This window comes from Dendrobates tinctorius, unplaced genomic scaffold, assembly GCF_039654945.1.
Source record: "Dendrobates tinctorius isolate UK_male_01 unplaced genomic scaffold, ASM3965494v1 ptg000083l, whole genome shotgun sequence".
Taxonomy (NCBI): Eukaryota; Metazoa; Chordata; class Amphibia; order Anura; family Dendrobatidae; genus Dendrobates; species Dendrobates tinctorius.
The window spans coordinates 9,432,747-9,576,925 of NW_027361751.1; the positions used below are offsets into that span (position 1 = coordinate 9,432,747).

Below are 144,179 nucleotides of genomic sequence, written 5' to 3' on the forward strand. Positions count from 1 at the left end.
AAATGGACTGTTGTCAGCGACAGTAGGTGTTTTTGGCCCAACAGAATTTTTGAGTGGAAATACTTTTTAGGTTGTTGAACCTTGTACTGCCTTGATGCTTGATATGAGCAACTGCAGTCATGTTAACCAAATATATTTGGATGTGCTGTCCAGTGATCTGGCGACCTGCTGCCAGAAGGGCTTCCTCTACAGCCTTCAACTCTCTGAAATTGGACGACTTTCCACTCGTTGTCTGGTCCCAAAGTCCTTGGAACGGGATATTGTTTATCATGGCTCCCCAGCCCCTCCTGCTGGCATCTGATGTAATTGTAGTCAGCGGGACCAGAGTCCAGCTCACATCTCTGTGGACGTTTTTGGAATTTATCCACCATGCCAGGGAGGCTCTCACTCGACCCGGCGTGTGTATTCTTCTGTTTAGAGTACTGGGGTGACCGTTCCAGTTCCCTAAAATATGAGCTTGAAGGACTCTGGAGTGGGATTGAGCCCAGGATACCGATTGGATACAGGCTGTCATGGAGCCCAAAACCGACATGCCTTCCCGGAGTGTAGGGGACCTCATGTCCCTGAACCTCCTGACTTTTTGCTATTAAGGTCAGACGGTGGTCCTCTGGAAGGAAAGACATCTGTTTTGCAGAGTCCAGGAGTACTCCCAGGAATTTTCTGGTTTTGGAGGGCCGCAGCTGAGACTTTTTCAGGTTCGGGATCCACCCCAGAGACCTTAGTATATCTAGAGTCTTTGATAAATGAGATTCCAGGGTCGTCTCGGTGGAGGCTACTATCAGTAAGTCGTCCAGGTAAGGCACTATACAGACACCTTGACTCCGGATAAAGGACACCGCTTCGGTCATTACCTTGGAGAAGACTCTTGGCGCTGAGGAGATGCCAAACGGAAGGACATTGAACTGATAGTGCTCCACCTGTCGACTTCCCTGTACTGCAAACCTGAGGTATTTTCTGTGTCTTGGGTGGATTGGTGTATGGAAGTAGGCGTTCTTCAAGTCGATGGTCGACATAAAGTAGTGAGGCCCGATCAAAGGAATGGCTGATCTTACGGATTCCATCTTGAATCTGCAGTATCTTACATGTTGGTTCAGTCCCTTCAGATTAATGATACCAGCCTCGCCTGAGGGATTGGTTAACAGAAACAACCGAGAGTAGTGGCCCAGACCCCATTCCGATTCTGGAACCTGGGAGATCGCGTTTGATCTTACAAGGTCTCTGAGACCTACTAGCAGCATTGTTTGATCCCTTGGAGCTGGAAGGGAGGTGACTTTCAGACCCTGTGGAGGGGAGGAGATGAACTCTATCAATAGGCCCTCCTTGACATTGAGGACCCAGGGACAACTGGTGATGTTCTGATACTGATGTACATATCTTGAGAGTCTCTCTCCCCACCGGGTCGGAGTCACTGCTTCTCCTGTTGAGACTGCTGTTGCTGGGGGACGAGAATATTTTTCCCCCTACTTATGCATAGCTCCACCTCCCGGTCTTGCCCTTCCCCTTCTGGGAGGTTTGAGGCTGTGAGGCACGAAAAAAACGCTTTTTAGGGGGTTTTTGTTCCGGAAGGGCTTTTTTCTTGTCGGTGGCCTTTTCTAGGATCTCGTCTAGGGCAGGCCCAAAAACATACTCTCCTTTAAAGGGTATGGCACATAATTTGGCTTTGGAGGTGATGTCACCACTCCAAATCTTGAGCCAGAGAGCTCTCCTAGCGGAGTTGGATTGCACAAGTGACCTGACAGCAACTCTGATGGATTCCATGGAGGCGTCCGCTAAAAACCCAGTAGCTCTGTGAAGAATAGGCAGTGAGTCTAGCAGCTCACCCCTGGAGGTACCCTGGGATATATGGGTTTCTAATTCCTCTAAGCAGAGGGAGAGGGCTCTAGCTACACAGATGAAGGCAATGTTAGCCTTTAAGTTGACTCCACTTCAGGAGTCTCTCTATTTTTCTGTCCATTGGATCCTTCAATTGCGAAGAATCTTCAAATGGGAGTGTGGTTCTTTTTGCAACCTTTGTCACCTGTACGTCGACTTTGGGAATGTCCCATCTAACAGAATCACCTTCCAGGGGAAATCTATGTTTCATCTCTGAGGGGGTGCTAAGGAGTTTCCCTGGCAGTTCCCACTCCTGAGAAGTCAAGTATGTTAGCATGCACCGGGAACCCTATACGTTTCCCCGTTTTTAGCACACCAAGCATCTGGTCCTGAATGGACTGAGGTTCTGAATCCTCTTCCAGCCCCATAGTGCGGCATACTGCAGACACCAGCTCCTCAATATAGTCAGAGGAAAAAAGGCATTTTCAGGGGTGGAGGAGTAAAAGCCACCAGGGAAGACTGAATCTCTTGCTTGACTAGCGAGCGCATCTCTTCCAAAAGGGAGGGTTGCTCTGCTTAAACTACTTTGTCGATACATGACTGGCAGAGCCTTTTATCCCATAGTGAGGGTAGCTTTATATTACAAATGGCGCACTTTTTCCTGACAGTGGCTTTGGGGGTAGGCTTGTCTCCCTAGAACAAGAGGGAGAGAGGTATCAGAAGAAAGGACCCCCTAAAACTATCCACCCGAGGAACCTTTCCCTGCATACACTTACTTAAGCAGGGGCAGCGCTGGGCTCTGCAGACGCAGGGCATGAAGTGCCTTCCATACTGTAGGATAGCCTTACCTCTGTGGCGACTTTGGGCAGGTTTATATTGCGGTTGGTAGCCAGCCCCTGTCCCCCAGCATGGATGGATTCCCTCTCACCCTTCTGGGTCCATGTGCAGGCGGTGCAGCGTCCGCAAGCTGCTCTCAGTCGATATCCGTAAGTCCAGATGCGTTTCAGGCTAGAACACAAATCCCGGAAGTGACGCGCGCGTACTCCACTGACTCCGGGACGCCAAGCCGCACGCATGGAGGGGAGAAAATCGGGGAGCTCCAAGAGGTCCCCGGTCGGGATTCCTGGCCTGCTTTGCCCTCTTGGGGGCGCGGGAAGGCCAGGAGGGAGTCCCGAGGTCACCGCTAACGGGGGACGACGGGAGCAGCCTGGAGGAGGCGTGGAGCGACCACCTGCTGCCCGGCAATACAGACATAACCTGTGAAAATATAAGGTACTGCAGTCGCCGGACTCCGCAGCACACGGAGACCTCTCCCTGCCCCATGGGTGTGGGGAGGAGGACTCCCAGGCAGTGACCGGGCAGGTACCCAGGGGACCGCCATCAGGGTTCCTGAGGGAACGATACTGGGAGGACAGTAAAGGGAGAGACTTGACTGAAGTTGTCAGGGAAACAGGGGGCGGGGCAAGGATAAAAGGAGCAGGGGGCGCGCTGAAGTGGCAGTTTGGAGAGAGTGTGACAGGAGGCAGGAAGCCGGGTGACTTGGAGGGACACCGACAGGATCCTGTGAGGAGAATACTGCGCACTAGGGTGACCGCAAAAAATCGATGTCGGAATTTTGTCCGTCTGGACCCCACAAAACGATTCCCCTTTCCAGATATTGAGATAGCCAAAATTTGAGCTCGATCAAACGACGTTAACCCATGCCGCTCGTCGCTCAAAGTTTGAAAAAATCCAAATTGAGGTATTTTAAGATTTAGGTATTTTGCATAGTCTGTTAGACTATAAAGAATGTGACAACAACATTGCAGAAATAGCCCTGACCAAATTTTCGAACCATTTGTGGTATTTGAATGCAGAGTTGGTGGGATTATCGTTTTTTGATCCCACCTAGTGTTGAGCATTCCGATACCGCAAGTATCGGGTATCGGCCGATACTTGCTGTATCGGAATTCCGATACAGACTTCCGATATTTTTTCAATATCGGAAGTCGGCATCGGAATCGGAAGTTCAAAGTTGATTGACTGCCTGACGTCATCATGATGCGCGGTGTGTGCGCATCATGATGCGCCGTCATTTCGGGCCTTCCGGGGGTCTCTGCCGGCCTGCCGGGGGGCTGTGTGGACTGCCCGGGGTCTGTACCGGCCTGCCGGGGGGCTGTGCCGGCCTGCCGGGGGGCTGTGTGGACTGCCCGGGGTCTGTACCGGCCTGCCGGGGGGCTGTGCCGGCCTGCCGGTGGTCTGTGCACCCTGTGGGGGTCTGTACCGGCCTGCCGGGGGGCTGTGCCGGCCTGCCGGGGGGCTGTGCTGATGTCCGGGGGTCTGTGCAAGCATCGTCCGATGGGACTATAAGTCCCATCTGGCGATGCCTGCTACCATGACAGTGATTGACACATTAGCCAATGATGGGACAGTAGTAGTCCCATCATCCGGCTAATGTGTTAAATGTTAAAAAAAAAAAAAAAAAAATACTACATACATACTACATACATACTACATGCATGCTACATACATACTACATATATACTACATGCATGCTACATACATACTGCATGCTACATACATGCTACATACATACCACATATATACTACATACATACTACATGCATGCTACATACATAACATATATACTACATGCATGCTACATACATACTACATGCTACATACATACTACATATATACTACATGCATGCTACATACATACATGCTACATATATACTACATGCTACATACATACTACATGCATGCTACATACATACTACATACATACTACATGCATGCTACATACATACCACATATATACTACATGCATGCTACATACATACTACATGCTACATACATACTACATATATACTACATGCATGCTACATACATACTACATGCTACATACATACTACATACATACTACATGCATGCTACATACATACTACATGCATGCTACATACATACTACATGCTACATACATACTACATACATACTACATGCATGCTACATACATACTACATGCATGCTACATACATAACACATATATACTACATGCATGCTACATACATACTACATGCTACATACATACTACATATATACTACATGCATGCTACATACATACTACATGCTACATATATACTACATGCTACATACATACTACATGCATGCTACATACATACTACATACATACTACATGCATGCTACATACATACCACATACATGCTACATATATACTACATGCATGCTACATACATACTGCATGCTACATACATACTGCATGCTACATACATACTACATGCTACATACATACTACATGCTACATACATACTACATGCTACATACATACTACATATATACTACATGCATGCTACATACATACTACATATATACTACATACATACTACATGCATGCTACATGCTACATACATACCACATACATACTACATACATACTACATGCTACATACATACTTCATATATACTACATGCATGCTACATACTACATATATACTACATGCTACATACATACTACATGCATGCTACATACATACTACATACATACTACATGCATGCTACATACATACTACATGCTACATACATACTACATGCTACATACATACTACATATATACTACATGCATGCTACATACCACATACATACTACATATATACTACATGCATGCTACATACATACTGCATGCTACATGCATGCTACATACATACTACATACATACATACTACATGCTACATACATACCACATATATACTACATACATACTACATACAATACATTCATACAATACATACATAGACATACAGTACATATAACATAGAGTAACATACTTACCAATACTTGTCACATTGTTCCCCGAAGCCATTGTCTTTTAAAGGAATAAATATTAACATAACAAACCACAAAAATACTCACCCACGATCCGAAGCAGTCCACGAGTGTGTCCCACGACGATCTTGGGTAGAGAACTGCAGCATCAGCTGATGCCGCCGTTCTCTACGGGCTGCAGGAATCCAATGACGGAAGGTAGGTATCCTTCCGCACTGTATTCCTCCGCCACTTAAAAAAAAAAAAGTCCCTAGTCTCACTTTATGGCATTGCTGCGTGGGAAGTTCCCACACAGCAATGGCATAAAGTGAGACTAGGGACTTTTTTTTTTTTTTTTAAGTGGCGGAGGAATACAGTGCGGAAGGATACCTACCTTCCGTCATTGGATTCCTGCAGCCCGTAGAGAACGGCGGCATCAGCTGATGCTGCAGTTCTCTACCCAAGATCGTCGTGGGACACACTCGTGGACTGCTTCGGATCGTGGGTGAGTATTTTTGTGGTTTGTTATGTTAATATTTATTCCTTTAAAAGACAATGGCTTCGGGGAACAATGTGACAAGTATTGGTAAGTATGTTACTCTATGTTATATGTACTGTATGTCTATGTATGTATCGTATGAATGTATTGTATGTAGTATGTATGTAGTATATATGTGGTATGTATGTAGCATGTAGTATGTATGTAGTATGTATGTAGCATGCATGTAGCATGCAGTATGTATGTAGCATGCATGTAGTATATATGTAGTATGTATGTGGTATGTATGTAGCATGTAGTATGTATGTAGCATGTAGTATGTATGTAGCATGCATGTAGTATATATGTAGTATGTATGTAGCATGTAGTATGTATGTAGCATGCATGTAGTATATATGTAGTATGTATGTAGCATGTAGTATGTATGTAGCATGCATGTAGCATGCATGTAGTATGTATGTAGCATGTAGTATATATGTAGCATGTAGTATGTATGTAGCATGCATGTAGTATATATGTAGTATGTATGTAGCATGTAGTATGTATGTAGTATGTATGTAGTATGTATGTGGTATGTATGTAGCATGTAGCATGCATGTAGTATGTATGTAGTATATATGTAGTATGTATGTAGCATGCAGTATGTATGTAGCATGCAGTATGTATGTAGCATGCAGTATGTATGTAGCATGCATGTAGTATATATGTAGCATATATGTAGTATGTATGTAGCATGTAGTATATATGTAGTATGCATGTTGCATGCATGTAGTATATATGTAGTATGCATGTTGCATGCATGTAGTATATATGTAGTATGTATGTTGCATGTAGTATATATGTAGTATGAATGTAGCATGTATGTAGTATGAATGTAGCATGTATGTAGCATGTAATTTTTTTTTTTTTTTTTACATTCAACACATTAGCCGGATGATGGGACTACTACTGTCCCATCATTGGCTAATGTGTCAATCACTGTCATGGTAGCAGGCATCGCCCGATGGGACTTGAGGTCCCATCGGACGATGCCTGCACAGACCCCCGGCAGGCCGGCACAGCCCCCCGGCAGGCCGGCACAGCCCACCGGAGCCTGCACAGACCACCGGCAGGCCGGCACAGCCCACCGGAGCCTGCACAGCCCCCCGGCAGGCCGGCACAGCCCACCGGAGCCTGCACAGCCCCCCCGGGAGCCTGCACAGCCCCCCGGCAGGCCGGCACAGCCCACCGGAGCCTGCACAGACCACCGGCAGGCCGGCACAGCCCACCGGAGCCTGCACAGCCCCCCGGCAGGCCGGCACAGCCCACCGGAGCCTGCACAGCCCCCCCGGGAGCCTGCACAGCCCCCCCGGCAGGCCGGCACAGACCACCGGAGCCTGCACAGACCCCCTGGCAGGCCGGCACAGCCCCCCGAAAGGCCCGTACAGACCCCAGAGAGGCTGTAGAAGGCAAAAACAGGGTTTTTCTTATTCCGATACCGGAAGTCCCATAGACTTGAATGGGACTTCCGGTATCGGAATCGGCGATACCGATACTTTTTTTTAAGATCGGCCGATCCATTCCGATCCGATACTTTGAAGTATCGGACGGTATCGCTCAACTCTAATCCCACCATTACAGACAATGAAAAGTTGTTAATGGCTAATAAATTGCTCAGTAGCACAGATGAACCATCAGAGCACGCTAGGGTTGTAAATCCAAAAGTTAGGAAAGAAAAATTAAAAGAGGTAGGAAGTAACCGACTCTAACGACCTTCTGACAAAAGATGAAGAACAAAAGCAATATGTCCTGCAAGTTGTAAGCAAATGCCGAGCATTATATTCTGACGTTTCAAAAACTACTTTAACAAAAGCTCTAGAATAGATTAGATAACTATGTAAAATTATCAACTCATGTAGGTTAGCATGCTCTGATGGTTCATCTGTGCTACTGAGCAATTTATTAGCCATTAACAACTTTTAATTGTCTGTAATGGTGGGATCAAAAAACGATAATCCCACCAACTCTGCATTCAAATACCACAAATGGTTCGAAAATTTGGTCAGGGCTATTTCTGCAATGTTGTTGTCACATTCTTTATAGTCTAACAGACTATGCAAAATACCTAAATCTTAAAATACCTCAATTTGGATTTTTTCAAACTTTGAGCGACGAGCGACACGGGTTAACGTCGTTTGATCGAGCTCAAATTTTGGCTCTCTCAATATCTGGAAAGGGGAATCGTTTTGTGGGGTCCAGACGAACAAGATTCTGACATTTTTTCCCCCCCATATGAGATCCAGTCACCCTACTGCGCACTCACCGACAAGGGAGATGTGAGAGACTTTTACCGGAGGCCACTTCCCACCCCCGTTCGCAAAGACACGCCCGCTGCCTCCGCCTTTGTGAGACGGATCCCTTACCTCAAGTTGCGGCTGTGACTAGACGTAAAATGGCCACAGAGGCCTGGACACTGCCCCCCGGTCTTCTCCCACTGCAGCGACCCTGTCATCACCGGCCTCATGGGACACCGCCTCATCCTAGGCGACATTAGAGGCCCATTTCCCGGCTGTGGAGGGACCCTTATCAGAGGACAGCTACTGGTCATTTGGGGAACTGCGTCATTACCGCGCCCCACCGACATCGCTTCTTCAGGGCCTGCTGCACCCCACCGGCATCGCTCCTTCAGGGCCTGTTGCGCCCCACCGTCATCGTTCCTTCAGGGCCTGTTGCGCCCCACCATCATCGTTTCTTCAGGGCCTGTTGCGCCCCACCATCATCGTTTCTTCAGAGCCTGTTGCGCCCCACCACCATTGTTATTTCAGGGCCTGTCGAGCCCAAATCTTCCTGGGATATCGAGGCGTCAAGACAGCCGCATCAACGATCTCTAAGCGGCTGCATCTGCGATCCCGAGTGACACAAGGAAGGATAAGTGCACTATAGCCATAAGTACTATAGTTTGGCCACATTCCGGCTTTCTACACCCGGACTAGCCGGGGTACTCCCAGTTTCCTTAGCAAAGTATTGTTTATTTTATTGAGTCCCTGCGATGTCAGATTTGTGTTTACCCCTTTCTGCCTGCTCAGCATAGCCCTAGGGGGCTCCAATTTATAAACATTGATTATACAAGTTATACCGTGTCTCGTCACTGCATCCTGAGAATCTGCTGGTCACTACATGGGGAACAGGAAAGACACTGGCAAGTGGGAGGGCCTTTTAACCTCTCTGTTTCCTGTCCCCCATCAGGGCAAAGAGGCAACCTCCATATGCCGTCGTGGAAGGTGACTAGAGAAAACACGACAGGCACAGTTCTGCTCCAACAGGGAAAACTTTAATGTACATGAAATAATGCTTCTTGCTCTGTACCTGCAGCTACTTGAGGCACAGTCAGTATCAGTGGCTCTCTCCCGAACTGGAGAGCCACAACAGTCTTTATGATGATAGTCCTGGGGTCCGTCCACACTGCCCGGCAGACTAAGGCAGAGATCTTCGGCAGCTTTATCCCATTGTCCGGGGCACCTTCTGCTCCTGCCCGGGCACTCACCCGAGACAGGAAATTCCTATTTCTTTGAGGCTGCTGACCAAGCCCACCGAATTAACTCTTGCTATCCCTAATATTAACATTATATACAGTATATTATTAACAGTATATACAATCCTGGGGCATAGGAAAAAGATCATCTCACAATAAACAAAGCATTAATAACAGTTATATGTTAATACACAGCCAAACTATCAGGACACTGCATGGGGAACACATGCCTGACAAAGGCGAGAGGGAGCACTGAGGGTCCTCGCCATCTCCTTACACCTCTCCAATCCTAAAATATGGTCATCCCTGACCATAACGGCTCCTGAAACAAAGAGGTAAGATAGTCGATAAAACATAAGAATATAACACAGTCCATAAAAACATTTTTAGTGTCTTAAAGGGGTCCAGCTGACCCTAGTTCCTTTGCTCTTGGGACTATAAAACAGATACCCTGGCCCGATAGCCACTTAACACAGTTCTCACAGTCCAGACCCAGCTCACACCTCAGGTCCTTCTGATCAGCTTCCCCCCTCCCTCCTTTGACCAGATCACGTGTTCATGAACATATTTGTGTGCTGTGCTTAACGGGGTTAGTCCATGGTTAAAATTGGGCAAAGTTCCAGGTTAAAACAGTTCAGTCTTTGCAGCAGCTGCACACACAGTTTATGACAACCAACCATCGTAAGGTTTTAGCCCCGTGATCCAGCAGGGGGTGGGCAACCGTGCGCAAGCAAACTTGGAGGAGAGGGAAAGTAACACACAGTCTTATCTGTGACAGTGATGGCCACTCCCGACACCTCAGTCCTGGTGCCATACTGGGCTCCTTGCCCTTAAAAGACGCAGAACAGTCTCTTCATATTTTTTCAGGTGCAACCGACACACACATTTTTCTATTAAAGGGGCCGCGTCAGTCAACGCACAGCCGCTGGTTGGTGTAATGGGCTGGACGCGGACCCTGCACTACAATATAGGTATGGGACGAGGGTCCGCTGGAGGAGGAGTCTCCACTGTTCATTCAGCTCCGTGACCCCTCCAGAGGCAGCCCCATGGCCCCCAGAGCTTCTGGCTCAGATGCTGTATCTTCGGCCGCCTCACTCAGTCCAGGTGCCACTTCCTCCTGCCTGGCTGCAGAAGCTGCGACCATTGCAGCAGGTCGCATATCACAGCAGGCTGAACGTGCCAGCCGTTCTTCCGGAGTGGAGACCATCTCTACGGCGACCGCATATGGCCCCCGACTCCTTTAGAAATGATACCTAGTCCCATTCCTGTACGGGGCCCTTGCAACGAATAGATTTGGCATTTACAAACACCTTCTCTCTGCAATTTTCACACTACAGAATACAGTCTGAATTGAAAGTATTCAGACCCTTTAAATTTTTCACTCTTTGTTTCATTGATGAATATGTCATTTTCAGATTTTCCTCTCTAGCCATCCTGCAAGCAGCTCTCACTGAGATTTTGCTTGGTCTTCCAGACCTTATCTTGACCTCTAATGTTTGTGTTTAAATGGTTGCTTGTAATGTGAGATACATAGGGACAACCCTCTGGAGGAAGGTTTTAACCTGGTTATGGAGTGAGAAAGTGGGCTGAAAGAGAACAGAAAAGTGCAACAACCTGCCCCTTCAAGCAGGGCACAGTTGAGGCTTAAATCCAGAATGGATTGGCGAAGGAACATTATTCTAAGAGTGGAACAGTCCAAGAGATGCAAGTCCTGATCCTTACATCAATGAAAGTCAGAGTACCAAGTGTAGTGGTAATCTTTGGCAGAGGGTTAAGGACTTTAAGCATAGTTTAGCTAACTGATTCAATAAGACCTCAGTCTCATCATTTAAAAAACAGCTAAGGTAAAGTGGGGTGGAATAGCAAACCTAGAGAAAGAGTGTTGAGTCAAAGAAAACAAGAATACCACATGTCTGCGACTAGATAGATCAGTAGTATGTCTGGCCCCTACCTGTCAGGCACTCCTGAGAATGTCGCTCCTGATGAGACGGCATATGGTGTCTTAGAGGTTCTCCATGCGTTGGCTTTATCAAAAGGGACTCCCTTTTGATAAAGCCAAAGCAAAATGCGCGTCAGGGGTGACACGTGGCTCCCGGGCACAACAGCAGCACTACATATGGGTAAGCACTAGAAGCACCTTTCAGTTAACGCTTGCATAATTTATATATTGAGGGGTGATTCCCATTTTTATGAGACTTATGCCTGCGATTTTTTGAGGGTGCATTTTGCATTTTTTACATGCTGTTAATAGGTGGGATTTAAGGTTTACATTTGATACATTATAATGGTTTATGAGCTTTGATACATTGAATTGACATATGCCCTGGACCCATGTATTAATTTTTTAGGGTCTTTTTATCACTGTTACATATTAACAATATTTGGTGTAATAAAATTATCCATTTTTTATTATCTATTGTATGGAACTCCATTTTCTTGGTTCTTCGCATTGTTAGTTGGAGTATACAATTTTAGCCCTTTTTATACTATTTGGGTTAACAACATTGGTTTATATCCACTTGGATTTGTAATATATTATAAGTAACATTAATTTTATACCCAAAATTTTTTATTGTTGGGAATTGTTTTTAGCTGTGGCACTACACTGCAGCTTCTGATGATACACTGGAAAATGATATCCCCAAAAGTATTTAACTTGATTCCATGGGCTGCCCTGGGCGAGAGTAATTTTCTGCGTTCACCACCTGCAAAACCTTTCATAGTTGCTTAAGCTTCTTACTGGACTGATTGATAACCCTGAAGATTAACTTGGGACTCAAGTCAGACTCAGGAATTCCCTGTCCACTTCAGCAGGTCACCCGGGACCAGCCACCTGCCCCCCTTGTTATGATTCTACGTCCACCAACCTCGAGATGTCAGAAGTCCAGGCACTGTACACATAGCACAATTGTTGTCTTCAGAGGTAGGAACCCAACAGAACATTTCATCATTATTACAGGTACCTGAACACCGAGTCTTCAAGGCCATAAACAGAAAAGTATTAAGTTACGTACCGGTAACGGTATTTTTTGGAAGCCCATGACAGCACCACGAGAGAGGGGATCCGCCCTTCAGGAACAGGAAACCTACAGATACAAAAGGGCGGCACCTCTCCCACGCATCAGTTGGATTACAGAGCTTGAGAGGCTACCATGGTTAGTACACAGCATATAATATATACAACCTATCTATCCTATTTACCAAAACTTTTTTTTTTTTTTACACCATCTCCCACATAAGGTAATTTTGTGAACAATCTTCTAAAGGAGTGCACCCCTGTATGTGAACAAGGGAGGGAACTAAGGGTGCTGTCATGGGCTTCCTAAAAATACCGGTACGTAACTTAATACTTTATTCGGACTCCCATGACAGCACCACGAGAGAATTACAGAGATGTAAAACTAATTTAGGGAGGGACTACAGCCTGCAGCACCCTTAGCCCAAAGGTGAGATCTGAGGAGGCACCCATGTCTAACCGATAGTGGTTAAAAAAGGTGCAAGGAGATGACCAGGTGGCTGCCTTACATATCTGGTCAATTGACACTCCCGATCTCTCCGCCCAAGATAATGCCATGGCACGAGTGCAATGCGCCTTCAAATTCTGTGGAGCCGGACCGCCACCTGCTGTGTAGGCAAGAGAGATAGCCTCCCTAATCCACCTTGCTAACGTGCGTTTTGATACTCTACAACCTTTCCTGGGACCTTGGAAGGATAGGAATAATGCATTCTTTTTCCAAGGATCCGTGGCTGATAAATATTTAAGTAAGCATCTCCTAACATCTAATGCCTGAAGTTTTTGTTCCTTAGGATTGGTCGGATTAGGGAGGAAAGAAGGCAGAACTATCTCGTGTCCTGTGAAAGTGTGATGCTACTTTGGGAAGGTATGCCGGGTCCGGCCTTAGGGTTACTCTATCCTGTAAGAACTCTGTAAGGGGGCAATCTGGAAAGTGCCTGTATGTCGCTTACTCTACGTGTGGATGTTATCGCCACCAGAAAAGCTGCCTTAAGAGATATAATCTTTATTGATGCCGAATCCAGAGGTTCAAAGGGTCTCTGTCATGGCCGTAAGGACTAAATTTAAGTCCCAAGGTACACATTGTCTTTGTGTATGGGTCTCGATCTAGCCGCTGCTTTGATGAGCCTTGCTACCCAATAGTATTGGCAATATCACATGCAAACAGGGCCCCTAAGGCTGAAACCTGTACTTTTAATGTACTTATGGAGAGACCCAATTCGAGACCCCTCTGGAGAAATTCCAGAATTTGTTTCGTGGGAATTCCGTCCCCCACATCAAACTGAAAGGTGGACAGGAATCGCCTCCAGGTTCTAGCATAGATGTTTGTGGTAGTTTGTTTTCTGCTTTTTAGGAGGGTATCAATTAAATTTTTGGAGAACCCTCTATCGTTTAATAGTGTCCTCTCAAACACCATGCCGTCAAATGGAGTCCCGCTACCTGTGGGTGGCTGACTGGCCCCTGTTAGAGGAGATCCAGAAGGTTCGGCAGTACCCAGGGATCGCATACAGACATGGTCCTCAACCATGCATACCAGGTCCTCCTGGGCCAAAAGGGGGCTATTAATATGACCCTTGCCCGATCTTCCTTACTACCAGAGGTAGGAGATTTAATGGCGGAAAGGCATATGCTAGAGAGAAGTCCCATCTTATCAGGAGGGCATCCACTGCCAGTGGATTTTCCCTGGGATTCAGAGAGCAGAACGATTTTTCTTTCCTGTTTTCTCTGGTGGCAAAGAGGTCTACCTCCGGCTGACCCCATTTGCGGACAATCTGGTGGTAAATATCCATGTTTAAAGCCCATTCTCCTTGCTTTAGGGCCCTGCGGCTTAGAAAGTCTGCCTTCACGTTGTCTTTTGCCCTGATGTGGAGCGCAGTTAAAGATCGAAAATTTTTCTCGGCTATCTGAAGGAGACGTTCCGTTATCCGCATCAGGGCGTTGGAGCGAGCTCCACCTTGGTGGTTGACATAGGCTACTGCTACCTGGTTGTCCGAGAGTATCCTCACATGATGGCCCTGTAGGTACATAATGAGTCTTTTGACTGCCAACTCAATCGCCAATAGCTCCCTCTGGTTAGATGAGGTCTCACCATCGGAGTCCCAATGTCCCTGTACCACTATGTCCCCCATATGGGCCCCCCAACCAAAAGGACTAGCATCTGTGGTTATAATGCGGGTTATCTGCATCACCCAGGGCACCCCCAAGGCTAAGTTTCCATCATCGAGCCACCACCTAAGAGATGTAAGAGACGAGGGGGCTTAGCAATACTTGACCCTGTAAGGAGCCTTCTAAGGCCCTGCTATTAACCAGGACGTCTTTCTGAAGGGCCCTAGTGTGGAATTGTGCCCACTTGACTGCTGGGATACATGAGGTTGGAGAGCCTAATAGAGACTTGCCTGCCTGAGGGACATAGAGGGATTATCAATTGCCCGAAGAACCTGCTGCTGTATCTGTTGTAATTTATCTAATGGTAACAGACGGCTGAGTTTCTGAATTTAATAGCAAGCCTAGAAATTTCTGGACCCTTAAGGGCTGAAAACGGGATTTCTCGTAATTTATTATCCAGCCGAGGTTCTCTAATCTGGACTTAGCTCTCTCTATCTGGGATAGACAACGGCCCACCGAGTTTCCCACAAACAAAAAATCATCTAAGTATGGGACAATTAAGATGTCAACTTCCCGCCTGATGCGTGGGAGAGGTGCCGCCCTTTTGTATCTGTAGGTTTCCTGTTCCTGAAGGGCGGATCCCCTCTCTCGTGGTGCTGTCATGGGAGTCCGAATAAACGGTGGTCCAATACCTATAGTGTATTTTATAAATATCTATATTTAAGCCCTTACCAATTTTGTAATTTACTTCATAATAAAATCCCCTACCATTCTCCATGAGGGGAGTCTCAGGGGATGTTACAGGAGGAAGGCCCTGCAGCTTCTATAATTTCCCCTGAAATAGGACATCACCAAGGGGCAGTGCTGCAGTCACTTACCACAGCTTTGTTACTACCATCCCCTGATGATGATGTCCTTTACAAGGTAGGGTGATGAAGTGACCGTAGCTTGTGAGGTGGCACTCGTGTCACTCACCCTGCTTCTATTACCGCTCCTTGACGACATCTCATTTCAGGAAAGAGACGATGGTGTCATAAACAGGACCTGTGGCAGCAGCTAGTCCAGTGAAAATGCGGGTGGCGGGGACAAAAGTTTCAGTCACGTCATCAACCCTGCCCCCCAGAAACCGGACATCATCAGGAGATGGCAGCTACAAAACTGCGGTAAGCAACCGCAGTACGTCCCCCTGATGACCACCTGTTCCAGGGAGAGGAATGATAGTCTGAGGAGAAGGCACTGCACGGCCATCTTCCTGTGACATGTTGGAGACTCCTCTGAAATGAACTGTAACAGACCGTAAAGAGAAATATGAGAGCTATAGTGAATAGCTGTATAGGGAGAATAGTAGGGAATTATATAACAACGCAAATTACAGTGCTTAAATATAGATGTTTACAAGCTGTAAAATTCTTTTTGAAGTGTACTCTGGCGCCCTCTAGTAGTGGAGTGTGGTATATGAATGATACATCTAGTGTAAGTAAAAAGGACTGCTATAAATATAAGATAAGGAACCATACAGCCCTACAGGAATTGACAAAGAGATGAATATTAACTTTATACATGCAGAAGTTGCATATAATCACCATGGCCAGACCTAACACCTAGTGTGATGGGAGCGGTTACCTGTTTGTTTACAAGGGATAATACCGTGTCTGAATAACAAGCAGGCCAACAGGCCTATTCACATGAACAGAGCTGCACAGACCAGCTACAGCCCATGCACAGGGGAGGCACTATGTATAGAAGGAAGTACGCATGTGTTCCTAACGCTCTGCCGGCAGACTAACCGCATTTTAGGGACCAGCCAGACAACATGTCCCTCGGCTGATGCTTCTTCCAGTCCCCACCTGCAAGTGACAAATCAACTGCGGGTCAAATGTCACATGCACAGGCCTGAGACGAGCGGTAGCTGGCCAACCACGGAGAATGGCGCCACTACTCGCGCCCGTGCGCCAGCCAAGCTCCTCTACCGGCCAGGCCTGGGTAAATCTTGTCTTCCTATCCTTCAGTACCGCTGACACATCCAGACGAAGGTTCCCCCCCTTAAGGATAGGAAGGGCAGATCCCCCCCTCTTTTTGTTGTGCTGTCACTGGTGAGAAAAAAAAAAAAAAAGTAAAATTTTCATTTTTGCCTTCCACATTGCTTTTATTAAGGTGAAGCCCCTAAAGGGTTATTCAATTTCTTGAATGTGGTTTTGAGCACTTTGACTGGTGTAGTTTTTAACAAAAGATGCTGATGTAAAGAAGACGTGGGAAATGTTACTAACCATTTTGTTTGGTACAACCATCTGGTTTAAGGGCATAAAAAAAAAAAATTGTCAATTGCAAAATTTTCATTATTTTCATAAACCAAAGTCATATCGACCAAAATTAACCACCATCACAAAATACCTTATGTCACGAAATACAGTCTTAGAATCACTCAAAGTGACACTGGTCAGAATTGAAAAAATTGGCCAGGTCAGGAAGGTGAACACTGGCTGGGGGTGAGTGGTCAGGTGAAGGGGTTAAAGTCCCCCATAATGAGAGTGGGGAAGTCACAGGCTAAAAATGTGTGGAAGAAAGATGGCAACGTGATCGAGGAACTGATGGGAGGGGTTCAGAGAGGGTGATATACAACTGCCACTCGCAGGGAGAAGGGCAAGAAAAGTCTATGTGGACCTCAAAAGAAGGAAATCGGTGTACTGAGGAGATGACCTGAAAAGCACATTTTGTTGAAAGAAGCAGGCAAACCCCTCCACCTGGTCTGTTCTGAGGTCTGGTGTTGTGAAAAATGTAGGCCATCCGAGTGCAGTCCGATTACCGCGGACACAGAGAATGAAGAAGATGGAGAAATTAAGTTCTCCGACTTCTCCGCACTGATGATACTATTCTTTCATGAGAGAGTATCAAATCAAAGCAACGACACTTGAATCCTACTGTATCAGCGTTTGAGCCAAGTAACATTAGCATAATAGGTCCGATTCTCTCACATGACCCCAACCTCAGAGAGATGATACAACTTTCCTGACCTTGGATTGAGACGCCTTATAATTCTCACCAGGGTTGTGAAGTCGGAGTCTTGGAATCGGAGCCCATTTTGGGAGAGTTGGAGTCATGGAAATTGAGGAGTCGGAGGTTTGGTTTACCGACTCCTCAGCCCTGATTCTCACTCACTTGCATCGGTCAATCCTACGAGAAGAAATGCATCTCGCTTTTGTTCATCAGATTAAAATTTCATTGTCTACTCGCGTTGTGCACACCTATGATTCATTTTCCCATACAAACACAACATACAGATTTATGTGCGTTCGCTAAGTATACAAACAGGATGCCTATAACTTCGTGTAATACATTTATTTACAGAATAGCAAAAGTACATCACATTTAGTGCAAATGCAACTAATGATATTAAGATTTATATATTATTTTGTAAACGTCCCATAAGCCTTTTGTAAAATAAAGCTTTCAGATTCAGCTCTTGGTCAGGTTTGCAATGGATTATGGCTGAACGCACTGCAGGCTTTTCCATCACTGAAAGTGCCAAAGTCCACGATATTAACCAGATGCAACCGAGCATGTTCAACATTCGTTAACTAGATTTAGGTGGTTTGTTTTTGTTTTTTTTTTTTTTTACATACCAGGATGAGTGGCCTTTCAAAAAAAAAAAAAATTAATACAAAAATCACAAAACTCATTTAAAATATTTGTCTAGACTTCCGGTTATCTGCTCATTACCACGTAGGCACTTCTACTTCTTGATCATTTCTTGAACAGAGCTTTGTAGTGGTAAGGCAATATAGATATATATATATATGTATATTTCGTTATGTGCGTTGTATACAATTAAAAGCAAGTAACAAACCATCCCGTGAAAAGCTTCAGGGGACCAAGACCCCCCAAACAAAGCACAAAAAGCCTGTGGGCGGTGGTTTATAAAGTTTTTACACAATACTCCAATTATATACATCTGTTTCCATATACTCATTGTTACCTAGCTTATGAAAAGGTTAATCATTCGGTAAGGGACACCCCAATATATACGGTAAATGTATTTCGACAGATGCACAAGACCGATATGAATCAAGGAGGAGCACGCTGGGATTCCCAACCACACTCACAATAACTAGGATGGTAAACATATTACGGACGGTGACCGTGATTAAAACAAAAGGGTTTTACATTGCAGGCTGGAACGATCGATTGGAAGGATTTCCAAATTAACACACATTCGAGTGGAACGTGTTTGAGACGAGGATCTAGACTGTGCACCCGCTAGACGGATTTCGAAGACTGTCGGCTCAGGAAGCAGCTCACTTTGTGACACGTGGACAAAACCTTTTGGACAACCTTTTCAAATAAGTGCTTAATTGCACAGAAGTATGTGTTCCCCTGCCCCCCTCCTCCACATACCTATAGAATTAAGCCCCTTACCAGATCCCACTAAAGCAAGATTGTCACCGAACAGGGGTTTACAAACAAACCTAACAAGCCATCTTGCGCAAAATGCGCAGTTCTCCCCTTTTATCGTACAGCGAACCTAGAAGACGTAGGGTTGTGGATATTGCACTCAAACAGAAGGGTAAGAACTGTGCCAAGTAGTGATGAGCGAGTATACTCGTTGCTTGGGTTTTTCCGAGCATGCTCTGGTGTCCTCGGAGTATTTTGGCGTGCTCGGAGATTTAGTGTTTGTCGACACAGCTGCATGACTTGCGGCTGCTAGACAGCCTGAATACATGTGGGAATTCCTAACAAACAGAGGCAATTCCCCACATGTATTCAGCCTGTCCAGCAGCCGCAAATCATGCAGCTGAGTCGACAAACACAATCTCCGAGCACACAAAATACTCGGAGACCACCCGAGCAACGGGTATACCAACTCATCACTAGTGGATCAATTGACAGAAAATGGTAATAAAAATATAATAAAATTCGCCACAAGATGTGAGAAGCAGAAACAGTATTAAAATAATAATGTAATACGGAAAAAAAAAAAAAAAAAGTTTCTGGGCATTAAAAAGGCTCGCCAGTGATGGGTTGATTGCTGGGATTAGGGACCCCTGGCCTCAAGGTTGCAGCATTTAATATTGTACCTATTGCCTGTACAGGAGGCAAGCACATTGTGATGAGAAATTCACTGGGATCCACTGACTGAAGCACGAGGCACTAACGTGTCCCTCCACCAACATGGCGGCCTCCATTGTGTTTAGATGACGGATACATTCACAGCTGTACTTCCGCTAGAGGCATGAAGTAAGACAGTTCAAGTCGCACCAGAGATTGAAGCTGCAGCAAAAACACTATCTATAAAAAAAAACAAAAAAAAAAAAAAACGTGACAGCCTGCACACCCTGAACGAGATAAGACGTCTGGAGAGGACCCAATTTTTGCTAAATAGATTCCCATCTTGTCAAGGAGTGATTGTGAAATTTCTGGATCAAGTTACAGAACACACTTACATTTTTGCTCCAAGTAATTAATGCAACTAAAATACAAATAGAAATATATAGATTTATGAAAAAAATAAAGCTTTCTTAGAATTTTTTTTTTTTTTTTCGTGAAACTCCATCAGACTTAAGTCTTCATTGGCGTTCCACAAGGAAAGGCAAAGCCATAGCTTAAAACAGCCCTCAGTTATTACCATCACAGCAGCTAGCCACCGGCTAGCACAGAAAGAAAAGAAAAAAAAAAAAAAAAAACAACCCAAAACAAAAACCACCCCAATACCCTTCCACCCAAAACCTGGCTTAAAAAAAAACCCCTTGAAAAAGACCACGTGTTTCTGCGTATATCCCTCGCCATGCCCAGAAACACAAGACAGTTATGGCTTTATTATTTTTACAGGCCTATGGTAGGTAAGCAGTTTCTGGTTGTAGAAAATTAAAGCCTCCATCCTAATTTCATGTGACGCTTCAAAGCAAGCAAAATCAAAAAGGATCGTAAGAAAACGCAATCGTGTTATTTAGTAGGTTTAGAATTTTTACAAGAGTCCAGAAAGGTGCAGAAGTCCAATAGTGTTTGTTGTTCAGTCTCCTCAGGAAGATGCCTCCATGTGTAGATTTAATATATATATATAAAAAAGGGCTTCAGATCACAAACTCCATCTTGAAGGTGAAAATTCAAGGCTTGATCCATCGTGGAATGTTCATACCGCCTCTTCATTTCACTGCAAGATGAGACGGGACTGTTAGAGAGAAGAGGACGTCAATGTATGGAGTAAGCAGCAGATACTTTATATCTAGAGAAGGATTGTATGATGTGATCTAGTAATGGCAGGACAACGCGGCTCTGCATATGGCACTCTCCTGCCTAAGGGGCCCCGTCACACACACCGACGCACCAGCGATCCCGACAACGATATGACCTTGTCAGGATCGCTGGTGTGTCGCTACATGATCGCTGGTGAGCTGCCAAACAGGCAGCTTCACCAGCGATCAGCACCAGCAACACGGGGGTAACAAGTGACACATGTCGCTTAGTTACCCACTGTGTCTGTTACAAGCCAGTGCGCTGGTGCAGGGAGCTGGTAACCAAGGTACACATTGGGTTTCTAAGCAGCGCGCGGCACTTAGAAACCCGATGTGTACCTTGGTTACCATCTCCCTGCACCAGCGTGCTGGTAGCTAAGGTACACATGGGGTTACTAAGCGCTGTGCGCCTCTTAGAAACCCAACATTTACCTTAGTTACCAGCTCCTGCTCGCTGGTCTCCCGCCTGTCACACGCAGCGATGTGTGCTGGCCAGCGGGAGACTAGCGATCAAAAAACCGTCCTGGCCATTCCAGGACGATCAGCGATAAGCGGCAGGGGGCCGGTCGCTGGTCAGTGTCACACACAGCGAGATTGCTGGTGAAATCGCTGTTGCGTCACAAAACTTGCTTGCTAGTCGCTAGCGAGATCGCCATGTGTGACGGGGGCTTAAGAGACTCTATAGTGTCACTGGTCCGATACAAGCAGCCATTTAAGAATACCAATGAGTCTTCGATACAAGTCAGCTGTATCCACGTCATCCCAGCTACGTAATGCAGCTCATGACCGATCCCTACTTTCACGCTACACGTTTTCAATTTGTAGCCCCAAGATAAATACTTAGTACAGTTATATAGGAAAGATATACATCTTTGTACCGTGTTAGCCAGTAGATAGAATATTCAGAATTGAGAGTCCTCAGTGGTTGATACCTTTTAATGGCTAACTGAAAAGATGGTAACACATTGCAAGCTTTCGAGACTATGCCTGATGAAGAGACCTGCGTAGACTAATACAAAATCTGAAGAATCACATATTTATATCTTTAGATTTATATCTTGTGTATAAATATGTGACTCTTCAGATGTTGCATTAGTCAATGCCTGATGAAGAGACCTGAGTAGTCTCGAAAGCTTGCAATGTGTTACCATCTTTTCAGTTAGCCATTAAAAGGTATCAACCACTGAGGACTCTCAATTCTAAATATTCTTCTAGTACAGTTATAATAATTTTGACCATGAATTTCATTAAGATTAGCCTAATGATTTATCATCAACCCACAGGACAGTGAGATAAATGTCAGACCTGTAGGTAGATGGCAAAAATATGCAGTCATATGCCAGACTGATGCCATCATCGCTCAAGCTCAAAAGTGTCACAAAAAGCTGGTCAAGTTACTCATAGCGATCAGAATTAGACTTTTGAACCCATTCATGACATCTGCTGTACATGTACAAGTCTGGAGCGCGTGCATGGAGAGGACTCGCAGCTTTGGGCCTACTGAAAACTCCCGTACTGGTCATTACAGAGCTCCATTGAAACTCTGAATCTGGCCAGCCTTCAAAGGAGACAGGATTTCTGCTATATGCAGCGATGATGTGATCTGACAGATCATTCAAAAGTACAACTCGTACGGCAAAAAACAAGCCCTCATATGGCTATATTGGAAGAATAAAAGCTAGAGCTCTGGGAAGACTGGGAGGTAAAAAACAGAAATTGGCCCAGTCATGAAGAAGTTAGGAAAAATAAACAGATTAATTGGTCACCATTTTTTCATTTCTTTTTTTAACATAACTTCAACAATTTGCACATCTTTATGTATTATCCAGGGCTTCTTACTTCCACATTGAGAGATAAGCGGTGCTGCAGACATGGCGACCCTCTGCTGATCAACTGGTGTGTCCACCTGTTAGCAGGTGTTATCAGGCATGCATGGTACTTACGGATACCCAACAAGTGGCTGTCAGATGTCACGTCACCAGCATCAGTCACCTCCAGTTGTGGACATGAGAACAGCTACCATATTTACCCCATTAAAAATTTCAACAAATCCTTGCTCCCCCACCCTCAAATCTCTGCTACAAGAGACCCTACTACTTTTAAAAGGGAAAGAGTCATCAGGAAATGACTTGGTGTTTAAAGGGGATATCCGGGACTTTGCAAAACAAAAACAAAAAAAAACACACCACCCCTAAGCACTAACAGGCAGGTGGTTGCGTACTGCCTGTTGTGCCCGACACCGTTCTCAGCCAACAGAGAGCAGTCACTGATCGCTCCTGTCAGGGGATTCAGCAACTTCCCCTGATGTCACGTCGACAGAGCAGAAGTTTCATTTCTGTTCCGCTCTGCTGACATCATGCTGATTGACAGTCGTATCCCCGCTGTCTAACTGGGGGAGCAGGTTGTCAATAAGCATGACGCCAGAAGTCCAGCCCTGTCAGCAGAGCTGCCCGGAAGAGGAAGTGCTGCTCTGTTGACATAAAGCAGCTGAATTGCCGGCAGGAGCGGTTAGTGACCACTCTGGGTCGACCAAGAATGGTGCCAGGCACAACAGGCACATAGGTTGCAACCACCTGTCTGTTAGTGCTTAGGAACTTTTTTTCTTTTTACAAAGTTCCAGATATATCCTTTAAATCAGGTTTTGTTTTTCTTTTTTTTCCTCAGTATCAAAATCAGTATAAAAAAAATAAAAATCTTGCAGATTTTACACTGGCTACTGGAGATATTCTAGACAAATTGCTCCTGCTTTTCCATGTACATTAGCATCGATAGGCCAATTTAGACCTTTTTATTGATATAATACATATTAGTCCTTAAAACCCAACACCAACCATGGGTACATTCCGCAAAGACAATCTAACACTAAATGCCACAGATAAAAAACCAGATGGCACAAGGAATGTGGAGTACAAAATGTAAACAATTTTATTCATATTAGAATTCATATATCATACAATCACATATAGATGCCTCAAATTATCAGAAAAATCGCTGGAAACATGGACAAGGAAAAATCACTACATAATCAAATAGCTAGACCAATAATTTGTGCTAAAAATGGCATATAATACCCAAGCAGTCATATGTAGGACCGCTAAAAATCCATATTATAATAAATGCCCAAACTGACAATTAACATCCTAATCATAGTACCTGGATTTTGCTGAAGCGGATCAAGTTCTAACAGCCTAAAGGGTAAGCCATAATGATGCTACCAAATGTAAACTTAGCGATACCTGTGTATATATGTGTCCACGCTGTCACCGCGATCTACCCCGACGTGCGTTTCGCCTCTTCTTCCGGGGGCATGAAAGAAGAGGCGAAACGCGCGTCGGGGTAGATCGCGGTGACAGCGTGGACACATATATACACAGGTATCGCTAAGTTTACATTTGGTAGCATCATTATGGCTTACCCTTTAGGCTGTTAGAACTTGATCCGCTTCAGCAAAATCCAGGTACTATGATTAGGATGTTAATTGTCAGTTTGGGCATTTATTATAATATGGATTTTTAGCGGTCCTACATATGACTGCTTGGGTATTATATGCCATTTTTAGCACAAATTATTGGTCTAGCTATTTGATTATGTAGTGATTTTTCCTTGTCCATGTTTCCAGCGATTTTTCTGATAATTTGAGGCATCTATATGTGATTGTATGATATATGAATTCTAATATGAGTAAAATTGTTTACATTTTGTACTCCACATTCCTTGTGCCATCTGATTTTTTATCTGTGGCAATTAGTGTTACCCTTTTTTATTGATGCATCTAATGAGCATGTGCAGAGGTCATTGTGAATGTAATGGAGGCAGGGTCAGCTGTGACATTGCTTTTTATGAATGGTGGATCCTGTGTTATCAGCTGTGTACAGAAGTGTCACCTGTCATTGTAATCCTGTCTGTGATAAGTCTCCTGGAAAGCACTTCTGTAACAAGAAGGAGGTATGAGTCTAAGGGTATGTTCCCACGGTCAGTAAAGGCTGTGGGTTGGACACTCCGTTCATCCGCAGTGTCCAACCTGCAGTGGCCAGAAGTTACAGCATAGTGGATGGGATTTCAAGAAATCCCATGCCCCCTATAGCGTGTATGGATGCCTCCGGCTCACCTATTAAGACAGACATTACCCATACACTTTCATTAGAAGAGGTAAAACCGCATTATCTTCTTAGTCACATGCCTATTAAATGTGGGAACGCAGCTTACTATGCATGTGTACCAATTTAAATAATGGAGTACCTTGTTTCAGCAGGAAGTTCACCTTGCACAGCAGTTCTCGCGATCGATAACCTGACAGAAATTAAAAAATTGGCCTGTTCAGGAAGGAGAACTGCAGTGCACGTGACCGCCGGGGATGGGGTTATCTCCGGTCACTAACCAAATTCTCACGGTCAGCTAACCGCGATAACTATCGTTCACGTGACCACCGGGGAATGAGCTCTCTCTGGTGATCATCTTCAAGCTCCGCTGTATTCTGGATGTCAGGCTGAACGGTAGCATAATGCCACCGTTCAGCCAAAGGCATCCAGATGTAGTAGAGCTGGACTCGTCATGGGACAGTATGTATATCTTCTTGGTGGACAGGTAAGGATATTGTTGCTTTTCTATTTTAATTCTCTTCCAGGAGACAAGGGCGTTGGTGGAATAAGCGATGCAGCAAGTATGGTTTAATTAAGAGCTATTAAAGGAGTCTGTGGCATTATTTCAATTAAAAGACTGTCTGTGTCTTTATTTACCATGTAACTATAGGATTAGTAATGGATAGGTGTCATATAGACCGCCAGCCTGAGAATACCAGGCCGCAGCTGTATGCTTTTTCCTTGGCTGGTTAACAAAATTAGAGGGACTCCATGGTATTTTTTTTGGAGGAGATCCCACTATTTTTTCGAATCATCCAAGGTAAGCAAACTGCTGCCGCCTGGTATTATCAGGCTGGTAAGGTTCATCGATATTGGATCCTTACCAGCCAGAAATACCAGTCCCAGTAGTCTGCTTTACTCTGGCTGGTTAACGAATATAGGGGGACCCCACGCTATTTTTTGTATTATTAATTTTAAAAAGGAGACGGCCTGTCTCTGTGCTTTCCTCCACTTCCTGTGTCATGTACTTCTGGCTGTGTCATAAGATTCACCATTATGTAAATTAGTACACGAATAGTAAGCTACGTTCCCGCACTTCATACGCATGTGATTAGGAAGATAATGCGGTTATACCGCATCTAATGAAAGTGTATGGGTAATTTACACAGCGGAGACTGAGCGCCTCCGTTTCATAAATTGACTTGATGTGGTCTGGAAAGGACTAGTCTTCAAGTAGAGGGGTAACGCAGTATTGTAGTGATCATTCCTAATGGGTTAACAAGCAGGGTAACTCATGGGAACTATCTGACCAGAAGGTTATATGCAGTACTACATATAAATTCCATAAAGGTAGTCATCAAGCTTTCATATCTAAAAGCTACCATCTATCAACCTATATTTAAGCAAAAGCCCTATAGAATTGAACTGCAATTGGCCCTAAATCACGTCTTAACACCAAAGACCAATATTCCAGAAAACACGTCTTACCTGGCAATTGTTAGAAAAGTATAGATTTGCCTGAGGTCTTCTCCTGCACATATGTAGTAAACCTTTTAAGAAATTTGGGGTATTCCCGTTTGGCCACTGCCCGTAGTACAGAGGCAGGAGCCCACCCTCCAGGGTTCACTAAAGGAAAGAACAAATCAAAACTCAATGCCGGATAGATTACTTAGCAGTTACCATGTCGACAGACCATTATTAAAAAAAAAAAGAACCAAATAAACTTAAGATGGTCAGATGCAGGAATAGGACTAAGGCCACAGCAGAATGGCCGGAGCAGGGGGCTGGCAATATATAGTCATCAAACCAAGCACGGGACAGTGGATCTCACCATTAGCGACGTATGTAATTCTGCACTGAATGTTGTCTCTGCTGATCTCTTTGTTGCCCTCTGGTGGACTAACCAGAGTCTGACAAATCATGGCGATGTTGATTCTGGCACGTACACACCGGTTAAGCTTAAAAACAAACAAAAAACACAAAAATAGGCACAAGGTAAAATTCTGAGCATTCAGTAAAGCATTTTTCAGATGCTCATTACTGTGAGAAAGGCAATTTCACCACCTCCTCAGCTGTGACCATATGGTGCCTTCAGGCCAAAAAGAAATTGCATTTCCCCCTCTGAAGCCCAATACTAGACTCCTATACATGCCTGGTATTAGTGGGCCTGTCTGGTTGGTTATTACAAAACACACTATTACTCTTGTAAAAAAATAAATAAAAATGAGAACTTGCTGAATTCCATCAGGGCCGGCAGCATAGATCGGGATTTATAATCCACCATAGCTTTCTTGCAGATGTAAGCGGTAATCCCAGTCTAACCTGCCGCCATATACTCACAGGAGCGTTGTCATGGTCCACCGAGAAGTTGCACACGATCCAAGTGTCCGTCTCATTCTCACTAGCAGCTGGTATCACACGGATGGCGGATAAATACAAGACGTCTCGCTGAGAAGCCGGCCACACTCTCTGGGAATCACAGAAGAGGCCATTTTCATTAACACTCACATTACAGGTTAACCACCATTAGTCGTCCTTTGGATTGATTCTATCATGTTCGTAAAGGGACCATTTCTTAGATCCTTCAGTTATTCTTTTCCTGCAGCGTTTGTAGTAATAGCACCGTTCTCTACTGGTGCCCAGGAACAGCCATTTTGGCCTTCAAGAAGTGGACAAAATTGTTCCTTAATCGGATTTGCGACAGGATGCCCAAAACCCAATCCTAGAACTACTACTTCATGTGGGATATCTGGTTCTGAAAACTAACATTTATATACTGACATGGAGATATCTATAGCAGCTCTCTGCTTCAACCGTAGATGGTGATCTCATAAAACGCCTACAAGCATCATTACATACGATACCAATACCAAGCATTGTTAAATGCAGACCAGCCTGCAAATGTTACCCCATCAGTTTACTCTACAGTCGCCTTTGGAAATGTTCCCCTGTAGTCTCAATGGTAATGATGGAGTACATGCATTTCTATGGTGCTTTACTGCATAGACTGCCAGTGTACTGCATGCCCATCTGCAGGTCCGGCTGAACATGTGAGGTGAGCGGGGATGTTCACAGCAGGCGTCGTCTGCCCCTACACTGTGGGTTATGGGTTGTGCCTCAAGTGTCTGTGTGACATCTGCAGCAGCGTGTGCGCGGGCACTATGACTGACAGAACTGTATGTGCTTTGGCTATAGCAGATCTGAGTGTGCATGCTATGACTTTAGTGGACGTGTTTGCATACACACTATAGTACTGTGCATGTGTACGATGTTTGTAGCACCGTCTGTACAATATAGCTGTTGCAGAGCTGTATGTGTCAGACAGGAATACTTTTCTTGTATAGACATTAGTGAACAGAAACATCAGCAAATTCAGTGGCCATTAAGCACCTGAATATACGGACATTTCTGACCACACTCTTTGATCCTGCTGACTTCTTTTTTTGGAGGGGTGGGGATAGTGTACTTAAATTAAAATGTCTACAGTGCATTTTTACATGCTGCTATTATGCATGAAACAGACAGTACTATGGAAACACAATACATACCCATATTTTACACTATTACAACAACCGTATTACAAATATGTATTGGCGTCATATTGGTAATATGGCCGAAAATGTTGCACTGTCCCACTTATCGAGTGTGGCATCTCCATGAGCAGAGGAAGGGGCCTGCAGCACTTAGGAGAAGCAGGGGGTGCTGCTGGGAAATGTTTTCTCTTTAATGAAAATCACATAATGGGTTTAACAATAGACTTACTGTCCAAAAATAATGCTATTGTGGGAAATGGGAATAACCTTTTAAAGATAGTCAGTGCTCCCAAACACAAAACAAGATAATATATATACACACTAATATAATACATATATATATATATATATATATATATATATATATATATATATATATATATATATATATATACACACACACACATTTAGTGTATTAATCTCTTTAGTCTCCAAATAAACACGGTTTAATCAATATACATTGTAGGATGTTTGAATCCTTAGGGGTACTTCACTAATATATATATATATATATAGTGAAGTACCCCTAAGGATTCAAACATCCTACAATGTATATTGATTAAACCGTGTTTATTTGGAGACTAAAGAGATTAATACACTAAACGCAATGACTCTTATAGGGGCCAAGTCGCCCATATGACTGTGAACTTAATTTGTGTTTAGATGGGGTGACAACCTCCCTTTAATCCTCCTTTGCCGCTGATTACGGTTATTAGGCAATAATATCTCAGATTCCCCAGATCTGCCTTAATCTGTAGCAGTTTTTTGAAGCGGTGGTGAGGATCTGCAGAAAAATAATGTAACCGGCTCAGAAGTGGAAGAGAATAACATACCTTGTGCGTCTGGTACACTATTATCGAATTTGGAGATAGTTTTTCAACAACATGGAAATTTTCAATGGTTGCTGTCGGGACATAAGAAACATAAAAACCATGTGAGTAAAATGCAAAAAAAGATAGAAAGAAAACAGTAGTATAACTGACTGTAGAAATGGTCTTACTCTCCCAGTCGTTGCGTACATCCACATTCCAGAAGTACTGGCACACTTCGTGCCCTGTGACTCCTTTCACAGAATGAGTGGCCTTCAGGGGGTCAAGAACGATGCCATTTTCTTCCACTTCCCTTCTATAAACCTGCAAAGATAAGATTTGTCAGTCAGCAGCAGGAAAATGTAGTGCTTTTATGGGGCCTTGTATGATAAATTACCTTCATTTCTCCTTCTTCTACAACAAGTTGCCAGTTTGCGTCTCCGCCAACATCTTGCAGCGAATAAGTCATGTGGTTCTGTACCATCTCATCGACCTGCAGCAAACAAACACATTATTCGGATAGTACAACCAGATTGCAGAACAACACAGTCCTTTCCCAAGAAATGATTAACATGGAGCATTTAAGGGAGTTCTCAGAAAACCCCACAAAACAGACAAACTGTGCTTCACTCACCCTCAGGTGCAGCCCTGAGTCTCCCCCACTGCTCCTGGTGTCTGCTACTGCCTGCAGCGCTGACGTCACATCGAAAGCACTGCAGCCAATCAGTAAAATAGGTGACTATCCGTGACAGTATCAGACACTGGGAGCAGCAGCAGTTTGTTATTAAAGCAAACCAACTAAAATGCCTGGGGATCGATGGTTTCTGAAGACTGAAAACCCCTTTTTAACCCCTTCACCCCAAAGCCCGTTTTCACCTTCCTGACCCGGCCAATTTTTAAAATTCTGACCGCTGTCACTTTATGTGGCAATAACTCTGTAATGCCAACAAGACTTAGAAAACTATTTTTTTTTAAGGGACCACATCACAATCGAATTGAGTGAAGGGCCTATTTGACAGAAACTACCCAAAAGAAATGTATTAACCCTTTAGGTACTTCACAGGAACTAAAGCAATGTGGAAGGAAAACAGGGAACATTTATCTTTTTTCACAAAAATGTTACTTTGCGTTTGTGAGTCGCACATTTTATTCAGCTGTGTGTATGTGTCTGTCTGCTGTAAAGAAAGATAACAATATAATAAAAATATAAAAAGTTGGTAAAATAAAAAGCTTACAAAACAGACGTCAGTATGTATATTAAAAAAAAAAAAAAAAAAAAAAAAAAAAAAGATTACTGGGCGCTCAGTAATTTTTTTTTTTAACTGACACTGACTATATTCAGTAAAAAATTACTACTGTAGTAGACAAAGATCACTACAGTACATTTTAGTCCCATCAACTAATCTAAGTTTTTAAAAGAAAAATTTGTGTGTGAAAAAAGAAAACAACCAGATACTGATTAGTGCTGTGTGTCGCTGATCAACATGCAATGGCTGTAGGATGACAGATGTGATTTCTTTTTTCCCCACTTTGCTAGCCGACACCAACCCCGAGTAGATTCAGTACAAAATAATGTAGTAGATGCTGATTATTAAGGTATTTTTTTACTGTCCCTAATCTAGTCCTAGTAAGTAAAAACACACTAATGTGGTGCAAAAAGGGGATTAATCTTTAAGGAAAAAAAAAAAAAAAGTCCTGGCCTAAAGAGAGCACAAACACTGATTAGTGATGTGCGTCTGATCAGAGCTCGGAAGCTGCAGGATGCACGAAGAAAAAAGCCTGCCAAAACATGAGCGCTCAAGCACTGATCGGCGCTCAGCTGCAGACAGGCAAAGTGTGAGGGGGTTAGAGAGAGGAAGGGGGTGTAGAGGAGCGGAGCAGCAACGTCTGTGAGGAATTGTAGCAACACCTGCAGCAATGATGGCACAAACTTAAAGTCTGTGGCACCACAGGGCCCAGAACGACACAATGACCACTCTGCAACGTTCCCAAGCCAGAATTAGGAAATGCAGAGTGGTCATTGTGGGGTCAGATTGGGTCTTTGCATTATGATTGGCGCAATCAAGGTCATTGTCTGATTGCACCAAACAGTGCTGGGCTGTTGACACTGGCAGTGCTAGGCTCTAGCTTACGATCGGTCCTGTTGCCTGAAAAACTGAAATTGCTGTGATTGGCTGTACAATACTGAAAAGCCAATCACAGCGATTATAGTTGGTGGGGGGAGGACAGATGAACCTCCCCCGTTACGACGAGCCCAGGTGCTCTGCTGTAAGATTCAGCAGGGCCTTAAACGCGGTGCCACATAATAGCCATGACGTTATTCCCTTCAATGAAGTACTGGGCATATCCAAACTCGGGAAGGGGTTAAAAGGCTGGGGTCCATTCAGACAGGATTTTACAAATCAGACAGCTTTCATTAGACTTACCGCTCGAACAAATCGGTGACTTTCCAAACCAATGAAAGCATCACTAGCTGGTAACGATGAAGACAAGTGTGATCTGGTCTTTTCTGACTGACACTACAAGAAAATTAGATGAAATACATTTTGTAAATGACCCTGTGTGTAGAAGAGCACTTGTCTTTGGAGTTGACCCATGGCTCACTATTAAAGAAGTAGGTGTGTGCTGCACGTATGTTTTCTGGGATCATACATGAGGGAGCATGCATGACCAGCGGATGCTTAAAGAGGACATGTTACCAGCTCCAGAGTGGCGATTTGTTGCTCTTACTTTAGTTCTGCTGCTCTCTTGAGTAATCCATTTTTTAGATCTGGGCCTTAGTTGTTAATACTTTCTATGGTCTTTACAAGAAGGGGTGGCTCGCAGAATAATAAGCCACACCCCTTTGAAAAGACCCTAAAGATACTATTAAATTAAAATAAAAGGACCCAATCTCTCGAACAGTATGGAGGATTAAAAAAAGCAGCAAGTGAATACTCAGGGGAGCAGACGGTATAACAGAAGAGAAACTGATGCTATTGACCTGGTGAAAGGTCGTCCTTACCCTCCTGTCTCCACTCTAGTGGCATCTACTATTGCAGACTTCTAGTAGAAAGTGAGCAGATTCCTCCTGGTTATGGGGGATAATGTTCCGGGTACAGATACGAAATGTTTCCCAATCAGCTTCCCATAAAATCCATTCACTAGAGGCGACACACAGCATCACAACTACCTGCTCAATCTTGTCCTGTCGGTCCAAAGCAGCTTCCACGGCATCAAAGAATTCTTCCTCATTAATTAAACTGTTCGGTCCCTCCTGCCATAATGTAAAAGACGATTATTCCCTGAGCAGAGCGAATCTGCTGTCTCCATGTCCCACGGATTGGACAGTACCATGGTGTCACAATAATCAGCTTTCCAGACCCTTCTCCAACAGGTCATGACGGGACAAGCTACACAGGCCATAGGGGTGGAATTTAAAAATATATATGTTTTACTCATCTAAAGGAAGAGCAACACTTATTTGCTCACAATTGTGTCCCCTGCTGTCGGACTGGCGATCTAGAAATCAGGGCTATGAGATAGCTGCAGCCAATCAGTGGGCGGCATCTTCTCACTCGGTAAGAGACAATACCCATTCTGGATGGATTAAAGGATTGCAGCCGATCATATTGACGATTGGCTGCAGCCATCAAGGGACACCCCTGCTGGATGTTCATGCCAGCAGTCTGGCGGGAGGCACAGCTGCAAGAGCAGAGGAGTGGTGCTCATCTGGGATAGGAGTACAGCTTTGGCTGTGAATCTTCATTCCTAATATATAAGAAAACCAATATAATGTAGTAATGTGTATACTGTAACACGTGTGATGTGGTCTGTGCCTGCCATCCATCTACCATACCAGCATGTCCCAATGAGTTACACTACAAGAATGGGGTGGGCCACATGACACATACTTCATAGTCTGGTCCACCAAAGTGGGATTTCTTCTTCAGTTCGGTCATGGCATTCTTGTAAGCTTCTTCCACTCTTCTTCTTTTTTCAACCTCCTAAAACAAGTAGAACTGAAGTTATATATTAGAAAAAGAATGGCTGCACAGCTTGGTTTTATGATCAGCCATGGAGCAGTCTCTATGCACAAAATGAAGAAAGGGTGGGGAAAAACCAATAAGGCTGGTCACCAAAGTCAGTAGCCATGAATACACTACAAGCTCCGGCTTGGTAGTCCAATACCCGACTACCTGATCCGCACTGTAGAAAGCTCTACCCGCAGCACAGACCCGCTCGCTGGACAGAGGGTGGGGTCTGGATGACCCCCGGCTCCGTTTGCAGTTTCTTAGTTGCAACCGCTGCCACATTTCACACAGTGTCTTTACATTTACCAATTAGGTTAATGGGATCTCATCCGTGCTCAGACACATTAGTCAGAAGCTTTTTACAGAAGATGTGAAAAACCCTGCGGTAAATCCTCACATATTTGCATGTGTTTTGCAGTTCTAGTGCCTTGAAAGTGACGGACTCGATATCCATATTTTGGAGTCATGGAAATACGAACTACAAGGTGAAATCCATTATAAGGAAATTTAGCTTAAAAGGATATTCCAGTCTTAAAAAATTCACATATAAGGTTAATTTTTAATTAGTTTTGGATTTTAATTCACTTTCGACTAGATGTGTGCGGCCCCACTCAGTACAAGTGAAATGAGTGAATCCGTGCACGTCTCGTCAGTGTGGCCGGAGTGACTGCAGACTTTTGAGTCAAGCCTGGACAAGCCCTTTAAAGCGACCCTGTCAGCAGTTTTGGCTGCTATAAGATGCGGCCACTGCCTTTCAGGGCTTATCTACAACATTCTATAATGCTGAATATAAGCCCCCGCTCCGACCTGCAAGACAAGAAAAATAATTTTTATTATACTCACCCGGAGGGCGGTCTGGTCCGATGGGTGTCGCAGGTCTGGCGCCTCCCATCTTCTTATGATCACCGCCCTCCTGTTGCTTCATGGTTCCTGGCATTGCGCTCCTGCGCAGGAGTACTTAGCTTCCCTGTTGAGGGCAGAGCAAAGTACCACAGTGCGCAGGCGCTGGGATAGGTCAGAGGCCCAGCGCCTGCGCACTGCAGTACTTTGCACTGCCCTCAACAGGGAAGATAAGTACTCCTGCGCAGGAGCGTGATGCTGGGGAGACATGAAATAACAGGAGGGCGGCATCGCAAGAAGATGGGAGGCGCCGGACCCGGACCTGCGACACCGATCGGACCCGGACCGCCCCCCAGGTGAGTAGAAGACTTATTTTTCTTGTCTTGCAGGTCGGAGCGGGGGCTTATCTACAGCATTATAGAATGCTGTAGATAAGACTTGAAAGGCAGTGGTCACATCTTATATCGGCCAAAATAGCTGATAGGTTCCCTTTAAGTACAGAAGTTGTAAAATTAATCTTGCTCCACAAAATGATCACTGGAACCAAGTACAGACGCTTGGTGCCGCCAAACCGTTCAGTGCACCTTCCCACCTACTAGTTTTCCATCTTTGCTCAGAGTGACAGCTCGGCTTTATAGAAACAGATAGATGGAGAACAAAGTGATGGGTCGGAGGGTAGCCTCATCTGTTCGGCTTCGCCAAAGAGGCAGCAATGATTGTGCTGGGTCTCCATAGCCATTTTGTGCCGAGATATCCTTAACCCATTAAAAGAAACTGCAATTATTCAAATTTGCATTTTTGTTTTCTCCTCGGCTTCTTGCAAGAGCCGTAACTTATATTTTTCCAATGACGTAGTTGAACAAGGGCTTGATTTTATGGAGCAAGTAGATTGTAAGAAAAATAAAAAGGAGATTTTTGTGTACTCACCGTAAAATCTCTTTCTCTTAGCCTTTAATTGGGGGACACAGAACCTTGGGTGTTATGCTGCTGTCCACTAGGAGGTGACACTATGCATAATCTGAAAAAGATTAACTTTTGCTCCTCCTCTGCAGTATACACCCCTGGACGGCGTCAGCCTTCTCCAGTTTTGTGCCAAAGCATAAGGAGGAACGTAACCAAATAACATAACCATGCCTGTGAGAAGGCTACTATATACGAGCTCAAAGAACAATATGAGAACTCAACAGGAAACAACGGCCCGTAAGGGCAACAGGGTGGGAGCTGTGTCCCCCAATTGAAGGCTAAGAGAAAGAGATTTTACGGTGAGTACACAAAAATCTCCTTTACTCTGTCGCCTCATTGGGGGACACAGAACCTTGGGACGTCCCAAAGCAGTCCCTGGGTGGGAAGCAGTGGACGAATATTGTGCTGACAGTCCCCTAGACTTGGGGTACTGCCGCCTGCATAACCAGTCTACCCAGGCTCGCATCCGCTGAGGACTGGGTATGAACACTGTAGTGTTACGTAAACGTGTGTAGGCTAGTCCAAGTGGCCGCCTTGCACACTTGTTGTGCGGAAGCCTGATGCCGAATGGCCCAGGAGGCCCCTACTGCCCGTGTAGAGTGTGCCGTGATACCGGCCGGAAGAGGGGAACTGTTAAGTCGGTAGGCCTCATGTATGGTGGACTTGATCCACCTGGCAAGGGTAGCCTTGGAAGCCGGCAACCCCTTGCGACTACCTTCCGGAAGAATGAAGAGGGAATCAGATTTCCGGAAAGGTGCAGTCCTGGACACGTAAATCCGCAATGCTCTGACGAGGTCAAGCGTATGCAGAGCCTTCTCCACTCTATGAACCGGAACCGGGCAAAGGGAAGGCAGTGAAATCTCTTCATTAAGGTGAAAGTTGGACACAACCTTCGGAAGGAAGGACGGCACCGTGCGGAGAACCACCTTGTCCTGGTGAAAGGCTAGGAAAGGTCGTCTGCAGGAAAGTGCTGACAATTCCGACACTCTGCGTAACGAGGTGATCGCCACTAGAAAAACGACTTTCTGAGACAGAATGGAGAGTGGAACTCCTCTAAGAGGTTCGAAGGGTGGAGCTTGCAATGCTGTCAGGACCAGATTGAGGTCCCACGTATCCAGCGGACGTTTGTAGGGAGGAACCAATCGGGAAACTCCCTGGATGAAAGTCCTTACTTGCGGTTTAATAGCAATGCGCTTTTGAAAAAGGACTGAAAGCGCCGACACCTGACTCTTAAGCGAACTTAAGGATAGCTTGGCATCTAGGCCCGATTGAAGAAAACCTAGTACCTTCGGGAGGGAATAAGGGAGTGGGACTTGTCCATGAGATTCGCACCAAGAAAAGAAAGCTCTCCAGGTACAATAATAGAGCTTGGCGGAGGCAGGCTTCCTTGCTCTGATCATAGTTGTAATGACTGCCGGTGAAAACCCTGCCTGGGTTAGAATCCAGGTTTCAAGGGCCATGCCGTCAAATTGAGAGCCCCTGAATTCTGGTGGAAGAACGGACCTTGAGACAGAAGGTCGTGACGGTCGGGTAGACGCCAGGGGGCGTCTGCCGTAAGTTGGACGATGTCGGCGTACCAAGTACGTCTGGGCCAGTCTGGCGCGATGAGGATGGTCGGAACTCCCTCTTGCTTGATCTTCCTCACGACCCTGGCGATTAGGGGGAGGGGTGGAAAAATGTACAGGAGTCAGAACTGGGACCAGTCCTGGACCAGGGCATCCGCTCCGAGCGACCGCGGGTCGTGTGTCCTGGCCATGAAATTGGGAACCTTGGTATTGAGATGGGATGCCATTAGGTCCACATCCGGGGTTCCCCAGCGTTGACAGATCTGGTAAAAAATCTCGGGATGGAGAGACCACTCCCCCGAGTCCATTCCGTGCCTGCTGAGGAAGTCGGCTTCCCAGTTTTCTACACCTGGAATGTGTACCGCGGAAAGTACCGACCTTGTGTCTTCCGCCCAGCGGAGGATATGAGCCACTTCTCTCATCGCCTGGGCGCTGCGGGTCCCGCCTTGGTGGTTCACGTATGCCACAGCCGTGGCATTGTCCGACTGTATCCGTATGTGCGAGGCTGCAAGCAAGTGATGAAATGCTCTCAGTGCCAAGAGAATGGCCCCGATTTCCAGAACATTGATAGGCAATGTCACTTCCCTCGGTGACCACTTGCCCTGTGCCCTGTGATGTAGGTGCACCGCCCCCCAGCCTGTCAGGCTTGCATCGGTAGTCAGGATCTTCCATTGTCCTGAGAGGAATGGCTTCCCTCGTGTAAGCGAGTTTGGTTTGAGCCACCAATGCAGGGACCTCCTGGTTGATGACGTCAACCTGAACTCCCTGTCGAGGGAGAGAGGGTTCCTGTCCCAAGATCTGAGTATGGCTAGTTGAAGGACCCTGAGGTGAAACTGGGAAAATGGCACTGCCTCTATTGCTGCTGCCATCCTGCCGAGGATTCTCATGGCAAACCGGAGAGATCGAGGAGGACTTTGAAGGAGTGTGCGAACTCCCAGACGGATGGCCAGTGTCTTGTCCTTGGGAAGGAGCACCAGGCCCCTGGCGGTGTCGAATACCATTCCCAGGAATGTTAGAGTCCGAGTTGGGATGGTCGACGATTTCTGTAGGTTGACTAGCCATCCCAGGCGACTCAGAGTGTCTAGAGTGATTGAGACACTGACCTCGCAGTCTTTGAATGTGGGAGACTTGACGAGGAGGTCGTCCAGGTACGGGACGACTAGGATGCCTCTTGAGTGCAGGACATCCATGGTGGCCGCCATGACTTTGGTGAACGTTCTTGCAGCCGTGGCGAGTCCGAACGGAAGGGCGACAAACTGGTAGTGGGTTTGGTTGACCGCGAACCTGAGAAACCTTTGGTGGGCGGGAGCAATTGGTATGTGGAGATACGCATCCTGTATGTCTATGGAGGCGAGGTATTCTCCCTGCTCCATGGATGCAATGATGGACCGGAGGGACTCCATGCGGAAATGACGGACCCGTACATAATTGTTGAGCTGTTTTAGGTCCAGTATGGGTCGGACGCCGCCTCCTTTCTTGGGGACTACGAACAAATTTGAGTAGAATCCTCGGAATCTCTCGTTCGTGGGAACCGGCACCACAACTCCTGATTGAAGGAGAGAGGAAACCGCTTGGTGGAAAACACGAGCCTTTTCTGGTGGTGTTGGAGGAACAGAAAGGAAGAACCGGTTCGGTGGAACGGAAGTGAACTCTATCTTGTATCCGGAAGACACTATTTCCCTGACCCACCTGTCTTCTGTAATAGGCAGCCAGACTTGCTGAAAGAGTAAAAGTCGGCCGCCTACTGGTGGGGTGTCTTCCGGAGGTCTCGAGTCATGATGAAGTGAAGTTCTGGGGTTTTCCTCCCTTGGATTTCGCATGGCCTGCTTTCGACTGCCAAGCCCTGTCCGGTCGCTGCTGTGTCCGTGGGTTGTCTCTGCGTGGAGAACGGTTGCGGTTTTGCACTGGGCGCGAAACGGACCAGCCCGAGGAATTCCGAAAGGATCGGAATCGCATCTGGTTTCTTCGTTTAAACGTGCGTTTCGGTTTTAGTTGAGGGAGAGAGGTACTCTTACCAGGGCTGTGGAGTCGGAGTCGGAGTCGTGGAGTCGGTGCTCATTTTGGTGGAGTCGGAGTTGGAGTCGGTATAAAATGGACCGACTCCGACTCCTAAATTATATAATAAATTGGGTACAGTAATTCAATGCAGGATGTGCTGAATATTTTTTCATAGGAGTTTGGGAAAGTTATGAAATGTCCTATAAATGGCTGTTCTATTCCTGATCTAAGGCTACATTCACACACAGCGTTTTTCCTGTGTTTTTTGAGGATACGTTTTTCAGCTGCAAAAGCTGATCATCTTTTTAAAAAACTGCATCACCTGAAAGGTTTTTGAGCTCATAGATAATGTTTTCAATAGCAAAAGCAGATTAGAAATCTGCTCTATCTATCCATTTATCCATATCTGTCTATCCATATCGTATCTGTACCAAAAAGAATGAAAACCGGGTAGTACACCAATATATATTCTGTTCTATCTAAATATCTTGATTATTGGATCATAAAAATGATTAAATGTCTGAGGTTCACATTGTACTACAATAAATTTTTCATTTAAATATAAGCAATATGTGTGGGAGTCGGAGTCGTGGAGTCGGAGTAAGGGAAATTGAGGAGTCGGAGTCGCAGGTTTGGCTTACCGACTCCACAGCCCTGACTCTTACCCCCAGTGGCATTGGCTATCATGGTGTCCAACTTTTCGCCGAAAAGTCTTCCAGTAAAATACGGAAGTCTCGGGAGGGACTTCTTTGAGGCCGCATCCGCTTTCCATTCTCGCAGCCAGAGGATGCGTTGGATCGTGATGGCGTTTGATGCCATTCCCGCTACACCTCTGGCGGAATCCAGGGCTGCATGAATTATGTAGTCTGCTACCACTGCCATCTGGACCGCTTGGTCCGAGAGTTCAGGATTTGAAGCCTGAAGACCCTCCTGTAGTTTTTTGGCCCAAGCCAGGATGGCCTTGGCTGCCCAAACTGAAGCAAACGCAGGGCCCAGAGAGTCGCCTGCCGCTTCGAAAATAGAACGAGCCATGCGTTCTACTTGCCGGTCTGCTGCGTCCCTGAGGGTTGAGCTATCCGGCAGAGAGAGTAAAGTCTGCGCTGCTAGCCTAGAAACCGGAGGGTCCACTTCAGGTGGATCTGTCCATTGTTTGGTGTCTTTCTGTGGTAAGAGGTACTTCGCTTCAAAATATTTGCGATTAGCGAATTTTTTGTCAGGCTGCGCAAACTGTTTGGTAAGTATTTTCTCAAACTCATCGTGATTAGGGAAGACCTTAGGTGGTTTTTGAACACTTTCGAAGCAAATCCTCTGTTCTGGGACTTCCGGGGGCAACTCTGGAATTTTTGGCACCCGATGAATGGCAGAAATTATGTCCTCAACTAGCTCTGTATTGCTAGGGGGAGAAGGTACCACGGACCTGACCGTTTCATTATCTGAGTCGGAGTCACAGATACCCTCCGAATCCTGTGCCTCGCTAAGGTGATCCCTGGAGGGCGACCTGGGGCGGGGGTCTTCTGTGGTGGGGGATCCCTGTGGTAAATTGCACTGTCTGTCTGTGGCAGGGGACTGCCCAGGAGACCTGGAATGACGCTGTCTCTCCCTAGAGGGGGACGACCTTGTGCTATAGTGCGACTCAGGTGATTGAGACCTGTGGGTCCGCTTACGCCTGTGAGAGTCGGAAGCAGCATGTTCCTGAGACAAGCTGTCCGTTTGCTGTGTACCGTCCATAGCCGGAGCCCGACTCTGCAGAGCTTGCAGCAATGTAGCAGTTAGGTTGTCTATGGACTGTGACATAGACTGAGACATCTGAGTTGCCCATTCCGGCGTGGCCTGTGACACTGAAGCATCAGTAGGGACTCCCTGGGGTTCTGACCCAGAGTTCTGGATGCAGTCCCGGCAGTGCGGATACGTGCTGCCACTAGGGAGCGTGGCTTTGCAGGCTGTACAGAATGCATAGAAACATTCCTGCCTGGTTCTCTTCCTTGAGCCCGGCATAGTGCACAGAGGCTGGCTATAAGGGATCGTACAGGGGTGGCTACGCAGAGGGAACCCACAGAAAGCCTTATAGGAAGTATAGATTCACAGCTGAGTAATGAGAACCCAGCTGTGAGCTTACCCCACCGGTGTGTCCCTAGGTCCAGCGCCGACAGATCCCAGTTCTGTGCCCCCCGGAGACCGCTGTGATGCTCCTCTCCTGGATCTCATCCAGAAAAAATGGCCACCGGGGCTCTGAGGAGAGGGAGGAGGGGGCGGAGAGCTGAAAAGGGCGCGCTGGGCTGTGTAAAAATGCCCCCTTTCTGCCTCAATCCGCCCCTTCTATGACACTCCAGTGTGTCATTTTGGTCACCCGGGGGGCGGGGAAAAGGCGGCGGCTTCAGCTAGGCCGAAGTCCGGGGGGGGGGGCGGATTTGTACCAGACCCCCCCAGAATGGTCGACTGGATAGCGGTGGGGGTAGCAGGGGTAGCGGTTTTTGTATGGGGGGCCCCTGAAGCGCTATGGAGCCGCTGCTGTTGCAGAGACAGGGACGCAGAAAAGCCCTGTCTCTGCTGTGCCATCCAGTCCGCACCCTCCCCCGGCCCCAACAGGATCCCTCAGCCAGCTTGGGGTCCCTGGAAGCTGCGAAATGCTGCCTGATCTCCGACCCTACCTGAGGCGTCTCAACCTAATACCCCCTGCGGGGGATTAGGGAGGGTGCGTCTGTCACCGTCAGGGGGTCTTCATCCTCGCCTCAACCTCAACCCAGACCCCTTAAAGGGGTTGGGGAAGGAGGGGGGTCTCGACCTCGAACCAGGACCCGAGGGACTGGGGAGGGAGCGACATGGGGAAAAGCCACCTCGACCTCAACCGGGTACCCCTAATAGGGGACCGAGGAGGGAGCCATGCCGGGAGTCTCGCTGGAGACCCACTTTTCTTCATCTGTATTTCCGGTGAAAAAAAGGAAAAAAAACGGAAGAAAAAAGGTGTGCCTCCTTGCGACACTAAGCAAAAACTGGAGAAGGCTGACGCCGTCCAGGGGTGTATACTGCAGAGGAGGAGCCAAAGTTAATCTTTTTCAGATTATGCATAGTGTCGCCTCCTAGTGGACAGCAGCATAACACCCAAGGTTCTGTGTCCCCCAATTAGGCGACAGAGTAAAATCATTTAACCATACAAAGCAGTGAAACCCGTGAAAAATATTACAACTGTGGAGAAATTGCAGAAAAATAAAAAGCAATCCCTCAACTGTTATATTGGGTTTTGTTCATTGAGCAATAAAACGACCTGACAATAAGACTCCCTAGGTCGGTACAATTACGACAATACCAAAAAAAAAAAATTCAGAAGTTTGTAAAAATAAAATAAAAAAACCCTTGGGTTTTATTTTTCCGTTCATCAAGCCTTATGAGGAATTTTGTTTTTGCGTCTCAAGTCGACTGTTTTATGGATACAGATTTGGGGTACACAAGTTGTTTTGATGTCTTTATTGCATTTTTGTAGGGATGCTAGAGTCACAAAAACTAAAACTGATATTTTGATTTTTATTCTCTTAAAAAGGAATTTGCTGTAAAGGTTATTTATTTTTATGTTATGATAGAATGGACTTTTTCAGACGTGGCGATATTAAATAGGTTTTATTTCATTATTTAAATTTCTTTTGAACGGAGGAAAAGGGGGCGAATGAATTTTTTTTTTTATCTTGTTCGATCTGTTTACTATATAACACGATACCACAGTCTGTAATTCAAGTTGAGGCCTGTAGCTGAGCTCCACAGGAGTACCAAGATGGCAGTGATGGGGGCCTTCAGTAGACTCCAGGCTGCAATGGTACCCCATCATCATGGGAGTAGATGTGTAAGCACTGGAAATGAGGTCATTTAAATGCCGCTGTCAGAGTGATTGCAGCATTTAGATGATTAACAGCAGCAACCAGAGCTCAGCTCCGGCCGCTTCTATTAAGACACAGATGTGAGCTATATAACGTAACCAGCATCTACTGCGTGGTGCAGATGGAACGCAGCTCCAGAGCCGGCTCCACACACGATCAGACCAGTGCTGATGTACACGTATGTGATTATTCACTAAGGAGTTAAAGGCGTTTTTCCATAATCAAAACTATCATATCGCTTTTATCTGTCAGTCCCATAGACTTTGCATGGACAGGTAGCATGCATGCTTGCCTGCCAACCTGGATAATGTTCAGGGCCCTCGCTTCCACGGTAAGGGCCCTAGCAGTGGGTCCTAGCAGTTTAGGAACAAGATAAACAAAATATAATCTTATATGGCCAATTTTGATTATGGATACACTTTTAAAGATCTATTCACCAAGAGCTAAAATTTTGGATTTTGCCACCTTTGTTTTCGACAATTTGACCATCATGTCTGAACAGACCACAATGCAAAAACGTTACCTTGTCAAGCCTTTTTTGCCAGCTGTCCTCCCGCTTTACCATAAGGTCAATGCAATGTGACAGAGTGGCCAATATCCCAGCTGTAGTTGCCTTAAAGGTAATTGCTTCACCTTTAAAATCGATTCCGTTTATGCACTTGGGTGTCACATGTGGGAACACTGAAATACAAGCAAATCATGGGGAGACATCATCGGATAGTACACACGGTCACACAATGATACAGGGCAGCGGATATTGGAAAATACTGCCTAAAGAAATCGCGCCCTATTCTAAGGATTGACAATAGTCAATGGGGCAGAGTATATTATAGTACAAATGGAGAGGAAAGCAGGAATAAAGGCAGTGAAGGTAGGGAGGTGCTCATCATTGGAAGACACGATAGCAAGTTAGCACAATCCAAGTTACAGCGTCCAGATATGAAAGCTGCAAATTATGGCGTACAAATAAATGGCTTACGTTTTTCCCTGTTCCCATTACTGTTGTGAATATACTCTCCAGTGTGGTTTTGCAGGAAATCTTCTTCGTCATCTTCAACTACTAAAGCAAAACAAAGGAAACAAGAAAACACACACATCATGTAAATCTGTACATTCATGTGACAATGTAGAATAGAGGAGTAGTGCAAATACAAATGATGGAAAATGGAAAACTTCAACAACATCTCCATTTAGATCCATAAATAGGTTTACAGGGTTGTTTTTAATAAGAGATTACGGGCTTCGACTATACATCGACTTTGGCGTGACAAGTTGCATGGACAAAGATGACTGTGATGTTGCTAAATCACAGAATAGTGCAAGAGAATGTGTTCCCACTGCAACCTGCAGGGTACCGCGGCAAGAAAGTTGTAAAAAAAAATCCAAGTGATTCCAACTTTTTGAGACTGATTTATCAAGGTACCTTGCTGGGCGTGACACGACACCGTTCACTTGAACTATGCAGCCATGTAGGGAGCAATCTTTGGTTGCTGAACCTTTGTTGCCATATAACCCCCAGCCTTAGAGTTCGGGTGAACAGAACATCCCCCTGGAAGCGTCTGTATAAGCTCGGCTATACTTTGTTTAATGTAGGATGTATAAAAGTACAATGAAACGCTGGGGTTCTGACTTCTGAGACCTCCCCAGGGATCCTGAGAACAGGGTTTTGGAACCTCAAGAATGGGCCTCTTGTGAATGGAGAGAGAGAGAAGGTTGGCATGTACAACCACCATTTCAGTCATAGTCTATGGGACTAGTCAGAACTCAGAATTGCTGGTGATCCAAGCAGTCAGATACCCAGAGATCAACAACCTTGACTTTGCTGATAACTCCTCGGTTATTTTCAAGGTTGTGCATGGTAATATGGGATGCTGCCGGTGTGGATATGTCTGTAGGAGCAGAGAGTGGCACCTTACCTGTGACCAGCCAACATGGAGGCGCTGAGATAGAGATGTCATGTAAATGAACAGGCCGTGACATTACAAAAAAAGTGTCTGCCATGTGTCTGTGAGTGGCCGAAAGCATCACAATACGTGGAGGAAAAAAAAAGTGACCGTACCTTTATCACGCTCGAGCTCGTCTTTACACACCGCGTCTGCACAAGCGTCAAAATACTTTTGCAGCGTGTCAACCTGTCGGCACAGAATGTCACGGAAAGTCTCCATCTCGGCAAGTTTCTCACGTAAACTGTGTCCTTTCTATAAAAAAAAAGTGGAATATGAATGTAAAATTATATAAATGGTAGGAGTCAGAAAGGTGAATAAAAAAAAAAAAAACAGGTCAGAGCACAATATCCATCATTTACCCTAAAAATGATTGAAAAAAAAAAAAAAATAATAATATGATAGCAGCTGGCTAGATTATGACAATATATAGATTACCTTAAATGATGACGTGGAAGTAGCAGAATAACCGCTTGCTCCAGAAACCAAGGAAACCATGGAGCCATGCCTCCGTAAGCTAGACTCCGATCCATAGCCAGATTCAGACTGAAAGAAAAAAAAACAAACAGATGATGGCTTCATTTGTGAACTGGACCAGTCCTGCCACAGTGTGATCAGATGCCACAAATCAGGAACAACTTATCTTCTTCAATCCATTATTGGATGTATTTAGTCTATTTGCAAAGGATAAGTGGTGTTCATTTTCGCCTTCTGACTGAGCATTATCACAGCTATGCCAGAAAGGGTTAACAGACCACATGGACTTATAATGGGCCTGTCACTTTCCAAACACAAACTACAATATGAATAGAAACCCATGTACACAAGTGTGAACAGAGGTTGATTTATACAGTGGACTGGAAAGAGAAAAAAAACTACAACAATGTGACCACATAAAAGACTGATCGTTTATCTTGTATCTCAACAAAGCGGGCAGTTCGTCAAAAATAGCGCCACAGGGGGGCGTGGCCTGGACTGCAATGGAGTAAAGGCCCTTTTACATTTAGCGATGCACCAGCGATCCGACCAGCGATCCCACCCGGTCAGGATCGCTGGTGCATCGCTAAATGATCGCTAGTGAGCTTTCATACAGAAAGACCTCACAGCGATGCAGCAGCGACGCAGCGCACGATACTTACCTGTCACACACAGCGATCCTGCGTCCTCCCGCCCGCCTCCACACATCGCTGGACGTCACAGCAGGAAGTCTCAGCAGGAAGCGCCCGACGAGAAATGGAGCCGGACATTCTCGCGCGATCAGCGATGGACAGCGGGGGAGCCGGTCGGAGGTAAGTATCACACATAGCGATATCGCTAGCAATATCGCTATAATGTCACAAAACCAGTGACGTTTTAGCGATATTGCTAGCGATATCGCTTAGTGTAAAACCCCCTTAAGAGGTGCAGCCCGAGAGCTCCTGATACAGCCTATCTAAATCAACAACCATCAACCAGGAAAAACCCATCCTGATCAATTCTTTATTGAAAGAATACTCAACGGCTATCACAGACCTACTTTGAAACCCCCATAGACTGTATTCCAGGAAAAATCAGAACTGCAAGACCTGACCTCATTTCTGAGGCCTACTGAGGCCTACCGGTCCTATCCCTACCAAGACTGTCCCCACCAAGACTATCCGTGGACTAATCTATCCCCACAGAGTTCCTGACGGATGCCCATCCTCGGAGGGACTCATCTGGCCCAGGAAAAAAACGTTGTGGCCCGTCTCCCTGTGCCTGTCGGCCCACCTCTCCGGCCCGCACCGCGGCTCCTTCAAGACCCATTGCAGCAAAGAACAGCGAAAGAGGGGCCCCCGGTGCTCCCCGAGGAGGTGTCCGGTACTTAATATTTCTCCTGCTGATATCCCCGGCAAGAGCCGCCGCGGCCATTTCTTTAATTACACTACCGCCTCAGCCCCGACAAGTTTTCTCCCTTCTGCGCATGTGCAACAGCCCCTCACCCGGGCCGATAACTCCGAGGCGACAGGGACAATAGCGGCAACCGGAGAACTGTGAATAATTCCTCCGCAACCTCCGCTGACCTCGGAGAGTCCCGGGGCCCCTGCCCACATTCAAAAACATCACATCCCGTTAACCGGGACCCCCCACCGGCCATCGGGACTAAGGAGGAGGTGAGGAGAGTCTGCTGCCGCGGCTAAGCGGCTAGCTATACAAGCCGGCGCACAGGCGCACTAGCCGCGACCCCGCCTGTCATCCCCGTCCGCCGCGGGTAACTGTAACAGACAGGAGTCTAATACATTACCACCCACAGCTCCTTCGGATCCCGGGGGGGTCCTTCCCTCATCGCTGGACATCAGTGGGGAGCCACCCGGGTTGCCTGCAGCCTCCAATGTCCCGTCATCAGAGCGGGGATCACCGCTGACAAAGAGGTGTTTCAGTGCGCAGGCGCGCACACTTCCTACGCCAATTGCGTAGCTTACGTTCCCCGGCTACGCAAAAAACGTAGCCTAAGGAAAAAAAAAACAAAAAAAAAAAAAAAAAAAACCAGCCAGCGCTGCTGAGCCTACCTGTTCTAATAAAAATTAATAATCCAAGGCTACCCAACACAAAAGTGGCAACCATAATATTACTGTCACACCAAGCATTAACACAAGGGGGTTGATTAGCTCCGACCAGAGCATCATATTCAAATATAAACCGCCTTCTCCCTTAAATTACTAGAATTCGCCCTACAAGCGTTCTTCAACTCCCATCCTACAGGAGTGCTCTACACAACCCCCATTAATAGACAACGGGCACCGAATCTTTCTATTATATCGCAGTTTGGCAAAATGAGCCAGATTAAATCAAATATTGCTAAACAAACCAAAACACCGGCCTCCTCTGCCTCCTTATCCCCTAAAGGGGGTGGAGACAAGGGGGGCAAATCTCATCCGTCCTCGGACAAAGTCAACACAACCAGCCCCACTAGGTCCAGGACCCCACATAAAATCGCTCCCACTATGGATACTTCTGTTTCCTCAAAAAGGAGGAACCCAGGAGCCCGGAACGAGAGATTCGCACCTCTAATCGACCATAAAGAAGACTCCGATAATGATTCATGGGCCTCAACTCCGAATACCAGCCCAGCAAAATCCAAACCAAAACTGGACTCCCTTGACAAAGCAAACCTTGACTCTATTGAGCTATATATGACCTCTTTGGCTGAAAAAATAAATAATCTCAAAATCACCCTGGAAGCCACCCTCGAATCTCAAATGAAAATCTTCCAATCAACATTTGAATCTTTTAACAAAAAATTAGAATCCCTCGAATCCAGGATTGTCACAGTAGAAAAGAAATCCGAGGAGTCAACTAACGAGAGTCACCAAATCAGAACAGAGATCACCCAGTTGAAACACAAACTGGCAGACCTAGAAGATCGCAGCAGAAGAAACAATATAAAAATCAGAGGGATTCCAGAATCCGTTGCCTCTACCAAACTAGAAGACTATGTCCAAAAAGTCTTCAAAAAAATCGAACCGACTCTCTCAGTCCATGATACTATCATTGACAGAATACACAGACTACCAAAACCGGCACACCTACCTAAAGACACCCCCAGAGACACAATCCTTCGAATCCATTTTTTCCACACCAAAGAACGGATCCAAAATAACATCAGAGATAATGGAGGCTTCCCAGACCCATATTCCCATCTCAAGATCTTCACAGACCTCTCAAAGCACACCATAGAAGGAAGAAAAGCTTTTCAAGATATCACCATCCCCTTGAGAGACAATAATATTCAATACAAATGAGGCTTTCCCCTAAAACTCCTGGTCCTCCACAATGGCAGAACCACAGTCCTTTCCTCCATAGAAGAAGGCCACAGATTTTTGAAATCAATGAACATTAAGCCCAGGAACAGGCCAGCTTCATCCCAAGACTCCAAGACTCCGACCTGATCACCCGAGCTGTCTTAATCACCACAAGACTCTTTTCTTTTCTTCCTGTTATTTAGCAGGTCACGCAGCATTTCCCTTTTGAGACGTTAATTTTGTCACCATCGTTAAAATTGCAAAGATAGACTGCAGATTCTTTTTTCCTGTCAAGTGCCCTACTTGGCTGGGATGTTGGTTTATTCCTCTCAGAGGTTGTTTTCGGGATATTCTCCCACGGACTTTCCACCGAGTTAGAGTAGAGTTTGCCTAGGCAACCTTCTCTTGGTGGTCCCCCCTGAGTTGAGCAGAGTTCGTCGTAGAAATCTGCTCCTGTTGGTCCATATAAGATTATTCTATCCAAAGTTGCTACTAATTTGTCTTGTTTTTTTTTTTCCATTATAGTGTGTTTCAGATGCAGCCTATACATCCTCAACCTTACCCATCTGTGCCTAAACTCCTCCATCAGCCACAACCCAACCGAGTTCAACAGCATCACAGGTACCTTTACAACCACAAAACACCACACTGACAATGAAAATAAACCTGGCCACGTACAACGTCAGGGGTCTGAACAGCCCTAGGAAGCGTCATGTAATACATCACGAGGCCAACAGGCTGGGCTCCGATGTTGTGTGTCTTCAGGAAACAAAATTTAAAAGAGAGGCCCACCCCAACTTTTCCCACATATATGAATCATCGGGAGTAAATAAAAAGGCAGGAGTCCTTACTATGATAAAAAACTCCATCAACTTTAAATTCATAGAAGAACTAAGAGACGAGAAAGGCCACTACCACATTCTAGTTTGTAATATCAATAACTCAACTGTCACTATTGTGAACGTTTATGTCCCCACCACAGGTCAAATCAGATTCTTAAACAAACTTCTAAAAAAAATCAACCTAATAAAAAAAGGTTCTTTAATATTCGCGGGAGATTTTAACATGGTCCCAAACGGAAAATTGGACTCCTCAGCCCCCAATAGATACAAGGCAGAAACACTAAACAACTGGATATATTACAATGAATTCTTAGACATATTTTGTTCCATAAACACGACTTCAATTGAGTACACTCACTTTTCGGATGTCCACCACACTGCTTCTCGTATCGACCTAATTTTAACTGATGTCTTTTCACTCCCCAAATTTACTTCCATTTCTATCCACCCTAAAACGATCTCTGATCACGCTCCAGTAGTAGCTACATTCACTCTCGGCCCTGCCACCAACCAACAATTTTTATGGAAGTGCAACTCTTCTTTAATTAATATCCCACATTATAATGCAGAGATTACTTCAGCCCTCCTAAATTACTTCAAAGAGAACAATACTGAACTTTCCAGCCCTTTTACCCTTTGGAATGCCCACAAAGCCGTTCTGAGAGGCATCCTAATTAGAATATCCTCGAGACACAAAAGGGCAAACAGGGAGAAAATAACAGATCTCCAGGATCAAATCAAAACTAAAGAAACAATGATAACTGACAATACAAATTCGGGTTCAGTTATACGCTCGGAACTCCTCAAATTACGACAAGAGCTTAGAGCCTTGATATTCTCGTTTCATGACTCAGCAGTTAAAAACAACCGCTTTAGACTATATCAAAATCTAAATCGCCCATCGCGATACATGACTAACATCTGGAAAAACCATAGACGGAAAAACAGGATCGACACCATTCTTTCCCCTAAAGCTATCCCCCTGTCCCACCCACAAGTTATTGCTAACTCCTTTGCCACATTTTACGAAAATCTCTACAATATCAATCAAAACGCACCTCTCCCCCATCCAATTCCTTCAGATATCAATTCTTTTCTGGCCAAAATTAACCTCCCGAAACTAGATGAGGATGACAAATCTATTCTGTCATCCCCTTTTTCCGAAAAAGAAACTCTAGAAGCTATAAAACATTTCAAACCCTTCAGGGCCCCTGGCCCTGACGGGTTTACAAACAACTACTATAAAACTTTTGCCGAAATCCTCGCTCCTCACTTGACGAAAATCTTTAACACAGCCTCTACTTTGGGCTACTTCCCCAAGGAAATGCTTGAAGCCACTCTAATCCTTATTCCCAAACCCAATTCGGATACTACTCTTATGAAAAATTTCAGGCCAATTTCGCTAATAAATACAGATATCAAACTTTATGCAAAACTACTATCAAACAGACTGAATTCCATACTCCCCAAACTAATCAATAAAGATCAAATCGGGTTCATAATCAATAGACAATCTACAGACGGCACCAGAAGATTGATCAATCTTATAAAACTCATCAATACACACAAAACCAAATCCGTCATAGCTTCTCTTGACGCCGAAAAGGCTTTCGACAGATTACATTGGGATTACCTCTTCGCCACCTTACATAAATTCGGCTTTCACCACGAACTAATTACAAGCATTAGAGCATTATACTCCGACCCAACGGCCAAAGTATATATTAATAACCACCTTTCAAAAGTTTTCCAAATATCCAACGGCACCAGACAAGGATGCCCACTTTCCCCTCTTCTCTTTGCCCTAGCAATTGAACCCCTAGCTCAATCTATTAGAGACAACCCGGATATTCAAGGCATCAAAGTAGGGGTTAAAGAATATAAAATATGCCTCTTTGCTGACGACATTATCCTCACTTTGTCAGACCCAATCAAATCAATTGTCAGAGTCCAAGAACTTCTGCAGAAGTTTTCAGACATCTCCCATTTCAAAATCAACATAACAAAATCCAAGATGCTAGCACTTAATCTGGATAACACCCAAACCAACTCTATCAGCCGCTCATGCCCATGGAGTTGGACAACAGATTATATCACATATTTGGGAATCAAATTCACAAATAAAGTCCCTTCCCTCATACCTCTAAATTTAAAATCCCTCACAGAGACCATCTCAAAAGACCTAAAAACATACGGGGAGAAAGACCTCTCTTGGTGGGGTAAAATTATAATTTTTAAAGCCTATATCCTCCCCAAAATAATCTATTTCTTTAGATCTCTCCCTCTACCCATTTCCACCCCTGCCCTTACCAATCTTCAACTCATGACCAACAATTTCGTTTGGAACGGGAAAAAAGCTAGAGTTGCGAAAAATGTTTTATATGGCAACAGGAGATTTGGAGGAGCTGGCCTTCCAAATATCTCGGCTTACTACTCCTCATTCCTTGTCAAAAACAGCCTCTCCTGGTGGTCAACCGTGGACCCTCCGGCATGGGCCGACATTGAAAAGGCGTGAAACAACAACAGGTCTCCTTCCTTTCTCGTCCTGGAATCCATCCTTCTCAAAAAGGTTCTCTCCACTACTCATCCAATCTTCCGAGCAACCCTGGATGCTTGGAGACTCTTAGCTAAACAAAAAAGAAGCGTCACGAATACTGCCCCGTTAGGTCCTCTATCTCTCGACGTGATAGCGTCTCTTTTTGAGTCAGATCTACCCTCGATCTGGTCTGACCACGGTATCAAAAAATTCAGAGACATTTGCGGACACAACCACATCTATTCCTTTAGCGATTTGAAACACAAGTACAGTATTCCATCATCATCATTTTATGACTATATGCTACTAAAAGAATTAGCAACCAAACTTAGAAAGAAAAACGCAAAACCCTCTGAGCCTTTCTCCAATCTCATTAACAACATAAACCACTGCCTTTTCTGGAGGGTTTCCTATATTTATATGTGGCTCAATAAGAGCCACGAATTTACCAAAACAAACAATATAATTAAGTGGGAGACGGAACTTGGGATAAATTCAGGAATAGAGGACTGGGAGCAGGCATGTTCCTCCTCCATATCCGCCACGTTATCCATGTCTCTCTTGGAAACCCATCAGAAAATTATCTCACGTTGGTACCACACACCAGCCAGACTAGCCAAGATATACCCTGAGATCTCCCCATTATGCTGGAGAGGATGTGGACATCACGGGAATCTTTTTCACATATTTTGGCACTGCCCAGTGATCAAACCTCTCTGGAGAAATATTTCTCTCCTAATAAACTCCCTTCTTCAAAAACCCATCACCCTCTCTCCCCAATTGGCCTTGTTCTCTATTACCTCACAAGAATCAAATCATACATTACCACCTCTAATAATTCTCATCCTCCTTATTACCAAAAGCTCCATAGCTTTTATTTGGAAAAGACAGGATATTCCAACAATTGAAGATATAAAGGAAAAAATCTCCTTACACAAATCTTTCGAACTAAAACTAGCCACTATTAATAATAACATTGGCCTCTTCACTCATAAATGGCACAGATGGATTACATTATTTCCTACAAGCTAACTTTATAGCAATTGCTGCACTGATATTTTGTTGTTTGTTCTTTGCTCCAGAGACAATCTGGCTTGTATTAAACATATTATTATAGCATGGTTATGGTTATAAAATAACCCAGTCAATTATATCTCTCAACTATTGTTTTATTAATAAAAACCTGTTCGGACCAACCGGTCCTTCCCCCCCTTTCTTCCCTTCCCTCCCCATTCCTCCCACCCTCCCCCTGAGACCTTCCTCACTATTGTAAAAACTCTCAATAAAATTGGTTTGAAAACAAAAAAAAAAAAATAAAATAAAATATGGCGCCACACCCGTATTTTTGGCATTTTTTGACAAGACGGTGCTATGGAGCCTCCAATGCAGATGTGACTACGACAACCATTATAAAGAGACAAAAGTAATGAAGATGAAGGTCTAGAGAAGCCAATAGTACTAAACCGATGCTGAGGAAAGCTCGAGCCACCGCCGGCCGGACCCGGACTCCGCACAGAATATCATGGGACGGGAGGCTGACGTCACTTCTATTATAGGAAGCTGATGTACTGCAGACAGTCAGCATTACAGTACTGGCAGCATGTCAATCACCGCTCACAGAGGTCGTCCCTGCAGCCACTCACATCCAGCATTACAGTACTGGCAGCATGTCAATCACCGCTCACAGAGGTCGTCCCTGCAGCCACTCACATCCAGCATTACAGTAATGGCAGCATGTCAATCACCGCTCACAGAGGTCGTCCCTGCAGCCACTCACATCCAGCATTACAGTAATGGCAGCATGTCAATCACCGCTCACAGAGGTCGTCCCTGCAGCCACTCACATCCAGCATTACAGTAATGGCAGCATGTCAATCACCGCTCACAGAGGTCGTCCCTGCAGCCACTCACATCCCGCATTACAGTACTGGCAGCATGTCAATCACAACTCACAGAGGTCGTCCCTGCAGCCACTCACATCCCGCATTACAGTACTGGCAGCATGTCAATCACAACTCACAGAGGTCGTCCCTGCAGCCACTCACATCCCGCATTACAGTACTGGCAGCATGTCAATCACCACTCACAGAGGTCGTCCCTGCAGCCACTCACATCCAGCATTAGCTACTGGCAGCATGTCAATCACCACTCACAGAGGTTGTCCCTGCAGCCACTCACATCCAGCATTAGCTACTGGCAGCATGTCAATCACTGCTCACAGAGGTCGTCCCTGCAGCCACTCACATCCAGCATTACAGTACTGGCAGCATGTCAATCACCGCTCACAGAGGTCGTCCCTGCAGCCACTCACATCCAGCATTACAGTAATGGCAGCATGTCAATCACCGCTCACAGAGGTCGTCCCTGCAGCCACTCACATCCAGCATTACAGTAATGGCAGCATGTCAATCACCGCTCACAGAGGTCGTCCCTGCAGCCACTCACATCCCGCATTACAGTACTGGCAGCATGTCAATCACAACTCACAGAGGTCGTCCCTGCAGCCACTCACATCCCGCATTACAGTACTGGCAGCATGTCAATCACCACTCACAGAGGTCGTCCCTGCAGCCACTCACATCCAGCATTAGCTACTGGCAGCATGTCAATCACCACTCACAGAGGTTGTCCCTGCAGCCACTCACATCCAGCATTAGCTACTGGCAGCATGTCAATCACTGCTCACAGAGGTCGTCCCTGCAGCCACTCACATCCAGCATTACAGTACTGGCAGCATGTCAATCACCGCTCACAGAGGTCGTCCCTGCAGCCACTCACATCCAGCATTACAGTACTGGCAGCATGTCAATCACCGCTCACAGAGGTCGTCCCTGCAGCCACTCACATCCCGCATTACAGTACTGGCAGCATGTCAATCACCACTCACAGAGGTCGTCCCTGCAGCCACTCACATCCAGCATTAGCTACTGGCAGCATGTCAATCACCACTCACAGAGGTTGTCCCTGCAGCCACTCACATCCAGCATTAGCTACTGGCAGCATGTCAATCACTGCTCACAGAGGTCGTCCCTGCAGCCACTCACATCCAGCATTACAGTACTGGCAGCATGTCAATCACCGCTCACAGAGGTCGTCCCTGCAGCCACTCACATCCAGCATTACAGTACTGGCAGCATGTCAATCACCGCTCACAGAGGTCGTCCCTGCAGCCACTCACATCCAGCATTACAGTACTGGCAGCATGTCAATCTCCGCTCACACAGGTCGTCCCTGCAGCCACTCACATCCCGCATTACAGTACTGGCAGCATGTTAATCACCGCTCACAGAGGTCGTCCCTGCAGCCACTCACATCCCGCATTACTGTACTGGCAGCATTTCAATCACTGCTCACAGAGGTCGTCCCTGCAGCCACTCACATCCAGCATTACGGTACTGGCAGCATGTCAATCACCGCTCACAGAGGTCGTCCCTGCAGCCACTCACATCCCGCATTACAGTACTGGCAGCATGTTAATCACCGCTCACAGAGGTCGTCCCTGCAGCCACTCACATCCCGCATTACAGTACTGGCAGCATTTCAATCACCGCTCACAGAGGTCGTCCCTGCAGCCACTCACATCCAGCATTACAGTACTGGCAGCATGTCAATCACCGCTCACAGAGGTCGTCCCTGCAGCCACTCACATCCAGCATTACAGTAATGGCAGCATGTCAATCTCCGCTCACACAGGTCGTCCCTGCAGCCACTCACATCCCGCATTACAGTACTGGCAGCATGTTAATCACCGCTCACAGAGGTCGTCCCTGCAGCCACTCACATCCCGCATTACAGTACTGGCAGCATTTCAATCACTGCTCACAGAGGTCGTCCCTGCAGCCACTCACATCCAGCATTACGGTACTGGCAGCATGTCAATCACCGCTCACAGAGGTCGTCCCTGCAGCCACTCACATCCCGCATTACAGTACTGGCAGCATGTTAATCACCGCTCACAGAGGTCGTCCCTGCAGCCACTCACATCCCGCATTACAGTACTGGCAGCATTTCAATCACCGCTCACAGAGGTCATCGCTGCAGCCACTCACATCCAGCATTAGCTAATGGCAGCATGCCAATCACCGCTCACAGAGGTCATCGCTGGAGCCACTCACATCCAGCATTACAGTACTGGCAGCATGTCAATCACCGCTCACAGAGGTCGTCCCTGCAGCCACTCACATCCAGCATTAGCTACTGGCAGCATGTCAATCACCGCTCACAGAGGTCGTCCCTGCAGCCACTCACATCCAGGATTAGCTACTGGCAGCATGCCAATCACCGCTCACAGAGGTCATCACTGCAGCCACTCACATCCAGCATTAGCTACTGACAGCATGTCAATCACCGCTCACAGAGGTCATCGCTGCAGCCACTCACATCCAGCATTACAGTACTGGCAGCATGTCAAACACCGCTCACAGAGGTCGCCCCTGCAGCCACTCACATCCAGCATTACAGTACTGGCAGAATGTTAATCACCGCTCACAGAGGTCATCGCTGCAGCCACTCACATCCAGCATTAGCTACTGACAGCATGTCAATCACCGCTCACAGAGGTCATCGCTGCAGCCACTCACATCCAGCATTAGCTACTGGCAGCATGTCAATCACCGCTCACAGAGATCATCACTGCAGCCACTCACATCCAGCATTAGCTACTGGCAGCATGTCAATCACCGCTCACAGAGGTCATCGCTGCAGCCACTCACATCCAGGATTAGCTACTGGCAGCATGCCATTCACCGCTCACAGAGGTCATCGCTGCAGCCACTCACATCCAGCATTACGGTACTGGCAGCATGTCAACCACCACCCATGTGCAGAGATCTGACATTGCATCCTTTACAATACTGCAACATTAATCCCAGAAACACAATATCTCCTGGGGTGAAGGCGCTAGGAGCCATCAGTATCTAGTGACCAGTAGTGATGGAGTGGAGGTCAGAGTTTCACATTAGACCCAATCTGGCTTGCAGTGAAATGAGATACCTGCCACGATCTTTCTATAACCGATTTTCCTGCATTAGCTATAATATTGCCTTTATAAACACATTGACTACAATTTGCCAGTTTGTGCGATTTGCGTCAGTGTCTAATAAAAGTAACATTGCTAAGAGACAACCAACAAGAAATCACCGCCAGCAAAGAGGACCACCAACCCACAACATGCCATAAGGTGACTTTCTGGCACCGGGAAGACATAACACTCGGATACAAGAAAGTACACTAACTGAATTACATTAACGAGTAAAACGCAAAAATCACATCTACGGCAGCAGAGAGTCTGGTAAGCCGAGCCACGCTATTCTCAGGAGAAAAAAAAAATAACTCAAGAGAAAATGCCAACATGCAGAGCCTACCACCGTAACCCCAACGGTGCCAAGAGGCTAGGCGAGGCAACTAGAGGGAACAACCACTGCTTGAACATCCCCAGCAGTTACCTAGCCCCGTCCTAAATATTTAGAACACCGGCAGCGAGCATGAAAGTCAGTACAGTCCTGCAATTCTGGTTACCGGTCTAAACCCTGCTGCACTGCGTCACCTTCTCCAGCACTTTGGACGTCCGAGCAGGTTTCATGTTATGGCTTCCTTTTCCCAGTAGTGCTTCCAGATAGAAGAGGAGATGGAGCACTTAAGCACCACCCAACCCCTGCTGATGCTCGCCAAGGAAGGCGGTCCGTGATCATGAGCATGCAGCCTGAGGACACCAGGGAAGCATGCAGGCAAGCTGAAAGGGTTAATCACGCTAATGACTGAAGAGGCTCATGGGAAAATCCTCCTGAACTTTAACTGCATTTTCTCCAGCTGCATCCTGGGGACTGCATCCATCGCGGATTCTATTTATGGATGCGACTGATGACAAGCCCCATACATCGCCGCAGAATGGGTCAGCTCTGTGTCAGCAATGGGAAAACCATTTTAAATTGTAATCTCTATGGAAAGCGCAAGGAAAACAAAAATACATACACAGTGAAACTTCTCCAGAAGACCACTTTTTAGAAAAGACCACCCATCAAGACCCACGTGCAAATTAATTTTGGGTGGATGTCTCAAAACTGTTTCAGTATAGTGGGTCCTGCGCCAGTGTCTAGCCCGGGCGGGTCCTGCGCCGGTGTCTATCCCTCGTGGTCTGAGGCCGAATTTGCGCCCTACACTATTGCCAAATAATACCCAATTCTGTGTGAAGTTTGAGGCTATTGGGAATAAATATGCCTTTGATATTATGCTGCTAAATATAGAGTTGCTTAAAAAAAAAAGATGGAAACTCTGAAAACAAAGCAGGCAGAGACGAGGAATTCACACACCTCTGTTACCTCTGAAGAGGAGTTGAGTACTATTGATTCCAAGATTTGCGAAGATTCTCCTCAATTTAGAACTGAACTTGAAAGATACTAAAGCCCCCGTTATACACCTGCGATATCGCTAGCAATATCGCTGTAAAGTCACTGATTTTGTGACGTAGCAGCGATATCGCTACATGTGATACTTACCTCCGACCGGCTCCCCGGCTGATTATCGCTGGTCGCGCAAAAACGTCCTGATCATTTCTCGTTGGGCACTTCCTGTGGCGCAGACAAGCGACGCGTGGACGCGGGCGGGAGGACGTCAGGATCGCCGCATCTGACAGGTAAGTAGCGACCCCAGCGATGTCGCTGGTGAGATCTGCCTGTGTGGCAGCTCACTAGCGATCACCTAGCGATGCACCAGCGATCCATATCATTGTCGGGATCGCTGGTGCATCGCTAAGTGTAACGGTACCCTAAGATCTAAATAGTTCAGGGATTTGGAGGATGGCAGGCAGTTTAAAAACTCCATGACTATGACCAATAAATCTGCGGCAGGCCCCAATCGCCCTAGAGGGAATTCCGGGAGGCCAAGGAGACCTCAGAAACCAGTGGCCAGACAATCTGCATTTGGTTTCACAGGTGGCGAGTTGGATTCTACTGATGATGGTGGGTAGGATGAATTCGGGCGCTTCCAATTTTTTAGCCAAGACTCGAGGGGGCGGTCCCCGAGGAGACGGAAAGGACACAGAGGTGGTAGGAAGCATAGAAGGAGGGAACCAGGGCTTGGTGACGAGATCCAAGTTGAAGTAATTGAGGCGCCATCCCTGGTGGTAAATATCTCTATCTCTGTCAGATGTCCAAGTACGGGTTCTATCTAAGGGGTTGTCGTTTTGTCCTTCTAGTAATGTCAATTGGTTTAATCTGGATAATGATCTGTTTTCACTATTTAGACGTCTACATGTGACATTGTTTTTTTCAGGTAAAAAAAATCAACGGTTGAGGATTCACAGGATAGTCTCGTATGATAAGAGTGATTTTGCTCCTCCGGAACATGATCCAGCCATTGAGACTTTCTAGATTTGTAAAGACTGATATAGCTAAATTAAGGAAAAGTAATATGAGGCTGGGTAAGTCCAATATGAGTGTATTGGAGAGAAGAGAGACTAAACTGTTGAGAATGAATAAATCCATCACCATCAAGCCGGCTGATAAAGGCGGGGCTGTGGGGGGTGATGGATACTCTTCAATACCGTGAGGAAATCATGTCTCAACTTCAGATAACAACGTGTATGAGAAACTATCAGTTAATCCTGTTCAGAGGTTTAGAATTTAACTGGATGGACTAATTGACAATGACCTTCATGATGGTCTGATTGATGTAAAATTTGCCCCGTCACACATAGCGACTCACCAGCGATCCCAACAACAATATGAACTTGTCAAGATTGCTGGTGTGTCGCTACATGATCGCTGGTGAGCTGCCAAACAGGCCGCTTCACCAACGATCAGCACCAGCGACGACGAGCACGTCGCTGTGTACCTTAGTTACCAGCGCGATAATGCAGGGAGCTGGTAACCAAGGTAAACAGCGGGTTTCTAAGCGAAAATAAAGAAAACTCTTTGAATGAGAAGGTGTGTCCAAACTTTTGGTCTGTACTGTATGCGAACATCTACATGGCTGTCCTTGAGAGTGAACATGTGTACGGGTCCCGGTTTTGGTGCCATGTCTGGGGCTGGCGGCGTTATATCGACATCTTCCTTATCTGGGATAGTGATAGAGATGAGTTAGAGTTGTTCCACCAACATCTAAATAACATTTTTCCTGAATTATGGTTCACCATGGAGTGTTCACAGGAGAGAATGCAGTTCTTGGACACTCATATTTACAAGGAGGAGGGGACCTTGCAGACGGATTGTCAAGGCCAGGGATAGAAACAATCTGTTGCTTTTCTCCAGAGAACATCCTAGGAGAATGGTTCAGTTATTGCCATAGTCCCAACTTTTGAGGGTAAAGGGGGTTTTACACTAAGCGATATCGCTAGCAATATCGCTAAAACGTCACTGGTTTTGTGACGTTATAGCGATATTGCTACCGATATCGCTATGTGTGATACTTACCAGCGACCGGCTCCCCCGCTGTCCATCGCTGATCGCGCGAGAATGTCCGGCTCCATTTCTCGTCGGGCGCTTCCTGCTGAGACTTCCTGCTGTGACGACGGCGACGCTGGACGCGGGCGGGAGGACGCAGGATCGCTGTGTGTGAATGGTAAGTATCGTGCGCTGCGTCGCTGCTGCATCGCTGTGAGATCTTTCTGTATGAAAGCTCACTAGCGATCATTTAGCGATGCACCAGCGATCCTGACCGGGTCGGATCGCTGGTTGGATCGCTGGTGCATCGCTAAATGTAAAAGGGCCTTAAGGAGGGTGGTCTCTTGTGATGCCCTGATTGATGATAGAATGGAGGAGATGTGTCGCAAATTCCTTCTAAGAGGGTACCCGAAAGCTGACTGTCAGGTTCAAAAGGTTGGCCCTTGATGAACGTCGAGATGACCTTCTGGTACCTGAAACTATCACTGTACCTGAGAAAAGGATACCTTTTGTGTTGACGTTTAATGGCCTGAGTAAAACGATCTCTGGGATCATATTGAAGCATTGGTCATTGCTTGGGAGGGGACATGCGCATGTTGATGAGTTCCAATTGTCACCACTTTTTTCCTACAGGAGGAATAAGAATCTTAAAGATGAACTGGTGATCTCCAAAATAGGCAACTCTGAAAAAGATTTACAAACAACCTTAAGCCGTCCAAGCCTTGGTAATTTTCCTTGCCTTGTATATGCTTGCTGCAACAATTTGGTGAAAGGGGCCCAGTTTTTTCATCCCCAAACAGGGAAGTAGGAGATTCGGAAACGATATACCTGTACCAGCAATTTTGTTATTTATGTCCCGAGTTGTCCATGTGGTCTCTATGTGGGGAAGACCACTATGGAGGTAAAAGCAAGAATTAGTAAACATAAGAGCACGATCAGGACCGGTATGACGGAACTTCCTGTACCGAGACACTTTCGCGATATGGGTCATTCTGTCAATAAATCACGGTACAGGGTGATTGAGAATGTGCCTATACACAGAGGAGGTGGGGGATCAGATTACCCTTCTGATAAAGAAGGAACTTATGTGGATTTTTTTAACTCAATACCTTCCAACCTAAAGGCATGAATATTGAGTACAAACAACCAAAGCTGTCTCTTATAGGGGAATGTGGGTCTGTTGGCTTCTTATTTGGTGACGTCTCATCGGTATATTGTTTTTAACAATGTTTATATACTGTATATAATTTTTATCTGAGTATTGTGGGGCTATGGTTAACATGGGGTGGTTGGTTTAGGGGCGTTCTATTTGTATGTAACTTTTCTGTGCAATACAGTTCACTTGGACTGATTATGTGTTTATCTGATTATACTAGATGGTGGCCCGATTCTAACGCATGGGGTATTCTAGAATATAAATGCAGTTTATTTTTGAAGATTTAATAATGCAATAATGCACACCCCAATCCTGATATGTATGGTTCTCTCACCCCCAATCCTGATATGCATGCTACCCCTCAACCCCCTATCCTGGTATGAATGGTCCCCTGACCCCCCCAATCCTTGTATGCATGGTCCTCTCACCTCTCTTTCCTGGTATGCATGGTCGTCTTACTCCCCTTTCGGGGTATGCATGGTCCCCTCACCCCCCAATCCTGGTATGCATGGTCCTCTCACCCCTCTTTCCTGGTACGCATGGTCCTCTCACCTCCCTTTCTTGGTATGCATGGTCCTCTCACACCTCAATCCTGGTATGTATGCTCACCGTCACCCCCCTTTCCTGGTATGTATGGTCCCCTCACCTCCCAATCCTGATATGCATGGTATCCTCACGCCCCTTTCCTAGTATGCATGGTCCCCTCACCCCCAATACTGGTATGCATGGTCCTCTCACCCCCCAGTCCTGGTATGCATGGTCTCCTCACGCCCCTTTCCTGATATGCATGGTCTCCTCACCCCCAATCCTGGTATGCATGGTCCCCTTACCCCCCAATCCTGGTATGCATGGTCCCCTCACCCCCCTTTCGTGGTATGTATGGTCCCCTCACCCCCCACCCCAATCCTGGTATGCATGGTCCCCTCACCCCCCACCCCAATCCTGGTATGCATGGTCCCCTCACCCCCCCAATCCTGGTATGCATGGTCCCCTCACCCCCCCAATCCTGGTATGCATGGTCCCCTCACCCCCCCAATCCTGGTATGCATGGTCCCCTCACCCCCCCAATCCTGGTATGCATGGTCCCCTCACCCCCCCAATCCGGGTATGCATGGTCCCCTCACCCCCCCAATCCTGGTATGCATGGTCCCCTCACCCCCCCAATCCTGGTATGCATGGTCCCCTCACCCCCCCAATCCTGGTATGCATGGTCCCCTCACCCCCCCAATCCTGGTATGCATGGTCCCCTCACCCCCCTTTCCTGGTATGCATGGTCCCCTCACCCCCCCTTTCCTGGTATGCATGGTCCCCTCACCCCCCCTTTCCTGGTATGCATGGTCCCCTCACCCCCCCTTTCCTGGTATGCATGGTCCCCTCACCCCCCCTTTCCTGGTATGCATGGTCCCCTCACCCCCCCTTTCCTGGTATGCATGGTCCCCTCACCCCCCCTTTCCTGGTATGCATGGTCCCCTCACCCCCCCTTTCCTGGTATGCATGGTCCCCTCACCCCCCCTTTCCTGGTATGCATGGTCCCCTCACCCCCCCTTTCCTGGTATGCATGGTCCCCTCACCCCCCCTTTCCTGGTATGCATGGTCCCCTCACCCCCCCTTTCCTGGTATGCATGGTCCCCTCACCCCCCCTTTCCTGGTATGCATGGTCCCCTCACCCCCCCTTTCCTGGTATGCATGGTCCCCTCACCCCCCTTTCCTGGTATGCATGGTCCCCTCACCCCCCTTTCCTGGTATGCATGGTCCCCTCACCAGCGACAGGCGCAGGCCTTAATCTGTAAAAAAGAATTAAAATAAAAAAAAGTTATTCTCACCTTCCAACGGCCTCCTGTCTTCTTTCCACGTGCCCGGCCTCGCGTTCCCAGTAATGCTTTGCGGCTTAGACCACTGATGACGTCGGTCTTCTTTTTCGCTCTCGCGAGAGTGACGTCGGTCGTCTTTCTCCCTCTCGCGAGAGTGACGTCATCAGCGGTCTAAGCCGCAAAGCATTACTGGGAACGCAAGGCCGGGCACGTGGAAAGAAGACAGGAGGCCGTCGGAAGGTGAGAATAACTTTTTCTTTTAATTCTCTTTTTTACAGATTAAGGCCTGCGCCTGTGCCCCCTATTATGTCTGTGCTATATCGCTTGCTCTATGATAGATTTATATCTAATTGGATGTGTATCTAACTATATTTACATAGTGTGGAGCCAGCAGCCATTCTAGGCTGAAGTTGTATGCCCTCGTCGGATCGCAGCCGCTAAGCAGCTTGAGGCTGGGCCAGTACCGGCATGGTAGACTAGCTGAGAATCCCTGGTCTAAGTTTTCTGGGTATTTGTGATCGTTTATGTTTATGAGGTTTTATGCTTGCTTGAACCGTACCCTGAGTGAAATGTATTTAATAATGAAATTATTTGCTTCTTTTTAATGTTATACCTGAGCTTTATATTTCTATAGGTATTCCTGCCGATTGATGTGATTTTTCTGATGTACTGGTATTTCTTCCCATATTATGTGGATTTGTTACTTTGTGTCGGTCATATATATAGGGGCGTTTATTACTATGATGGACATCTTCAGTTAACCAATCGCCTGGGAGTATATGGGCGTCGACTAGACAAAAATACTGCGACAAGCGCAGTGGAATTCAATGCAAGAACATGAGAGCTGCGAATTTAGACGGGACATGCGCAGTGATATGGAGCAGCGCGGCATTCATCAGCGTGAGCGGACTGGACTTGTGCGGCGCTAAGGACTGCCGGGATATGTGCAGTACTATGCAGTGTGAAGACGCCGTCACATGCGATGTTGTATTCTTCTGTGATTCGCTATAGTGTTGTTTACTACGATGACGCTGTAACATGTGGTGTTGTGCTTTTCTGTGATTGGCTCTGGGGTTTGGTGACCGCCTTTTGGGGGAGCGGCTATCACTATGACAATGGGAATGCTCTTTAATGATTGGTGGGATGCCTTCTTGCATACATGTGATCTCTGGGAGTTAGTTACAGGTTTTTGCATCTTCCTTTATGTATAACAGCGATCAGAACTAGCGATTTTAATGTCAACTTAACCATTAGTAGAACAGATACTCAGTAGGTTTTCAATTATGTGTTGGGATTCGTACCTTTATGCAACTATGTGTATTTTGTATTGGTGATCTGTTAATTCATGGGTGGTTCTTGTTGTATAGAAGGGTGCTTTGAACACTTCTGTACTGTGCTTGAACAAGGTCGCTTGACCAAAACGTCGCCACAGGAGGCAGAATAAATGTAAGACTTATTTCTTCACCACGGTCTGGGGCGGTCTTCTTTTTGTCATGGAATTTTTCCAGGTTGGACTCCCTGGTATTTGACATGCGCCTCAGGTCCAAAGTGGCAGCCGGCCTTTTTCCTGCGCCAGACATCCTGGACATCTCCGGCACTTACCAGACCCTGAGATGTCACGGCATCATGTGAGGGCTAGTGACTAGGCCTCTTGTTACACCAGTAGGTCTAGGAAGCACAAGAGGTGCTGAGGGTGCCGGGCTTCTACGACAGATCAGACTGTACGCCAAACAAGGACAGTGCAAATAGATTTACTCATCTCCTCATTTAATGTATATCCCTAGAATACACGCAAATGCTGCCACCTCTCCATTTCCACTGCAGCAAGACAAGGAGCCATTACTTGGGCTAAGCCAATAAGCAGGACCAGGCTGCAATATTTGTTTAATACACAAGTTTCCTGCAGTGTTAAAAGAAATCTGACAGCAGGTTTTTGCCATCTCATCTGAAAGCAGCCTGATAAGAGACCCTTAATCCAACGATATCAATACAAAAAGGGTGGGGGAACAAGAGGTGCAATAGTGCCCTATCACTAGTGACACTACGATGTGAGTGGTGTAATGCAGTTCCACTCACCTATTCCGGTTGTGTGACCCACAACTGGCTTGAAGACATAACACAGTATCAGCTGCTGCAGGACCTCCACCGACCACTCCACTGGCAGTTAATCCAACGATGTATCACTTAGTTTACGGGTGCAGCAATGACACAATTGAGAGTTTTCAGATTTCGCATGAAGCAGAGCTGAGAAAGCTAACTTCACCCACACCCATCTCTGTATGTACAATGTCCATAAACAGTGAGCTGCCTATCACAGGAGGGGGTGTGTCAGACTAGTATGATACTGTGTCACAGCAATGATAAGCTCCTAGTGCTGAAACAATCATTGCAAGCAAACAAACAATCAAGGAGCCTGATGAGAGGCATTGCCAAAATCTGTGTTTTAAACCCCCAACCTCATGCTGTCTTCGGATAACTTAGCAAAAAACCTGCTGACAGATTGCCTTAAAGGGAATCTGTCACCCCTTTTTTGAGATATCATAATATCATTCAATTGTGCGTCACATAAGGATTCTCTTAGTACTTTTGCTTCCCCCTGACCCCGCACCTTTCATGCATAAATACATCTGAACCGATATAAAAAAAGGTATTTATGCATGAAAGGTGAGGGGTCAGGGGGAAGCAAAAGTACTAAGAGAATCCTTATGTGACACACAATTGAATGATATCATTATATGATATCTCAAAAAAGGGGGGACAGATTCCCTTTAAATTCTTAGCATAGATCTTCAATATCAAATTGAAGGGTACCATCTCACAGCTCCCCACTGGCGGCTGCATCCCCTTTATTATTTTGTAGCGGATGTAACAAACCAAATTGCCACTCAGCTACTACCTCACCATGTACAATTCAAGAATTAATTTGGTTTCATTGTTTACAGAATTTTCGAAAAAGTAATTAACATCTTAATAACAAAAAAAAAAAATTCAAGCAGGAAATAAAACCCTCAAAAATAATGATTAAAAACAAACACACACCACTAACAGGTAGAAAAGGAACATGGCAATCCAGAATCTCACATAGTTGGTATTTGGGCAAAAGAGCAGACGCAGTGGCAAAATCTGAGGTGCCCATCATGTTACACCACCGTGGTCATCAACCTCTTTCCTTCACATCCACATTCAGCTCTAAAGGTGGTTCCGAGCCCCATTCTAGACAAATAAACCATATAAGTCATATAACCACCAAAAAAAAGAAAAAAACAAATGGGCCATAGGGCCCAGACTAAGTCTTCAGATGCCACTGTTGTACCAGGGTGAAGCTGCTGGGATCGGAGTAATCACTGGTGCGGGGAAGCGGCTCAGTGTGCCGACTGTATAAAACAGCCAGGACCCGCTGTATGGGGAGCACACGGCTGAGCATTCTCCACACAGAGGTCTGTAACCAGCAACGGATGTGTCCCCCGCCGTTAAAGGGTTGGGAGAAGGGCACAGTGAGAGCAGTATTAGGAGACGAGTAATGCCAATGACGGCATGTCTACAGATAGGTGCAAGGACGCGGGTGATTACCAGGAACCGTGCTCCCTTTCTAAGGTCCAAATGGAGCATATCTTATACAATCAGATCAATGCTTAAAGGATTATTCCGGCTCCGCTCAGTTCTGTATCAGCGGATTACCCGCCGTCGTGAGGTCTTCTCTGCAGATATCTGCCTGGGACAGGAACACAACTAGGACAAGTGGACCATATCTGCCAATCACGTGTCCCAACTGATATCTGTAGACATGATGGCTTCAGAGCCGCTCGCCTCCTGATGTGAAAGTGAGCAGAGCTGGAACAACCCTTAAATAAAAAATAATGATGGAAAATGCCCACTCTTATAACTTGCATATTGGAGAGTAAGGAAGAGGGAACAATGGGAGCTGCATGTTTGCATTAGGCCGAGATCAGATGAGAGTACGAAAAATCGTCAGTTTCATCAATGGGATATTTTCATCCGTTTTATCTGTGTCCCATTTTTACGTCTGTGCCACATCCATCATTCTACATCAACATTAAAAAAAGGTACAAGATCAAACACAGGTTGTTAGGTTAATAATGGCAATGTATCCAGAAAAATCAGATGCTACACAGATGAGTATGGGATCCGGTCTTTTTTTTTTGCACACCCATAGACTAGGAAATACTCTGAGCAGATGCAGCTATTTATTCCATACGGATGATTGTCCTGCTCATGGCTGACTGCTGTACCCAGCACTAACGCGCCAGGCTAGCAGATAACAACAAGCCAAGGGCAGGGGACCCCATTATATCAGATAAAGGGTCATTCTGTTGTCAAATGTATTCTGTTACATTTCACTGATCCGACATCTAATCCTGCAGTTATATATTATGGAATGGCTAGTTATGCGCTTGTCCACCATAGTTTTATTAAGGGGCTGCATGTCACGCAGAAGTAGCAGTGGACATTAATTCTCCTAGACATCCGGGACGACAAACGAGCGGCCGTCTGTAATGTGAGGAGTCGGCAGAAGCATGCACTTGTGGCTGGAGATGCCCCGGCACAGTCGGCGACACACGGCAGGCTACTGTAAGCAATATGCTCCGGCATCTGCGATGCTCTTGGCAGTCAGCGACTAGAGCACACCCAGGAATAACAGATGTGGAGGAGCAGCCTGGTCAGTAAGGGGAGCGGGCCCAGACCACACATTCCCATGTCCGTCTACACCCATAGCCGTACCCTGTTTATATAGCTATGGAATTTGTAAGGACACATGGAATATGCACGAAACCAGCACCATAGAATACATATTTATACAGCCTAGGCATACAAGGGTTAAAATCCCAACCATAGGTGGAGGAAAAGTGTCATTTTTTGATAGGTTATACAATGTACTGTGTATGGGGGCTGCAGAAAATCTCATGAGAAGTGCTAAAAATGCAAAAGAGACCACCAAACGCAGCTATCCTAAGGAATAGGACTGCATAAAAATATTCAATAAATGATGAAGCACCCCACAAGAACCATGAGGACGCAGCTCCGGTCTATGTTGTGACAGCTGGGATGCCCAGTAGAGCAGGCAGGATGGTTTATATGGAGCAGCATGGAGAATCAATTACCGACACATTATTAATGTATGACTCCTGGGACAGAAACATAAAACGAACTGCTGTGTACACAGTCCAACACTAGATGGCGCTGGTGATAAAGCCAGCAGAGATACAGTGGAGGTTACTATTGGTCAAAGCCCAAAGGTAACACATCAGACAACACCAACGCCGCATTAATAGAATGAGCAGAGGACAGACATACACTTCACCTAGAACACAACGGCCCCTACTTGTCTCCATCTCTGACCCTAAAAGAAAATGGGAGAGGAGCTTTAAAAGCCTTTACTACAAACAAGTAATAGAAAGGCTTGGGCTTGCTGTGGCCGCCAGGTCATCACAGAGCGGAACATTTCCAGGATCACTGCATGCAAGCTGCACAAAAAGACTCCAACCTAATAATCAGATAGTAATGCCATGCTGCCATGAGAAAGATCACCGACACGTCCAGAGGCTGGACTAAGATCTCAGCAGCCATCAGATCTAATGCTGTCCTCACACAGACGACGCTGCACATTCACATGAGGAACAACACTATCCTGTCCATTATATGACAAATAGAGCCAGCAGAGGGGAAAACTGCTGATAATGCAGGCTGGCCTGGTGTCTAACCCAGAGAGCGATGTCTAGCTGCTACGGTGGCATGTGCTGGCCTGGTACATATATTTTTTCACTGTGTGTGTGTGTGTGTGTGTGTGTGTGTGTGTGTGTGTGTGTGTGTGTGTGTGTGTATAATGTCTGCCATACACTCTTCTTTCTCTGTAGCAGCATCAAGGACATACTTCAGTACTGAGCTGTGTGGCTGTGAATCCCACTCTGGAGCGAGTCAAATCAGTTGCATGAAGCTGCAGCGGGATCTGCCCAGTCTCCCACTGCAAAGATTGATCCTTACTTCTCCCCTCTCCATACAGTTTAGTAGGCTGTGTAACTTGACAGATTTGAGACTGTTTTTCAGAGTGGATAGTGAGCTCAGGAGGCAGACGTGGTGGCTCATAAGTGGAGAAAGTAGCGGATTTCTCTGATGAGATATATTACAAAGTTTCTTATATTATCTGGTATATTGATTTAGGTAAAGTTTGTTGAAACGACAGCGAGCAAGTAAATCTAAGGGGACAACCTCTTAGCAAATCTGTGTTCACCACATCACAGCCCCCCGAGGGGTTACTTATAGCACTTTCTACGGTGGTTTGACAAATTTACAACCAATCATTACCATAAAAGTTAAAAAGAAACAGAATGACGGCCCCCAGTTAGGATCACAGATCTTTATTATTGGGGACTTCAGAGAAATATATGGAAGTGTCAAACCGAAGTGGAGGGGATCTCTAGATATGTATCATGGGAACGACACACTGACAAGGCCAGGCTGTATGTTGTGGTTTTAACTTTATTTTGGGTGTTTAGGAGTAAATATTATTTTGTTTTGTATCCTACTTACTCCAGTCCGAGTATCCATCCTGAAATAGCTACCATGTATATAAAAGAACCACACCAAACTGTAAGATACTGAAATCTGACCTTGACATTACAAAAGGATCTGGATAAGATGACTGATTGGGCAAACACGTGGCAGGTGAGGTTTAATGTAGATAATAGTAGAGTAATGAACCTAGGACGGAATAATCCTATTGCTCCATATACAATAAATGGGAGTATACTCAGGACTATAGAACAGGAGAAGGACTTGGGTATTCTGGTTACAAGTAAGCTGAGCAGCAGCACTCAATGTCAAGCAGCAGCCTCAAAAGCAAACGAGTTTAGGATATGTAAAAAGATAAAATACAGCAATCCCAACGTATTGCTACCTCTGAGTCTCTGCAGCCACGTCATAACTTCATATGTAGAAACCTGCTGACCGCTGCCCTTTAAATACTCACTACAAATGTGTGGCATCCTTAACTTTGGCAGGCTGTGAAGCCGTGAGTCCGCTAAAGACCATTGCACGGCATCGTTACAAGCCGAGGACTAGTATCAGTTCCCGAGTGACTACAAGACACGTGCTGATACCCACCATTTTCTCCTTATAATCACATAAGCTCAGCACATCACTCACAAGGGCCTCTTTCCTTCTGCATGCAGTGTATCATCAATGCTCAGTCCCCATCACGCTCCTCATGATGATCATTAAATTTATCAATCACTGGCACATGATCACATTCACTGGGATCCGATAAGTCCATGATGGAAGCCTGATTCCCCATAGTCAATGAGGTCCATTAGGTGCCACTGGTGACCGTCATGTGCCGGACCCCGCACCTATGAAGCATCCCCCTGCTACTGGTAGAGCAGACAGGAATAGTATTCGGGATACAATGCAGGGATGCTGAGCAGTTTCTCCTTGAACTGAAAAAAATCATCAAAAAGTGACTTACTGTAAATTTGGGTTTTTCATGTTCAAGGTTTTTCTTTTCTTTTCAATTTTTGTATTTTTTTATATAAAAAAATCTTCCAATTCTCAGAGTGGTCACTGCTAATTGTTCAGCAGCAATAGACGGGCACAGACCATTTTTTTTTTTTTTAAATTGAAGCATCTAATGAGCGTGTGCAAAGGTCATTGTAATGGAAGGGGGGGTGGCTGTGACTCATCGCCTACTGTGATTGGTAGACTCAGCTGTTAAAAGAGTACTCCATTGTATTCATACCTGTAAATATAAAGAGGCTGCTGAAATGACTTATGTAAAGAACAGGAAGCATGAGATAGATTAAGTGTGAAAATTGAAAGATTTGTCTTTTTTGCAATACCGATGAGGAAAAAAATACATCTAAACTTATAAACCCAATTCATTCATGATGTATGGTATTCCCTTAAAACAGCTGATTGATACGCGTACAGAGTGGTGGATCCCCACAGATCCAATAGGAATGGCCAATCAGGAGGATAACTCCTTTAATTACGTATTTCCAATATCAGAGTGTGCAGCCATCAACCCAGCCCTGTATTTGGAATTTCTGGATTATCCGTGACATATGTACTACATGCCAAGTCTCCTGGCGCATCTGCTCGCAGGTCTGCTCCTTAGCACTTGAGTATTCTAGTGTCTGTCTAGGAGATGGCAGTCAGTCAGGATAAGACGTTCAGGACGAAAGCCGATTAAGCAGTCAGATGGGAGGATGACGCACGTGCTGAAGACGGCTAATATATGTCGTCCGGATACTAATGCCTGAGGTTCCTCACAGGAACAAGCGGCTCAGAAAATCAGAGGCTCCTAATGTTTGTACCTGACCCAGATAATGTGTGCATCAACTTCTCGCTCCTGGATCTCGCACGCCGTGCTTTAGATATAGACAGCTCTTAAAAGGGGCGACGCTTGGTGTTCAATGTAGTCTAATAATGGGTCACATACGCGGCAGGGTGGAGATGGAACCTGTGCTTTAGGATCCGATCACATTCATGTCTTAAATGTGACATATATACCGTAACCAGCTCCTGATGTATACCCTTATAGGAAGCAGGCAGGCCTCTTGGGCCAGGTATGTACCAGAGTGGGCATCTGTCAGCCATACCTGCCTGAAGGAGGCCAGGACCCTTTATGGTCCCAGTTAGAGCCATGTGAGCGGGGGCGCACTCACTATGACCCAACCCTATGCTAAGCTGCCACATGTGTCATTCCTACAGACGCAGCAGCACGTGTCCCCCCGAGACTCCGAGGCACATGGTCTGTGAGTCATAGCACAGTAAACCCTGGAACCGCAGGAAATCACCAGACTGCGGGGAGCACTCTTCACTTTACACCCATTGCAGATTACACACACTCTGCATTAGTCAGAGCCGGAATATAATCCAAGAACAATGAACGGAGGAAATATCTGACTAGTAACCCATGAATGTGGTCAACTCATCGCAAGGGGAAATCCTACAGCTACAACATGGAGAAGGAAAAAAAATAAAGCCAGGACTCCCCCTAGAACAGCATTGCGGGCTGATTCATGGACATACCAGAGAGGGTGCCAGGCTTACACCCCCCTACAGATGGGGGTTCACCCAATGCCATGCTGCAGCATTAGTGCCAGCTGTAGTGGCGGGGGTTGTGTGCACAGCAGAGTCTTTTCAGACAGATACACTGCATGGTCTACCACGCTTCATCCACTGCCAGAAAGGAGGCCACATGACCACTGAATAAAGCCTCGACGTGGGGTAAAACACAATGTGAACATAGCCTCATTCTGCAGCCACCTTGTCCTTGAGCACTCCAGAGCCGACATCGCCCACTCTTATGCCACAAGACAGACAACGATACAAACTACCTGTTTACATGCAATGGGGAAAATGGCCACACACAGGGTCAGGAGGAAGACGAGAGGAATGATGAAATGCTCTAGAATTGTTATATTAAGGGACACACAACTAAAGAGTATAACAGACGTGTCACAACAAGGCAATCTAGGGTACAATGCACAGATCTCCTTCTGGGGTCCTCCTGGTAATAGGCAGCCTCAGCAGCGGGGATTACGCTCAGTGCCTGTAGCAGATTACACAGATTAGGAAGGCTAGGGCAATGTACAGCAATACTCAGCGTCTGGCTATGGGATCAGCACCATCCGGGAGGAATCGGGCACTGGAACGGCCAGAAGGGAGCTTGCAATCTTCCTGCTGCAGCCTCTGCCCCGCACACATACTAGCCGCTTCAGCCACGCTTGGTCGCCCACTGGGATTTCTGGCTGGAACGTGCACAGTCACTTACAGATGTAGGTTTCAGAAAGTGCTGCCAAAAAATACATGGGTGCATGAAAAGCAACCAACATGTCTCCATGTGATCAGGGGAGCTGCAATACATACCAAGGACCCGATTCGCCAGAGCTGGTGTCAGAGGTGCCCAATTCACTAAAAAGGCGTGCGCCATTTCTTTTTCATTTTTGCAAAGTACTAAAATTTATTCCTAAAAATCATTTTTTTTTCCTATTAAATGCCATCTGACATAAGAACATTGTTTTGATAACAATTCCCCAAAAATTAATGTCTACAAAATACTTCCCTCACATGTCTAGATTTCTACAATGGCACCCGGGAATTATGGGAAAAGCAGGAATGGGACCAGCGACATCGATTAACTACCTTTGATCAAATTTTAAAGGGACAGTCCATCATTATTAATTTTTTATTAAGACAAACTGTAGTAAAGCAACAAACAGAAATAGTCGCCTCTTCTCACGCCCGTGGATCCAGTGCAGGCCACCCCAGTGGTTGGTGCGGGCTCCAGAAGAAGCCTGTGATTGGCTGAAGTGGTCAGGTGACTTATGACACCCTATTGTAGTCACCTATCCGCTGCAGTTGCCGTGTGACATCCGGGCAGCACTGTCATGGCTTCCGGAGCGGAATGTTATTTTATTATAACCCATGCCTTTTTCAAAGAAAAAACATGCAATAATGGGCAACCCCTTCATGACCCAGCCTATTTTGACCTTAATGACCTGGCCATTTTTTGGAATTCTGACCACTGTCCCTTTATGAGGTAATCACTCTGGAACGCTTCAACGGATCCTAGCGATTCTGAGAATGTTTTTTCGTGACATATAGGGCTTCATGTTAGTGGTAAATTTAGTTCGATTTTTTTTTTTTTTTTTCACAAATGCAAAAATTAACAGAAAATTTCGCAATTTTCAAATTTTGAATTTTTATTCTGTTAAACCAGAGTGTTATGTGACACAAAATAGTTACTAAATAACATTTCCCACATGTCTACTTTACATCAGCACAATTTTGGAAACCACATTTTTTTTTTGTTAGGAAGTTATAAGGGTTAAAAAATTTGTTAAAAAATTTACAAAACCTTTTTTTTTTTTAGGGACCACCTCACATTTGAAGTCACTTTGAGGGGTCTATATGGCAGAAAATACCCAAAAGTGACACCATTCTAAAAACTGCACCCCTCAAGCTACTCAAAATTACATTCAAGAAGATTAACCCTTCAGGTGTTTCGCAGGAACTAATGGCACGTGGAAGGAAAAAAAATGGACATTTTAATTTTTCCAACAAAAATTTTCTTTTATCATCAATTTTTTCATTTTCATATGGCTAACAGGATAAAATGGATCCTAAAATTTGTTGGGCAATTTCTCTTGAGTACACCGATACCTCATATGTGGTCATAAACCACAGTTTGGACGCACGGCAGGGCCCGGAAGGGAAGGAGCGCCATTTGACTTTTTGAATGGAATATTAGCTCCAATTGTTATTGGACACCATGTCGCGTTTGGAGAGCCCCTGTGTACCTAAACAGTGAAAACCCCCCACAATTGACATGATTTTGGAAACTAGACCCCTTAAGGAACTTATCTAGATGTGTAGTGAGCACTTTGAAGCTTCAAGTGCTTCACAAAAGTTTATAACGCAGAGCACTGAAAATAAAATAGTCATTTTTTTCCTCAAAAATGATTTTTTTAGCCCGCTATTTTTTATTTTCACATAGCTAACATAAGAAATTGGGCCACAAAAGTTGTTGTCCAGTTTGTCCTGAGTACGCTGGTACCCCATATGTAAGGGGGAAACACTGTTTGGGCGCACGGCAAAGTTTGATCAGCTTAGAGAGGACCTTCGCCGAATTGATTGGGACAAGGTCCTCAAAAATAGGAGCACAGAAAATAAATGGGAAATATTTAAATCAGTTTTACACACCCACTGCGAGCTAGCCATACCGTACAGAAATAAAAGGGCTAGGAACAGGAGAACACCGATGTGGCTAAATAAGGATGTAAAAAGGGCAATAAATAACAAGAACAAGGCATTTAAGAAGCTAAAACAAGAAGGCAATGAAGAAGTATTAAAAAGTTATAGAGAAAAAAATAAAATGTGTAAAAAACAAATACATTTAGCACAAGTGGAAACTGAGAATCATTGCTAAGGAAAGTAAAACAAACCCCAAACTATTCTTTAATTATATAAACAGTAAAATGATTAAAATTGATGGTGTCGGCCCTTTAAAGAACAATGAGGGTGAAATGAGCGATGTGGGAAAAGCAAATGTTTTAAATACTTTTTTCTCAACAGTGTTCACACAGGAAAAGGATTTGCCAGGGGAAATGCAGAGTGATAATGTAAACTTCCCATTAAGTATTACCTGCCTAACCCAGGAAGAAGTGCAGAACCACCTTAGTAAGATTAAAATTGACAAATCACCAGGCCCTGATGCCATTCACCCTCGGGTATTAAGGGAGTTAAGTAATGTGATAGACAGGCCTCTATTCCTTATATTTAAAGACTCTATAGAAACAGGGTCTGTTCCTTTTCATTGGCGGCAAGCAAATGTGGTACCAATATTCAAAAAGGGGTGTAAAAGGGAACCTGGAAACTATAGGCCGGTAAGCTTAACATCTGTTGTGGGTAAAATTTTTGAAGGGTTTCTAAGGGATACCATTATGGAATATCTCAATGTTAATAAATGTTTAACGCCATATCAACATGGATTTATGAAGGATCGCTCCTGTCAAACTAACCTGATCAGCTTCTATGAGGATGTAAGCTCTCAAATGGACCAAGGAGAATCATTGGATGTCATTTATCTCGACTTCTCTAAAGCATTTGACACTGTCCCACATAAAAGATTGGTAAGTAAAATGAGAAAGCTTGGGCTAGGGGAAAATGTGTGTAGATGGGCAGGTAGCTGGCTTAGTGATAGAAAGCAAAGAGTGGTTATTAATGGTGCATACTCAGATTGGGCCAGGGTTACTAGTGGGGTACCACAGGGGTCTGTATTGGGCCCCCTACTATTTAATATATTTATGAATGATCTAGTGGATGGCTTACACAGTAAAATATCAGTATTTGCAGATGATACAAAACTATGTAAGGTAGTTAACACAAAGGAGGACAGTTTGCAACTACAGACAGATTTGAGAAAATTGGAGAATTGGGCTGAAAAATGGCAAATGAGGTTTAACACAGATAAGTGTAAGGTTATGCACATGGGAAGGAGAAACAGATGCTATAATTACTTACTAAATGGGAAACTGCTGGGGAAATCAGACATGGAAAAAGACTTAGGCATCTTAGTCAATAAGAAGCTAAATTGGAGTGCCCAGTGTCAGGCAGCTGCCACCAAAGCAATTAGGGTCATGGGATGCATTAGAAGAGGTCTGGGGACACGAGATGAAAACATAATTCTCCCTCTGTACAAATCACTCGTCAGACCACACTTGGAGTATTGTGTGCAATTTTGGACGCCGGTGCTCAAGAAAGACATTACTGAACTTGAAAGGGTTCAAAGGCGGGCTACTAAAATGAAAAATGGAGTTGGTTCACTACAATACCCAGAAAGGTTATCAAAATTAGGTCTATTTACTCTAGAAAAGAGAAGACTTAGGGGACCTAATATATATATGTACAAGTATATCAGAGGGCAATACAGAGATCTCTCCAATGAACTGTTTGTACCAAGGACTGTGACAAGAACAAGGGGGCATTCTCTTCGTTTGGAGGAAAGAATTTCTGCACCAGCATAGAAGAGGGTTCTTCACGGTAAGAGCAGTGAGGATCTGGAATTCTCTTCCTGAGGAAGTGGTGATGGCCAACTCACTGAATGAATTTAAGAAAGGAATGGATGCTTTTCTTGTAACAGTATAGAAGGTTGCGAATAACAGAATATTATAGGTAGATGGTTGACCCAGCTTGGGGGAAGGAATTTTTTTTCCCTATGGAGAAAATTGGCTTCTACTCTGTGGGTTTTTTGCCTTCCCCAGGATCAACAATGCAGAACAACTGCACTAAAAATAGGCTGAACTAGATGGACATAAGGTCTTCCCTCAGCCTTCAAAACTATGTTACTATGTAGCCACGTGGGGCTGAAGCACAAAGCCCCCTGTATCTGCGGGTCGGGTGACCTTTCATTGACCCCGGTCACCTGAGATGCAGGGGGGCTTTAGGCTAAGTGCACATGTAGCAGAACATTTCTGCTGAAAAACCCGACTCCCTTCCCAGAAACCGTGCGTTTTTTCTGCCCGTTTTCCGCGCAGAAAACGCGCGGTTTTTATGCCTTTTTTTTCCCACGCATTTTCAAAATGCATAGAAATAGCCAGAAACGTGGAAAAATCAGCGAAATTAATGAGCATGCTGCGATTTTTACCGCGATGCGTTTTTTTGCGGTAAAAAACGCATCAATATGCGCAAAAAGTGCAAAATGCATAGAAATGAATGGGAAGCTTATTTTTAGCGGCTTTATTGGAAAAACAGCTAAAAATACCGCTAAAAAAACGCTGTGTGTGAACACAGCCTTAAAGTCATGACACAGCATATGCGTCATTGGTTGGACTGGCACCGACTTTCATGATGCATATGCTGTGTCACTGGTCGGGAAGGGGTTAAGACTTCATTCACACTGTCTAAAAATTAGAGTGTAAATCCGATCCACTGTGTAATAGCAGTATCTGACACACAAAGGTCAATGTGCATCCAAACAAGGACTTTGTCCATCAAGACTCCCATGAAGCGACGTGGTGAGGTCCTGCAAGACTTCAGCCTCCTGTATGCACTTCACCCTGTGACACAGAAGGAGACGCTGGGCTCGGAGCATTGTTCTTCCCGATACAAGGAGGTGCTGTGTACCCACTGTAGTGAACGGTAACACTATAGTGCGTGTTTATAGCTGGCAACTCTGTGCCATCTCTGCGGATCTGCAGGGTATCGATTGCACTTGCTCCATTACAGAAATCTCCTCTGTGTACGGTGCAGGATGACATCGGAGATTACAGATCAATAATTCTCATGTGTTTGTTTAGAAAAAAGACAAAGTGAGGACACGGCGAGACATAATGACTGACTACCACAGACGGAGGAGCCGAGCAGCAGGGAGAGGACACAGTGCTGGGCCTAGTGCACCAGGTTTTTGGTGCCCCTGCAGGGCGCTCCTCTCCCATCTGCAGCTATAGGCTTCATGCACATGGGGGGAGGGGGTTAGTTTTTTGTTAAATAAATTTAACGCCTCTGAAAGAATTAAAAATAAAATTAAAAAATAGTTTTTGAATTGCACTGACCTGACAAAACCACGTTTCCTGATCATTCGTACTGCACTGGGAAAACCGGTAGTGTCAGTTATCACAACGTCTTTTTCAGGCAGATCCCACCTGGAACCGGCCTGCAAAATGTACTAATAACCCATCAAAAATAAACATATGCAGAACAACGGCAAAACGGCCGGCTGGGCGTAGGCTTATATGGGGGGGGGGGGGTCGAAGGAGGAAGGAAGGAGCCGAAGTGTCAAAATATAACCTGGCCTTGGTGGGTAGGGGTTAAAGATGGGGTCTCAGAAGAGACAACTAATTTTGCCATCGTCCAGTAGTGGCCGCTGTGGGGTAAATGCAGTATTATAGGGCGGATATTAAGTTGGCATTTATATGATACCTGCAGAGGGTCAGTGATCGCTAGCAGCTCTCCAGTATAGTGAGTGGGGGTCCGGCACTTATACTCTTATATGGCCTGATCGGAGAGCCCCTCTCACTACGTCTTATTGAAATAGAACAAGTTACATAGTTACAAAGGTTGACAATAAGACCTCACTCCATCAAGTTCAACCTTTCTCCGCCAATTGTATAATTTGTCACTACCAATAGTTCAGACCAAGAAGAGAAAATAAGGAGCGGTGTAGGATCTGGAATTGGGATAAACGGAACAGGCCATTTTGTAAAATAGCCGCCAGTCCTCAGAGTGGGCATATATCCAGAAGGCGACAAGGTTATAAGGTGATGTAGTACAGGCAAGCAAGCCAAGGATATCAAGGCCTAATGGGGTTGTCACTTTTAAGAAAACTTTCTGCTATACATAAGTAACACAATCAAAATAATTCTATTTAATCACAACTGTATCTTTATTATAAATAAAAAATTAAACCCATAAACATTACTTCTTACCCTCCCTGGGACCGATGCGGTGTCTCTGCCACTGCTACAGTCTCTGCGGTTTGTCTGCAGCCTATCGGTGTACTCGGCGGCTCATGTGGTCTACACAGGCCGAGCCACTCTGAGCTCAGTGACTGGCTGCAGCGCTGTTGATGTGATGTCAGTGCTGCTGCAGACAAACAGACTGGCAGTAGCAGAGTCTCAGAGCTGGACCTGGGGACGGTGAGTAGTACGAGGTTTTTTTTTTTTGTTTTTTTTTTTAATACCCACAGCTTATTTTCTGAAAGGCAACCCCATTAAATATAGCGTGACAAATCTGCAACGCCTGGATACTAATAAAACTCAGAAATCCATCTTTTCTCCGCTGTGTCCTTGTCTCTGTGGGTAACAAGGACGCTTTCCGGGACGGGTCGCCCACAAGGCCGCCTGCTGCTTATGGATCTGCGGTGTCCCGGACTCCTGGTAACGCAGGCTTCTCCTCCATCTAATCCCCACCAGACTATCCTGCTCATCCAGTTTGCAGAGCCTTGGGACAGGAGCCAAGCCTGCTCTTTTTAGACACAAGTTTACACGAAGCTCATGAATAGAAATCAGTCTGAAAGCAAAGTCCACAAGGATCTCATGTTGTTTCCAAGAGGGCGGAAGAAAAAAAAAAAAAAAAAAAAAAAAAATCAGGGATTGTTGTTTCCAACATCTTTTATCACTACGTGACCATTCACTGCGGAGACAAACTCGCAGCCGCCTCCTTTCATCCATCATTAACACACACAGAATCCCATTTACCTTCTGGAGTGTTAATACGCCATCGAGTACAATACTTCACAAAAACATGCGTTATCCCCTGTCCTATAGGCTGCAGGTCAAGCCTTTCACCGCCTCATGCATGCCTTCACAGCCACTGTACAGACAAGCCTAGAAAACACAGAACAATGGGCCCCGGGGAGCGGAGCCGTCCCCCAGCTCTGCCCTATGGGATACCAGGCCCTCTGCACCACACTGGGGGTTACGGTTATGTGGTAAATTACCGTATGGGGCAGGTTACAGCCACGTGAGCACATGAAAAATATATAAGTGGCAATTTACAGCAGCTTCCCCCGATTACTGACCAATACAAGGCGTTTCCACACTCAGTCCCATAGAAGTGAATGGACCGATGGCAGTCATGTGTCTCCAGCTCCATTCAGGTATACAGGGCAGACATAGATCACGCTTATGTCCGTCCCGTAGAAGTGAATGGAACAGCGGTCCAGCATACACGCCAGCGCCTCAGTCGCACAGGGGAGTTTGGTTCCTCCATTCTTAGATCACTAGGGTCCTCCCAACTATCAAACATTTAACACTGATGAAAAAGCATGGTTGTTTTCTACCAGACGCCATTCCACTTTGTTTAACGTCCTCCTTCACTACTGAAGCTCAGCACCATTCAATGGAGAGTGACAGAGCTGCAATACCACACAGGTCCATGGGCAAGTGTGGCGCTGTATCTAGAACAAAGCAACGATCTAACCCCATTAATAAAACTTAAATCTGCCGTGCTCATAACATGAATGCTATGGAAGGAATACCTCACCCCCTTCTGTATCAGATATTATTTTGCTTTGTTTTCGTGGCACTGGACAATAGTACGGTGGTCAGCCCCCTCACAGCTCATGCCATAGGCCAGCTTTACTCAGCTTCAGCTGTGCAACTTTTCAATGGAGTCAAAGCTTATTGAAAAAAAAAAGGTCCTAATTTCTAAGTAAAAAACAGGAGTGGAGTGATTGGGATCTGGCTATGAACAATTACACAATTCATGTTTAGAGATCTCAGATAATTCTGCAGCTTAGTTTAGAACAACCGTAAGATTGCATGTCCCCACCGCCTGAGAGAGGCCAATCGTAATCTGTATCAATGGTGGCTATCCTTTCAGTATGGGGACTGGCTGGAGTTAGGGCAAATCGATTTGCAGGCCCTGGTCCATGGGCTTAGTGATCTGTGGCTGCTGGACCGGAGCCTTGAGAACTACCTCCCATCTCCAGGAATCCGTGGCTCCTCTTTTGGTCAGCCAGCCTGATGCAACATCTTGGATACAGCGTGACGTGTCATGTTGCGCCAGGCCAGCTAATCAAAAGAAGAGCTGCAGATGCCGGGCGGTAGGAGGCGGTTCTCAAGTCAAGATCACTAAAGTGACTGATGGACTGGGCCTGGTGAATCAAATTGCATTAATTCTAGAGAAGACCGATTCCAAAAGCAGAAGAAATAAAATCCCTTTATCATCCATTAGTTAGAAATAGTGATGAGTGAATGTGCTCAGAGAAGTTGTTATTCGGTGTGCTCGAAAAATACATTCGAGTCCCCGCGGCTGCATGTCTCACAGCTTAGACAGCCGCAACACATGCAGGGATTGCCTGCCTGTTAGAACAGCCGTGAGACATGCACATGCGGGGACTCGAACATATTTTTCGAGAACGCTAAACACACTCTTAGCACCCAATTATGCTCCGATAACACTTATCCGAGCACATTCGCTCATCACTAGTTAGAAACTAATCAAACTATTGATCTCGTGAGCTGCATCCACCGGCCTACTCCGGCAGACTGGAAGGAGACCTCTAGCTCGTAACTGGTATTGTAGGCTAGCTGTGCAGGCTTACCTTGTGCTGCTCAATGGCATCTATCCAGCTCTGACGGTGCTCCGGGTCCTGGGCGCGCAGGTACCACACGCTGTCATTAACACTGATGTCAAAACGGCATTCATCAAATTCATGGGGCTGAAAAACAAAATATGAAGTAAGGCACCATTCATACTATTAACGAGCTCTACTGCTGAAGAGGGCTTATTTTTCTTATCAGACGTGTCGCCTCCTGAAGACCAACATTATTGAGGATTTCTACTCACAACAAATCTTTCCGGTAGTGTTCATTAGAGAACCATTGGACAGAAATATACGACTGCTGCCACGGAAGTAACACCCAAACTACACGTATAATTATGTATGCTATAATTAACACATAAGTATGTCAATGTGTCCTGAGGTTATCAGCACACAGTGATCATTCGGACATAGTCTGACTGAGATCAAGGTAGCCAACAGTTACACAGCAAGGGGGAAAGGCCTTCAAAAAAAAAAAACTGCACAAAAAACTCCCCACAGAAACCCTTCTCAATCCCCATGTTTTCCCCTTGTAAAATAACACCTATACTCCCCCAATGATGCCATTCCAGTTGTGTCTGCACTGGCTCTCCCAATGATTGCATGACATTGCTATGTCACGCAATCCCTGCGGCCGAAAAGTGCTGGCTTCACTCTCACTGCCTCAGGACAAATCACATACATCCGGAGGAAGTAAGAACAGCAACTTCACTTCCCCCAAATGTATGCGATTCGTCTGAAGCCGGGGAGAGTGAAGGCAGCACTGATGAGTGGGAGAGCCAGTGCGGATGCCATTGGGAATAGTGTCAGCACCAGAAGCGAGTAAAGGTGTTATAGGAAGAGAAACCTATGCATTGAAAAAGGGCCATCAGAGCAGTGGACAACCCCTTCGCAAACTTCACCATTTCCATACAGAAAAGAAAAAAGGTATACCTATCAATACAGGTCCAACATAGGCCGAATAGACACCTGAATAGGGGGGCTATGAATATGTTTAATAGAGACAAGCCATACAGCAATGGAAAGCTGTGTAATAAAATCTCCTCAATCACCACAGGTAGCACTCGACTGCTGGCAAGCAACAAAAATTACACATTACAGCTAGTGATGAGCGAACATGCTCAGATAAGCGGTTATCTGAGCATCTTGGGCGTGGTATATGGTAAGAGTCCCCACGGCTGCATGATTCAAGGCTATTAGACAGCCGCAACACATGCAGGGATTGTCTAACAGCCACTAAACATGAGCTGCAGGGACACGAACATATTCGAGCACGCCCAAGATGCTCGGATAACCTCTTATCTGGGCACGATCGCTCATCACTAATTACATCTGAAAATACACTGACGAGAGCAGTGCCATGTCAGCAAAGACGACGCACCACCACCTGCTGGAGCCGGGATGTGCAGACGGTAGTGCCCGTATCTGATGTCAGACCTCGCTCCTCAGACTGGTGGTCTACAGGAGGGATACACTTATACAGCTCAGGAAGACCGGCCCATAAGTGGGTGAGGTGGCCATGACCACTAGTCCTAGACTGTAGAGGAGATTATACCTGTAGAGACTTATTTTGTGCTAGTCCCCGATTGTATTAAAATTCAAGTCAGTTCAGCGCAGAAGGGTACAGCTGACAAGGCGAGATGAATGCCAGTGCTGTGCTGTTGACAGAGCTGGCAAGGAGCCCTTCTTTGAAGTCCCAACCAGGGAATGTCGTCAAGCTTTTGGTGGCTTGGCATCGGTAGTGGCGGCACTACATACAGAAGAACGCCACAACATCCAAACTGCTAACACAAACATTACCAGTAGCAACACAGGGACGTCTTGCTGTGATTATTACGAAAACTGTTCCATCCTACACTAAATAGCCGAGGTTAAGCAGGGAACAATGTAATGTTTGAGATCTAGCTCCTAGCTCTCCAGCAACGTCCCGGTATTAGACTGGAGGCGATCTGTGACCAATGTTTCTTTCATTATCCATCGTTCCGCTCAACAGAACTACAGATCAATACTAGAAAATCTGCGGCACGACTGAGGATAGGTGGCCGGGACCGGCTCTAATCTCTGCTGACAGCCAAGAGACCACCTCTGTCCATACACCCTGTAAGATGCCCACATTAACACTGTCTGCCAATGACAACCCCTGTTACTGTTGCCTAAAGTTGATGAAAAAGTAAGATTTCAACCATACCGACCATAGATTGGTCAGATGACTGAGCCGGCGTGGGGCAGATGCTGATCAGAGACCTGCTGGTTACTCGGCAGCTAGATGAAACGTACGATACCCCAACTCCAAGTAAAATAGGAGGATAACCCCAATAACTGCAATGTATGGTCCCCAGTAAGACGACAGACTAGAAAATGATCTGGTGACCAATTTTTTTTAGTATTACGCTCTAAGAACTTCCTGAATAGTAGTCTATATTTCCCCAAGTTGCTAGTTGCGCAGCCTGGCATACCGTTATAGGAGGAGAGTACAGAACGGCCCACCTAATGCAAAAAACAAACCAAAGCTACACCATAAAGCGGTGACAAGCACCCAAGCATCAAACACACGTCCCCATTTAATATTTTGCTACGTCTCAGCCTCGGACACGTAGTACATGGAATTTTCCGGGCTGCCTTGTCAGCAACAAGGTATTTTTCCTTTTGGGATGACAGATTTAACATTTATCCATTGCTGACAGATCAGCTTCAAAAACACAGTGCACGAGGAGACCTACCCAAAGGGAATCTGTCAGCAAGTTATTGCTATGCAATCTGAGAGCAGTATAATGTAGAGGTCGAGCCCCCGATTACTGCAATGTCTCAGTTACGCCATGCAGCCCAGTAAGTGACAACTGTTTTCTTCACGGCAGATCTAGCAGTGCTCAGAATGCCGAGCCCTGCATAGCCCCGCCCACACCACTGATTGGTAGCTTTCTGTGTACACTGCATTGACTGACAGCTGCTAATCAGTGGTAGGGGCAGTGTAACACAAAGCAGTTGACTAGGAGGCACAAGAAACCTAGTTGTGTAGGGATTATCTCCTGATTTTGAAAGAGCAATACACAGCCTAATAAGTGACACATTCCTGGAATTAAGGTCTCAGCTCCTACACCGTGCTGCTTTTAACAAACACCTGCTGGCAGATTCCCTTTAATAGTTCGGAGGGCTGGGGTGACCAGAGGTAAGGGGAGAGCATGCAGATTTAGCCACAGATTTCCATCCCCTCCGAACGTGGCCTAAAAGTGCCCTTTAAATATTTGAAAAAAATGCAAAACGGATCTAAAAAAAATCGGCTTGTGCCCTTGTAATAACAACCATCACCCCACCCTGTAATGGATCACTCTGCTAGACTGTCACAGTTGTGACTGTCTACCTCCGGTGATTATACTTATAGCCGCCAGCTCCAAGCCTAAAGAAAAAAGGACAGACGTCACAGATAGCATAAAGGCAGTAAGGCGCAGAGCCGCTGTGACCGGCGCCCGGCAAACTGGACTGGAACGATTATATCAAATGCAAAATGTTCCTACAGAAAATTTTGTCTAATCTATTCCCCTCAGCTTTGGGGCGCGGCATAAAAGAGCCTACAGATGACAATAGCGCATTCTCCACGCTCGTCTACTTCCCTTTATGTCATTTCTTCAGGAAACGTTTACTGTATAAAAGAGAATATTTTAATACCCATTTTCAGATCTGTGTCCTAATACGCACATATAAATCGGCTGTGATATCCGGCATTATGGTATTATGGACTCGACAGCGGCATGATGACTTCATTCTAAGATTACAATGGGAGACATTATGTTCTGGTCACTGGATGAGAAGCACAATCCGGTGGCTGACAACAATGCCCTTCAAGCTTAGAAATAAGAAAAAAAACAAAAAACATCTAAAGACTAGTTATAAGGACGGACAACGGTTCCTGACCTCCAAAGGGTGGCGCTAGAGAGAAATAAGTGACATTCTTTTCCCCTTAAGGCAAATGAGACTCCATAACCATCTGGTCTTCTTAAGGAGAGAAGGGCCATTAGAGCACACGCTGCACCGCCCCCAAAAGTGAAGGGCTAGGGGCTTGCTCAGTCACCAAAACAGGAAATGAAGACCCCCGCTCAGTCTGCAGCCCCCCTCAAAGTCAGGATGCAACTAAAATGTGGCACAACCGAACTGATCAGGAGAAATGAACATCAATGAATTTCCATAAAGAAAAGTGGCTTAGGGATAAATGTGGGAACTCAAAACCTATACACACATCACACACAGGTAAAGTGGTCGTTAATTGAAAATTAAAAAGCTGCCTTTTCCAAATCAGCGCCATATGTCTACCGCTCTGTGCCATTCACTTCAATAGACCTGAGCCGTAATCCCAGACACGACCCTTAAAACAGGGGTGGGGCGGTTTTTTGAAAGAAAGCATGATGTAGGGGCAGAGACCCCAATTCCAGTGATTTATAACTTGCAGACATTTTGATACAATCATTCTCTGATGCAGATCTAGAAGATATCTATATAAATATAATACATTTTCTATTTTGTTAATTCCTTTGGTATTTCACAGTATCACAAACTATACAGCCAAAGGTTCCTGTTCACTACATCCACCCATGAAAGCTCTGACTAATTACTGAAAACTCATTTCACCTCCGCCAAAGAAAGCCCCGTGGTGCCAACGTACCGCACTGAAATGTTAAGCCTCCGAACCTTCACCGGTGTAAGACTAGTGCCTGCCAATCATTAGGGTGTATTCAGAAAGCTCAAAAAGACAGTGAAAAACAGGGAGCGATTTCACTAATCTGTGGTTGTCCCTCTGAACTTTCACGTGGAAAACATGACAAAAAGGATGTGTGCCAATTACAAGTCCCCGGCACATGACGATAATTATGCAACTGAACATTTCCTGAAACGGACGTGCGTCTTTAACGAGCATGGAGATGTCGACAAGGCTTTGAGTACTGGAGCTGCAGGGCGCAATGAATATGGCACAATGGGCCTCATGTATCAGTGTGTCCAAACTAATACACGACTATCCCGAGACACCGGGGCATAAGGGTATGTTCCCACGGTCAGTAAACGCTGCGGGTTTGACACTCCGTACATCCGCAGCATCTAACCCGCAGCGTCTAGATGTTACAGCATAGTGGATGGGATTTCAAGAAATCCCATGCCCACTACGCGTGCACAGACACCTCCAGCTCACCGGTGGAGATGGACATGCAGCGCATTGTTCCAGACCACGTCAATTTATGTAGTGGAGATGCTCCATCTCCGCTGCATAAAATTACCCACACACTTTCCCATACCCATAAAACCGCATTATCTTCTTAGTCACATGCGTATTAAGTGAGGGAACGCAGCTTACTACGCATGTGTACAAATTTAAATAAATGTTGTACGTTGTTTCAGCCGGAAATACACGTACACTGCAGTTCTCGAGATGAGCTGAGCTGATTGCGAGAACTGCCGTGCATGTGCCAATATCTCACGATCAGCTGACCGTGAGAACTGCAGTGCACTTGACTGCCGGACACATCTCTGGTGATCATCTTCAAGCTCTGCCGTGTTCTGGATGTCAGGCTGAATGGTGGCATAATGCCACCGTTCAGCCAAAGGCATCCAGATGTAGCAGAGCTGGACTCGTCGTGGGACAGTATGCATATCTTCTTGGCGGACATGTTAAAAATATTGCTGCTTTTTTATTTTTAATTCTCTTCCAGGAGACAAGGGTATCGGTGGAATAGGCGATGCAGTAAGTATGGTTTAATTAAGATTTATTAAAGGAGCTGTGTCATTTTAATTAAGACTTTATTCTGGCTGTGTCTTCATTTACCATGTAACTATAGGATCAGTAATGGATAGGCGTCTCAGACGCTTCTCCATTACTAAGCCATGGGCTTGATGTAATCAGACAATAGAAAGGTGACATTAACCCCACAAATATTACCCCACTTGCCACCGCTACAGGGCAAGTGGGAAGAGTCGGGTGATGTGCCAATTGTGGGGCTGCTGCGGGTTGCTATTTTTAGGCTGGTGAGGGCCAAAATCCATTGTCCTCGCCAGCATGAGAATACTAGGCCGCAGAGGTCTACTTTTTCCTTGGTTGGTTAACAAAAATAGGGGGACCCCACGCTGTTTTATTTAGAGGGCATCCCACTATTTTTGCTAACCATCCAAGGTAAGCAAACTGCTACGGCCTGGTATTATCAGGCTGGTAAGGATCATGGATAGTGGATCCTTACCAGCCTGAAATACTAGTCCCAGTAGTCTGCTTTACACTGACTGGTATACCATTCAGCATCACAGTCGCCAGCATTATTTAAGCCTGTGAGGCTGCGAGTTCGAGTCTTCTGACTTGTGGTCAGACAGGGAAGTGGCAATACTGACCCCAAAATGTAGTCACATTGCATGTAGTCATCATGTAGTGAAACAAATACAGATGAAAAAGACAGTAACAAACTGATGTAACATATCGGTCAAGTATAAATTCACCCGTAAAAAGGGAAACAGACAGCAGGTTCTTGGTGCCTAAACCACGGGCAGAATGATCAAGTGATCTGTGTCTACAGCATCCACTGTCTAAAATGTTGCAGCATTTCATATTAGAATATACATGGCGGCAATAACGGAGCGGGTCTTAGGTTCACACCCTACTGGGGTTGGCGCAGTAGGAATCAGCTGTCAGGTTCCTATTAAAGCCAAATGGCCTGTGTTTAGTATGGTGCTTATTTTTAGGCACATAGGCGGATAATTGGTGCAGAATTTGCATCAAGCCACACATGATTCACAGGCCGTACAATACTACAAGAGCTCCATTGTGTCATGGCTCAGTTATCGGCCCCAAGACTAACACAGGGCGGAGCACACACATCTCACTATCCTAGAAATGCCAGGAATTTCACCAGCAAATGAAAAATCCTTAGGGTTCTTATCGTCATTTTGCAAGAGGAAATCCAGCTGTGATCAAAGTCAGCTGCTCCTCATGTGACCGGCACGCCACAAGCCAAATTATTATTTCAGCATGCTCTTCAGTGTTCTCCTGCATGAGGACATTCCTCTGTGCACCACCCTACCATAGTCAACAACCCAATGTATTCTTTATAAGCAGATATTAGACAAATGTGGGATAAATCCACAGATTTTGGCACGATCAGGACATCTAATAATGCACATTTGGGTTACCCAACTTTGGAATTTTGGCTGTCGATATGCCAGATTCATAGTTCTTAAAGAGAAATACGATGCTTGTGCACCTTTTTCTACCACACCTTTTCCTTCCGATCAACTTTCCATTAATATGCTTGGATGCAGCACTCTGAACAGCCAGTGTCTTCAGCAATGACCTTTTGTGGATTACCCTCCTTGTGGAGCGTCAATGACTGCCTTCTGGACATCTGTCAAGTCAGCAGTCTTCCCCATGATTGTGGAGCCTACTGAAACAGACTAAGGGACCTTTTTAAACGCTTAGGAAGCCTTTGCAGGTGTTTTTGCTAATTATTCTAATTTAGTGAGATGATGACTTTTGGGTTTTCACTGGCTGTAAGTCATAATCATCAAAATTAACAGAAATAAACACTTGAAATAGATCACTGTTTGTAATGACTATATAGTTTCAGTTTTTTCACTGAAGAACTGAAATAAACTTTTTGATGATATTCTAATTTTGTGAGAAGCACCTGTAGCAAAGCGTTTTCAAGCTGCCCTTTCCTCAGTTCGAAATGTAATTAAGAAATGGCAGTAAACAGGAACAGTGGAGGTCAAGACAAAGTCTGGAAGGCCAAGCTAAATTTCAGTGAGCTGCTCGTAGGATCGCTAGAAAGTCAAATCAGAACCCCTGCTTGACTGCAAAAGACCTTCTGAAAGATTTCGCAGACACTGGAGTTTTGGTGCATTGTTCTACTATACAGAGACACCTTTACAAACATGGCCTTCATGGAAGTCATCAGAAGAAAACATCTCCTGCATCCTCACCATAGCATTCAGAGTCAGAAGTATGCATAAGAACAAACACCACATGCAGGTGCGGGGGACTCAAACATATTAGGCCAGGTTCACATTGCGTATAACCAGCCCGTTCAACGCATAGCATAACGCAATCCTGTTACGCTACACCTGCTAGTGCTGATGATTCACCAGCGCTAGCGGTGACGGAGCCTCAGACGCTGCAGCCCACGTCCGAGGCTCCATCACTGAATGAAGACACATCGCGAACGCGTGCCGCTTTACAGCATGCGTCGCGATGTGCCTGACAATGGAGGGCAATGGCAGCGTTAATGGACTGCCTAAACGTAATGTCAACCAAGCCTTATTCGAGCACGCGGAAGACACTCGGTTAGCACCAGAGCATGCTTGCTCGTCACTACACAATAGAGTACCTCAAAAGATGCAAGCTGAAGATTTTATAATGGCTACCACAGTCCCCTGATCTGATCATTGAAAATCTGAGACTCGACCTAAAAATAGCAGTGCATGCAAAACGACCGAGGACTGCCTCAGAACTAGAAGAATTTTCCATGAGAAAACAAAAAGCAAAAAACACAAATATCCTGAACTAAAAGTAAAAAATATACTGCAAATAATGCATAAAGGTATTTTCCATGGAAGAATGGCCGATAATCCATCAAACAAGAATTGAAAGACTCCTGGTTGGCTACAGAAAGTGTTTACAACTTGTGGTACTTTAAAAAGGGGTGCTACTAGGTACTAACCATGCAGAGTGCCCAAACTTTTGCATCTGCCCATTTTTCTTTTTGGAATTTTTAAAACGTAAAAGATGAAAACATTTATTCTTATGCCTTAAATACAAAGGAAATGTGTTCTCTAACTTTAGCCCTTTTAGAGATCATTTCATCTTCAACTTAACTGTTCACAATTACAGTCATTTTGACCAGGGGTGCACAAACCTTTACATGCCACTATGTTTCACTGCCTGCACAGGAAATATAGGGGTATTGTGGCAGTATGTGCATCACGCACTGTTACTATTTACCAGTCTGTGGTCACAGGGTAGCTGCAGACTATTTCTCAGCTCGGAAAAATCAGCTTTCTAGACTTCTTTCGTAGTGACTTATTAGATCGGACAAATCATCTAAAGAGGACAAAATGAGAAGATGAATAGGCACCATTTCTGTATTTTTGTCTTACTCATTGCAAACCTGTGTCTTCTTTTGCAAAATTAATACAAATCTGCAAAAGCACAGCCTATTTCATTGAGCTTTGCACAACTGCATCATTTCGGACATGGCATCAATGCTCAGATCCTTTAATAGGGGCAAGTTCTGTGTGACACTAGAATGAATGGAGATTTGGGTGCACACAGGGTCGCTACAAACAAGCAGATCACAGGCAGGAATGGTCATGAGAGCACAGGACTTGAGCTGCTGCAGGCCCTGTGTATGTAGTTACTACAGGAGACCCTTTCAGATCCAGTAAGGGGGTCTCCCCTTCTTATAGCTTGGCCTTAAGTGGGCTGCATAAAAAACAGAGAACGCTGCGATAATTCGGGCCATGGAGGCACGGCGAGACGTGATGTATGGAAACAGTCGTTGTGTAATGAAAACAGTGAATACAATAGTGAGACCCTAAGAATGGTGGTGACGACTTATTTAAATGGGGGAAGACTGTATTTGCTTTACAGAAATGATCATAAAAAGGAACAGAGCTTAGAAACCAAGACAAAGCCTGTAATAGCTGCTTTCCAAACAAACCACTTCATTAACTCCTTATAAAAGGCAGCTACCGGGGTGGTGGAGATTTACATTTAATGCGCTGCTGATGAAACATCACCCGGGAAGGCAGCTATTCAAGTGTCAGACTAATCCCAGAGAGCTTACTGCCCCATGACCCCTACATCAACAGGATAATCAGCTGGACCCATGTATATAGTCACACATTATGACACATCAAGTCACGGGTATCGTGGAGAAAATGTGCCCCCAACCGAACAGAAACCACTACTTCAGTCCCAGCTAAGAAATTTAGGAATTGATAGACCAAAGGCCCTTAAGCAGCAATATTTTTTTTTAAGTATGCAATACAGTATACTATACAATTACCATACAGTGAAAAAAAACCGAATGCTATCAGTTTTCTTTTTTTTCCCCCCTTATTTGGACCCTATGGGTGACATATACCACTATCACTACAGAGCAGGCTATGCTGCAGCCTATAGGAGGTATATGTAAGGAGGTCCACCTAAGCCATACTGGGGAAATTCAGATTGGCCAAAGCAACACTTACCGTAATAACGGCCTTGCTGAGACATATGGAGCCCCTGCATCCATATTCAGTCTCATCCTCGGATTTGTAGTAGCTTAAGGTATTGCTTTTTAGGATAACCCATCGATCCTGCCAGCCATGTATGTAGTTGGTCCACTAGAAATGTAAAAAGATATAACATTTATATTTAAGAATCAAGAAACCAAGTTCTGTACATAGAGACATCAAGGTGAATTTATCATAAACAGGATCTGTCACATGATAACCATGTGGAAACAGAGGCATAAATTGGAGAAAATCTGCACATTCAAAGGGTGAGTAACTAGTTTATAACATTCCCTACTATAGGGATAACTCTGTAATATCCCGAGTAAAGTGCATGTGTAATCTACGGGTGCAGACCTCCCCTCTGCTTCATGTTTGCCAAGTGGCGGTGCGCTCCCGATGCTTGCCAGGTGGCAGCTATGTTTCTGTAATGTCCAAGATTAACTGACCGTTTCAGAGCTACGCTTGCAAACTCCATAGCACAGAGATTGTAAGCGCTTTGCCCCTTGTATAGGAGACTGGCCACTTCTGATAGATTGTAGAATTGGCTGGTAACCAGGAGTACAGATGATGGCAGTGATGGTCAGCGCCCATCTCTTCCTATGATTGTTGTATATCACAACAATCTCCTGCAGCAGCTCATCCCCAGAGTTAGGGAGACACAGGCTGACTTTCACTGCCATCATCTATACTCCAAAGGAGTACATTCTGATATCAATGCAGTTGAGGACAGGCCAATATACTGGAGAAAAGCAGAGGTTTGGAAGCCACGTTCCCAGTCAGTCAGTCAACGCTGCGTACATCCGCAGCGTCCAGATGTTACAGCATAGTGGATGGGATTTCAAGAAATTCCATGTCCACTATGCATCCACAGACGCCTGCGGATCACCCGCGGAGGCGGACATGCAGCATGTCAGTTTATCTTGCAGAGACACGAGCCTCCGCAAGATAAGTCTTGCTCGTACAATGTATTGGACGCGGTGATATCGCAGAGTTCAATGAACACATGCATAATCACTTGCATTCAAAAGCCGGCAGCACTGTAGATGCAGCGAACTTGTGCTGCATCCAAAGCTCTGCCAATTATTGACCGTGTGCACCAGGCCTTAAGCTTTTTGGTCCTTACAGAAATGAAGACAAACCCGAAATAAATTATTTGCAGAACTTCAGAACTTTCCATACTGGTTACAGGGAATCTGTCACCTCCTGGGACGAATATAATGTATTAATATGGGCATACAGGTAATCGAAATGGTACACTGGTCCTATCTGTATGTCTGATATTAATGGTCTTGTTGCAGAGAAATGTTATATTCTGTCTTTCTGTTAAGGATTTCTTCCAAGCTCAGGGGTGTGCGGTGCCTGGAACAAATCCCTGCCTCCTGTCTACATTGTAAAACTACCCCCTCCTATCAGCGTCAGTTGTGGTCCCAGAATCCTGCGCCCTGCACTCCCTCAGAAATACATACCTCATCCTCCCTTCTATGGGCACTGCATTCAGGGATCTTCTGCGCAGGTGCCGCCCGTTGACTTCTGCTCCAGTGACATCCGGTGTGTGTGCCAATAAGTTGCTCTCCCCACTTCCTCCCTGCATTGTCATTCTCATGTACACATGGTTCCTAGCGATGACTGTGCAGGGAAGAAGTGGGGAGAGTATATTATCGGGGTGCACACCGGAGGTCACAGCGACTCGCCAATGTCTGCACAGAGGATCCCTGAATGCAGTGCCCATAGAAGGGATGATGAGGTATGTATTTCTGAGGGAGAGTAGAGTGCAGGCACGGGATTCCGGGGCCACAACTGACGCAGATAGGAGGGGGGTAGCATTACAATTAAGACAAGGGGCAGGGGTTTCTTCCAGGCACCACACACCCCTGAGCCTGGAAGAAATCATCAACAAAGAAGGAATATAACATTTCTCCACAACAAGACCATTAATATGAGGCAGACAGGTAGGAGTGGTGCAACATTTCTATTACCTGTATGCCCATATTAATGGGTCATATACATCCGGGGGGGGGGGTGTTACAGATTCCCTTTAACCAGTATGGAAAATTCTGCAAATAATTTATTACGAGATTTGTCTTCATTCCAGTAAGGACAAAAAAAAAAAAAAAAGGGGGGGGGGGGTTACAGATTCCCTTTAAAAACAGTCAAAATAGTAATAAAGAAGATGAGACAGCCCTTTTAAGTCATTCTACTTTTCCTATTGGTGAACACTGCAGCCAGTATCACACTTGCTTATCTTTAAAGGCAGTAATAACGTAAATTTCTGATTATATTTTTCATTCCAGTTGTGACATGTGCACAATTTTGTATGAAACCTGGCAGACAGGTCAGAGAGGGACACACCAGAGGGGGATGAGATCCGGTAATACTTGTATCCCATGCTGTTCAGCAACTTTCCTTTACAACCTACCAATCAGCCACGTAACATTATAAGACAATACACCACATGGAGGCTAATATTTAAATCCGGTACTTCAGGGATAAATATTGCAAAATTACTGCAGGTCTATTAGTAGGTTATAAAAGCACAGCGACGGCAATATGATTGGGGATACAATACAACCATTGGTGCTGCTGGAGCACAGATTTTGGACACCATCGAACTCTTATTTATGGTCAATTGTGGAGACGACTCATCAGCTCTTCTGACGTTGGACACTTATTTGGAACAATTCCCATCATTGACAAATTTTTTTTTTTTTTTTAATACATTTCCAAAAAAATAAAGAAATAACAGAGGAAGGCTAATGCAGATCTCTAATAAAAGCTGTTCGAGAATTTTTAATTTTATGGGTAACCTAAGCAATTACAAATAAAATGCAATGGACACCTGCTGATGACTTTCTGAGCATTCATACCAACATTCACTCACAGTTATTGCCTTTTGTGAACATCATGGGATAAATCATCGCTGCTCGGCAGAACATTGCCCCATATGAACAGCAACATGGAACCTGCAATAATGTAACTGTATGGAGACAGATGTCGCTCATTCGCACGTGCTGGCGATGACCGATGAATGGAAATGGAAGAAAACAACTTATCGGTGCTCCGTACAGCAGGTTATCACACCCGTAAGAGTTTAAACAGACAGGTCAGGAGATCCGGAGCGACAACCGCCACATGACCGCCTCTTCTGACCAACTATATAGGCAGGTCATTTCTATGGAGAGAGAAATAAGCGGCTGCCACATATCTGACGTTGATTACTTCATGGAAATGGGATTATAACCTGACCAGTCTGATGGCCGTCTCTCCAGGCCGGTCCTTGTCGTCTACCATACCACTCATCAGCAAGGTCTGCTGAAGCAGCGACTGGATCCTCCCATCAGATCACTACAGCTAAAACCTCATTTACACACACATTTATATAAACAGATCATTTAGTCTTCATAATTAGTGGCAATTGTCCTGAAAGAATACCTTTCAGCTCAGTGGGGCTCATTTACACAATATGTGAATGAAACAGACAGCCGATGCATGGCCGTTCAATAACCTGCATAGATGATCTCACAGAACAATCAGTAACAGATCGTCCTGTGCACAGAAAAGGTCATTGTTCTTTGTACTTACAGAAGACAATGTGCGGCCAAGAACAATGATTTTTAAAGGGGCTTTTTTTGTCAGGCGGCTTCGTCCTACAAACTATTTATAAGCACATGTAGCTCTTTCAAAGGAAAAGTCCAGTCCATTCCTCTGTTACTGAGAAATCAGTGTTTGAATGGATCTGTAAATGAAGCACAAGAGCAATCTGGGCATGGCAGCTCTTCACAAGCCTCTGTCACTCCAGTTCTCCTGACTGACCGCTTCTCCGCTTGAAGTTGCACAGCAGAGAGGCAGTCAGCAAAGCAAAATGCAGTAGCACTGGACGTGGAATTAGAGCTGGAGTGACAGAGGCTTTAGATATGCAAATAAGGCTGAAGAGCTATTTGTAGATCAATGCAGAAAATGTTTTTTTAATGGAAGAACGGACTGATCGTGTAAACGTTATCTCTGGACTTGTCTTTGAAAAAGCTACATGCACATATAAATAGTTAGGGGCGTGAAATCCTGCTGAAAGATCCCCTTTAAGGGAGTTTAAAAAAGTATTTGACCCTATGAACGAGCGATTTGCTTGTTTGTTAGGGCCCCATCACACATAGCGACTCCGCGATCCCGACAACGATATCAACTTGTCAGGATCGCTGGTGAGTTGCTACATGATCGCTGGTGATCAGCACCAGCGACGCCGAGCGTGCGGCGTCGCTGTGTACTTTAGTTACCAGCGCGCTGATGCAGGGAGCTGGTAACTAAGGTACACATTGGGTTTCTAAGTGACGCACGCCTCTTAGAAGCCCGATGTGTACCTTGGTTACCAGCTCCGGTGCTTAGAAACCCTGCGTTTACCTTAGTTACCAGCTGATCGCTGGTCTCCCGCCTGTCACACGCAGCGATGCGTGCTGGCCAGCGGGAGACCAGCGATCTCCCACCTGTCACACGCAGCGATGCGTGCTGGCCAGCGGGAGACCAGCGATCAAAAAATGTCCTGGCTGTTCCAGGACGATCAGCGATACCCAGCAGGGGGGCCGGTCGCTGGTCAGTGTCACACACAGCGATCTCGCTGGTGAGATCGCTGTTGCGTCACAAAAATTGTGACTCAGCAGCGAGATCGCTGTGTGTGTGACGGGGGCTTTAGTTGACTGGCAGCCCTGTTAACACTGGCATATTAAGAAACAGTGAGTCCTAGGAACACACTTTGATGATAATCAGCCAGTGTACACGCACAGCAAGGCTGTTCTCACAGTCCATCTCCAGTGACCATGCACAGACGAGGACTCTAGGCCCGACTGCCGGGTGTTTCATCTGGAGCCAAATCCCTCATATACACCTTATGAGGAACATAGGTCAGGAGACTTGGTGGTCGTGTTAGGTATTCAGATACGAGAACTGTCAGGAAACACGGCCATGTTATACCAGGCTTATAACAGTTGTCTAGCCCTCCCAGCATCTTGTGCTCCCTCCCTGTTTACAGGCTACAGCAGTGTCATTGATTGGCTGCAGCGGTGATGTACACAGTGGTTGTGATGTCCCCACTGAAGTCTGTAAACAATCACTGGAGCAGCAGTGGAAGAGCCGGCACTGGACCAGGTGGAATGGGAGAGTATTAGCTCTTATTTTAACCAAGCGATGATGCCCAACGAGGTGAAACATTGCTCTTCTTGGAAACCCCTTTTTAAGAATGTTGGATCAAGTTTCTGGTAGCAAAAAAAAAAAAAAAGCAGATTTTATCAGATCAAGTGGCCATTTATACAAACCAAATTTGGTCTGACTGGTAAGATATCTGTATAAGGCCGGGGTCACACTTGCGAAAACTCGCACAAGTCTCGCTACCTGGCACTCGGGACCGGAGTGTGGGGTTAATGTATTTCTGTGCAGCTGAGCACTCCGGTCCCGAGTATTGAGACGCGAGACCCCGGCCTAAAGGAGCCCATAGGCCATGTGCACAAGACGTCCTTTTCAGGCTCATACGCTGTATCCTGAGAGAAAAAGTTCTACAGACTAAGAATGAACATATGCTTCTCAATGTAAAAATGACTTAATGGTCAGACGTTCAGGGGACTTTTGCTTCTTTTAACCACTTCAGGTTTCTAAAGACGTGAAGCGGTTAATAGAACTGTCCCGATCTTTCATCAAGAGTCCTCTGCTTCGAAGATGCTTACTAGTTTATACATCACAAATAACAAAAAAAAGCTGGTGGCCAAAGACTATGCAAAAAGCGCTCAGAAAAAAAGGGGCTTAAGACAAAAGATGTCAGCGTGCCGTGTCCTAAACTCCTGAAATACTGGCTGGGTTTCTGTGTATCTACAAGACACTGTGCGCCCATACAACACAATCCTATGTGTAAGCGGGAATTGGTCGGGTAGATGGCAACAGCCAGGAAGGAAGTGACCACATCCTGGTGGTCCTCACATCACACATGAAAAACACTGCCTGGATATCACCCCCTGACATCAAACCCTTGCGTGATCCGCAGGCGAAAGGAGAAATAACGCACTCAATTATTTATTGCCAACCAACTGTGCAAAGGTCACAGAAAGAGGCTGGCATAATCTGGGCAGTGCCACGGCGCCTCCATTCACAAACATCACCCCAATTCTGTATAGTAAGCAGCTGGGATACAAACACGAAGCGCCTGCTGCTCCAACCACTGCTGACATTTCCTGCGAGGAGACGCTGCTTTTAGTGCAGACACACCCAAGTGGACTTGAGAAATTCCAAACCCTTCTATTAGGACATCTGATGATTTCCAAGTGTAGAGGGGAGGGCGGCACACAACATCCTCTCACTATCACAGGGCAGGCCTGGAGAGCTCACACATCGGCACAACACAGCAGTCTGGCAGAGGCTGCACCCTGACTGTAGAGTAATGCTGGACATGGCGTCCACAGAACCTGCTGGCGGACCAGGACTGACTATCCTCTGAACTGCACCGGAAGGTGTGGGATCCACACGACACAAGACGGCTAAAAGCATTGGCTTTCCTATGAGAATATTTCCACACTTCATCAGAACTGAGCACAAACCGATCATTAGGGCTCACTCACATGTCCTTGCCATTTGGTCTGTGCCCGGATTTGGCTGCGGGTCTCAAAACCAGCATCATATATATTTCTATGGGGCTGCCACGCTCTTTTTGGAGAGCCACGGCCAGTCCGGGCACAGGCCAATTCATACAGACGTTTGAATGGGCCTTTATCTCTGATTCCATTCAATAGTAAACCATCAGCTTAGTACTAATACACCCCTACATAGAGCCGTCTACACCTGCGGAGGGGATCAAGTGGTGATGAGGAAAACCCACACTATTCCCTGAGCCATCATGGCTGACAAAGGCTGTGAGGCCAGAGGATGCCACAGTCAGTGCTTGGTCACACTGCAGTTTTCAAGGGTAAAAAATGTTGCAACAGCAAAGTGAAGATTTCTGACATCTCATGCACACGTTGTTTATTTTTTTTCCTTGCAGATTTGTAGGAGTTTCATATCTGTGCCGTGTCAATTCTTTCAGCATTTTCCACCGATTGCAAAGAAAAAAAACCCCCGAGAGTAAAAGTGCATCAAAACCATGTGTACGGTATTTTACGTAGCGGTTTTCCTGCCAACACACTGGGTTTTGGTGTAGAAAAATCAGCAAATACTCAACGTGCGCACGGCCCCCTACGTAGAGCCTGTACCCTCGTCAGATGTGTGACCGGTGGAGGGGGTCACATAACATGCAGCAATATGTAAAAACACCCAAAAAGGGAAAGACGGTCAGAGGACCACATCATTGCTAACGATTAATATCCACGACCGCAGGACAAAGCCGTCAGGGCAAGATCTAATAAGGGCAGAGATGACGGCAAGAACACAGATCAATGCTAGTGACTCATGAGTGATGGGTGGAGGAGATATTAATAGAGGTGAAGGACAGGTCTCAGGTCCATGTAGAAGAGTCGACAATCAGGAACCAACGTTGGGTGATTCGCCCACTCGACACTTAGACCTCAGTGTAAATGTGGCGACAATCGCATGACGGGCGAGAGAAAAGTGGGTGATTGGGCAGATCAGGCGGCAAAAAAACAGTTATCTCGGCAGCACTTTGTCCAGGGAATATGCTGAAAATAAGGACGCCCCGCGGCACGCACACAGACTGGTGGGGGGGAGGACGCCCCGCGGCACGCACACAGACCGGTGGGGGGAGAGGACGCCCCGCGGCACGCACACAGACCGGTGGGGGGAGAGGACGCCCCGCGGCACGCACACAGAACGGTGGGGGGGGGGGGGGGAGGCCCCGCGGCACGCACACAGACCGGTGGGGGGGGGGACGCCCCGCGGCACGCACACAGACCGGTGGGGGGGGGGGGACGCCCCGCACACAGACCGGTGGGGGGGGGGGGGGACGCCCCGCGGCACGCACACAGACCGGAGGGGGGGGGACGCCCCGCGGCACGCACACAGACCGGTGGGGGGCGACGCCCCACGGCACGCACACAGACTGGTGGGGGGAGAGGACGCCCCGCGGCACGCACACAGACCGGTGGTGGGGGGGGGGGGGGGGAGGGAGGACGCCCCGCGGCACGCACACAGACCGGTGGGGGGGGGGGGGGAGGCCCCGCGGCACGCACACAGACCGGTGGGGGGGGGGGACGCCCCGCACACAGACCGGTGGGGGGGGACGCCCCGCGGCACGCACACAGACCGGTGGGGGGGGGGGGGGGGGGGGGACGCCCCGCGGCACGCACACAGACCGGAGGGGGGGGGGGGGGGGGGGGACGCCCCGCGGCACGCACACAGACCGGAGGGGGGGGACGCCCCGCGGCACGCACACAGACCGGTGGGGGGGGGGGGGGGGGGACGCCCCGCGGCACGCACACAGACCGGAGGGGGGGGACGCCCCGCGGCACGCACACAGACCGGTGGGGGGGGACGCCCCGCGGCACGCACACAGACCGGTGGGGGGGGGACGCCCCGCGGCACGCACACAGACCGGTGGGGGGGGACGCCCCACGGCACGCACACAGACCGGTGGGGGGGGACGCCCCACGGCACGCACACAGACCGGTGGGGGGAGAGGACGCCCCGCGGCATGTACACAGACCGGTGGGGGGAGAGGACGCCCCGCGGCCACTCGGGGGGAGAGGGCGCCTGCACCCCATCACTGCGGCTTTTGGTGTGTGATGTAGGGTTAGCACCTGCGGCTTCCTCTGGGGTCTATACACGAGGGTCCTCAGACTTATTTGCCCGGGGCCAGAAGTATCTAGTGACAAATAAAGGGACTATAATAAAGTTACACTTGTATTTGGGGGTCGGACCCAGCAGCGGATTCACCAGACGTCCTGCACAGCGGCCACAGACCAGATGAAGCCACATTACTGACCCACAGCGAAGCCTGCCCTACACCAGTGTCTCTGGAGCGGTCAGTCTGGTTGCTAGGGAAACACTGCCTAGCAACCATAGTATTCTCAGTAGCAACCAGTCATTGTCAGGTGGTCGGACAGGCGCCGGCCTGAGCCTACAGGACAGATCGTTATCGGCCGATATGATTGCACGGCTTGCCCTCCAGTCAGAGCTGAGCCGGCAGTAACCTGCCATCATGGGCTGCACTCTGCACACGGGGGGTCGGGCTCGGCGGGGGGCGCTCACCTTAGACAGGAGCCCGCACAGCTCCACGGGCGGCCCGGGCTCGGTCTCCAGGTCTTCCTCTGACCCCGAGGAGTTCCAGCTCTGGTTATCCGACATGAGCGGCTGCTCGGCGCGCTGCACGGCCCCGGGAACCAGGTTACAGGAAGCCTCCACGTAATCCTGCCGCCCGCCGCTCCGTGCGCCTCGCACTGCCCTCAGGTGAGTAAACATGCGACAGAATCGGGCAACAAACTAGCGAGAGCTCAACGCCGCCATGTTCTCCCCCAGACGTCACGGCCCTGTGGGAAGGCGGAGCCAGGGGACGCACAGCTTTACAGACAACCACGCCCTTTCTTTCTAACCCTCCCCCTCTACACAACCAACCATGGGCTGAAGTGACAGCCTAACCTGTCCGTCAAAGGCTCCGCCCACACATGCTCACGAAGGACGTTAGCTTCCATCCACGTCAGCCCTGGTGACGTCACCGCCGCTCCTGGTTCTCCCCAATCACATTCACAACAGAGCAATGGCCACTGGCCAGGAGTGTTTATAAGTGTGTGTCAGGATAAAGCCGGGCGCAGTGTACGCGACGGTGAGGCCGTGAGGCGCAGTTTACGCGAGGGTGGGGCGCAGTGTACGCGAGGGTGAGGCCCTGGGGCGCAGTGTACGCGAGGGTGAGGCCCTGAGGCGCAGTGTACGCGAGGGTGAGGCCCTGAAGCGCAGTGTACGCGAGGGTGAGGCCCTGAGGCGCAGTGTACGCGAGGGTGAGGCGCAGTGTACGCGAGGGTGAGGCCGTGAGGCGCAGTTTACACGAGGGTGAGGCGCAGTGTACGCGAGGGTGAGGCCGTGAGGCGCTGTGTACGCGAGGGTAACGCCGTGAGGCACAGTGTACGCGAGGTTACCGTACGTGAGGGTGAGGCGCAGTGTACGCGAGGCTAAGGCCGTGAGGCGCAGTGTACGCGAGGCTAAGGCCGTGAGGCGCAGTGTACATGAGGGTAAGGCCTCTTTCACACATCAGTTTTTTGCCATCAGTCACAATCCGTCGAATTTTGAAAAAAATGGATCCGGCGAATGATGCCACTGGATCCGCTTTTTTCTCATAGACTTGTATTAGCGACGGATAGCCGCAAATTTAATCCGTCGGAAATTCCTTGTCCGTTGGACGGAGACAACGGACATAGTAATGTTTTTTGTCTACGTCAAAAAATCGGACAACGACGAATCTGTCGCAGTCCAATTTTTGCTAGAATGGAAGCCTATGGGCGACAGATTCCATTTATTTTAACTGCGCATGCTCCGACACTGTGTGTGTGTATGGTGTATGCGGGGCTGTGCAGGAGTCTGTGCTTGGGTATGCTGGGGCATGTGTGTGTTTGTGTGTGTATGTGTATGCAGGCATTGTCCGATGGGACTACAAGTCCCATCGGGCAATGCCTGCTACAGTGACAGTGATTGACACATTAGCCAATGATGGGACAGTAGTAGTCCCATCATCCGGCTAATGTGTTGAATGTAAAAAAAAAACACACATATATAGTTCATACTCACCATCTACACCGAAGCCATCGATCACCTGAAAAAAAAAAAAAAATAATAAACCAACAATATACTCTCTGTGTCCGATGTAATCCAATTAATACGATTGTCCCACGACGATCTCCCATGGAGAGCTGTCACATCAGCTGACGCGACCGCTCTCCAGGGGCTCCGGTGATACAATGACATATCATCCTCTGCATTGTATCACTCCGCCGCCGACAGGTCATCTGAGCTCACCTGTCACTTGGCACTACAGCGTGAGAATTTTCTCACGCTGTAGTGCCATAAAGAGAGAGACTTATCTCCAATGACACACTGCTGGAGGGTCAGTGTGTCATCGGAGGCCTATAGAGAGGTCACATCTGCTTATGTAACAGCTCTATATGGGAGATCGTCGTGGGACAATTGTTATTAATGGAATTACGTCGAACAGGGAGTATATTGTTTTGTTTTATTTTTTTGAAAGTGATCGATGGCTTCGCTAGGATCTGGGCGTGTAATAAAATTTATGAAAAAATGTGTCATGTTTTATTTCATTAAAATACTTTATTCTTATGTGTGTGGTTTTTATTAACCCTTTATTACTTGGGAGAGGCTAAGTGCCAGAATTGGTGCATCTTTGAGATGCGCCATTTCTGGGGCGGCTGCGGGCTGGTATCTGTAACCGGGGGGGGGGGGGGGGGCAATATCCATGGCCCCTTCCTAGGCTATGAATAATAGCCCTCAGCTGTCTGCGTAGCCATTCTGGCTATAAAATATAGGGGGACGCCACGTCATTTTTTTTATTTTGGGGGGGGGGTCTCCCTATTTTAATAGACAGTAAAGGCTATGCAGACAGCTGCGGGCTGATATTCATAGCCTGGGAAAGGGGCCATGGATATTACCCCCTTCCCAGGCTACAAATATTGGTCCCCAGCCGTCGGCTTTCCCCCTCTGGCGCAGAAAATTGTGCGGGAGCCCACGCCATTTTTCCGTTTTTGTTAAATATGGCTATATATCTGGATTTATCTATCATTTGATATATCTATGGAGAGATATACATTATCTATGGTCCTTCAAAGCTGAAAGCAGCACACCATGGTAACTTCAGATAAAGTGCAGTTTATTAGCCCATCTGGCTATAAGCCCATCTGGTGACGTTTCGGTGCAAAAGATGCAGAACTTTCTCTGCTTGAGAAAGGTCCGCATCTTTTGGACCGAAACGTCGCTAGAAGGGGCGCTTCTATTAGATGTGGAAGTGGCATGTGGGGTTGATGCCACCTTTGTATTGTCTGGTGGCATCATCCCCATCTACAAGATACCTCTCCATTACTAATCCTATAGTTAAATTGTAAATAAACACACAGCAAGAATAAAGTCTTTTATTTGAAATAAACAAAAAAAAACTTTTCCTTTTATTTAAAAATAACAAACACAGTCATACCTAATGCCCATTTCACTGAATCCCTTGTCTCCTATAATAAAACAAATTAAAAAAAAATAACCATATCCCTCACCTGTTTGTTATTTTTTCCAACACCGTAATATATGTCTGGGGAGAAAGTTTGCGACCATCCAGGCTGAGATCCACTGGGAGAATGAGCTGCTGCGAGTGCAGCCTCAGTGACCAGCGGTGATGTCATCAAGGTTACTGCCGGTCACTGAGCTCCTTAACTGTGGTGACCTCCGGTGAGATCACCGCTAGCACCGTGAGAAAAAGTCTCACGGTGCACAGGCGAGTTCACCGCAGTTCATCAGGAGAAATTTCTCATAACCACGACTGTCTGATCGGTGGTAATTACTTTACCACCAATCAGAGGCAGTGTTTGCCGTGCTGTCATGCAGATAACAGCATGGCAATCACTGGATGTTCGGGCCCCCCATTCAATTGAATGGGATCCGGGTACTGTACTGGTACCCCTTCAGTGAACACTATAAAAAAAATGAGGTAAAAATTATGCTTTTTCATCATACCGCCAAACAAAAAGTGGAATAAAGTTATTTGTAAATAAAAATTATATAGCTGAAAATGTCATCTTGTCCTGCAAGAAAAAGAGCTGTGTGGCGGCTGATCAGCGGAAACAAAAAAAAAGTTACCATCTCAGAATATAGTGATGCAAAATTAATTATTTTTTATAAAATAGTTTTTATTGTGTAAAACAAGCAAAACAGAAAAAATGATATAAATGTGGCATCGCTGTAATCGTACTGGCCTGATGAATAATGGCCTTATCACTTTTACCACACAGAGATGTCTTATGTTACCTTTTTGCGCTTAGTCCCACTGTGGGACATGAATATTTTTCTGTTTGATCGCTGGTCTCATACACTGTAGTACTCGTACACTGCAGTGTCTGAGACCTGTCAGTGACTCTGACAGAGCCCGCAAGATCCTGCTTATAGCTGACCGTACCCTGGGGTCATCAGATGACCGTACCCTGGGGTCATCAGATGACCTCAGGATAGCAAAGCAATGATTAGCGCCGCGATTACGATGGGGGGGGGGGTCGATCCTGCCAAAATCGGTCTTTTAACCTCCTTGCAACCACTTTGATACCACTGTTGCAATTGACAGCAGTGTTTCAGGGTTTAACTGGCCCCGATCAGTAACAAAACTGGCTGGGGACGATACTGTAGGGTGTCAGCTGTCATGCACAACTGTCATCACCCATGGGAATTTCGGCCATGGGGCGGCACTATTCACTCCTTAGTGCTGCTTTTTAATTTATTTTATTTTTTAATAAGGCCTGTTAATGACAGCTGTTAAAAGGCATATCGGCAGTCGTTAAGGCGTTAAAGAGAACTTGTCAGGTCAATAAAATGCTATTAACCTGCAGATATGGGGTTAATGTACAAGATAATAGCGTTCTGAAACTGACCGGTGCCTGGACTTAGAGTCCCACTGCTGGCAGGAAATGGGTCAGGTGCAATCACTGCTCAGTGTATAGAGAACAGCGGCTGTAACCGCATCCTCGACACTGACTGACAGCAGCTCAGCACTGGAGCCGGCTGTCAGTCAGTACGAGGAGCGCGGTTACAGCCGCTGTTCTCTATACACTGAGCAGTGATTGAACCCGCACCTGACAGCGGGAGTCTAAGTGCCAGTGTTTTTTTTCACGTCACAGGCACCATCACAGTCATTCATTAACAATGAAGTGAGCCTGCATAACTGCTTCTGTGTATCCCATCGACTGCCAAGGCAACCTGTCACGCTGTACACACAGGCCGGTCTGTGGGCAGAACAGTGTAGAGGAGGAGAAGCTGAGCAGAATGATATACGTTTGTTGAGAAAGATTTAGTATATGGGAAAAGTCTGACAACTGTGTAACTCGGACGAGGATCGCAACGCAATACGTGGCTCTCCTGACCCGAGCGTGACAGCTTAATGTATTTCTATGCAGGCGTCACGCTCAGGTCGCGAGCACTGACAACCAGTCTCAGCATTGCGCTCCTCGTCCGAGTTATATGGCCATGTGACTTTTACCTTAAAGGGAATCTGTCACCCATATTTTAGTGATATCATGTAAAGATATATCTTGTTGGGGATGTATGCAAATCGCCGCGGTCCGGTCCAATGGGCGTGGCTTAGTCGCCTTTTTTCCCACCCCTCCTCGGCTTACTGCACGTAATCTTCATCTGTGAATAGCACAGACACCGTTGGTTTCCGCGCTTGCGCAATGTAAAGGCCCCCGGCGCCTGCGCAGTATGCTTTATCCAACTGTGGGCGAAGCATATAATCGGTACTGTGCATGCGCCGGTATTTTCCAGCGCGGTCTATGCCCCGGAAGTGTGTCCTGCATGTGAAGACTTCCGGGGCATAGACAGCGCTGGAAAATACCGGCGCATGCGCAGTAGCGATTATATGCTTCGCCCACAGTTGGGCAAGCCATACTGCGCAGGCGCCGGTGGCCTTTACAATGCGCAAGCGCGGAAACCAACGTTATCTGTGCTATTCACAGATGAAGATTACGTTCAGCAAGCTGAGGGGGGGGGGGAAAGGCGACTAAGCCACGCCCATCGGACCGGACTACGGCGATTTTCATACATCCCCAACAAGATAGTAGGTATTTATGCCTCAAAGGTGCGGGGTCAGGGGAGTCAAAAGCCCTAATAGAATCCTTATGGGATGCACAATTGGGTGATATATTTACATGATATCACTAAATATGGGTGACAGATTCCCTTTAAGGCTGGAGTCACACTTACCATATAAAAAAATCTATCCGATTTTGACGGCCGAGAAACGCACAAATGTTCCCCGAACAGTGATCCGTATGTAATCCGTTAGCAATGCGAAGATGTGATTTCCTCGCATCTAGTAACAGTGTGGCATCCGTATGCAATGGCTCCGGTACGTGTAGTGACAGTTTTCTCACGTACCGGACATACTGACACACGTAGACCCATTCAAATGAATGAGTCTATGTAGATGTCAGCGTGTTTTCATGTACCGTGTGTAAAACACACAGACAAGTCCGTTTTAAAACAGCCCGCAACACGTGCAAACAGATAACAGTGCACACTGTCCTCCATGAGCACGGGTGGCCGCAGGGGACGTAGCGCTACTGTAAGCACTGTTCCCCTGCATGTGGTGCTGAACGCGGCTGTTATTCTTCCTGCTCTGCCGGCAACAGCACGAGCAGGAAAGAATTAATGAAAATAAACCAACGTGGGGTCCCCCTTATTTTTTTTAACCAACCCGGCAAAACTATACAGGTGCGGGCTGCTATTCTCAGGCAGGTAAGGGGCCATGAATATGGGCCCCCCCAGTCTAAAAACAGCAGCCTGCAGCTGCCCAGAAAAGGCGCTTCTATTAGATGTGCCTATTCTGGAGCTTTGTGGGGTTCTTATTTTATGGTGTGGTGTATTATTTTATTAAAAGACTTTATTCTTACTCTGTGTGTATCAACAAATTAGTGAGATCCCTCACCCGATAAATATCATAAGGGGATATTCATAATATAACTGGTTACACCTACAAGGATAAACGAATAACCCCAAATACAAAACCAAATGAATGGAATAATTAAAATATTTTATTAAATACTGTTTAAAAAACAAAGGATAAAACCAGCAAAATGGACAGATATAATACCATAAACATAAGGCGTTACATGGTAGACAAAGGGCAAATGTAATATATAATATAATATAATATGCAATCTTAATGAAACAAAACATAAAGTGCAGTAAACAAATACACCTAAATACAATGCATAGTATGTAAATGAGATATATATACCAGTATAAAGTGCCAAATGCCTCTCCAACTCCTTTTTTAACGTACGTTTCGCCTGATGTGGCTTTCTCAAGGAGTGAACTAACAATGAATATGGGGAAGTTTTTATATGGTACACAGTCCAATAGAGAACAATAGTTCCCACATATTTAATTAATTAACTAAGGCATTAATAATTTTGATGATCAGGTCCCAAAAACAAAATAGTGCGCCCCAATAAAATGACACAATCGAAACAAACCAAAGAATGTATATATATTAACAAGACGCACATCACATCTCATATACCGTATTTTCCGCTTTGTAAGACGCACTTTTTTTCCCCAAAATTTGGGGGGAAAACAGGGGTGCGTCTTACAAAGCGGACATGCCTTATCTAGGCTGTGATCGGGGCGTCCGGCGGTTGCTGGCCGCTGCTGCGGGTGTGTCCGGTGCCGCATTGTGTGCCCGTCGATGCCCGGGGCTCTGCCAACATTGTGCGACAGGCCAGAGCCCCGGCATTTCCTCAGTTCCCTGTGTGCCGGTAAAAAGATGGCCGCCGGCGCGTGCGCAGATGGGATCTCGGGACCCAGTTCTCGAGAGATGAGATTTGAAATCTCATCTCTCGAGAGGTGGGTCCCGAGATCCCATCTGCGCACGCGCCGGCGGCCATTTTCCCTGGGTTCCCTGTGTGCGCGCGGTGGTGCCTGCAAAAAAATGGCCGCCGCGCGTGCGCAGATGGGATCTCGGGACCCAGCTCTCGAGAGATGAGATTTCAGATCTCATCTCTCGAGAACTGGTCCCGAGATCCCATCTGCGCATGCGCCGGCAGCCATTTTTTTTTACCGGCACTTCAGCGCACATATACAGGGAACCAAGGAAATGCTGGGGCTCTGGTCTGTCAAACAATGTCGGCAGAGCCCCGGGCATCGATGGGCACACAACGCCGCACCGGAGCACCCGCAGCACCGGCCTCCAACCGCCGGACAAGTGGAGAAACCTGACACCAGCACAAGACTCTGCAGCAGCAACAGCACACATCGGAGCCCCCCCTCATCCCTGAATGCGGCCTGCAGCATCACTCCACGCCTGCCTCCTCCAGCAGCGAGCCTGGGACCCCTCTACACCGCAGCCACCAACCCCGGTAAGCAATAAGATGCAAGGATTATAAGAGGCACCACCATTTTATTAAAAAATATTTTTTTCTTATTTTTCTCCTCAAAAATTGTGGTGCGTCTTATAATCCGGAGCGTCTTATAAAGCGAAAAATACGGTAATGCGTTCCACAGTGGAACGCACGCCGCCGCCGATATCGCGGGATCCGGAAGACACGTCATATGCTGCAGTAACAGGAAGCATGAAGCGCAAACCGGATCAATGTACCCGAAACCGGAAGTGACGTATCGCTATTAAAACATCCTGGGATGTAGTGTGCATCGCCATAATCTAACCGGGCGGCAGATCAATGTACCCGAAACCGGAAGTGACGTATCGCTATCAAAACATCCCAGGATGAAGTGTGCATCGTCATATTCTCACCGGGCGGCAGAAGCTGTAAATGCATAGCAACGCCCACAACTTAATATATATACTAATAGAGCAAATTAAGGCTAATGTATCATATTAATACCAACAGGGGACACTAAATACATAAGAAAAAATATTAATTTATTATAATGCCAATATACCGAAAACCGGATGTAACGTATCGCAACTTTTCAATGACAGGTGTAAAGACATATAACATGACAGCTAAAAAGCATCTCTCCTATATCAAAATATATGGACACAATAAACAAAGATAATCCATCTAAGTCAATAATAGATGTCAATACACAAATGAGATTCAGTCTCATATCAATGTGCGACAAAGGTAAGTTACCATGGCATATGAACTGAGACCAAAGACCAAACAAACAAAACAATGAATAATGTATCAAATATGTGGGACAACAGAGCAACAAAACAGAAAAGGAATGAAATAATGTGAAAAAATGTGAAAAAAAAATAAATGAAATAAATAAATATATATATAAAAAAATATATACATAAAAAAGGAAATACCAATAACAAAAGTGTAAGGTGTAGTGATCACACGTGCGCTCGAGTGAACTAAAGTGAACACAATATTAATACTAAATTTTTAATAATTTATTAATATACTAAATAGTAGATAAATACATAATGAATACATGATAAATAAGTGCGAGGTACAGTATAATCAAGATGCATTCCTTTTCAAGAGAATCACAGGACCGGGTACAAACTAAAGCAAAAAACAAAAACAAAAATAAAAATTAGAACAATTATAAAAACGCATTAAAAGATAGTTGTTCATTAAGACCCCTGGGCGCAATCGTGTCCAACCTGAATATCCATTTGGCTTCAATTTGTGCGAGACGTTTTTTTAATATCTCCCCCCCTAATATTCAATGCAATATGATCGATCCCCCTCACTCTTAGCAGAGAATCATTACACTCATGGAACAATTTAAAATGTCTTGGCAGTGTCTTTAATGAATCAATATCAGAGATATCCCGTGCCGCTCTAATATCCAAGACATGTTCCCTCACTCTGCGTCTGAACTCTCTTGACGTGAGACCAACATACTTCAAATTTCAGGGGCAACTGGCACAATAAATAACAGCCATAGTAGTGCACGTAATATGGTAGAGTATTTTGAATGTTCTGCTCCCATCAGCATTTGAGAACTCACCACATCTCTCTATATTAGGGCATGCAACACATGAACCACATGGTTTACATCCCCATTTTGGACCCCGTGAACCAAACACATTCTCCTTTTTCTTACTATAGTGACTATGTACTAACTTGTCACGGATGTTTCTGGATCTTCTATATGTGATAGCTGGCCGAGATGGCAAATATTGTGACAAAATGGGGTCTATTTGTAGAACCCCCCAGTGTTTATTCAGAATCATGTTTATTTCACGCCATTTGCTATTGAAATCTTGTATATAGCGTACCTTCTCAGAAAACAATACATCAGATCTGCGTTTATGTAATGCCTCCAAACGATCTGTTCTTTTCGCACGCCAATACCCACGTTTTATACATGAAGAGGGGTATCCACGTTCTTGGAATCTAATGCTTAAGTCTTTACTCTGTTTTTCAAATGATTCCTCTTTCGAACAGATGCGTCGCATCCGTAAGAATTGTCCTATGGGTATACCACGGATAAGACTTCGTTGATGAGATGATGAGAAGTGTAACAGGCTATTCGTCGAGGTGGGCTTGCGGAAGACATCGGTATGTATAAATCCAGTATCATCAACCTGAAGCAAAACATCCAAAAATTCAATATTTGATCTTCCTGCTTTATATGTTAACCGTAAATTCAAGTTGTTATCATTCAGATGGTTCATAAAAGTATGAAGCTCATCCATGGAGCCCTGCCAAATACACAAAATATCATCAATGTATCTCCCCCAATATTGCACTCTATCAGCCAATGATGTAGAATCCGTTGTAAAAATATTTCTCTCCCACAGCCCCAGGAACAAATTTGCATATGAGGGCGCAAAAGCCGCCCCCATAGCAGTGCCCTGAAGCTGTAGGAAAAACTGATCCAAAAAAATAAAAAAATTATGAGTGAGTGCAAATTGGAGGAGATCCACAATGAACTCACAAAACTCACCATCATCGTTGGACATCATCAAAAATTGTTTGACTGCGGAGAGACCATCTTCATGTCTAATAGACGTGTAAAGAGATTCAATATCACAAGTCACAAGAATCATGTTTTCCTCCAACTGTAGACCATCCATCTTACGTAAAACATCATTTGTATCCTTGAGGTAAGACGGCAAGGTTTCTACCAAAGGATGGAGAACAGAGTCAATCAACTTACAAATGGGTTCACTGAAGCTGTTATTGCCTGCCACAATCGGGCGGCCTGGTGGACAAGATACATTTTTATGTACCTTCGGAAGTATATAAAACGTGGCAATTGTAGGACATTCCACAATCAAGTAGTCCATCTGTCTTTGACTAATAATCGAGGACTCAACAGCTCCTATCAATATAGTCTTCAACTGTGAACAAAAAGAGGTTAAAGGGTTAAAAGTAAGCCTCCTATAGCATCTGGTATCTTTCAGTAGTTTATACACCTCCTTTTCGTACATAGTACAAGGCCAGATCACTGTGTTACCACCTTTATCAGATGGTTTTATGACTACATCAGTTCTTGCAGAAAGTTCTTTAATAGCTCTAGTTTGAGCCACAGTTAAATTGTAATCACAAATTTTAGTTGAAATATTTCTGAAATCAGAACTAACCAACTTCACAAATAAATCAATATTAGCACTTAACTTCAAAGGTGGAAATTTCTTTGATTTTGGAACCAATGCCCTAGGAAACTTACTGACAACTGCCGGTCCTTGCTCCAAAAGTAGCTCATAAAGAGTTTCTAAAGCCTCCAATTCTGCTTCAGTATCCAAATTCTCCTTCTCCTTATTAGCAGATTTATGGTGTAACTTTTTAAGGAGGAGTTTGCGTGCAAAAAGATGCAAATCTTTCAAGGCTGTAAAGGAGTCAAAATTGGCAGTGGGTGAAAAACTAAGTCCTAACTCAAGGACCTCCCTTTGCTGAGATGTCAATTCAGTTGAAGTTGAGTTGGAGAGGCATTTGGCACTTTATACTGGTATATATATCTCATTTACATACTATGCATTGTATTTAGGTGTATTTGTTTACTGCACTTTATGTTTTGTTTCATTAAGATTGCATATTATATTATATTATATTATATATTACATTTGCCCTTTGTCTACCATGTAACGCCTTATGTTTATGGTATTATATCTGTCCATTTTGCTGGTTTTATCCTTTGTTTTTTAAACAGTATTTAATAAAATATTTTAATTATTCCATTCATTTGGTTTTGTATTTGGGGTTATTCGTTTATCCTTGTAGGTGTAACCACTTACTCTGTGTGTGTTAAATTAACCCTTTTCTTACTATAGGATCAGTAATGGATAGGTGTCTTATTGACACCTCTCCATTACTAAGTCAGGCTTAATGTCACCTTACAATACAAAGGTGACATTAACTCCTTATTACCCCATATGCCACCACTACAGGGCAGTGGGAAGAGAGAGGCTAAGTGCCGGAATTGGCGAATCTCGTAGATGCGCCTTTTCTGGGTTGGCTGGGGGCAGATGTTTTTAGCCGGAGGGGGGGGGGGGAAATAACCATGGTCCCTCTCTAGGCTATTAATATCTGCCCTCATTCACTGGCTTTCCCTCTCTGGCGCCGAAAATTGCGCGTGAGCCCAAGCAAATTTTTTCTGTGAAAACTTTCTTTTATTAAATATCTACAGGTCCCAAATTTTACACACACATACTACTAACAGTATTAGACACCGACATACATAAATCTAAGGCTGAGTTCACACGTGGCGTTTTTTTCGCGTTTCCGCGGCTGTTTTAACCGCGCGATTTTGCCGCGAAAACGCGAAAAATAAGCATCCCATGCATTCCTATGGGATTCCGCAATGCTGTGCTAATGCTGCGGTTTTTACCGCGGCGGAATCGCTTCGCGGTAAAAACCGCAGCATGCTCATTAATTTGCGGAATCGCGGCGATCCCGCACCCATAGGAATGCATTGTTCCGCTTACTTCCCGCATGTGGCTGTGCACACCATGCGGAAAGTAAGCAGAACAATTGCGGATGGTACCCACGGTCCGGAGGAGAGGAGACTGTCGTCCGGGCTTTGGGTACCATACCCCTGTAAAAAATAGAATTTAAAAATAAAAAATATTGTTATTCTCACCCTCCGACGTCCCGCGCAGTCTTTCCACTTCTCTTCACGCTCCCGTTCCCAGTAGTCCTTTGCGAAAATGCCCGCGATGGCGTCCGTTCTCGCGGGATCGCGAAGTCTCGCGGTCATTCGCGAGACGTCGCGATCCCGCGAGAACTGACGTCATCGCGGGCATTTTCGCAAAGGATTACTGGGAACGGATGCGCGGGACGTCGGAGGGTGAGAATAACACTATTTTTTATTTTTTTTTACATTCTATCTTTTACTACTGATGCTGCATAGGCAGCCTCAGTAGTAAAAAGTTGGTCACACTCGTCAAACACTATGTTTGACGAGTGTGACCAATCTGTCAATCAGTTCTCCAAGCGATGCTATAGATCGCTTGGAGAACGCTAGCATTTTTCAAGCTAAATACGCTTGCAAAATGCTAGTTTTTCCGCGGGAATTTAAAATGCGATTTTCCCACGGACTGGAATTTCGGAATTCTCGCGGTAATTTCCGCGAGAGTTCCGGTACGTGTGCACTTAGCCTAACTGTTCTGCATGGGTTTACTGTATGTAAACCACGTCTCCTATCCTGTCAGCTTCTGCAATGATTTTACAGAAGCCGACAAATGAATTATCGGCTATACTGCTATCTATGAAATCTAAATATATATATGTGTGTCACTGACATATACTGTATATGTATACATACATATATACAGTATATACACACCTATACTATGTGTATATAACTATTCGATTGTAAGCTGTCAGTGTGATTTTATTGTACACCGCACATGAATTGCCGGCTTTTCAAAGGACACCGGTGTGTATTTCTTGCAAGTCACATTGATGGTCCGTTTGGTGTCTTTCCCGCATCCATAGACTTGCATTGGTGAGTCTCGGGAGTAATTCGGTGCAAATCGCAGCATGCTCGCACGTATAAAACTGCTGAGTAAAAAACAGATGATGGGAGCTGCCCCATAGATTAACATTGGTCCGAGTGCAATTTTTTCTCGCATAGCACTCGTCCGTATTCCTCTCTAGTGTGACGCCGGCCTAACTTGTATTTTATTCACTGACATCTCTGGTATTTGTGTGGATAAGTCAAGGGGGCGGTCCTACTAGTGATTGACAGCTATCTATCCATGCACAGTCATACAATCACTGAGTAGGACCGCCCCTGGACTCCTATGGATACAAACATTGGGAATTGAAATGAATAAAATACAAGTTTTGCTAAAAATTGTTACAAAAATGTAAATCAGCCCCTCTAGCTCTCGCAGATACCATTATAACATGATAAGTTCCCTTTAATGGAAAATGATAAAACACTGGCGGCAAGGCTGGATCCAGGTTTTCGTGGGCCCCAGGCGAAAGAGTCTCAGTGGGCCCCTTTAACACATTCAATTCGTGATGCACAAATTGGGCAGAGAAATATACGGTAGGTGTAGTACAAAGCCAAAGATTTCACTTCTTACATTTTACACGAGTGATATCAATAGCTCAAAAACTGGACTGTATAGTCGTCCATACAATATTATGGGCACCACAATATTGCTCCATACAGAATAATGAGCCCCATATAATATTCCACACAGTATAATGGACCCCATATATTGCTCCATACAGTATAATGGACCCCATATATTGCTCCATAGAGTATAATGAGCCCCATATATTGCTCCATACAGTATAATGAGCCCCATATATTGCTCCATACAGTATAATGAGCACCACATAATGCTCCAAACATAAAAAAAACAAAAATTACATACTCGCCTCTCCTCGCTGGCCGCTGTTCTGCTCCATAATCCTCAGTGTCGTCGTCTTCTAACTTTCTGCCCTGTGACTGTTTAGGCGGAGTGTGCACACTAGTGGAGACACGGAAGACGCCGCAGCGGTGGAACAGGGAGAGGTAAGTATTGCAAATGCCGGGGCCTAAGCAAGCAGGGGGGCCCACTCACAGGCGCCAGCACTGGTACAGGGCCCCATAGTGCATCGGTGTCCTCGACGGCAAGTGGGCCCCCCCACCTGCTCAGGGCCCGAGCACTTGCCTTGGTGCTGACACCGGCCCTGACTGGCGGCCACACAGCCCTCCTATTCCAGGGAAAAGGGTTCTACTACTACCCACCATCAGGCAGCTATGCCTCTAGCACTGATATCACACTGTAGTGACATCTCAGTAACTGCCATTTAGGCAATTGCCTGATACACTGATCAAGGACTCCTCTAAAGGAGGCTACACCAGAAACATCACACAAAAAAGTCTACAGATAGAGGAACAGAAATGGTCAGAATGCCAACACTATACTGCAGCTCCAGCCTCACAGTGAACCCATAGCCTTCTATCTGCCTGGCCTGCTGTGCTCTCTGTCACCTGACCAGCCAGGACTTTCCTGCAACCAACCAGCTAGATCACAAGTCCTAGCCAGATCAGCTTCCCTTAGCAAAGATGGCGGCCATGGCTTCCTGCGTGGGAGGGGCTGTAATCTTCCAGGAAGAGAAGGGGCAGACACTGTTCTGTATAGGAAGAAGCTGCTGGCTGTGTGTGAATGGAGGGAAAAAATAAACTGAAGCTGTAGCTTATACCACCCACACCCTGGTAAGTGATCTGATGAGTGGGGGCGCCATCTTTACAGCTGGCACGGAGGGACCTTGTATGATTGCTCTGTATATTTAATGCATTGCTTTCTTCCATCTGTAAACATGTCCAGTCTTGTCCCTGCCCCATACCTGCAATGTCACAGTGATCAATGACAGCTTATATCAGATGCTGAGGCCTTTCAGAAACTACAACTCCCAGCATGCTGCAGGTATCGGGGATTGCTGAGACTTGTAGTTTCACAACCACATACGCGATGATATCATTACTGGTTCTATACTTCTGAGTGTGGAAGAGACCGCAGTGCAGCCGCTCAGTATTCCATCCTAGGGTAGTGTTCACATGTGGCAGAAGTTGTATCGCAGAAAAATGGAGTTTTCAGAAATCCCAGCGCAGGCCGCAGAGATCGCCCCAGTCACAAAGGGACTGGTATTTTGTGGCAGGAAATTCTGCAGCAAATTTTTGTGTGTGACTTGTTTCCACTGTGGGCTTTGTGTCACGCAGGGTGTTTGGGCTCATACAAATGTCTGTGAAACGCAGTCCCCGCGGGGACCATCCTCGGGTCTCCCCAGCAGAACGCGACCACCTTACAGGCGTGTACGAGGCTCCGGAGCCCTGCGGACAGACGGCGATGAGACCGAGTTTTACAGACGACTGTATGAACTTTTTTCTTGTCTTGTGGTTTTTAAAGGGTGTACGTCACCCAAATGATCCATCTCTCCATTCATATCGGGGACTTGGCCACTAGAAATATCATTCTCAGTGTAGATTTCACTTAATTCGTTTTTTAAATAAACACACTATTAGGGTGTGTGCACACATTGCGGAATCTGCTGTGGAATTGTCCGCGCAGATCTTTATAAATCCGCAGGATTTCCATGGAGCAGGTGCCAAACCGCTGCGGAATCCGCACAAAGAAGTGACATGCTGCGGATTTAAAACCCCGCGGAAAATCCCGCACCGTGGGCACTGCAGATTTCATTTTGCATTGCCTTATATGGTCCTGTACACCACAGCAGACTCCGCATCCTGTGCACACACCCTTACAAATGTAAATTAGAGGTCCTCAGTGCACCGCTCCTCCTCGGTTACCATCCTCCACCCCTCCGGTTATGGTGATGGACAGCACTCGCTTTTGAGCACTGCGCACACTTAGGGTATGTGCACACGCTGCGGATTCTGCTGCGTTGTACAGTACCTTTATTTCCTATGAAAAAAAAAAACCGCAGTGCACATGCTGCAGATTTTTCCGTGCGGTTTGCAATCCGCATCATGTCAATTCTTTGTGCGGTTTCACACCTTATCACTATGAGGTGTGAAACCGCAGGCTAATCCGAGGATAAACCGCAGGACTTACCAACAAAATCTGCACAACCAAAAAACTACGTGTGCACTTACCCTACAGGAGCAGAGAAGGCACACGGTGTCAGTGCAGACGTGCTCTCATCCCTCTCTCCTGTCTGCGGCCAATGCTGATGGCAAAGAGACGAGCAGAGCGAGCACACAGTGTCAGAGCCAGGGCTGTGGAGTCGGTAAGCCAAACCTTGGACTCCTCAGTTTCCATGACTCCAACGCCACCAAAATGGGCTCTGACTCCATGACTCTGACTCCACAGCCCTGGTCAGAGTGCGCGCTCATCGCTCTCTTCTGTCAGCATTTCTTGCTCTTGTGTGCTCCTTTGTTCAGTGAGCGGCCGCTGCAGACAGGAGAGCGGTGAGAACGCTCCTTACTGACACTGTGTGTGCAGGGCTCAGTATACGAGTCACATCGCACTCTAAGGCTATGTGCACACGCCGCGGTTTTTGCTGCGGTTCCGGAACCGCAGCAGTTCCGCAGACATAGTACTTTACCATGTTAGCCTATGGGTTTTCAAAACCGCAGTGCTCACGCTGTGGTTTTCCTGCGATTTTTTTTTTTTTCCGCAGCATGTCAATTATTTCTGCGGATTCTGCTGCGGTTTCACACCTTTAACATAGTAGAGATGTGAAACCGCAGGTCACTTTACCTTTGGTTCCGCGGCAAAAAACCCGCAGGTGAATCTGCAGTGTGTGCACATAGCCTAAAATGAGCACTGGCAATCACCATAAGGGGAGCAGGACAGCAATAGAGGGGCGAGCCCTTGGTCAGGCCGCAGGTGCACTGAGGACCCCTGATGAATTACATGCTCAGTAAAACTGTTTTTATTTAAAACAAGTAAAATCTACAATTCTCTTTTGTTTAGGGGCGAATATGATTGTATAACAGGCCTATTTGCATTTTGGGGGTGACAGACTCCTTTAATGCTGCATTCAAGAAACACTCTGATGGCAAAACCTGCCATTGACCAAACACTGACAGAAATCGGTCCTTTGTTTTTCAAATGTTATTTTATGTACGAGAAACATCACTGCTGCCTAACACTCCAACAATGTCTGGCTGATCAGACATTACTTTCCCCAAAAAATAGTTCTGTAAAAATATCTGAAATCTCCTTCTGGACAATTGAGGGAGGTGGGAACAAGGGAAGGTAATAGATCCGCCAACATAATGGAGACCAGCTTGCGGTTTGACAAAATAGGATGTAATGACAGAAGCCGGAGGAGCCGTGAGATGTGCTCATTAGGCTGTGTGCACACGCTGCGGATTTTGCTGCGGTTCCGCAGCGGTTTTGGCCGCTGCGGACCCGCAGCAGTTTCTGCTGCGGTGTACAGTACAATGATTCCCTATGGGAATCAAAAACCGCAGTGCAGACGGTGCGGAATTTTCCGCGCGGATTATCTGCGGTTTTCAATCCGCAGAAAGAATTGACATGTCAATTCTTTCTGCGGATTCTCCTGCGGTTTGCCATCTCCTCCATTGAGGAGATGAAAAACCGCAGGGCAAAACCGCAGAACAATCCGCAGGTAAAACCGCAGGTCTTTTGACCTGCGGTTTCACCTGCGGATTGTACAAAATCCGCGCGGATGAATCCGCACCTTTTCCGCAGCGTGTGCACACAGCCTTATACAGCGCTCTATGTGACGATGCAAAACAATCCAAGTGATCGGCACATGTTGCAATACTGAGCGCTGCCGTACAAATAGTCCACGCTGTGCAGTGCCGCCCAGTGTAAAGAATGCAGAGGCCCATTCACACAGCTGATCGTCGGGATTGCCTGGAGTCAGACCCCACCCATCTAATATTGGGTAGGACATCAGTATTCAAAACCTTGGCCACCCCTTTAACTAGTCAAATGTGCAAACGGCCCACAATTATCTGTTTCATTGAGCTATTCAAACAGTTAGATTTATTGCTATCCATAAGATCACAGCTATCATGAGCAGGGAGAACGTAAAGGGTTTTAAACCTTCTTTGAAGGGGTTGTCCATCACTTTAATATCGGTGGCACATTTGAGGGGGCTGACATCTGACAACCCCACCGATCAGCTGTGTACAGCTCCTGCTGCAGTCACATGACATGTACAGCACAGCTCCATTCACTCTGCAGTGGTTGTTCTCCGGTACTGCAGCTCTGCTCCCATTTACTTCATTAGGAGCTGAGCAGCAGTCCCCAATCACTTCTACCAGGTTTGATTACTGAAGGTATGCTTTATCATGGTTTGATTTTTGTTTTTTTTTTTTTGTAACCATTGAAAAATAAAAAGTGCATAAAGACGCCATTTCTTACACTCTTCCCAGTGATGTTCCATTAATGCTAAATCAATGATTATTCTTGCTACACTTTGATCTGTATGGACGGTTTTGGGCTATTCTTATTATCAGATTTACGACAAGCTCAGGAGCCTTTCCAGTAAAGACTTAATATAGACATTTAACTGAAAAATATAGATTTACCATCAAGATTTCAACATAAAATGGAAGTATCGGCAGTGCTCAGTCGTGTTTAAAAGTAGAAACTACAGTATAATGACATACTTTCCCTTTGATAGAATATTTGCTTTGATTTTCCCAGACATTTGAAAGTAGAAACATAGAAACCATCTGAAAAGAAAGTAATACAACCATGTTTTTCACAATTAAATGTTAAGGAGGTTTTGACTGCAGACATGTGAATCCACACATTGTGCACATTGTGCACTGTAAGGATTCTCCGGTGAGAATGAAGCCTGCATTTATGCGTAGGTATGTTTGCTCTCTGACCGAGCACTCCACCCATCAGCCCGTGGTGATTTTAATTGCAGTAGGTTGCTACCTACCCATAAATGCAGGCTTCATCCTAGGAGAGGATTCACATTAGATTCTCGGCAACCATTGGCTACTGGGCTTGCATAACTTGGTAAAATTATGTGCCGAGCATCTCCATTTTTAAAAAAAAAAATTTCTAGAGCAGTAATGCTGTTCATATTCTACATATTTCATGTTTACATGCTTTAGCACTACAGAGTGCAAGTTTTTATATATAGAGATGGCTACTCTTTGTTTGCACCTGTACGCACTAGCTTTCTGTTTGGAAGTGGTTATTTTTTTTATCAGTAATGGGAAAGTCTGTCTTCACTGAATACAGATTTTACCTCCAAAATTGAGAATTTTGAAAGTGATGAATTCTGGCAGCGAAAGAAGCACATTTCTCTGATAAGATATATTATAAAGTAGCTTATTTTTACCTGTACTATTGAGTTATGTAATATAAATTAAAACAACGGTTGCACTTTAACCTCTTTGTGACCATATATCATATTGGATTTGGTGTGAATTGATTCGCACGTCCTATTCCATTGGCCATGACAGTAGTTTGTGGCCACTGCACAGTAGAGGGAGTACCTGCCTCTTACCTGCTAGCACCCAAGGCTCTTCTCTTTTAATTATGACATCGGCTAATTAAAAGAACCACGGATGTCAATAGGTCAGGCTATGTGCACACATTATCTGGGGTGTTGAGATTGCTTCATCACCAATTCAGTTTTGTTTCTCTTGCTCAATGGTTTCTTTTGTAGGCAGTGGGTTCTTCTCTTGGGTCACCGTTTTCTTCAGTTTGGACTTATCAAATGTGCCAATTTCTCCCAGATCTGGTTTGTCTGCCATGGTGTGTGCTGTCACTGTCCGCACGGCTCACACGCTATACCGGCTGCCAGCTTCCACACATTGCGGATTCTGCTGTGGATCCGCAGCTTTTCTGGCTCTGCGGACCTGCAGCAGATTTAGGTGCCTTGTACAGTACCATTGTTTTCAATGGTAAAATGAAAAACGCAGTGCACATGCTGCGGATTTGTCTGCGCGGATTTGCTGCGGGTACAAATCCCCAGCATGTCAATTCTTTGTGCAGAATCCGCAGCGGTTTCACACGTTCCCCATTGTAGAGGTGTGAAACCGCAGTTCTAAACCGCAGGACTTTTGACCTGCAGATTTTTTCAAATCTGCGCGGAAAATTTCGCAGCACCTTTCACTACGTGTGCACATAGCCTCTGAGTCGGTGCTCCTCCTCCTGGGCAGCGTTCACAGACCACTATCGTTGCCGATTGAATAGGACGTGAATCGATTCACACCAAATCTAAAAAATATATGCCACATGAGCACAGGAGCTGTATGGAGAGAGAACTGGACTTGTACCATAACTAGTAGGTGCTGACCGTGTTAGGCCAGTTTCACACACCCTGATATTTCCGGTACCGGAAAAAACGATACCAGAGATATCCGTGTGTGTAATTCTTGCGACACGTGTGGCAACCATGTGCTGCCCGTGTCCCGCATCAGTACCACACGCACCAGAACCACTGAAGCAGCGATAGTTAGCACTGTTTCCCAGCATTGGATGTTGTAGACCGCTCACATCATTCTCCCCCCCCGCTCTGTCAGTGATCAGCACGAGTGGGGAGAATGATGAGTTACATTTAACTAATAACAGTGACAGCAGGCAGAGGCTGACGGGACTATTACTCCCATCAGCCTTCACCTGCTGATGCTAATAGTAGTGATTGCAGGAGCAGCTGATGTGACTCTTACTCCACCGCTTGCGCTATAAATAAGTAAATAAAAAATCTCGTGTGGGATCCCCTGTATTTTCTATAACCAGCCAGGCAAAACTGGGGGCTGCAACCCACAGCTGTGAGCGTTGGCAAGGCTGGTTATCAAAAATAGAAGGGGTTCCCACTCTTTTTTTTTATTTTTTTTTTTTTATTATTATTAAAAAAAAACGACGTGTTGTCCCCCTAATTTTTTTCTTATGCAAAATGTTATTGTTTTATAATAAACAACTAAAACAAACATATCAACAGGTTACAAAAGAACATACCACATGGAATAGTAACTACTGAAATAGAGAATTGTGTAGTAACATGAAAACAAACAACGCTATACGGTATCAACAGTAGTTTGCAAAAGACAGTTGACAACCTGTTAAACTAAATAACAGGAAGGAGAAAAGAGAAGAAATGTTTAGGCCATGTGCACACGATGCAGATTTGCAGCGTTTCCGCAGCGGATTTTACCGCGCAGAAACGTTGCATATCCGCATTGTGATGTACAGTACCTTTAAAATGAATGGAAAAAAAAAAACGCTGTGCAGAATCCGCGGTACAAAATCCGCAGCATGTTACTTCTTTTGTGCGGTTTTCGATCTCCCCTGTCACCAAATCCGCAGGGGGAAAACCGCAATGGAAAACCGCACAAAAACCGCATGAAAACCGCGTGAAAAATAGAAGAAATCCGCAGGAAAAATGCAGGTCATTTGACCTGCAGTTTTCTTCCATTCTACACGGAAAAATCCGCAGGGCTCAAAACTCCGTCTGCACTCAGCCTTATAAGGACCATGAGGTCAAATCAGTAAGGCAGACGGAGCATGAACTAAGATACCGGCATATTAAATATCATAAAAGGATAAGATAGAAATGATCTTGCCATATTTTGGTACATCGATGAGGATAAGAAGGATTCCCAATGAAACTGTTTTGCAGCCACTTTGTTATCTGCCTCTTGTGTATGGGCTATCAGGGATTCCATCCGGTGAACTCTAGCCACCTCCCCAAAACCATTCCTCTAGCAAAGGCGGGTCTAAGGACTTCCAGAGTCTTGGAAGTCTGAAGAAGGTGCCTCAATAACGATTTCTTAAAAGCATTCTTAGGCATGGGAAGCATAAAAAAAATAGTAGAATTGCTTCCCGGCTTTTAGGGATTGACACCCCGTCATTTATCTAATTGCTTTAAGAACACCCTCCCAGAAGGCCGCTAAGGCCGGGCACGACCACCATATATGCGACATTGAACCCACATGGACCCCACATCGCCAGCACAAGTTGGATACTCCCGGGAACCATTTATGTAAGACTGAAGGAACACAATACCATCTAGATACTATTTTATAACTAGTTTCCTGAGCTTTATTAGCTATATTAGATTTATGAGAGATATGGAAACATTTATACCATTGTTCTCTTGTAAAGGTTTGATGGAGCTCCCTTTCCCTCGCCTTACAAAAAGGGGGAAGCATATCCGGATCACTACTTAATAGAAGTTATAGATATCGGAAATTGCATGCAAAGGATTAGTGGGAGCCATAAATGGAGACTAAAAAGAAGAAAGGGGGCACACCCATTCTAAATGATTGGCAAATGTAGAGAAAAAATGCCCTAGTTGAATATATTCAGAAGAATATCTCGCTTTCTGTGGACGATCACCTAAAATAGCTGAGAGGGGAAGCAATACACCCTCAGGGGCCACATGATAAAGACGCAAGGGGTTTTTCTTGAAGGTACCCAGAAAAAGGCTTGAGGAGACACCGGATGGAAATTTTGGGTTATCTGTTATTGGGGATAATGGTCCTAATAGGTTATTTAGAATTCCCTTTATACTGGGAAGGTGGACAGTTTTGAGTGTTTGCCTGAGACTAAATGGAATAGGGATGTTGTTTCGGCCAAAATAGGCCAAGTTCATGGTAGAGTGGAAACTGATGTAAGACTCATAGGCCATACGTACCCACAGTTTAGATTCTCTACAGTGAAGAATTTCTAAGATCCTTGCATGGGCGGACGCCAGATAGTATTTTCGGCAGTCCGGCAAACCTATACCCCCAAAATCCTTTAGAAGCGCCAAAACAGTATTACGAATTCTTGGGCGTCTCGTTGACCAAACAAATTGACTGAATTTATGTTGGACCCTCATCCAGATGGAGGATGGGATATATATCGGGATAGTTTGTAGTAAATACAAAAGTCTAGGCAACACAGTCATTTTAAGGATGTTAACCCGGCCAAACCAGGAGAACTCTTCATGGTTCCAGGAATTAAGATCCCCTTCCAATCTGGAACAAAAATCGACCAAAGTTCAAGTCAAACAATTGTCTCCCTCATTTTTGACAACCAGCCTTGCTAATGCAGACAGCTGGGGGTTGGTATTTTAAGGCTGGTGAGAATATTTATTTAGAAAATTGGTGATATTTTCAATACTTTTTTCATCTGCTCTGTGTGTAATAAATATATATATATACTAGATGTTGGCCCGATTCTAAAGCATCGGGTGCTCTAGAATATGGCCAGCGGGAGATTAAAATAAAAAAAAGTGATATACTCACCTTCCGACGGCCCCCGGACTCTTTTACTCCTCTCACCACGCTCCCTACATCTTCCGGTCCCAGTAATGCTTAGCACGAAGGACCGGAGATGACATCACTCTCACGAGAACATGACGTCATCAGCGGTGTTTCGCGCAAAGCATTACTGGGACCGGAAGATGCGGGGCGCGTGGTGAGAGGAGGGAAAGAGTCCGGGGGCCGTCGGATTGTGAGTATATCACTTTTTATTTTAATTCTATTTTTTACATATGCTCACCTTTCGACGGCCCCCGGACTCTGTCCACGCTCCCGGCATCTTCCGTTCCCAGTAATGCTTTGCGCCAAAGACCGCTGCTGAGATCACTCTTGCGAGAGCGCGACGTCATCAGCGGTGTTTGGCGCAAAGCATTACTGGGAACAGAAGATGCCGGAAGCGTGGAGAGGAGAGAAAGAGTCCGAAGGCCATCGGAAGGTGAGTATATCACTTTTTTATTTTAATTTTATTTTTTACAGGTTGATGGTACCCGGGGTCCAGAGGAGTCTCCTCTCCTCCGGACCCTGGGTACCGGCTAGCGCTGGTCATCTCCCCGCTGCGTCGCCGCTGATGTGCATGTGGCCGGAGATGACCCTCGGTAACTGTCGGGAGATCAGCGGCTAGCGCCGCTGATCTCCCAACGGTAGTGGTGATTGGCGTCCTTCGCATTCCACACTGCGCCTGCGCACTGTGCCTGTTGCTGATTGGTCACGGCCGCCAAGCATAGACCAATCAACGACGCTGGATTTCGGTTACAGACAGACAGAATAAGACGATTATATATATATAGATATTTACATTACCGTTCAAAAGTTTGGGGTCACCCAGACAATTTTGTGTTTTCCATGAAATCTCATAATTTTATTAATCAAAAGAGTTGCCAAATGGGGTTGAGATCTGGTGACTGCACTGGACACTCCATTACAGGTAGAATACCAGCTGCCTGCTTCTTCCCTAAATAGTTCTTGCATAATTTGGAGGTGTGCTTTGGGTCATTGTCCTGTTGTAGGATGAAATTGACTCCAATCAAGCGCTGTCCACAGGGTATGGCATGGTGTTTACCAGCACCAAAGCAACCCCAGACCATCACATTACCTCCACCATGCTTGACAGATGGCGTCAGGCACTCTTTCAGCATCTTTTCAGTTGTTCTGCCTCTCACAAATGTTCTTCTGTGTGATCCAAACACCTCAAACTTGGATTTGTCTGTCCATGACACTTTTGTTCCAATCTTCCTCTGTCTGTGTTCTTTTGCCCATATTAATCTTTTCCTTTTATTAGCCAGTCTCAGATATGGCTTTTTCTTTGCCACTCTGCCCTGAATGCCAGCATCCCGGAGTCGAATCTTCACTGTAGACGTTGACACTGGCGTTTTGTACTATTTAATGAAGCTGCCAGTTGAGGACCTGTGAGGCGTCGATTACTCAAACTAGACTCTAATGTACTTGTCTTGTTGCTCTGTTGTCCATAAAGTATAAAGTCTCCCACAGAGCCCTCCAAATATTAGGATCACACACAGCCCTCCAAATTTTATAATAGCCCCTACATAGCCCTCCAAATATTATAATGGCCCCTACATAGCCTTCCATATAGTATAATGGACCCCCCATATCCCTCCATATAGTATATTGCACTCCTTAGTCCTCCATACAGTAGAATGCACTTCCCATAGTCCTCCATACAGTATAATTCACTCCCCATAGCCCTCCATACAGTAGAATGCACTCCATATAGTATAATGTACCTCCTAGTCACCTCTCCTCCTTGTTCCTCCGCTGTTCCTGTCTCTGAAGTGAGCTTTGAGTGCCGCACATCTCAGCGTAACGTCAGACGTCAACTGTATCGGCATCCGGGATTCCGATACAGTTGAATGTGCAATGACAGGTGGGGGGCCCAATGGTGTTGCTTGCATCGGGCCGTCTCGGCTCAAGGGCCCCATAGCAGCTGTGTTGCCTGCCACAAATGTCGGTATGTCACTAGAATTGGAAGAAGAGGAGGAAGTACAAAAGGTCCAAAGCAGAAAATCACTTAGGCGTGAAGAGGTTAAACCAGAATACCAGTTTCATTTTACAGTGATGCTACTATATTTTTACTCATATAATTTTTTTTCCTCCAGAGATCGTGGCAGGTCAAGCACCTTTTTGTCTTTAATGAGTCTACTGCTTATACTTTTAAAGGGGTTTTCTGTAATGAGTTCTTAGGTCTGGAAATATATTAAGCATCGCTCTCAGACTACATCCCCCACAGTTAATGCCCTGCTGTTCTGGTGGTCGCCGCCAGTCCAACTGTAATAATGACATTTCCATTATTCATGCTATCTCTACAGCCATCAATGAAAATGTCATTCTCACTGTAGGATGAATAGGGCGCAGTGGCGGGGTGGTTTATTAGATATGTAATCATTATACGTTTCCAGTTGTTAGCACTTTCTTTTAAAGAAAATCCTGGCAACCCCTTTAATATTTTTTTGTGGTGGTGCAGGGAAAAAAAATAAGTGTTTTTCAGGATAGCCGGAAACAGGAATAGATGTTTGTGGATGTTTGTAGCGGTTTATCGCTTCTGAGTAAATGGATAGTTTGGAACTCTTTAATCTTAAGTGGACCATTAATGTTCCAGAACTGAGATATGGAAGGATTGCATCAGTAGTAATGTGTAGTTAAAGGCTACCACTAAAAGGGCACTTCCATTTACATCTAATATTGACATTATTGAAATGGTAAATATTCTGAAGGGTTAAGATGTATTAAGAAATGGATTTTGGTTAAAAATATATACCGGTACACAGTTGTGTGAAAAAGTGATAGCCCCCTAAACCTAATAACTGGTTGGGCCACCCTTAAGGTACTGTCACACTTAGCGATGTACCAGCGATATGACGCGGTCAGAATCTCTGGTACATCGCTAAGTGGTCGCTAGTGAGCTGCCACACAGGCAGATCTCACCAGCGACATCGCTGGGGGTCGCTACTTACCTGTCACACTAGGCGATCCTGCGTCCTCCCGCCCTGCTCCACACTCGTCTCTCCACAGGAAGCTGACAACGAGAAACGGTCCAGGACGTTCTCGCGCGATCAGCGATAACCAGCGGGGGAGCGGGTCGTAGGTAAGTATCAGACACAGCGATGTCGCTAGCAATATCGCTATAACGTCACAAGTCATAGCGATATTGCTAGCGATATCGCTTAGTGTGACAGTACCTTTAGAAGCAACAACTGCAGTCAAGCATTTGCGATAACTATCAATGAGTCTTTTATAACTGATCTTGAGAAATTTTGGCCCACACATCCTTGCAAAATTGTTGTAGTCCAGCCACATTGGAGGGTTTCCGAGCCTGACCCGCCTTTTTAAGGTCATGCCACAACGTCTCAACCGGATTAAGCTCAGGACTTTGACTAGGCCACTCCAAAGTCTTAGTTTTTTTTTCTTAAGCCATTCATAGGTGGACTTGGTGTTTTCTGGATCATTGTCCTGCTGCAGTGCCCTGTTTTGCCTATTGTTTCGGTTCATCTGCAGACTTCCATCTTCTCCGGTCTTCTGCAGCAAATTCCCACACGATGCCCTTAACCCCCAAGGGTGGTTTGCACGTTCGTGACTGGGACAATTTTTACAATTCTGACCACTGTCCCTTTATGAGGTAATAACTCTGAAACGTTTCCATGGATCTCGGTGATTCTGACGTTGTTTTCTCGTGACCTATTGTACTTCATGTTAGTGGTAAAATTTCATTCAAATAACTTGCGTTTATTTGTGAAAAAAACGGAAATTTGCAGAAAATTTTTAAAATTTTGCAATTTTCCAGCTTTGAATTTTTATGCCCTTAAATCACAGAGATACGGCACACAAAATACTTAATAAGTAACATTTCCCACATGTTTACTTTACATCAGCACAATTTTGGAACCAAAATTTTTTTTTTGTTAGGAAGTTATAAGGGTTAAAAGTTGACCAGCGATTTCTCATTTTTGCAACACCATTTTATTTTTACGGACCACATCACATTTGATGCCACTTTGAATGGTCTATATGATAGAAAATACCCAAAAGTGACACCATTCTAAAAACTGCACCCCTTAAGGTGCTCAAAACCACACTCAAGAAGTTTATTAACCCTTCAGTGCGTCACAGAAATTTTTTGAATATTTAAAAAAAAATGAACATTTAACTTTTTTTCACAAAAAAAAATACTTCAGGTTCAAGTTTTTTTTATTTTACCAAGGGTATCAGGAGAAATTGGACTGGAAAAGTTATTGTGCAATTTGTCCTGAGTACGCTGACACCCCATATGTGGGGGGGGACCACTGTTTCGGCACAAGGCAGAGCTCAGAAGGGAAAGAGCGCAGTTTGACTTTTTCAATGCAAAATTGGCTGGAATTGAGATCGGACGCCATGTCACGTTTGGAGAGCCCCTGATGTACCTAAACAGTGGAAACCCCCCACAAGTAACCCCATTTTGGAAACTAGACCTCCCAAGGAACTTATCTAGATATGTGGTGAGAACTTTGAACCCACAAGGGCTTTACAGAAGTTTATAACGTACAGCGGTACAATTAAAAAATCATATTTTTTCCACAAAAATGATCTTTTTACCCCCAATTTTTATTTTTACAAGGGTAACAGGACCCTAAAAATTATTGTGCAATTTGTCCTTAGTATGCTGATACCCCACATGTGGGGGTAAACCACTATTTGGGCGCATGGCAGAGCTCAGAAGGGAAGCAGTGCCATTTGACGTTTTTGGCTGGAATTGAGATCGGACACCATGTCGCGTTTGGAAAGCCCCTGATGTACCAAAACAGTGAAAACCCCCAACAAATGACACCATTTTGGAAACTAGACCCCTCAAGTAACTTATCTAGATGTGTGGTGAGCGCTTTGAACCCCCCTGTGCTTCACAGAAGTTTATAACGCCCGGGCGTGAAAATAAAAAAATCGTATTTTTTCCACAAACATGATCTTTTAGTCACCAATTTTTTTTATTTTTCCAAGGGTACCAGGAGAAATTGGACCCCAAAAGTTGTTGTCCAATTTGTCCTGAGTACGCTGATACCCCATATGTGGGAGAAAACTACTGTATGGGCACACGTCAGGGCTCGGAAGGGAAGTAGTGACGTTTTGGAATGCAGACTTTGATGGAATGCTCTGCGGGTGTCATGTGCGTTTGGAGAGCCCCTGATGTACCTAAACTATTGAAAATCCCCACAAGTGACCCCATTTTGGAAACTAGACCCCCACGGAACTTTTCTAGATGTGTTGTGAGCACTTTGAACCCCCAAGTGCTTCACAGAAGTTTATAACGCCCGGGCGTGAAAATAAAAAAATCATTTTTTTCCACAAAAATGATATTTTTGCCCCCAATTTTTTATTTTCCTAAGGGTAACAGGAGAAATTGGACCCCAAAAGTTGTTTTGCAATTTGTCCTGAGTAGGCTGATACCCTATATGTGGGGGTAAAACACTGGGCGCATGGCAGAGCTTGGAAGGGATGGAGCACCATTTGACTTTTTCAACGCAGAATTGGCTGGAATTGAGATCAGACGCCATGTTGCATTTGGAGAGCACCTGATGTGCCCAAACAATGGAAACACTCCAATTATAACTCCAACCCTAACCCCAACACACCCCTAACCCTAATCTCAGCCCTAACCCTAACCCTAGCCCTGATGGGAAAATGGAAATAAATACATTTTCTTTTAATTTTATTATTTTTCCCTAACTAAGGGGGTGATAACGGGGGGTTTAATTTACTATTTATGGCGGTTTTTATATTTGGCAGCTGTCACACGCTAAAAGACGCTTTTTATTGTAAAAATAGTTTTTGCATCACCACATATTGAGAGCTATAATTTTTCCATATTTTGACTCACCGAGTCATGTGAGGTCTTATTTTTTGTGGGACGAGTTGATGTTTTTATTGGTATCATTTTCGGGCACGTGACATCTTTTGATCGCTTTTTATTCCGATTTTTGGGACGCAGAATGAATTTCTTTTGGGGGGTGCGTTTACACCGTTCCGCCTGCGGAATTGATAAAGCGCTTTTATTCTTCGGGTCAGTACGGTTACTGCGATACCTCATTTATGTCGTTTTTTTATGTTTTGGCGCTTTTATGTATTGAAAACAATTTTATATAAAAAATAATTATTTTTGCATCGCTTTATTCTGCGAGCTATAACTTTTTTATTTTTTTCCTGATGATGCTGTATGGGGGCTCGTTTTTTGCGGGACAAGATGACGTTTTCAGCGGTATCATGGATATTTATTTGCGTCTTTTTGATCGCGCGTTCTTGCACTTTTTGTTTGGCGGTATGATAATAAATCATTATTTTTTGCTTAGTTTTTATTTTTATTTTTTAAGGGGTTAGCTAAAGGGGTTAACTAGTGGGACAGTTTTATAGGGCGGGTTGTTACGGACGCGGCTATACCAAATATGTGTACTTTTATTTTATTTTTTTTTTATTTCCAAAAAATGAATTTATTAGGGAATATTTTTTCTTATTTATTTAGCGATTTTTTTTTTTTTTTTTTTAAAAAATTATTTTTACACTTTTTTTTTTTTTTTTTAAATCTTTATTACATTGTCCCAGGGGGGACATACCTGTCATGTGACAGATCGCTGATCTGTCACATCACAGATCACTGTGACAGATCAGCAATCTGTCACAGGCACTGCACAGGCTTTCCTCATGCCTGCACTTTGCAGGCACTGAGGAAGCCAGCTCCCTGCAGGCCCCCGAAGGTCTCCGTCGCCATCTTGGATTCGGGGACCTGCAGGGATGGAGCCCCCCGCAGCAGCGCTGCACATTGCGCTGCTGTGGGGGGCTCAGGGAAGCACGGAGGGAGCCCTCTCCCTGCCGATGCTTCCCTTTAACCCCCGGTACACCGCGATCGTGTTTGATCGCGGTGTGCAAGGGGTTAACGTGTCGGGGGCGGTCCGTGACCGCCCCTGACACATTGTGCGGGTGTCAGCTGTGATCAGCTGACACCCGGCCACGATCAGCGGCGCTTACCACGTGGGCGCCGCTGATCGCCGTGACATACTATCCCGTCCCTGGGAATTAAGTCCCAGGGCACATGGACGGGATAGTACGTCACATGACATAAAAGGGTTAAAGAGAGCAGTGTCATTTTAATGCTCCTAATTAAAAATATCTGCAGTATACTGTCGCCTCACACTATTCCCCTCCCTCATCATACTGTGTCCTCTAACATCCCACCTCTTCACCATACTGTCTCCTCATATATTTACCCCTTCTCTCTCTATATTGTTTGCTCACACATACCCCTGACTCCCCATACTGTGTCTGCACACATCCCATCACCCTCACTCCCCATACTGTGTCCACCTACATTTTTCCCATCGTTACTCATACTGTGTCCACATACATTTACCCGTTCGCTCCCCATACTGTTTCCGCACCCATCCCCCATACTGTTTCCGTACCCATCCCCATACTGTTTCCTCATACATGCCCTCATACATACTCTTCATTTTGTGTCCTCAAATCTCCCCGCATTAAAACCCCCCCCCTCCCCAAGCCAAATCTCCCCACACACATTAAATAACCCCCCATCCCCACTCCAAATCCCCCCACACATAAAGTAATCCCCCCGTCCCCACTCCAAATCCCCCACACATAAAATAATCCCCACTCCAAATCCCCCCACACATAAAATAATCCCCCCTATCTCCACTCCAAATCTCCATCCCCACTCCAAATCCTCCCACACATAAAGTAATCCCCACATCCCAACTCCAAATCCCCCATACACATAAAGTAATCCCCCCATCCCCATGCCAAATCTCCCCACACACATTAAATAACTAACCCCCTATCCCCACTCCAAATCCCCCCACACATAAAATAATCCCCCCATCCCCACTCCAAATCCCCCCACACATAAAGTAATCCCCCCATCCCAATGCCAAATCCTCCCACACATAAAGTAATCCCAACTCCAAATCCCCCCCACACATAAAATAATCTCCCCCACACATAAAGCAATCCCCACTCCAAATCCCCCCCACACATAAAGTAATCCTCCCCATCCCCACTCCAAATCTCTCCACACATAAAGTAATCCTCCCCATCCCCACTCCAAATCCCCCCACACATAAAATAATCCCCACATCCCAACTCCAAATCCCCCCCACACATAAAATAATCCCCCCCACACATAAAGCAATCCCCACTCCAAATCCCCCCCACACATAAAGTAATCCCCACATCCCAACTCCAAATCCCCCCACACATAAAATAATCCCTCCATCCCCACACATTATGTTCCCCCCCTCCTATCTTCGGTAGTTTCTTCAGCTCCACAGTGGAGCACACTTACCACCAGTGTTCCCCCTTCTGGGCGCAGGCCAGTGACGTCAGCAGCGTGATCACATAACATGATCACGCTGCTGGCGTTGCTCTGACCCGGCGGTCAGAGCTTCAATTGTACTGGTGTCTGTATAGACGCCAGTACAATTGATCCCTGGGAGCCAATGCACGGCAGCTTCTCTGCGCCGGCTGTCAGCTTGACAGCTGACACAGAGAACGGCCGACTCCCAGGCCGGGGGGCGGCAGGATGCCGCCGCCAGGGGAGACACTGCGGACCGCCGCATTAGGCGGCCCGACTGCTCCCCCCTGCTGGCTGTGCCCGGGGCACATGCCCCGGCAGCCCCCCCTAGATACGCCTCTGGCAGTGGCATTCTGTGATGCATTGTTTTCATTAAACGACCCCTTTAATGTAAGTAGTGTTCATCAGCAGACGTCACCCATTTCCCAAATCAAGGGACAGAATGTCTCAGGTCATGCTTAAAGGAGTTTCCACTTCTCAATCATTAAGTTTCCCCCCAGTAAAATAACATCTATACCCGCCTGCTGTGTCGGCAGTGACTCTCCCAGGACTTGCGTGAGATTTTTGCCTTGAACATTTTTCGCATTACTAAATCTTCATGACCTACTTTTCACTCCCCTGTTTCTAAGCACAAATTTTGGCCACATTCTTGTTGAGATTGATCCTCGACTTAACAATACGGGACATGAAACGTGCCATCCTCCAAAACCATTTATCACCAATATCTGACCGCACCACCACTGTTTTATGACCTTCCATTCTACAGCCATAGTCATTGATATGTCCCCATTGCAGTTAGAACAGCTTCTGATATTCTGAGATGGTTTTCTACAAGAGTTTTGAGGTGTGTGTGGAAATTTTTGGCCATTCATCCACAAGAGAATTTGTGAGGCCAGGCACAGAATTTATGTTCTAGTTCATCCCACAGGTGTTCAATGGGGTGGAAATCATGGCTTTGGGCAGAAGGACAAGTTCTTCCCCAAACCTTGTCTTTATGGACCTTGCTTGGGGAACAGTCATGCTGGAACAGAAAAGGGCGTTCCCAAAACCGTTCCCACAGAGTTGGAGGCTACAATTTGTCCAAAATGTCTTGTATGCTGAATCACTGAGATTTCGTTTCACTGGAACTCAAGGTCCTAGGGCTAGCTAGGCCGACTCCTGAAAGACATCCCCAGAGCATTATTCCTCTTCCAGCAGAATTTACAGCTGGCACAATGCAATGAGGCAGTAAACTTTATGCTGGAATTCGCCATATCCTAACTCGTCCATCAGATGTCAGATAGAGAATCAGTGTGATCCGTCCACCCAGAGGCCACTGGTAGGGCCTCCATCCTATGCCTGGCGTTGTGCTTGGTGATCTAAGGCTTGCATTCAATTCCAGGTTTTGGTGCTGATGCTAGCACCAGAGGAGGTTTGGACTCAGAGCGTTGGTGATTTTTGTTCTCTTTGCTCTTTAGCACTCTATGTACACACTTTATGTAGTCTCCTCATTGTGTCTGTGTTGTGGTGGTCCCTTCCACTTTTCAGTAATACCACTCACAGGAGATGGTGAAAAATTTGGGAGGGAAGGAATCTCGTGAACTGACTTGTTACACTGGTGGCTCCTATTACAGGGCCGTAATGCTATCCGTGAGATCTTTAAGATGACCCATTCTTTCAAATATGTTATAAAGGCAACTGGCATGGCGAGGGGCCGATTGTTATACACCTATGACAGTGGGGTTGAATGAAAAACCTGAATTCGTTGATTAACAGATGAGCCTTGATTACAGTTGTTCATTTGGTGTGTGCCTAGTGACTACATACTTACCAACATTGCTAACTATGAGACAGCACTGTAATATATATTTACCCTGTTCTCGCTTAAAGAGGCATTCCCATCTCCGAGATTCTATCCCGATATGTAGTAGGTGTAATAATATTAGCAAATGCCTCCAATTAGAAATGTTGTATAGTTCTTCTGATAAGCTATGTCGCTTACCCCATGTGCATGGCATTGCAGTAGCTCAGGTATCCATGGTTATGACCACTCAAAGTGATAGTTGTTATTGATCATAACCATGAATACCTAAGTAACTGCATTGCCCTGCACATGGAGTAAGTGATGTAGCGAATCAGAAGAACTATACTACATTTCTAATTGGAAGTATTTACTAATATTATTATTATTGCACCTACTACATATTGGGATAGGATCTTGGAGATAGAAAAACCCCTCTAATGTTCCTTTATGCTCGATATATGTTGGGTGCTCAGACACACAAGCAGTGTAAGATCATCGTGTTTAGCATAAGCCCAGGAAGCCCTTCATCAGCCATAATACGCTTTGTACGTGATGCTGCGTCCGGACCAGATCCCTTCTTTGGCGTGTCCGTCTCTATAGCCAGAGATGTTAGACAACTACATGTGTTTCTAGCCTGAGAGATCCCATTGGTTGTTTTCATACTTGGTGCCTAAACCTTGTCTTGATTTGTATTTTAGTGTTTCATCTGGTGTTTCTCTACAGCCTCCAAGGTCGGAGTTCGGCACCACTCCTGTAGGAGCACAATTGCTTTCCTGGCAGTGAAACATAGGATATGTCTGTTTACTAAAATGCGTAGGGCAGCACTTACACGGAAGGTTTGTGTAGATGTCCTGCTCTCATTGGCTTTTCTTCAGCCTCATATTTTATGGCTTTGTTTTCGTGTCCTGACATGGGAACCCTATTTTTGTAATGCTCCTCTGGTTCCCATCTGTTTTTTTTCAGGGCATATCCTTCTCTGCGTTTTCCTTTCCATGTCTCTGGACCACTTGTAGACTGTTTCTGTAGATCCCTGCCACATTCCAGTGCTGATCCGCTATTCTGAGCCCGGATCCACTGTCACGGTAAAGGGAAACACTTGTAAAAACAGCAGTTTCCAGTGTAACTATTCATGATGGAGTCTTTCAAGCCTCGGTTTTCTGGCCGTCGCTTAGTAAAACGAGACCTGATCGGCAGTTGTCACATATTTATTTCCACCATCGGCCCTTCCTGTCCTTACAGCGAGCCTGCGTTCACACTCTGCGACCTGATGGGGGCCAAATCTGCTGCGGCTAGAGATGGTGCAATCTTTTCTAATGCTATGTAGTAGAAGTACAAACATACAGAATTGGGTGCACGGATCCTATCGAAAACTCGTGCAGAGAACAGTCCTGTTCCTATGAGGCTGTCTGTTCCGGTCAGGAGACCAGTGGCCAGTCTGTGCCTTGTGGTCCGTACACAGATTGTGGTCCGTGACCTCTTGTATTCGACCAAACAGTCATAATTTTTTTTTTTATACTTGCAGGAACTCACCAGAGAAGTACAGTGTCGGATCAGGTATTTTGAGATCTTCTTCTCAGCGGTCCTCAGAACTCTAGTCTACTGCGGTCTTCTAACTGCTTCATAAACAATCATTGGGTTTTCGCGAGTAAAGAGTGGTTTCCCTTCGTGGCCAATCGTTTCAGCTCAATAATGCTGCGGATTTTGGCTGCCTAGCGGCGCTGTGTGAACGCATCCTAATGGTTCAAGTACTGAATCGGGGATTCCTTGGTCTCTGCAGCTTTCACTGAGCTACGTTGGTGTCCATCGTGGGCAGAAGTGGACATAGCCTTACCGGACGACTTTATTTTTATATTTTTTTTTTTTTTTATATTCTACTTTTAAGCAACGCTCTTGTCATTCTCTGCCTCCCTATTTACGGGCTGTTCTGGGATAACCCCCCACCCCCAAAACAAACCAAAAAACATATTGTGTAGTTTGGCAGCGACAGTCGAATCGCTGCCTGACGAAGGCTTTTGGCCTAAATATCCCTTTAAATTCTAACCCTCTGGTACCCACCATGCAGTACTGTCCCATAGCGCACATGGCCTTATTCATGAAAGCTTTATATTAGTCTGTCATGGCCAAGCGAAGATCCTTCTCATTACAGCGTTATTACCCTCGGTGCTGTCATCATGGAGCTGGGGATCAGATTAAAGGATAATGTATGTAGTATTCCCATACTGGAGATCAGTGGGGCGGCGGTAAGTTGCGCAGTCTTGTTTGGCGTACTTGCCTCGCTCTTATTAATGATCATAAAATAAATAATAAAAGTGGAAACATGATGTACGGTAATATTACAAATCTAGCAGGGAAATGCTATTATCTGAGAATACAAACAAATTGCACAATGAATGCAGATTGTAAGTTGTATTTATGAGCTGTGGACGGATAGTAGAAATTAGAAAAAAAACTTTTTGACCATGAGGGTGATCAATGAGTGGAACAGGCTGAGAGGTGGTGAGTTCTCCTTCAATGGAAGTCTTCAGTCAGGCTGGACAGACATCTGTCTGCGATGGTTTAGTGAATCCTGCATTGAGCAGACACGATGACCCTGGAGGTCCCTTTTAACTCTACCATTCTGTGATTGCGTTAGAAAAAAGCAGAAAGGCACCGGAGTATACCAAAAAAATGTAGACATGATGGAGGAATCCACAAATTTTGGCAGCAATACTTATGAAAGCCCTGCTTCCATTACTATTCATGTTATTAGTATGCTCTCACTCTGTCTCCAGGTGTTAGGTATCTAATCTGAGAGCAGCATCATGTAGGGGAAAGAGATCATGATTGTAGTGATGTGTCACTTACTGGGCTGTTTGCTGTAGTTTTGATAAAATCACTGTTTTATCAGCAGGAGATTATCACTGGAGGACTAATAAACCTGCTGACATGTAGTCCAACCACGACACTGATTGGCAGCTTTCTGCCTATGCACAGTCTACACAGAAAGCTGCCAATCAGTGGTGTGGGTGGGGTTATACAGAGCTCAGCATTTAGAGAACTGCTTGAACTGAAGCAGGTCAAAGTGATTGTATGAAAACTGCAGCAAGCAGCTCAGTAAGTGACACATCTTTGAAATGGCGGTCTCTGCCCCTACATCATGCTGCCGAAAAAAACCTGGTGAAAGATTCCCTTTCAAGGGGTCTAGATGCTGCATTATTTATGCCTTGTATGCATTTACTAATATTATTGCTATGTGTTAAATGACACTTTCTGGCATTTTTGTATAGGCCATTCCCGTTTATTTGGCTGCCATGTGCCACAATATGGAGCTTCCACATGGCATCACATTATAACATATTCTTCCTTAGGCCACGGTCACACTATCAGTATTTGGTCGGTATTTTACCTCAGTATTTGTAAGTCAAAACGAGTGGGTGATATATACAGAAGTGGTGACTTGTCTCTATTATACTTTCCTCTGATTGTTCCTCTCCTGGTTTTGGCTCCTAAATCCTGAGGTAAAGAAATTCACCAATTACTCGACGTGTGCGCGTGGCCTGGGGTATGTTCACGCTGCTTCTTTCAGTAATGTGTACGGGGCTTTAAGATCACAGCGCCGGTTCTGCATTGTACCTAATAATATTGCAGGAAATTAAAAGATGTCTTCAGGGTTTTGTGTGCTGTCAAGGAAAATCTCACCTGTTCTAGATGAGCGACCTTACATGTCGCGAGAAGCTGAAATCTGCCACCGTCATCTCCTGGAATGGAGCGCTGGAGATTTTATCTGGTAATGCATGAATAAGAAAGTCACAATGGTGTGAAATGAGTTCTGTGGGGGTTAATGGACGGCTGAGGAATAATGTGTTCTTGTAATGAGCCTGATGGTAAGAGGCGGCGGGCCGGCCTCCCCATGGCCTCTCCCTGTTATCTCTGTATCTGTTGTCTTTTATATGAAGAAGTGATAAGGAGTCACAACATTTGGTTTGTGTTGGGTCTAGTGATGAGTGAGCTGATAAGATGTTATCTGAGCATGCTCGCGTGCTAGCAGAGTGCTCCAATAATCGGTTCTAGTCGCCGCCGCCGCTGCTGCATTTGTAGAGATAGGAAAATTGGTCCTTTCCTGGCTGCTATTTAAAGTATGGTCTTCTGTGAAACGTTGCAGCATTTTAGAGACAAACATACACGGCTGAGATCGTACAGACAGTGGGTGATACTCGCCGCTCATGGTTTCTATAGCATATATCAGCTGACAGTTTTCCTTTAAAAAAAAAAACCCAAAAAGAACCTGTTGTCACCCTTCCTGGGTCCAGCACTGAGTCTCCACCATTACTCCAGTATGTTATTGTCTGCAGTGCTGACATCACACCAAAGCGCTGCAGCCAGTCACTAAGCTCAGGAGCCAGAGTGGACAGCACTAGTAGCTCAGACCCACTGACCATACTGATTGGCTGCAGTGTTGTAGGTGCTTCAGAAAAGACCCCGGCGGTAGTAATTAACTTCAGTTTTTTTTTTGTTTTTTTTTTAAATAAACCTCTTACAGACAGGGGTTTTCTGAAACCAGAAAGCCCAAAAAACCCTTTGATTATAATTTTCCTTTTTTTTTTTTTTTAATTTGTGTTTTTTTAGTTGTTTTTTTTTTTTAATCAGAAAACTTGCTTAATAAAGACCTGTTCCTCGCACTTAGTAGAACCCTTCTCGGCCTCACCGCTGTCGCCTGCTGGACATGTATCTGAGTTATTCTTTTTTACATTCTCACTAATTGGAAACTGGATTAGGATGATTTGTAAAAAACTTGATTATCATAGAAAAGGCTAAAATAAGATGACCTGCAAGTATATAAAGAGCTGGGACATTTACTCTTCTTTACACGTTATCTTGGTTGGCTCCGGACTGTCTCGCCCCTAGAATAAAAAAAAGAGCCTTTTGCTAATTGAGCAGTTTACTCGGAATGACGTGTGTCAGACGCCCTGATGTATGGGATCGGAGGCATGTGGTGCTACTTCTAAGGACACCTATAGCCGTCATATCGTGGATCCGTGTAAAACAAGCCATTAGTCAGTTGTGGGCATGATTATAAAGGGGTATTCCAGTTTCAGCAAGTGATTGTATGTTACCTAGGCTTTACCATTATTAAAAGGGAAGGTGTCCTCAGAAAATGACTTGTCGTTTTAAATCAAGTTTTTGTGTTTAAAACATTTGTCAATTAGCATAAAATTTGCATTCTGTATTAAAAATAAAAATGAAGAATGTTTCACATTCATACTTCCTATTTAAGGAAATCTATGTGTACATTAGGATAGGAGAAATTAACAAACCAAAGCCCTAACTAATGAGCATGTCCAAAAGTCGTGAAGGGAGGGAGAGCTGTGATCTAACCCATTGTGATTGGTGGATCCTGTGTTATCAGCCGTCATTCTAACCCTGTCTCAGCTAACAATGAGCCTGCTGAAAACTCTTCCAAAAAAAAAAACAGGAAGTGTGATTCTAAAATGGCCTCATTGGTCACTGTAAAAATGGCAAGATTTCGGAGATTGCTGAGATCAGAAAGGGTAGAAGTAGTTGTGATGGAAACCATTATGCCTGGGACAATAGCACACATCGGACTTTGTACATTGAGCCATTGTATTGCATATCCTCACACTCGCATCCTGAATTATTGATCTAATCACAGGAAATACGCTTTATACCAATATATCCAAATGGCTCTGCAATAGCTTTATACTGGGTCGAGCATTTTTATAAGCTTGTTTTTGCAGGTCATCAATCCTGACAGCACCATGGAGGACGTCCTTCTTATCCTTACTGGGACAAGAAACTACCAGAGGATAAAAGGACCACCCCCCATCTCCACCCCCTCAGTGTTTTTCCGGTCCCAGTGAAGATAGGAACGACGAGAGAGAGCTCCTATCCCTGGCTGTACCGGGCAGACCCATTTTGGATCGGGGGGCCCAGCCTCTCCCTTCCTGCTGTCAAGTAGTCTGCGACCGACACCCTCCGATGGGGGGTCCCTCAGCTTACCTCGGTGAGCGCTGCTCCCGGGTTGCAAGCTGTCTCCTCCTGCAGGGAGGCTCTCGGCTCAAACACGCTGAATCCCTACAGGCACGCTTCCGTCTACGAAATCTCTGCGAGCCGGGCAGAGCACTTCTGGGTCACGGCTGGCGTGCATTCCACGGTGGCACGCAGGAAGGAAGATCCGATGAAGTCATGCAAGTGGTGGAATCTCCTGAATATAGTATGGTATAAATAGGGTCCTAAAGGTATGTAGGCTGCCCTACTGTATGCTTAGACATGGAGACTGGCTTGGAACAGAGCCAGGGACACGTGAGTAAGCTAGGTTGGGGGGAGAACACCTGCCTCAGCAACTCTTAAAAGGAATAGCAAGAAATCAGGGAAAGGTAGAAAATGTGCTATCTGTAACATCAAACTATCGGACACCTGGCAGAAGCACCTATGCGAACCCTGCATCTCAAAAGTTATTAGAGAAGAGCAGTTTTCTTTACTGTCGGACATGAGGTTCATAATCAGTGAAGAGGTCCAGGCCTCGATTTCAGGGCTAGTCCAGGCGCATACTTCACAGCTGGAATCCCAAAGTGGTTCCCGTAAAAGACCAAGGGAGATAGAATTGTCCTCTGATGAAGATATAATGTCGGATGAGTCCCGTCAGAAAGAAGTGGAGGTATTTACTGACCCGCCACATGGAGGAAAAAGATACCTTTTTTCCTTCGAGGATTCAGATGAACTACTCCGTGCAGTAAGAAATACTATGCAGGTGAAGGAAACTCCAAAACCCCTCTCCGTACAGGATGAGATGTTTGCAGGGTTACGGTCCCAGAGGAATAGTCTTCCTGGTCAACAGCCACATTCATTCAGTGATCATTGAGGAATGGGAGGTTGCGGAAAAGAGACTGGTTAAACCCAGAGACTACAAACTTCACCTACCCTTTGAGTCAGAATACATCAAAGCCTGGGAAGATATCCCCAAGATCGATGCTCCAGTAACCAAGGTGGCGAAGAATACCTCAATTCCATTCAAGGACTCTTCCATCCTAAAGGAACCCATGGACTGGAAGGTGGATGGCCTCCTAAATATAACTTGGGAAACATCAGCAGACATAATTAGGGCTAACATCGCGGCAACCTCGGTGGCTCCATCTATGCATCTTTGGGTCAACGACCTGGAAGAACACTTGAGGTCTAAGACCCACCAAGGACGCCATCCTGAAATCCCTTCCCCTCCTGAAGCTTGCGACCGGATTCATGGCTGACGCATCGGCAGAATCTGTTAGATTCGCACCAGGAATGGGTCCTTATTCAATGCCGCCCGGAGAGCTATCTGGCTAAAAACATGGTCAGGGGACACACAGTTCAAAAACAAACTGTGTTCCATTCCCTTCTCAGGCAATACAGTGTTTGGGCCTGTACTAGATGATATCCTAGAAAAGGCTTCAGACAAAAAGAAAGGGTTCCCTGAGGAGAAACCAAAGAAATAGTCCTTTCGTAGGCCCCAACCTAGCCAGAGGTCAGGCTATAAGGGAAAGGGCAAGACGGGCAGATGGAGCTTACCCCAAGGGAGGTAGGGGTAAGGACTCAATTTTCTGCTCAGGTTTGATGTGACGCCGTGAGAGTGGGGAGGACTGCTAGGGCAGTTCCTGGGAGGCTGGCAAGAGATTTCAGAAAATCAGTGTGTTTTGGGGATAGTCTCTTGCAGTTATAAAAAAGTTTACCCAACCCCCCCGCGAAGTTCATAATAACAAACTCCTGCCTTCAGTCAGCTGTTTCCCCCATGTGGACAGATTTCCTGGATCTCTTAAAGATTGGAGCAGTAGTCCCGGTGCCCGAGCAAGAAAAAATGCAAGGGCCTTTACTCCAGTCTCATCTCGGTAAAAAACCCTCAGAGAGCAGGACAATTATAAACCTAAAGCCCCTGAACTGCTGGATAACATACAAGAAATTCAAGATACTGTCAATCAGACCTACAATCACCCTTATAGACAGGAATGCGGTGATGTGTACCCTAGACTTAAAACAAAAAGTAATAACACAAAAGCGCCCAATCCTTTATAACACATCAATGGCGGTGACCTGTAGCAATTAACCGCCATAATGATAAATCGTTCCACTCCATAGACGAGAAACACAGAGTGACTGAATCCAAAGTAATTTTTAGAAAAATATCAAACTTTATTATGACAATTGTATACAATAAATATTCATAGCAAAATTGCACATAAGCAACTGACACCAAGAGCCTGGAGGGAAAGCAAAGGGGGATGACACATTACCTGCTGCACCAGAAAGCTACACCATACTCAATAGAGAGCCCAGATGAATTATAAGTATAACACTGCTGCCCATAATCAGTAAAATCATGACCATAATAGGCCTGAGAGGGCAGCAAACCCCCAAGGCAAACTCAATATAGGATGAGGAGTAGCGGTAAAACGTTCCCATAGGAAGCAAAATCACGCCATAGTGGCAAAAAATAAGGCAGGGGAAAGCTTACCTAATGGTGCCCAGGTGCCCCAGAGAGTGGGAGAATCCCCGACGCGCGTTTCGCGCTACCAAGGAGCGCTTTCTCAAGGTATGTCCTTCGTATCAGAGTGCAGCAGGCAGGATCTGCAATGAAGTGCAGCAAGGACTGGTACACAACTTAGACTGCAGAACAGGAAGGTTGCTCAGGCACCTCCCCAGTGGGGAGGAAGCAATATATACATACTGCCCCACAGCCATTGGGCGGTGAGGAAATAGCAAGTGCACGCTCTGGCACTTTAAGAGGGTGGGAGCGTGCGCGCATGCTCTAAGGACGTGGCTGGAAGCATGCGGAGCATGAGAAAGGGGAGAACCGACTGCAGCGTGGGTGAGTGAAGTGACACGCTGGAGGACCTGCTTGTCAGAACAGGAATCCAGCGTGGTGCAAACAGCACTTAAGGTTCGCTCTGAGAGTACAGGGGAGAGTCCGTCACTACAAGTTCCTTTGTCTTCCCTTCGGCCTAGCCTCAGCACCCAGGGTGTTCACCAAGCTTGTGGCAGAGGTGGTCTCCTATATAAGGAGACGGGATATCATCATAGTCCCCTTCCTAGACAACTTCCTGATCATAGCCAGCTCCATGGAGCAACTCATGGAGCACTGCCGGACCTCGATCTCCACACTACAGAGGAAAAAAAAAAATTGGAAATAGTTGGATCTCTTTCCAGAATTCAGAAAGAGGTTCCTGGGTGTTCACCTAGACTCCCAGCTGAGAACATCATTCTTGCCAGAAGAGAAACAAATCACTATGAGGGAAAGAATCCACCAATTTATAGGAAGCTGCTGCTCCATCAGAGAAGCGCGTATGATGGAGTTAGTTCCACTCTCGGGAACTCCAGGGTGCCATTCTACTTCCCTGGGACAAACGTCAACTGTCTTTGGACACTGTGATGCCCCTATCCCTCTTGGTGAGGGAATTTCTATGATGGTGGC

The 144,179-nt window shown here is 45.7% G+C and overlaps 3 protein-coding genes across 10 annotated transcripts in view; 1 reads left to right on the forward strand and 2 right to left on the reverse strand.

Annotated features, from left to right (window-relative positions):
* Positions 1-18,062: 18,062 nt before the first annotated feature.
* Positions 18,063-101,374, reverse strand: CERT1 (ceramide transporter 1). 3 transcript variants are annotated; one of them, XM_073584097.1, is made up of 17 exons: positions 101,034-101,374; positions 91,839-91,973; positions 81,627-81,743; positions 45,016-45,123; positions 44,694-44,832; positions 43,614-43,691; positions 43,158-43,315; positions 33,283-33,375; positions 32,562-32,645; positions 31,816-31,908; positions 29,787-29,882; positions 29,581-29,713; positions 29,414-29,484; positions 27,388-27,516; positions 26,879-27,005; positions 26,536-26,673; positions 18,063-20,886 (listed from the first exon to the last, which is right to left on the reverse strand). In XM_073584097.1, exons 1-16 carry the CDS (start codon positions 101,241-101,243, stop codon positions 26,546-26,548), a joined length of 1,899 nt encoding a protein of 632 aa, XP_073440198.1. In that variant the 5' UTR covers positions 101,244-101,374; the 3' UTR covers positions 18,063-20,886; positions 26,536-26,545. The 3 variants fall into 3 exon arrangements, with proteins under 3 accessions (XP_073440198.1, XP_073440196.1, XP_073440197.1); XM_073584095.1 differs by having other exon boundaries at positions 43,614-43,694; positions 101,034-101,373; XM_073584096.1 differs by having other exon boundaries at positions 18,063-20,904; positions 43,614-43,694; positions 101,034-101,373.
* A 14,600-nt stretch (positions 101,375-115,974) lies between these two features.
* Positions 115,975-144,179, forward strand: part of POLK (DNA polymerase kappa) — a 125,382-nt gene continuing 97,177 nt past the window's right edge. For 3 of the 6 annotated variants that reach the window (XM_073584098.1, XM_073584102.1, XM_073584101.1), the window contains exon 1: positions 115,976-116,120. The gene's annotated coding sequence lies outside the window, so the exon portion shown is untranslated. Of the gene's footprint in view, positions 116,121-119,645; positions 119,682-144,179 lie in introns of those variants that run through there. The other 3 variants (XM_073584103.1, XM_073584099.1, XM_073584100.1) reach the window with 3 other exon arrangements.
* Positions 120,941-121,174, reverse strand: LOC141097221 (thymosin beta-10-like). The gene has a single exon (XM_073584337.1). The coding sequence runs from the start codon at positions 121,119-121,121 to the stop codon at positions 120,996-120,998; it is 126 nt and encodes a 41-aa protein (XP_073440438.1). The 5' UTR covers positions 121,122-121,174; the 3' UTR covers positions 120,941-120,995.

What these genes read in the sequence shown, in the direction of transcription:
- LOC141097221 (XM_073584337.1), bottom strand. Translation starts at nt 121,121, where the DNA reads ATGGCAGACAAACCAGATCTGGGAGAAATTGGCACATTTGATAAGTCC.
- CERT1 (XM_073584095.1), bottom strand. Translation starts at nt 101,243, where the DNA reads ATGTTTACTCACCTGAGGGCAGTGCGAGGCGCACGGAGCGGCGGGCGG. An exon ending in TCAGCAAGGCCGTTATTACG is followed by an intron (nt 81,744 to 91,838) that starts GTAAGTGTTGCT and finishes TTTGTTTTTCAG; the next exon opens with CCCCATGAATTTGATGAATG. An exon ending in TGGACCATGACAACGCTCCT is followed by an intron (nt 27,006 to 27,387) that starts GTGAGTATATGG and finishes TTTGTTTTTAAG; the next exon opens with CTTAACCGGTGTGTACGTGC.